Genomic DNA, 133950 nt, shown 5'->3' with positions numbered 1-133950 from the left:
TCAACTCAAGGGCAGGGAGAATGTTAGAGGTCGGTGCTCCAGCCATAAGTGCGACTCAGGTTTAGTACATCTTAAGCTGTTAATCAAGGCCATCAACGCCTGTAGAAAGAGGAAAATAGGTTTAAAAAAAGCTGGGCTTGCTCCCCAAATATTCAGTTCACATTTGGACATTTGTATTAAGATGTAGCATTGTGGACTTTGTAAATTTTTACAGAATATTCAAATTTGGCTTTGACATTATTTGGCTTTTTTTCTCAACTTCGTCCCAAATAAGGATTATTTTAGCAAAGGCCAATGTATTTACACTTTATATACTAGTACATGTATTGACTTACCAAAACTCATCAAAGTTTTTCAAAGGGCACCACAAACCAAATAAAGTTGAGATAATAATAATTATAGTGGTTCAAGTAAGGGCCGAATAATTTGCTAAGCCAAATCTCAAATTACCCCCACCCCCCTCCCCCGCAACGATGCTACTGGCATTCATACTCCCCTGTATCTTAATGTCCCCACACCAATACCCCCACGCACTGTTACTCTCCCACAGCTTAGATTCCATTAGAAATGTCAATCTATCACGTCAGACTGTAAAATTTATATGGCCTATTTTTATTATAATTTCGATGAGAAAAATGTCCATAATATGAAAACATGGAATAAGGGGAGTATCGATGCGGGGGAGTATCAAATTTAAAGTGGGGGAGTAACGGTGATTTTACAGGGGATGTATAGATGAGGGGATCTATCGATATAGGGTCGTATCTATGCGAATAATGCAAAAGTTTACTAGGGGGAATATTTGTGTGGGGGAGGGGGGGGGGGAGCGGTGCGGGGGAGTATCGACAAAACCCCGAAATGGTATGTGACCTTGTTCCCGGAGACGGGGACACGGGCCCTTGTAATCTTATTGGAGAACGGAGACGTAGCGGCCGAAAACCACGAGTTCCGCCAGCGCTCACGCTGGTGGTTTTAATAAACAGCTAGACTGTAAACACTTCTTCAATATTCAAAAAGCGCCCTTTTTGTACATGCGTCAACATCTTATTCCTCTGCATACAGTTCTTTTTTATCGTTAACCCTTTAAGTTATCAAAATGCAAAAAAAAAATAAATAAATAAAATAATAACTACGGTTGCCTAGAAATTATATTAAATAATATTTAATTATTCTTAGCCCCAAGAAAATGACATTGTCCTTGAAGACTCTCCACTCGGTCTACCTGTACCACAAGTAAAACCACGTGACCTTATCGAACGCTTGTCGGTTGATATCTGTTAAGGGTGTGCCTACCCAGCCGCCTACCGCCTTCAGCTTAAAAGTGCATTAACAAGTAACTTAGTAAAAATAATTTCTCTGTTCAAAACTTACTGAATGGTTGATTGGTACTTACTATTCAAATCCTGTGATGACTATTTGCGTGTAGATGCCTGTTTGTAGTTTCTCCTCCTTCCTAATGTAGGTCGTGTATTAGTTCTATTGTCAGGCTCTGTTACCTGAAACTGACCTGAGAATAAAGTAATGACATCAGCGCCGCCAAGTTAAAAAAATCCGATAAAACTTTTCTGCGCAGGCGCACCGCATTATTTTCGTTGTTATTTTCGTTCATGTTTTATTAAGAAAGTAAAGAGGAGGTAAAAATTAAGAGTTGGGAAATTTAAAAAGAAAATGGAAAAATGGATTGGATATTAGTGCGTTATGTGGAAAGAATTACAATTGACCACAGGGAAATCCTTGATGATGTTGCATATACAGGGGCGGATCCAGGATTATTTGAAGGGGGGGGGGGAGTCCGCAGATGTGAAGCCGACCCCCCCCCCCCATATTCCCCCCCCCCCCTCCATTCGGCGTGGAGTTCGGGTATTTTTAGTATTTTAGAGGGCGAACGGTACAATTTGGTACGGTTTAGAGCTATGATTCAACTAGTTAAAATTCTAATTTCAAGAGTGGACCAGAAATCGAAGGGACCCCCCTGATCCCCCTCTAAATCCGCCACTGCATATCCCGCAAGAAAATGCAGTAGTATCGAAGTAGCAAAGAAGCATTAACGCAGTAGTGGTGTGGAGCATATTTGCAGTAGAAATGCAGCATAGCCTACTGCAATTCTACTTCAAAAATTACATAGGGTTGTACAGAGGAGGAGCATTAATGCAGTAGATTAGCAGCATGATAGAAGCATGTTTCAAATATGCTAATCAGCTCCCAAATCGAAGCAGATTTGAAGCATGTTTGCAGTATGATTGCAGTACTCTACTGCGCTGGAGTATCTACTTCGTTTTCGTGCGGGATATTGCTGGTACGGTACGTGGTGCTTCAGCAGAAGACAAGAATCGCCTCGATCGCGTAGTAAAAACTGCCAGCAGCATTGTGGGTAGGGAATTGCCCTCAATTGAATGTTTGTATATGAGACGAGTGCTCAGGAAAGTGAAGTCAATCATGGGTGACCCTGGTCACCCAGCGAATAGTCTTCTTCTACCTATGTCATCAAATCGACTACGGCCATCAAAAGTAACTTCTGCACGCACTGAAATTTCTCATTTTATACTTTTAGCTATGAATATGACAATGAATTATTATTATTAATAATATGTGCTTTGAAATCGCCTACGCTGTTTACATACCCTTTTGCATAAACATTATTTTTCTTTAATTCTGACTGACGATAGATTCCAGTGCTATGCTCATTAAGCATAGTTGATTTTTCAAAAAATTACATACAGTCGTGGCTTGTTAAGCAACGTACTGGTAGATCTAGGTGCTCAAAAGCATCTTTATCTTCATAAATGTAGCAGGCGCTCTGTCCCGCACCAGTGATTGTAAATGTTAATTTTAATACCGTTATCAAACATTGCCCGTCTTTGTCAACAATATAGGTTTATAAATACAACCTTTCTTTTTACTTGTTTAACCGGGCTGGATGTGGCACAGGTACACCAATTGCAAAAGATTAGTACTCTCGCCGCATGCTGGCACTATCGGATGTTTTATCTGTGGTGTGCTATCAACCATATACGAACTATAGTCTGTTTGAATCCCCCATTAATTTGTTCTATAGACTGACCCCGATACCTTGGTTAATCATATGAGTTCCAGGATTTTTATTGCAAATAAAATCTAAAAGAAAAAAAAACAATAATTACAGAGCATTTTACTCGTTAAGCGCTTCTTAGAATCGCCCAAGGACAGCCTTAATTGTAAAATCTCACAAGACAAAAACAATAAATTATAGCTTAATCAAACATTGCTTCTTATTTCTCAATAACTCAACGAACTTAGCGGTGCCTAAAGAAAAGACTATGTTGTTATTTATTTTCGAATAAAACAATTAAACTTTGAGTAAAATAGATCATCATCATCAGCAGCAGTGCTCTTCGTCCCATGTGGGACATAAGGCCACATTCACTTCTTTCCATTTGGCCCTGTCTCTGGCTACGTGCTGGGCCTGTCCCCATGTAAGGTCCCCCTCCCTCAGCTCTGCCATCACTGTTCGGCGCCAGGTGGTCTTGGGCCTTCCTCTCTTCCTTTTTCCGGGTGGTGTCCATCTCAGAGCTTCCTTTGGTACTCGGTTCTCGTCCATCCTAAGTACATGGCCGAGCCATTTAAACCGTCGTCGCTTGATCTGCCCTACAATACTCTGGCTCCCTGTCAGTATGTACAGGTCATGGTTGGAGATCTTATTTGGCCAGAATATGCGGCAGATTCTGCGGAGACACCTGTTATGGAAGGACTCTACTCTGCTCATGTCAGACTTTGTAACTCTCCAACATTCAGACCCAGACTTCACACTGCTGTTGTAAAGATGGACTTTGGTGTGTAAGCTGTACTGCTCTGACTTCCAGATTGTGCGGAATCTAGCGAATGAAAATAGATAGATAGATAAAAATGGAGTTTAATCTGAATACTGTAATCACTGTTGAAGAACGAAGTGAGGTATACAAACGTTTTTCAAAAATCACAAAGACATTTGCACACAAAGTCTGACGTGAAAGATCGACTATTTGTTCTTAGTAACAAAGAAGAGCAATTTCAGTTGTTGTTTCCTTATTTTTCTACAACATGTAACAGAAAGTCAGCCTTACATATAGTTGAAATGGTTAGGGTAAAGCTTGACCTTATAAGTAGGTCAAAGGTTTTCCTGTACAAATGAATGGGAAGCGGACTCTCTGTCATGAGGGATTCTCTGTCACATTACACCGGTATGTATAAACAGAGTCTGTATTGCAGTGGGTGTGCTAACCATGCACTAACCATGCACATCTACTGCACTTCATGTACATAAATGAACAGTTTTTGTTGGTCATACGAACCCTTGAGAGTATGCAGTGTGGGCCAGGCTGTAGAGGGTAGCAGAGAAATATCAGCGGTAGAATCCGGAGGGGATCATTTTGTTGAACGCGGCACATACTGGTGAGATATTTAGGCACAAAATTGTATAGAATTTATTAAATCTTATATATATATATTATATTGCTACATGTATCTCAACTTATTAACAATAAAGAATATTAGATTGTTTAGTCACAGAAAGTAAATGTTGATGACCAGAGAATGGTGATACTAGTATTTTCAACTCTGTAATTTGCGTTCAAAAATTGTAACATTTATGTATACTGAACAAATACTTTTATATGTTTTTTCTTTGTTTTAGTTTCACGGTAGAGTCCTCCAATTATTGAAAAATATTTGAATTTGCTTCTTTTTATTCTGTTGACCCGATGACCTACGCCCATTTTATAACCTTCAAAGATGAACACCTGAATTAAGATGTTTCGCTAGAGGATAATGTTCAAGCATTCACTTTGGTCACAGATGCTTGGGGTTTCTTCTCACCTGGAACCAATTCAGAAATATTATAGGGTTAAATTTATACTCACTAAATTGATCCCGTGGCTTGTGAAGAGAATGTGGCTTCTTGAATCATTCTGAATCTGTGCCTTAATCACTAGGAAACCTACCTCTTGTCACCTAATCTGCAATATCATGCTATCAGCTAATCCCCTGTTGTTGCTGCCCTGATTTCTCCAACACGAACATTCTCATATATGTACATACATGACACCGAGTGCTCAGTTTGTTGATCGCAAACAAAACAGTTACTGAATCAATTGCACCTAACTGCAATATCTCAGAAAATTGAAGTCTTCATTCAGATCTAGTTTCTTTTACAAATACAGTTACAATTACCTTACAATTACATTTGCAAGCACCATATTTTGGAATCATTTCAGTTCCCATTTCTTCCCCTAATATGAAAGTATCAATATCGGAGGACTTTTCAGAAAAATGTGACTCACATTTTGTTTTCAAAGAGTGTACGTCATTGTGCCAATCAAAGAGGTATGTGGAGGAAATTTCACCCTGGCTTTTAGAAGAATCAAAATTCACATTACCCCCACCCCTAAATAAGAGGGGTTTAAGAAAGGATCAATGCAGATACCTACACTATGTTCGCGAGAGGGATCAAACTTCAAGGCCTCACCCTTAGAAGTGTCGGAGAAAGGGTCAAAGTAAACTGCACCATGTCCTTGAGAGGGGTCAATAAAACAACACCTCCCTTAGAAGGGTCTGGATTCCTCTGTTTGTTCCTCAACTTACAAATATACACCCAACCCCCTCCCTTATACTGACGATAGCCCCATCGGACCCGACTTTTTCCTTTGGATGAGAACCAACAGGTTCGTTTGGTCTTTGAAGATTTTTTGGGTCATATTTTGGAAAATGTTTGTAATGACAATATCACTTTATTGAGAAACAGAGCTTGATATGAGCTCTCTTATATGTCAACGGAATTCTTCACTGTTATTATCAAACTGATGGCTTGTTCTAAGAACTTTGCAGTTACATTGTACAGTTACCGTTCTTTTGGCCTGACTCGTTTCTCTTTTCAGCTTATATAGTTTCATAACTTTTGAGGCAAGAGATCCAACTGCTGATGACTGTGGGTCGTAAGTCTGACTGTAATAATAGACTGTATCGGGATATTGTTTAGACTCTTTTTGAACAACAGCTTGTTTTTTAATATCTTTATTTTGAAAAATTCCACTTCACTTCACTAAAACAAAATACACACACTGGACAAAAGAAGTGTCACCCCTACTGAGCCAATACTATGGGGGAGATAAATGACTGTGGAATGATATGCTCCTGGTATCATTTTATTAACATCAAAATTCACAAAAAATCACAAAATTAGAACAAAATATACATTCTACCAAAATATGCAGTTTCAAGTCCAAAATTAGTACTTAGTGGCATAGCCACGTGACCTAATAATAGGTGCCAGTCTACGAAGCAAGGTTTCATATAATTGTCTGATGCGTTCAGGGCTTATGCTGGCCCAAGCATGAAACACTGAATATAACAGAGTTTTTTTGCTGGTTAGACGGGCATTTGTAAAAAGTATTGACATATCATTCAACACATTTTCTATTATGTTTGCATCCGGACTCTGGGCAGGCCACATCACCCTGCGAATGTCCTGTTGGTCAAACCAATCATCAACTGCTCTGGGCCTGTGACAAGGAGCATTGTCATCCTGGTGAACAAATGGATAATTCCTGTCATCAAACATGTTAGTAATAGATGGTAGCAAGCCTGACTCCAAAACATCGATATATTTCTAGTGATTCATGTTTTCATTAACCACTATCAATTCGCCCAAGCCATGGATGCTGATGCAGCCCCACACCATGATGAATATGCTGCTCCGGGTTCGAAAATTCAGTGCATGTGGTTCAAATGCTTTACCAGCAGTTTGCCAGCATAGTACCCGTTTGTCATCAGAGGTCAGACCAAAGCGACACTCATCAGAAAAAATATATAGGACCAATTGTCATGAACTGTCCAGTTCCAGATCCTGTTGACCCTAGTTTACTCTACGTTGCCTTTTTTGTAACGATATAAGAGGTTTCAGTCTTGCTACCCTGCTGTACACTCTCTGAGCATGTAACCGACGCCTAGCAATTTTCACAGACACATTCTTATGTGTGAAATTGTTCCACTGTGTTGTCAACTGACAAGCAGTGTCGAACTTTGACAACCTCGACATCAAAATCAGTCGTCGGTCTTCACGGCCAGTATATTTTCTTGGACGACCCATCAGAGGCAATTTGTCTCTTGATCCAGTGTTTCTATACCGAGACCAGACCCTCTGCACGGTTTTGACTGAACAATTCAATTGTATCGATATTCTGACATTGCTTATATTCCGCCTCTTCAGGTTAATAACTTGCACCTATAGCCGTTAGATAATTGCCTGTATCTTGCCATATTGGAGGAAGACAGGAATAACATTTGCTGTACATGTACAAGACAAACAATACAATTCCATGGTATAGCGGTTTTATACTCATTAGTCACATTATAAGTAGACCAGGCATTATAAGTACCCAAGATCTGCCTACTTTTATTACTCTGAGTTAGGGGGTGACACTTCTTTTGTCCAGTGTGTGTAGTACAAAATGCCTCTCAAAATATAAATAAAACAATAGTCTTTATAAATACATGAAATTAAAACAAAACTTACATTTTTGTGAAGGCATATAGTAAGTCAACTATTGTTAAACCCTGTCTTCTCTGGGTCTGGGTTGAGTGTGGTCTGTGTTTGGTCTGGGTGTTATCTCATTGTGGTGTCGGTGAGTTCTGGAGGTGGTGTCAGTGTGGTCGGGGTGTTGTCTCAGTGTGGTCTGTGTTTGGTCTGGGTGTTATCTCAGTGTGGTGTCAGTGTGCTCTAGGTGTTGTGGGTGTGGTCTGTGTTTGGTCTGGGTGCTGGGTGTGGTTGAATATCACGAGTCACATAAGTGATTATATTTATGTTTAACACCTGACTGACTTATTCCAGAACACCTATTCGTGTTTTACCTAATGTAGGTAGGTTAATTGTCACTGCTCCGTTCGGCATGGATTACGTACTTTAAAGTTAATGGAATCATATTATTGTATTTTGTAATATTAGGTAGAAGTTACGTCGTGACTGAATAAAAGCGTGCACAGCAATGTAATACAAAGTAATATTATTCAACTGGGACACATCAAACAAGCTAGGTACGTCAAATCACTCTAAGAGAATTTCGTACGACGGCAATGGGCGCCCAGACAAGCCAACCGTCATTCTCAAAATAAATAGATAAATAAATAATAATAATAATAATAATAAAATAAATAAATCAATTAAAATGAATAAAACTGTAAGCCGTACAAACGTCTTTGAATATATTGTCCGTCCGGATGATGCCAGCGGCTGTCCAAATCAGGTCTAGACGGTTTGCTGGGAAAAGCCTTGATCGAGGCTGATATTGTAGGCTTACCTATGTTGTCTCAACAAAACGGTAATCTCTTATACAAGTTCTTTTTCTGATTCACGACGTTGTTGGGAGTGTCTGTCTCTGGCATCTGCCCTGCCACGTGATTCGCCACGATGTTCACCTCGCCCCACCTAGAAAACACATATAATAATAATATAATATAATATATTTATTTCAAGTCTAAAATCCATTAAATGTTCAATAGACTGTACAACATAAAATACAAAGAAGTTTATAGATAAAATGGTTAAGATATATTTTATATAAATAAGAGCTAATCTAAATTGTAATAAACAGTAATTAAAAGTAAAAAAATCCAAGGTTTCTTTAAAATTGTAAAATTTAAAATTCATGAATAAAATGTCTTAAAAATATTAGTTTTTAATTCCTTTTTAAAAGATTCTTGTGATTCTATTTGATTAATAAAAATTGGCAACTTATTCCACTCTACTGGTGCAGCTACACAAAATGATATGTCACCATATGATTTTAACCTTGATTTTGGAATTTTCAGTATAAGTTTGTCACATATGAACGCAATGCAAAAGAACCATAAAAATGAAAAGTATGAAGCCAAAATCAAGATGCACAAGTTTCAAATTTCATTATAGTAAATTGAAATAAATACATCATTCGGGGTTTCATGCCCTTGGAAGCAACTTTATGCACATTGAAAGGGATTTTACGTTATAGTATATCCTGTGAAATACAATAAATAGAAGTAAACTTTAATTAAGGTCCCTATAAGGTTACATCCCTATACGGTTTTGCACCGTTAATCTCCTTCACCCTAATTCCCCTGAAATGATACACCTCCACGTCAGTACATCTCCATATAATGTGCAAAATATAATAAAAAGAAGTGAACTTTTTGCACTTTTTACATCCCCATATCCCCAGGCCCCCACACTGTAACTCACCCACTTTATGGATTCCTTTAAGTAAAATGCGACATCTACCACAATTCAATGGAAGTGAAATGTTTCAACTGAGAAAGTTCTTTTGTTTTTTGATCTGTTTGCCTCCAGACGAGGCCTCCAGGCCGAAACAGCTGTAGGGACTTATATAGATTAAAATGGAGAGAACAGATTAACTTTGTTCGTTTTCTTGTCTTTCTATACCAGCTCCCTATGGTCCGTCACCATGGGTAGAGCACTCTTCCAAAGTGAATCAACTATATCCTCCGTGATATATATATATATATATATATATATATATATATATATATATATATATATATATATATCTTCCTGCCATGAATAAATAATATAAGCAGATTTTGTATAAACTTTCTATAGTCTACAACGTTTCTACAGAAAATTACCTGTAGTTGTGCGTGGTGCACCTTATCCAATGCAAATGGTTTGCCATCTATTTCGGCAGTCACAGTGATTGGTTTGTCGTATCCGATTGATCTTAAGCCGTGTTCTAGGTCCTTAGCAAGAGAACCATCACGATATCGGCGCCCGAGCATCAGAAGACTTTCTTTGGTTTTGCATGTAATATTCACAAGCAAAGAACCCGGGTTAATATCATTAACTACTGGGTCTTGATTGTTGTAGTTGCCCACTATCGCATCCCTGATGGCGCGCCTAACGTCCTCCTTCCGAAGAAGATAAAACGCAGAAAGTCCAGCCAATCCAACTGTCGCCCCCAGCACTGCATATGCCAATGGGTTCTCTGCTATGCGAAGTTGAAACATACATGGCAAGGTGGTTATTTTCAAATCAAGGGCAGGGTGAATATTACTGATTGGTAGTCCAGCCATATCTCCGCCACAAGCTTAATAGTACTTATGCTGCTGTGCAAGGTCACCAACACCTGTGGAAAGAAGGCAATAGGTCATAAACGCTATAGACTTTATTCATAGTCAGTTGATATTTAGAGCTTTGTGTACACATATGTGGTGTTGTAGATTTATATAAGTAATTAAGATTGCGCATATAAGACTTCCTATTCAAGTTCAATTGTAACAATCTGTATTTCTCTGTCAGCATTGGAGATACACATGTAAAAGGGTTAGAATTTTTTCAAAAGGTGCAACTTCTATACCGTATAAAAACAGACACCACTGCCAGTGTTGAGCTTGATAAGCTCTACAAAATACCACAAACAGGATGTCTCTGGCTTGAACGATTCCAGAACTAGAGTGAATTTCCAGTTTCGGCATCTAATGGCTGCTTCATATGTGAAAAGTGAACTAATTGATCTTTTTCTAACGAAGATAAACGGAGGCCTAAGGTGTAGTTCCTTACCGTATTATAAAAGCACAAGTCTCTGCAGTTTCTGAAAACCGGCGTAAACAAAATTTTTCAAACTGCAAATATTTTTCCGGGAAAAGTATTTTTAACAAAAAATAAAATGTTTGGCCAAGCAAAGCGAGAAGGCAGTTTTCAGATTCGTTTAAGGGACTTCTTTCTCGAAAGATTGTCAACCGGAGATCGTTCGCGATCTGAGCGAGACGAGAAGGCAATTTTCTTATTCATTCAAGGCAGTTCATTCGCGAAATATAGCAGGAGATCGCTTTCGATTAAGTTTAACCCTTTCTACCCCTTGAGATTAATTTTTTTTTTAAATATACTTCTGTTTAGTTTCACACAGCCCATCTCCCTCGCCGTTAAAGGCACTTTACTTAGAAAAGCTGGAAGCCCTCATATTTCGAAGGATGGCAACAGATGGCAATTTTGGACGGCCTGAACCCCAATCCTGGAAGAAATCATTCGTTCTGGGTGAAATAATATACCATAACTTAATTAAATCGCAGAAATATTTTTAGCTTTTAGTGATGATTTTATTACGGGTGAAAACTAAGGTATGATATTTGGCACATATAATATTATCTGTCCTTCAACTGTTGCGTAAGTCTACATTTAGCTGTATCTGGGTATTTTGAATATCTGTGCGTACAATTTTAAAAGGTCTGGTTACGCCCCTGCATACCCAAATTCACAGATGATCAGGCCTCTTAAAAATTATGTGATGAAAATTACGAATTAGAAGGTGAAGGGTACGGACATTTTCAGAGGCCGACTATATGTCTCCGGGCTAAACTTAAAACAACGTTCAACCTGACCATTAGTGTATTAATTTAATTATTTATAATTATAATTATTATTTTTTTTAACTTCAAGTACATGTAACAGTTCTTTTGCTGAACCTTTTTTTTTCAATTGAGCACCTCAAAAGAAGAAAAAAAAAGAATGCCAGTGTGACCCTTTTTTTTCGATGCATAATTAGGATGTGGTGAAAGCCCTTCTTGTGTTACTGAAGTACTGATTTACGATCGACCTGTTCCTATACGTTTGCCACAGTAGTGAAAAGCAAATTAGAAATGGGTTGAACCGCCGCCATGAGCTATTGATTTTACAAAACAGTTTCCAGAAAATGTTGCACTAACATTACATTGAACACAATACATGAGCCATCTAAACAACAAACTTCAAGAAGAGATCTTTATTTATCAGAAAATCCGACATGCCGCCAATGAAGCAATTGACTGTTAATACGTTGATGGACCCATTCTAAGAGCGGTTCATTCTTTGTTGGGTCAAAAGATATTTATTGTGTGGTGTTACTTACCCTGGACCATCATTGACGAGTCAGCCATTTAATGTTCCTCTAGAAAACTGGGTTTTGACAGGTTGTTGCCACTAAATAATAGACATTGCTGAAATGCTCTGTCCTAACTACATATCTGGTAGAGTATACGATTCTCCCTGGCGCTGTTAACTTATGCCCCTATTTCACACAGACCACGAATCGCCAGGAATTGACAAATTTCAGGATTCGTGAGGATTTGTGAGATTTTGCAAATTTTCTGGCCTAATTCGATACGCTCTACGATTCAGTTAATATACAGGTGCGATAGTGTTACGAGTATTCGTGGGATTCGCACGAAAATTGTCAAAAAGTAACTACGATTTAAAAGAATCTATTACGAATATTGCATGAACGTTAAAAATCAATAAGAAATCAGTTAAGCATACGCTTATTGCATGCACGAATTGGGTACAAATAAAAGTGATTTCTGGACTATTCTTGACCTTTCGTTGTATTTCCGCTTCGGCGAATATTCGTGGGATTCGTGATTGATTCCTATCCGATTCGTGGTAAATCCAGGGATTCAAGAATCCCCGAATGAGTTAAGAATACATACGAATGCCTACGAATCTATTTCGATTCAGTTACGATGTTACGATGCCTAAGAATGAAATACGAATTTGCTACGAATTAACTACGATTTTTTTTAATCGGGAGTTCGTGGCCAAAATTTTGAACAGCTCAAAATTTTTGTCACGAATCCCCGATTGATCAAGAATTGCAAGAACTGACTACGAATATATACGAATCTGTTAAGAACTTCACGAACTGATTACGATTCAACCACGAATACTGAAAGTTGTCAATTCCTGGCGAATCGTGGGATTCGTGGTCTGTGCGAAATAGGGGCATAAAGGGGGCAATCAGTGCAGATAACAGCATGGTCCCGTATGTTGCCTTGTAATTGCCGCTGGGATAACTGACAGCGGAAGCAATTTTAACGTGCATGTGTTTCTGCTCACAGGCATATTTTTGCATGCCTGAGCGTTAAATTGTCTCACATCTGTATCAGTATATACTTTTTTCAATCTTGTCACGTGTTTGTGACATTTTTTCACTAAAAGAAGACATAAAACTGTTTTAAGTGTGCATTCCTAGAAAATTTAAGTTTTGCAAATAATGTACTTACATTTCAAGCCATTATTAAGATAGAGCCTGATATACATATGTGACCTTTACCTTCTAAAAGTGTTGACCTTTAAGTTCCTTGTTTTCAATTTAAACATAATTAAGAGATTTGGACATCATTGCATATTTTAAGTGGCTTGGCATGTGTTTTTGGGAGCACAAAACTTACTAAATTTGACCTTGACATTAATTATTTTACACTAGGTCAGTTATGTTTAACATTTATAAATGTGGTCTCTTGTATGTAGTTCCTAATAATTGCTAGAAAAATTATAAAAATGTTGATTTTTGAAAGAATAAAAAAGTTGTTGTAGTTTAAGCTATTTTGTTCTTTTTTTCGAGATTGACACTTAAATTTAGGTATTGCTTTGAACTGTGATGACTTCCAAACTTTTTTCAAATGAATAGCCAAACCATTTGAGCATTAGAAAAGATACCCTCCCATTTTGTATTTTTGGCACTTTGCCATGGGTGGATTCCGGTGGAAATTTTTTTCTCTTAAATTGGCCAATAATTGGACCGGATTCTAGTGTGAAACCTGTGTTAACATTTTTCAAACGTAAGTAATTCGTTAACTGCACTAAAATAAATAAGTTTGCACTTTCAGATTTTACCATCCCTTAAGCCTACCACAGACCGTGTGATGTAGCCATTTCATCAAAAACTTGCATATGGATTTCTGTTAAGTGCGGCCTACCTTGCCCCCTACCGCCTCCAGCTTAAAGTGCGTTAACAAGTAACTGCCCAAATATCATTCTTGGCCACAAACTACATGAAACTTTCTGTTCACTACTCAACTACTAGACGATTACTACTTACTTTTCCCTGCGATGACACTATCCGTGTAGATGCCTGTTAACAGTTTCTCTTTCTTCTTAATGGAGGTTTTATTACCTGCCGCTAGCCTGAGAATAAAGAATATATTGACGTCCGCACGAAGCTGAAAAGTCGATAGAACCCTAGCAAGTAAACAGTTAGATCTTGATTTAGAATAAAATAACATAAAAAACTAAATATATATATAACTAAACTTAACAATACTGGGCTTAAAGCAGTTCCTTCTTCAACCGAAGAAAAGTTAATTGTTAACTTCAAATATCACGACTATATTCATGCAAATACATGTAACGACAAAAATCAGTTTTTGCTATCTAGGGTAGGGAATGGGATGTTTTATTGACTAAAGCTTTATTGATTAAACCTCTACATTCAAATTTATTCGATTGGAATGGCAACATAGGCAGGCATACGGATAGTCAAAGATAGTGCTGCAAAATCTGAAGTACATGCATTTAACGAAAACATGATGCAAAGTCCGTCTTTGATTTTTTTAAAATCGAAATCTGGGACTACAATTGATGTATTTTAAATTAAGTGACTTTCCAGATGCTATCAGGGCGGATCCAGAGATATCATTTCTGAGTCTTCTAAATTGTTTTTGTTGCTCCATCGTCCATTTTGACCTAAAAAATCGATAACCGTCAATGTAAACTTGAAAATCGTGGCTCCGTATCTCGAAATGTTCGCTATGTTGCGCAGGTGCGCAAGCGTCTCGATTCCATGGCCCCGTATCTCGAAATAGAATCGGTTATGGAATAGAGACACTTGTGCACGTGCGCAACATAGCGAACCTTTCGAGATACGGAGCCCTGATCGTCTTCCGGAAGTCTTAGAAGACGGCCTAAATCCGCCCCTGCTGATATCATAGTACATCGTCAATGTGGTAGGTCTATTGGCCAACTGAGACCCGCCGGCTGCCAATCAGTTGGGCCATGCGAGTTGTTCTTGGCATACAGAATCTCAAAATGACCCAAAACCTGTCTTTTAAATTACGCCTTTATTGATCATGCACTTTAATGCAGTGGAATATAATGACTAGTCGTTCTTGTGTTGCTAGTGAAACTGAAGTGAAAAGGAAGGCATGCATTTATAACAATGAAATAATAAATTACAAAAGATAGGGATACAATAAATGCAGACACAGAAGAAAAAAAGAGAAAGCTAGCGAGTCGTGTACACGTAAACAAAAGCCTTGCAAAGAATTGAATTTTATTGACGCTCTCATACAATTGAAGTTATATATTATGTAGCACTTCGACCTTTTTCTAAATCGATAGTTGTGGAGTGGTAATAATGGATCTTGCCTAGTGTTTCTAAATCATTACTAACACTAATATTCATTAAGAAGAATATCCGTAAAAGATGTAAAACTGGTACCTAAAAAGGATGGCGTCTCACTAGAGTAACCATGGTATCAATGTTACAGTCTCGATCTAGGTTAAAATGGAAGTACCCTGCCGCCCATCTTACAACCGTTTATCTTAGGATTTTCAGTGAACATGCGCTAAAATAAAACTGAAATTCCATGCTAGCTCTTATTAGGCCTTATGCTCCAGATTGTCATGACCTTCAGTGTCCAGAAAGCAATTGAAGAAAAGCCTGCTTATTGTATATCGTTGCTGATGAAAATAAATGAGCAACAAAATTTTATTTCAGAATATAAAAATTGATTAATACATATATACCTTGTTAAGTCATAATTAAATTGCGTCTGCGGACATTGCACATCCTTAGGTTCGCATTAATGTCACCCAGTCGTGTCTGTCTATAAAGTGTAGGATTTACATTTAAAGAAACTTAAAGAGGCACTTAAGGTGAGCTTTGAAACACGTGTGCTAAAAGTTGAATGTTTTAGTAGGGTGCAACAAGCACAATCGCCTCCGTAGCATTAGATTTTACATGATACGTAAGTATTAAAGTAAGCACATTGTTTTTATTAAGATTGTGCTTCATTACAGGAACTTTGTGTGTAATCCAACTTTAAGTTTAAAGGAGAATGGTCATATAAAAATCCATTTCTCGAATTTTGAAGATTCAGCACTCAATCTATACACTAGAGGTATATTTTAATCGATTCCCGCCATTTAAAAATTATAAAAACAATCTGTTAGTAGTAAAAAAGCGTTTTAGTAAACCTCACCTCAATATGCATAAATGAAGCAACACGCGGTGTGACGACAATGAGGATAAAGGTCAATGAGACTTAATTCAGCTGCATGGTGCAAACAGACAGAATAATTTTGGAAAGTTGTGTTGAACGGAGTTGAGCAATTTTCTTTATGCCTCACTGTGTTGCCGTGGGATTCACCAAAATTTCAGCACTCCTTGACTATCTTTCTTTGTCTGTGACGGTCTTCCGTGCATGACTAAATTACTAACTTCGGTGACGATGCTTGCGATCTCAGTCTACTCAGGTGTTTTAGATCATATCAAAAGCTGATAGTCTTTTAGATGCTGTCATCAGTTGGCAAGCTTACTAATTGCTGATGCATTTTTAAATGCATTGTATTTGACCAAGAGCTCGTTAACAATAAAACCTCTTAATTTTGCACCGCTGCAATTCCTAAACCAGGTAATAACAGGTGTGAAACTCGTCTTGGTGGGCCTTTATATTTTTCAATATATCTCATTTATTTCATGGGGTTATTTTATTGGTATTTGTAAATGACGTTAAAAATCAATATTTAAACAATTAAGTTCAAACACGGCCGCGAACATTAATAAAAGGAATTGCTCTCAGGATATCTTGAAGCATGCATATACCCAGGCTATACTTCCGTGGAAGAAAACGTGTTGAGGAAAACAGGAAAAAGAGCGTTATATTAAAGAAAAAATGGGAACTGCTGTAATAAAATGGTTCGTAATCCTAATTCGTTTATGCTTTGAGGATTTGTTTCTGAAGATTATTTCATCTGAAATATTAAATAAGTTAAAAGATTGATCATTTTGTAACTTGAAACGCAAATTCTGCGTCTGTACGCAAAACTTTTTGCAAATTTGTAAGCTTATAACACCGTGCTATAAAGGTCTACCCAAGAAAAAATTTGCTTGTGTAAAATTGAGTACGGAATGAACTGGAGACACTTGGCTTGTCATTAAGTATACACGAAAATATGTCAGATAACTTTATACTGTCTTTGAAAGAGTAAAGATTGAAAGATAATTTCAGACAAACTTTGACGGGGGAAATATCTACACAGAGTAAAGGGCTGTTTCGCCAACATCTTGTTGAAAATTTTACACTGTAATTCTATTTAAATAACCTAAGGAACTAATTGCCAAATAGACTCTCAGCACGTAACAGGGGCGTAACCAGACCTGCAAAAACTGTACGCACAGATTTTAGAAAATTACAAGCACGTACAGCAAAATGTAGACTTACGCAAAACATGAAGGACAGCGTAATCACAGCAAATATACCTCATATAGTAGCTTAATTTCCAAATATAAATATAAATAATAAAATCATCATTTAAGTCAAAAATATTATCGCGATTTAATAATGTTCTAATTTACCCAGAACGGTATATTTATTTTAAAGGCGGCTAATATAGTTTTATGATTTGTTTGTGAAAATTGCCCATGTCACCCTGTTAGTTTGGAGGTCTAAGCTGGATCAAGTCCGTGTTTATATTCCTATGAAGCTGTGCAGGAAAAATTCTTCCTTTCTTTCTCTAACTCCTCGATAAATTTGGTGTTCAGATTTTATCTAGTACCCTCAGGTCTACGGGAGCTGCTCTTTGAAATTAACGCACAGGTAGATTTTTTACCTGAGATAACTGGAGTAAAGCTTAGAGTGCGTTCGATACAAACAAGACAAATTGAATGCCATTTCACCCTCTAATTAAGAGGTAAAGGAAGTTGCAGTAAGATGGATGATTAAGATATGACTTGTAAGGATAACGGGCATTGTTTACCTTAGTTTAATAAAAGTATGCAAGACGGAGTGTCAGCGGTTTTATAACATTAATTGAATTTCACAGATAACATGGAACTCATATCCAATAATCAACAGTACCCTTAACTCATTCAAATGCAGTGTTTTATACAACTTGGGATAACCATAATTAAATGCTTGTTAAAGAATTGACTAGACGGGAAATGGTTTTACACAGCCCCACGAGGATTAAGACCCCTCGGGTAAGAGATTTGAACGAGTATAAACTTTTATCAGAAGCCAGAGAAGTCATCTTACAGGTAGACAATGCAGCTCAGTTTGACAGCTAAGCACGCTCTGTTCTCCGGTGGCACGATTGTCGTCATCGGACCACATGACCACGTAGCTCATTAACTCTCAGGACGTTTTTTAAAGCCAAAAATTTACAAAATGAGCTTTTAATTTGTGTATTTGAATAAAGATACCGTTAGTTGGGCATGTTTTCTGAAGAATATGTTCCGTTCAGGCCATTCTGACGGCATGACGCAAATCCTTTAAGGGGTATAAGAGGACAGTCGTTCATGTAAGGTTAAACAATATAACCTATGTTATTGCCAATTTATGAAGTTACTTTACAGACTTATGACAGGGAATTATATCTACAGCAATTAAAAAACAAGGCAGCAAAGCTGTCAAATGTACAGACAAAAAGCAGACAATAACAATGCACAAAATAGGCTACTGCCAATTCTGATGCCAAAGTCCATTATGCTTAACTGCAAATTCAACATCAAATTTTTATTATGCTCAACAGGTAAAACAGATAAAATACAGATTTTTGCTTTAAATGTGCTTGATTTATCCATTTTCTAATTGAATTTGAATCCATTGTGATTTTTTCATTGTTTTAGATTGATATTTATTATAGATTTTTATTATGATGTACAGAGCATTTTGCCATTAACATGTTCATCCAAAATCAATGGAATTGACACTGCTAATGCCAACATTTTATAATAAATTTTGGTAATGTGTAAATGTTGTTTTACCAGAGCAAGAATTGTTTTTCTGATTTTAAAAATACATAGGCCTTTTTTTCTGGGTCACCCCATTTGCTTCAAGGGTAGTAATTTTAACATCTTTTCCATATACTACATATTATTCAACCTGCCAAGGCTTGTTCTTATTTTGTTGCGATAGTGTTACGAGTATTCATGGGATTCGGCTGGAATCGCACGAAAATTGTCAAGAACTCACTAGGATTTACAAGAATCTATTACGAATACTGCATGAACGTTTCAAATCAATATGGAATCAGTTAAGCATGCCTGAATTGGGTACAAATAAAAGTGATTTCAGGACTATTCTTGACATTTCGTTGTATTTCCGCTTCGGCGAATATTCGTGGGATTCGTGACTGATTCCTATCCGATTCGAGGTAAATCCAGGGATTCACGAATCCCCGAATGAGTTAAGAATACATACGAATGCCTACGAATCGATTATGATTCAGTTACGATGTTACGATGCCTAAGAATGAAATACGAATTTGCTACGAATTAACTACGATTTTTTTTAATCGGGAGTTCGTGGCCAAAATTTTGAACAGCTCAAAATTTTGGCCACGAATTCCCGATTGTTCAAGAATTGCAAGAACTGACTACGAATATATACGAATCTGTTAAGAACTTCACGAACTGATTACGATTCAACCACGAATACTGAAAGTTGTCAATTCCTGGCGAATCGTGGGATTCGTGGTCTGTGCGAAATAGGGGCATTAATGGGACAATCAGTGCAGATAACAGCATGGTCCTGCATGTTGCCTTGTAATTGCCGCTGGGATAACTGACAGCGGAAGCTATTTTAACGTGCATGTGTTTCTGCTTACAGGCATATTTTTGCATGCCTGAGTGTAAAATTGTCTCACATCTGTATCAGTATATACTTTTTTCAATCTTGTCACGTGTTTGAAGACATAAATCTGTTTTAAGTGTGCATTCCTCGCAAATTAAAGTTTTGCAAATGATGTACTTACATTTCAAGCCATTATTAAGATAGAGCCTGGCATATATGACCTTTATCACCTAAAAGTGTTGCCCTTTAAGTTAAAACTTTTCAATTTACACCTCATTAAGAGATTTGGCCATCAAGGCATACAGGTATTTTAAGTAGCTTGGTATGTGTTTTTGGGATCACAAAACTTACTAAATTTGACTTATAAAGATGGTCTCTTGTATGTGGTTCTAAATAGCAGCTAGAAAATTCATTAAAAATGGAATTTTAGAAAGAATAAAGAAAGTTGTTGTACTTTATGCTATTTTCCCTTTTTGAGATTGACTTTTAAATTTAGACATGTCCTTCAACCCTGATGAATTCCAAACTTTTTGCAAATGAATAGCCATGCCTTTGAACATTAGAAATGATAGTTTCCCAGTTTTCATGAGATGCCCACTTATTATCTTCCCTTCTGCACTGGCAGCCATTTTGTAATTTTGGCACTTTGCCATGGGTGGACTTCGGTGGGAAATGTTTTGGGTTATATTGATCCATAATTGGGCCAGATTCTGTTCAAAAACCTTTTTCCAACCTAAGTCATTCGTTAACTACACTAAATAAGAGCTTGCCTTTTCAGATTTTGAATCACCTTCACTTTGTATTTGAATAAACAGTTTCTATGGTTAAAACCATAGTTGAATTTAAAAAATGAAATTCATCTACCGGCCCTGTTTATATACAGTCGCCGCTCAAAGAGATTATTGCAGCTATAACTGGAAATGACTCTGTGAACTAATTCATGTATTTGTATTCGATCACGCCCGGATGCAGGGCGCTGTCAATAAACTTTTGACTGTCTTTTTTATCTTTAACCCTTAATTATCAAAATGCGCAGAAAAATTGACTACGAATGCCTAGAAATCATCAATTATTTATTCTAAGGCCCAAGAAAGTGACGCTGTCCTTTAAGATTTTACTCTCCACTAGGCCTACCAAAGAAGTCTATACAACTTCTTGGCCTACCACAGGTGCAGACTGTGCTACTAGCCATTCTCATTTAAAGCTTGTCAGTGGATTTCTGTTCAGGAAGTGCCTACCTAGCCGCCCACCGCCTTCAGCTTAAAAGTGCGTTAACAAGTAACTTCTCATAAATCAATCTCGTTCACAAACTAAATTTCTGTTCACTACTCAATTACTAGACGATTACTACTTACAATTTCCTGCCATATGCGTTTGATGTTTGTTAAAACAATTTTTATTTCTCCGTAGAGGAGGTGTTGTTTTAGGCCTATTGCCAGGTTCTGTTACCTGACGCTGACCTGAGAATAATAAAAAACTCAGAACATTTGTTTTCAGTCCTGCCTTTATTGATCACGCACTTTAATGTCGTTGAATGTAATAACTCGTAGTGATTGTGTTACTGGTGAAACTATAGTGAAAAGAAAGAAATGGATTTATAATAATGAAATAATAAATAGCGAAAGACTGAAATACAGTAAATAAATACACAAAATAAATAAAAGTAGAGAGAGAGAGCTAGGTAGCGGCGTTCATGTTTACAACAACAATGTAAAATAACACTATAAACACAGACTTAACTATTCTATTCCATGAACTCTCTCCCAATATATAGAAATATATCACCTGTATGTGTAATGAATTTTATTGTCGCATTAATACAATCCGTAATAATGAGGCAAGTTCTTAATCGACTAAGAAGCAGGTGCGAAGTGGAAATATTTAATTCTGTCGGATTTTACAGCTTAAATGACCGTGAAGTAGAGCAATACCTTTTATTCATATCCGTAAAAGATGTATAACTGGAACAACAGTACGCAAAGCTCCCTTTACACTGGTTTGGACGGCGTCCAATCTGCGTTGGCCTCCCTTGTGCGTCCGTTGAAGGACTGAATGTAGTTTTTACTTGTTAATATGTTATAATGTTATATATTTTGGCACCTAATTTGCATACTTTATGCTAATTTATGCATCGATAGAGCATGTCTCTTTGGATGAAAAAAAATTTTTTTGGCCCAAGAAACATTTATGCCAAGTTAGACATTTGTACTATAAAATGCAGCGTTTGACCCCTTAACAAGCCTACTATAACCTGCGAGAGACGTCTGAGCGACCTAAGCGTCCTCTGAGCGGTCTGTCTGTCTGTCTCATGAGGAAGCCACGGCGTCCATTGCGATGTTTGAGCTACAGTTGTGCATCCTTTTTGCGTTCATTGTACACAAAGGCACCTTTATCGTACATCAGTAATGACCATTCTACGATCTTTCTGCCTCCTGCAAGACCGATGGGGGTTGATTTGGCGTCCTGTGACATATTCTGACTTTAAATATGCTTTCATCAATTCTAATCCGGTAAGGCCACACTTTTTAAAATTTATGGATGACATCCTGCGCGCGCACCGATTTTCGCCCGTTCTCCAAAAAAAAAAAAAAAAAAAGCCCCCCCCCCCCCCCAGCCCCCAACAAAGTCGGTTGTGGCAAATGTCGTTATTGAATTTGCCAGGAAATGAGCTTTCTGCGCATGTGTATTTTCGCTACATGGAAATGCATCCACTTTGCCGTCAAATTCATCTCTAGGATTACTTTCAAATAACTCAACAATTAAAGTAATAAAGAGAACGGGCGCCATCGTTTTGGATTGGTATGCCATTGATATTTGGCATGGAGATATCACCTTTTTACAATTGTGCGAAAGGCTGGCGGCCGCCGAAAAATTTCTGTGACATTCTGTACAAAGCTGCACATTTATACCAGGTTTTCTGTAGCGAAAAAAGGGACGACAAGGGCGTCGAGGTATTTGGTGGGCTGAAGGTGGGACAGGCCACCTGACAGTTTGGCTGCTTCGTGTGAGTTGAAGTAGACAAAATGGCATCGTCCGAATTGACCTTTAATAGATTTGGCAGTATTAAGCATATCTTTGCATCATTTTTTAAACATTTCTGTGAAGTGTTCAAAATGCTTTAATATTCTGAGAATACAAATAAAGACACACTGTTTGATTGATATTTGTTTTATTGATTGCTATACCAACTGAATTCATGAAATAACCTTAAATAGATTTGGTAATATGAAGTATATCTATTCATGACTTTTTTACATATCTACGAAGTATTCACATTGCTTTAATATTTTTAGAGCATGGATAAAGACATATTGTTAGATTGATACGTGTTTCTGTGGTAAAATTTGTGTTTCCAGCTGTGTACTGACAGCATTCCTTTACTTAAGCAGTATTTTTTTTGGACTTTTTTTTTTCGCCCTCGCGCACCGATTTTGGGGTACCCAGAGGATGTCATCCATAAAAATAAAAAAGTGTGGCCTAACCTAATTACAAACGTCTCCAGAAAACAAAACAAATAATTCAGAATAAACTTATTTTTCAAACTACAGTAATGCATGGTCTGCATGGATTGGTAATAGGTCAGATTACTATTGTTACAATATTTTCAAAAGAAGAATACGCATTCTGCAAAAAAAAAAAAAAAAAACTGCCCAATTAACTGCATCGTGAAAAAAAGCAAAATACTAATTTTGATCGGTTCAGGATTTTAGAAAAGAAATACTTATTGGAGGACGATATGAGACCTCAAGTTGCTGTAACCCGTAGATTTTCTTCCATGGTAAAAAAAAAAAATACCCGAGCACAACCTCATCTGAAAGTTAAAAAATAATAATTTGCGTGCCAACAACTGGACGATCATTGAGCTTTCATTGTGCAACCAAAGCGATGCATGTACGTCCTCTCTGCTTCCATATGCATTGAGCAACCTCCACAGCCACCACGCTCTTTGTGCGATTTTTTTAACAGATTTATTTCTACAATAAAGATATACATAATAAATACATTCAAAGCAGGCGGCACGTCGCCACAGCAGCTTTGTGCGATTGTTTTGAACATGTTCAAAACTAAGTGGCGATCATGGCGTCCTCAGCGCTGTTTGAACTTGCTGTGTACGACTTGCTGTGTTCGATTTTAAGAATTCAACGGCGACCTGGTCAGTTTCATGGCTGCACAAAGGACGCCGTCCAGTATAAAGGGGGTTTTACACAGAACGATGTCCTCTATGAGCACATCTTTGATCGTAGAAGGGGCGCAAAAAGAACGCTGTCTCAGTATAAACGGGACTCAAACAGTCATGGCAACTGAATTTAAGGGTTGGTCGGTATTTTCTGCCAAATTTACGCACACACACACAGTTGAAAATTTTGAAAAGTTCCCTTTACGCGCAGTACATATTTTTAGAAGAAAAAAAAAACAAGGCAAAAGATATTTTAGCTGTGTACTGGGCCTTTTTTGGGTTGATTTGGCTATGGATGTGATTATCATGCCTGTGCAAAATTTTCAACCAGGAATCCAGGCATCATTGAGACGGAATTTTTAAATAAAATTCTAATTACGCCTCTGTACTTAATTTAATGTTCAGCAAACGAATTCCAAGTGGAAACCAAGCAGTAATGAATTTAATAGAGTTTCACGTTGTTTTTATCTCTGTTATGAATTTTGTTGCAACTCAGACTAAGAGATCGTTCCTTGGTTACCACTGTGAAAAGTAAATGGAAAAATTTATATGTGTAGTATAAGCCAATAAAAACTTATTAAGCTGGTCACAAATTGTCGTAATAGACTTATTAGTGACAACTTTTCCCGCTTGGGGCGCCACTTGACGGGGCAGCAGGCAAGCTAGTCATTATGTTTAGAGATGCGAAGTAAAAAGAACGAACACGATGAAAAAAGGGTCAATAAATAAAAACAATTTGAGAAAATATGGCAACAAGGTAAGTTGATTGATCTTTATTCCGTAATTAAAGGCCTCCGACACAAAATACATGTCCAACTGCACCATAATTTTCTACTAGTAGTAATGTAATTATGTACACTGAATAAATATGAAAGTATATTCATAATAGTCCTCTTCTTGAAAATTTTAAATGATAGTAAACGTTATAATAGTCACGTTCTTAGTCAAAACTGTGAATTAAACTCACTTCAATAGCAACAAATTTTTGCTCGTAATGCAAATGCACTAGTTGAAAATCTTGCTAATGAGAATATGCCATCCGTACTAATTTCAGACATAATCCAAGCAAATAATCGCTCATTTTTACTGTGTTTTGTCCATCTTGTGATGAAATATTTCTCCCTCAAGCCATTATACAGCGGACATAGTAGGAGAAAGCGTATCTCGTTTTCTACGATATAAACTTTCTGGGTCAAACAATATGGGCAAAATCTACGGTCTTTTTCTATATTCATGTGGCGTCCTTTTTCAATCACCAGACTGTTGCTTGAGCAGTGAAAATTTGATAACGTACGTTTGTGTATAAGACAGTGGTAATGACAAATATCTTTCTGGATCTAGAACAGTTTTATACATTATGAATGATGAGCACTTTGACGTTGCTTTTTATCAGCTAACGTCTTTTGTAATGCACAAGTCTGTCACTCGTGTTGTGAATTGGTTCACAGCTCTTAACTCATCCACGATCCAGGCATAGCCGAAACCATACTTGAAAGGGAGGTGTTTTACATGGGTCTCCCACGTCGTCCTTCCTGCGGAGTCCAGCCGAAGCAACATAATATAGCATTGTCTTGGGTATCTCCCCGCAGGCATAGATATTCATCTATGTCCAATACTAGATACACCTGGATATAGTAACGTATAACGGTATACACCCACATTCCCTTAGCGCCATTAAATTTGTAACGTTTTGATTTTTAAACACGCTACTCGTTTGCAGAACTGGGCATGAGTCCGTTCTATTTTTGAGTACTGCTGATAACCCCATATCTCAGTGGGGATAATACAGCATTTGAAAACTAATACCATGCGCAACCAAGACCTGCATAATTCACGTGGTTGTATTACTGATGAAAATCTGATTTTCAGTGGAGCGCTGTTTGGGAGATGTTACATCAGTGACAGAGGATAATTTTTGAATACAAACGCTTTGGACTGCGACAAGAGAGAAGACAAATTCGAAAGTTATGTGAAGTTAAAAGTGGGCCCTAGCTTCCCTTAATAAAGAAGCTGTTGTGAATCAAGAGACACTTACTTCCATTTTAATCCCAATAGCGATCTTTTTCTTTTTCTCTATAGACTGCCCGCTATAAAGATTGTGACTGGAAGCGTTTGTAAAATTCAAAGCCAAAGTGGAATTCCAGGCCATTGGTACCGAATGGTCAGAGTTGTGAATTTTCTTCTTACTTTTTACAGAACCAGGTTGTACGTACCCAAAACAAGGCTTGCAAAGGCCAAAAGGTTTAACTTGGCTTTCTCTAATAACCTTAGTTGTTAAATAAAACAAATTTGATTTTCTGCATTGAGCACACCTGTGGACAAATAGGCATGGCATCCATTTGGTGATGTTCATGTACTGTAGGTATATAGAACAGGGAAATGACAATCAAAGGAAATTTCGAGAGCCATTAGCTGTGATTTGTATTATATAGGTGCAAAGATTGTTTCGAACGTTCTGATTCAGAATTGGAATTGCTTGAAAATTGCAGGTATGGAAGAAAATGGTAGTAATTCTGGTTCTATTTATCCTAGCGTACAACTGATGTTAAGTATTTGTTATACTGCATCTGGAAACGTATTTTATTAAGCACAAAAGTGTTATCTAAAATCTCACATTTAAATTTTGGGGTTGTCTATAAGAATGCTGCTTAAAAATCCATTTATACAGAATGGCAAGTTACCTGTAGCATATGGATTTGGTATAAAGATTGATAATGTTAGTTTAAAAATGGAGAGTGTTGTATGGAGTTTCCGGCCATACAAAAACTCTTTAGTCAAAACTGACTTCCCGATGGCCTAAGAGTTAAATTTGGAAATTCTGCCTCTGCAAAAATTCAAGTTGAAAATTCCAGATGATCTCAAAACCTTGTACCAATTCCGTCTCAGAATAAAATTTAAGTTTGATAATCCCTGCTACTCTAAAGACTTTAATTTCAATGTTACACGTCAATTTTTAATTATACCTGGAAAGTAGACAAATTACCCCTGGACTACATGTGTAACTGAGTAACAATGAGAAATAATTTTCCGTCTCCTGCTTATTTACGCCTGGAGTTTACAGGTCAATTCACTCTACAATGTACATATATCTACATGTATATAGCTGTTATAGTGAATCGCTCGATGCGAAAGCGACCCATTTTCCTAGTGCTTCATGAGGTACTATGATCTTTTTTTCATGCTAAAATTAAACTCCAATTTACATTGAACACGATGCCACGAAATCGAACTGAACCTGGTAAATTTTCAAATGTTTTGAATTTTAAATTAAAATTTTCCCAAACTGGCAGAGATACGCTCACAGTCACTATTGAATTTGAATAGGAAGTCATATACTGGCAATCTCACTGTGACCTTGAAATTGACCTTTGACCTGCTTTTTGCCATTTTGCAAATTTTTCAGCATATATATTCCTAAAACTGGCAGAGAATTTAATAGAAATTCATTTATTGAAAATCCTACTGAGAGGTTGAAATTGACCTGTCATTTTTTTCACTTTTTGACTCTTTTCTTCTGATTCCTAGAAATTTCGAAATATGCAGTCAATTCTGATCACTGCTCGTCTATTTATTTTTTTTATCAATTAATTAATTTATAAATCACCACCAAAACTCTCATCTCTCAATTTCCTTTTAAATTATTATTACTCGCAATTTTGTACTTATCCGTTGCAAATATCAGTTGCAAATAGGCTTTGTTCTATTCCTTATCAACAGGGTCTTATATGCAAGGTATTTGGGGAAATATATAATGTCTCCATACGTTCATAAAGACTTTAAAGATACTTTCATTTTGTCCTATGCATTTTTTGTCTGGAAATTATAGATTTCACATACAACAATTTTGAAAAACAACACACGTACTTGTACGTACTATGATATGCTTATATGTTATAGTTTCTGCTTATCGCATATCATAATTAACCATTGCCTATCGGGTACATCTACTACAAACACATATATTATAATACTTAAAAGTATTGAAACACAACATTTTACAGCTGGTCTTTTACAAATCAAATTCTAAAATTGTCATTGAGGTCAAAATGTCGTAAGAACCAGTCAGTTCTCAAATTGCCCTTTTAGTCGTGTGCCGATGTTCACTTCTTAATTCAGCAGCAGTTTATCCAATTGTCACATTGTCACAGTCTAGATACTTCGATGGGGCCTTCAAAATATTACAGTTAGTTTTGGTGATCACAACACACAATAATTACATGGCACACAAAGTCTATGTGACATAATCTCATAACAATTACACAACCACGACTATAAATACAGATGCCAGAGAAGTGTCCAATTTCTTCTGAATCATTTCACTTGAATTCACCAGTTCCAATAAAATGCATCAAATCGGTGAAGATTTAGAATCATCCACGTCTCAGCAATTCACTTGTAACTCTGCCTGCATTGTACCACAATCCATCTCAATTCGACAAAAATTAATCACATGGATGTTTAATCAGAAACCCTCATAATTTGCCATGTTGGCTGCCTCTGACCATGCAGCGTGACGAGCCCCATCCATTTCTCCAGCCAACTGATTATCATCCCGAAGTCGATGACTCTGTCCACCAATACAAGCCTTACATTCAGGACATGTTGCTTCTTCCATGGCACCACCACAGTCTCCGATTGCATAGATATGACCTGTCAACAAACAAGATACATTTGTGTTCAGCGTTTTTCCTGAAAACACTTATCAACATTCTAGAAATTTACACGAGACCATCAAACACTTAAATACTTTAAATAGTGAAGATTAATGTTGATATATAGGATATATATGTATGTTCATTGTGATTAACTTGTACAGAAAACCCAAAGATGGAAAAAACTTTTATGCCAAGGTGAGAACCAAGCAGACCAAGAGACATGAACAGTTTCACATTTGAATATTACTGTCTATAAGCTGGCTTTATATTCAAATCAAACTTACCATTTGGACACTTAAACCAATGCCCTTGGGTCAGACCCATGGCTTGAACTATTTCCTGGCGTTCTGTGTCTGTGATTCGTAGTCCCGAGGCTGGACAGGCCTGCTTCACATCAGAGTATATTCTCTTCACTTTTGCCTCTCTTTCTGGAGAAAGTGGTTTCTTGTCACACAGTAGGGTTTTCGTTTGATCAAACTGATCAGATAGTTCGGGGGGCAAGGTCCTCCCGCTGTTCTCTATTTGGGTTTTCATGATGAACCAGTTGCCCAGCAGGGCCAGGCGAGTTGTCTCTGCACTGAACTGGGTTGTCTCCTGCTGGCTCATGTGAGAGCGAGGCTGAACGATCCAGGAATAAAGGGATGTGAGCTCCTTCATAATGTCCTTCAGTTCACTGGCATATTTCTCGGTTTCCTTCTGCTGATCTACAAGCTTCGCCTTCATGCCAGAGACCCTTTTAATGAAGTTGATTTGATTCTCAATAAAGGCCAAATGATTGCCTGAAACTGTTCCACCTGTAATCTTGGTTTCAAAATAAGCTAAGATGTTCTGCGCATGAGACAAGCCAATCAGATCTGTCTGTCTGATGTCAGAAATTTCCCTTTGAAGACGGCTGTGAGTTGTAAGGAGTATGTGCATGTCAACAGCCAACTTCCTCTTCACTAATTCTATATTTGCTAACTGAGTGTTAATCTGCTTGCCATAACGCAGGTTTCTCCTAATTGGTGTCTTACACAGAGGGCAGCATTTTAACTGAATGCTCATGTTTGTTGAATTACTGCTTTCCATGGCAAAATACTGATCGAGTCCGCTGACTTCAAAGTAGTGCTTGCAATCTGTGAGTTGCACAAATCGAGCGTCTTCTTCATCCTCAGTCCCAAAGAATATTTTTGTCACTTCCTCGCCATTGCAAACTCGGCACAATTTGGGACATGGCTCACCACAAAGGCCAATACATGGATGTCTGCATCTCAGCATCCTGCTGCAAGGTTCATTACAAGGTGGACGGTCACACGGCTCACTGCACAGCTTCCTGCATTTGTGGTGTTTGCACTCCCATGAACAGGCTTCCATACAAGGCACACAGGGTTCTCCACAGGTCTTTTGGCATTTGCTGTGCACACAGCGGTTCTCACAAGGCCTCTGACAAGGGGGGCAGTTCTTGGTGCACGTGTCCTTGCATGGATGTCCACATACTAAAGTGCGATTACATTTCTGTTGGCATGGCATGTGTAGTCGCCCTTGTCTGCATTTGCCACATGCTCCAGCACATTTGTGCCCACACTCCAGCATTGCCCCACATGGTGTAGGACATGGGAAAGTCTCAGGAGTACGATGGCAATATGTCATCAAAACGTGACCACAAGGCCAGAGACGTCTGCATACCTTGTTACATTTCTTTGTGTGTTCCTCACCACACTTGTTCCTGCACTCGTGCCCACAAGGCAGTTTTACATCACATGGCTGATTACAGGACACTAGATACGGGTCCACTGAGCAAGCAACGGATTGCTTATGGCCACAGGCAGGCATGACTTTATCCACCATCTTCATGCATTTGCCACATTCTTCAAAGCAGAGTTTGGTGCACTGATGCATCCTTTTGCAAATTGTCTTCCTGCATGGCTCCATGCATCTATAATTTGCATGCTCTTTATCATAGCTATGGCAGACCTTTTTGCATACATGTCTGCAAGGAAGACGATATTCACAAGGTAGCAAACACCCACCCTCTGGTGCCTCTTTAAAATCAAGATCTGTCTTGGCAAGAATGCCCCCATTTTCTGGATGGTTCTGACAGTACAACCGCAGCCCTTCTCCAATAGACCCACATTTTCGAAGGTCATAAATTATCTTGCTCCACATGTTATTTTCAGCTAACAGCCTGAAGTTTCCTATTACATAAAAACCCTTTTTGGCACGTGATAGCACCACACAAATGCGGTTTTGAATTGCCAAGAATCCCATGTTCCCTTCTGTGTTGCTGCGGACAAGCGATAGTAAGATGATATCATTCTCTTCTCCTTGAAAATTGTCTACGGAGGACACGCGCACTCCCTGGAATGTTGTCTTGGGCATGATTTTCTTGAACTGCAACAGCTGGCCTGTGTAAGTGGTTAGAATGGTGATCTGCGATGCCCCATATCCCTGAAGGAGGAGATATTTACACAGCGCAACCATAAACTTTGCCTCATGTTTATTGGATCGACTTCTGTTCTCTCCATCCTTAACTTCTGGATAGCTATGGTTAATGAAAAACATATTTTTTGAAACGCCTCTGATGTCTTCAGCATCCTCAACACTTGGGTGGTTTTCCAGCTCTGGGTAGATGTGCCTGAGTAATGTAGCAATCTCAGGACGCATGCGGTGCTGCAGCTTTAGGCAGTCAACTTGCATGCCATTCTTGACCATCCTCTCAAAGAGAGACACATCAAGGTTGTACTTCTTTGCCAGCTCACACACTGTTGGTGTTGGTCTTAGCTGCTTGTGGTCCCCAATAAGGATGAGATGCTGACACGACTTTGTAAGTGAGGTCACAATGTGGGCTTCCAGCACTTCAGCTGCTTCTTCAACAATCACAATCTTGGGCTGGACTTCTTGGAGGATGCTGCGGTACTTGGCAGCGCCAATTGTGGTCATGCCAATCACAGCAGCCTCTTTAAGAATAATCAAATCCTGCTGGTTCTTGATTTCCCTCATGCGTGCTGAGACTTCTTCATACTGTTCCTCATATCCCTCTATCCCTTCCTTAAGATGTGTACAGTATTTAGTAATCCACAAGTGATATAACCGCCATCTATCTTTGTCAGAAAGGGTCCAGACATTGCCCACTTGCCCAGCTTCATCTTCAGACATTGCATTCTTGTTGCGAAATCCATCTATTGGAATTTTCTTGCGTTTTTTGGATGTTCGATTTTGCACTTGCCAACCCATATCTTCTCCGTCTTTGGTACTACCAAATTCAGAGATACTTAAAGTATCAAAATCAAGGGCAAGAGGAAAATCAGAAATGGCCACCCTTCTCCTCAATCTAGAAAAATCAACGTCCTCTTCTGCATCATCAATTATCCTTTGCTCCTGCAACAGGTCTGCTTCTTCCTCCACTTCAATAACTTCCTCCTCTTTTTCATCTTCTTCTTCTTCCTCTTCTTCTTCCTCTTCTTCGAGTTGTTCTACTTCATACTCATTTCCTTTCTTCTTTTTTTCTGGGACTTCTCCTTCTTCAAACCCTCTATAATCCCCTGGGGAATACAGGTTATTTCCAAACCCTAACCAGTCGAGCATGTTGGAATACCTTTGAGAAGTTTGTTCAAATGGCCAACCCAATCCTTGAGGTTGTCTGAACTCTGTAAGGCTTCTGTAGTGGACATGGTCAATAAAAGGGCGTAGTGTGTCCTCATGCAAGATTCCTTGGTCTGTCTGCTCTATACGGGCTACAATATTTTCTATTTGTAACTCTATTTCCTTCATTTCTGATCTTGCATCATTCAAACCTTCGAGAACTCCTCTGGGCACCTTCTTGTTTTGACGCATTTCATCTTTAAGGTTTCTGATGAAAAACTTCTCCAGAGCCTTGCTCTTTGACCTTCCCCCAACCCTGACTATACCATTTTGTATAAAAGTGTGTATGCCCTCCAGAAACTGATCCAATGCATGGTTGGTGTAGCATACAACTAGAACAGGAGTGTCTCCACCCCACACAGCTTTATTGTGAAGGAGCGCCTGAGCAATCTTCAGACCTAGGTACGTCTTGCCTGTACCAGGTGGTCCCTGTATAACAGCTATCTCTTTGGTTAGGACTGTCTTCAGGGCTTGCATTTGGGATTCATCCAGGTGGAACACCTCAGCACTAGGCCAGCTCGAGGTAATAAGTACTAGCACCTGCCGAGCACTCTTACCTGCCACACTCTCCACTGGGAGGTAATCATCATTACCTGTGTCATCTTGAAGTTGAAGGAGGGGTTCCTGTCTTTTGACTAGTGTGTCTTCTGTTAGTGGACTTAAATCAAATGCAGCTTTATTCCGGGCTCTTTCTAGCAGGTATTTTGGTGGAGCCACCTCATTTTCACAGTGAACTATATATCTTTTCAATGGAAATTCATCCTCCTCAATGGTCTGTAATCCAAAGAGAACATGGCGACACGCCTCAAAGTAAGCAGTTGTCTCAGCCATAATGAAGGAGGTGGCGGGTGAAATTCTGTGAACCTCTCCCCTTCTCTGCTCAAAGCGTAATTCTAAGAACCCTTTTGCCAAGTCTTTTGGATTGCGGTTGGCAACTGTGGCAAACAGAAGTGTTTTGAAACGATCCTGGGACAGGCATACAAGAGAACCAAAGATCAGTCTTTTAGTTGACTCCCACCTCACCCCCTTAAGCTTGGACACAGCAAAACGTATTCTGTACACCAATCCATTGATTGTACACACTGGATTAACCACATAGACATCATGGTAGATACGGATGTCTTGAAGACGTTCATCTCTTCGGTTGATAGATCCAAGATTTGAAAACTTTGTAATTCCCTCCCTTAAAGGCCGAACAAAATCTTCGCGCAGGAGACGGAACTGGACATCAAGATAATGATTGACATCTTGGTATCTACCATGTGTTTTATTTGCTCTTAGAAATGGCTCTTCTTTCAAGTTGATGTCATCATGAGTTGGGAAAATGGGAACATTTCTGAAATCATCGGATGGGGGCTGATCATCAGAAGCTACGGCCATGTCACATCCTGCGCCGCCTTCTTGCTCTGTCTTCAAAATGGCTTCACTCAAGCTGTTTACCTCTGCCAGCTGAAGCTCAATATCTTCATCAATAATGTCACTATTCACCTGAAGTCTTATAATGGTGCTACGTAACATTGACAAGGGACCCAGAACAGTGGCTACTGCAGCCTGTGGTAACCTTATAAGTAGCTCTCTAAATATCTTTAACATTTCTTTTATGGGCTCTTTAAATTCTTCTTGCCTGTAGACTGAACTTTCTAAACCCATCTGGCCAATATACATTACAAGGTGCACACTCAGAAATTTGGAGTCTTTGACGATGTTCAGCAGCTGTATCAAAAGCTGGGGCGATGAGCTGCATGTGCAAGCTTTAGTTAACAAGGCAAGGACAAGCTGGATCCAATCAGGTTTCAACGAGTCTGATGACAAGAGTTCCCGAAATCCACTTTTTGAGTGATTTAGTGTGGATAATAGTTCAGGAGGTTCTTTGGACTGAAATTCAACAAGTTTACGGTACCCAAGAAGTGGCATCCTCCTCTCTTCACCCAGTCTTGCATGACTGCCACCTCTATTGGTATTTCTTGGTCTACCAGCGGCATATTTTCCTTGTTGCCTTAAAGCAGAGATTGTTGGGGACAAATGTAAGTCACTAATTAAATGATATTACATATCAATTAGCAGCAAACAATGCAATAAAGTTAGTAATTATGCATACATTAAACAAATATATTCAAAGAAACAGATTCAGTGTCTCGAAAGGTGATTTTTTAAATTCAGAAATGTTCCCCTTAACAACTGGTAGATCTACAGTCTATCAAAGAAAAGTATGTGCTTTTCACCGTTCCTTCACTCTGTTCTGACCAACCACAAATAAACACTAATGGTTTGACACATTTTCATTAGTTCTTTGTTGTTATCAACTGAACATAACATTTAACTTAACAGGCGCACTAATGAGAAAACTCACGTGCAAACTTAATTATAAGTTACAAAATAACTTAGACAGAGTTTTTTTTAATAACTTACTAATACGTGCATTATCACCCCAAATATTCATTTGTCTTGGTTGCTTTGTATAAAAATTAGGTGCTTTTTAATAATGGCCACATTCCCTATTTACAATATAGGCTAGTCACTGGTAATCCAACAGACAAACAGATGTATGTTTAAAGCTACTAGTATATACCCTCATTTTTTGTGGAGGGGGGGGGGGGGGAGGGACATAATAAATGGCCTCAGTTTATGTTGTATACTCACTCTGGATCACGAGGTTGTTGAAAACCTCCACCTCTGCCGCGTGATCTTCCCCTTCCTCTTCCTCTCCCACGCCCACCACCATTGCCTCTTCCTCTCTCCGCCTAACAAAAAAGAAAATCATTCAAGTTGTTAGAAAAAAAATTCAATTGCGATTTCATCGAACCATAAAACTCCAGTACTGCAAATAATTTGCAATATTTTTTTGCAAATCTTTGCAAATAACTTCGGATTCTGATGGCATTTTTAATGTTTGTTAATTGTTTTTCTTTTGGACTAATATTTTTATTTAGATCTTCAGCATAGTGTCCTGATGAAAAGTTTTTTCAGACACTCTTCTAAATTCCAATGTTTTCTGTCACCCTGTCTCTTCAATCAATAGATTTGCTTTTATCTTTGGTGGAAATATTTTTTTTCTTAAAATTCAACCTAAAGTACCTTATGTGATTTTCAAATTCGGATGGCATTTTCTTTCAAGTTTCAGTATTCATTTAGTGTATAATTGTAAAGGCTCGAAAAATGGTGTTTATCAAATAAAATCAAATGTAAGCAGGCTTACATACACCTAAAAATATATAAATCAATATCCAATCAATTAAAAAAATTTTCGGTAAGAAGGAAACTCAAAGGGCTATTTTCAATACTATATATTAAGTGTTCAAATGTAAATGCTTGAAACATGGTAATTGGCAGTAAATTTTAATTTAGATAGGCGAATCATTAATCAATATCCGATTCATTTTAAAAGATAAATACCTAAATAATAAAAAATTAAAAGCTTGTTCGAAATCAACAAATGAACCGCAATCAATCAAATCAAAACCCAAACAACGTTCTCAGTCAGCATTCACTTCGCAGCCAGCCAATTTAGAATACAAGTACGACTTTTTTGCTTTGCCTGTTGAGAGTCTGTATGTCGATAACAAAGATCATTATAACATTTTTGTTTGTGTAAAGCTTCCAGGCCGCGTCGTGAAATCCGAGACTGTTACTTCCCAACGACTGGTAGGGAAAGTAGTCGGGGCCCTGCTCCGTTTGTCCATAAGGGTGTTTCGAATTATGATCTGCCTAGGTTTAATGTTCCTACACCCGGACGGCGGCAACTTCAATTGAGCATAGTGATGCCGATATAGTCGAACATAAATTTGAGTACCGGCCGAGTTCAATAGAAAAACATCGTTTTCCGCGAATAACCACTTATGAAAGCGATGGCAATGAAAATGAATAGTTAAGGCCACCAAAACCAGAAAAAAGTACGTCCTAAAAATAAAAAGGACAGAAGTGAACCCAGCGATTTGCCCAACAAATTGTCTTTTGACAGAAATTATGACTACTGGGTGTCTTTCAAAAATAGGCTTGAAAGAAATCGCCAAGAAAAAAAAGTCGGAAAATGATTTCCCTTCATGGAGTCTAGATTTTTCATGGCAAAAATTGGTATGAAGCTCTAGACCCCTATTCTACAATCGTTTTTTTATTTCAAAGAAATGTCTGCATATATATATATATATATATATATATATATATATATATATATATATATATATATATATATATATATATGATTCTCAATGAAGGCCAACTGTATATTTTTTTTGTTCTTCAACAGTGGTTCCGTTATGCAGATTAAATTCTTTTTTATTTATTTGTTTATTTAACACAAAGTATGTTTTACCAAAAATAGAGCAGGGAAATGTAGAAGCCGGCTTCTGATATCCTAGAAATTTATGGTTACGATGCTTAACACTAAGACCGAAGGCTTAATTAATTTCTCTACCTGAGGCCATTTGAGAAAATATTCCCAGCAAACACGTCACGTTCTGATCACGTGGCTAGCACGTGGCTACCACATACAACGTCATAGCAACATGCTAGCCTCGTGATCCAAACGTGACGTGTTTGCTGGGTATGGCCTCAGTTCTTTTCAGTCCTATACAAAAAGTAGGCCTACATTAAAATAACGTTAGAAAGAAGCCTCTGCGACCCAGCTAACAAAATAAATGGAAGATGTTTTCCAGAAAAGCTTAAATAATGTTTCTGGACTATTCCCTGGCATAAATAAACAGTAAAAACAAGTTTGCAGAAACTTTATATGTTAACTGAAAATTACCTGTAGGGCAAGGCCTACATGTAGGCCTTCTAGTGCTTGGTGCACCTTGTCTAATGCAAATGGTTCGCCATCTCTTTCGGCTGTGACAGTGATTGGTTTGTCGTATCCGATTGATTTAAGGCCGTCTTCTATGTCCGTAGCCAGAGAACCATCCCGATATCGGCGCCCGAGCGTGAGGAGACTCTCTTTGGTATAACATGTAATATCCACAAGCAAAGAACCTGGGTTAATATCATTAACTGCTGGGTCTTGATCGTGGTCATTGCCCACTATCACATTCCTGACAATGCGCCGAACGTCCTGATTATGTCGAAGAAAAAATGCAGCAATTCCAGTAGCAGCAGCCGCTCCCAGCACTGCATAGACCACTTCTTTGTCTGCTATGCGAAGTTGAAACGTACATGGCAAGGTGGTTATTTTCAAGTCTAAGGCAAGGGGAATGTTTGAAGTTGATGGTCCAGCCATATCTCTGACATATATGCTTACTAGTAATAGTACATCTTCTGATGTTGTACTAGGACACCAACACCTGTGGAAAGAGGTTAATAGCTATAGGTCAAAAGCGTTATTTTTGTAGACTTTATACATTTCACATAAGTTTCGGATAATTTGTAAAGTTCAGTTTAGGGTTAAAAGTACATCAATGTAGGTCAACAGTCATATTCAAGGTATAGGTAATTTAGATTGCCAGTATATCACTTCCTATTCAAGTTCAATAGTAACTATGGATGTATCGCTGCCAATTTTACAGATACACATGCATAAGGGTAAAGAAGTTTCAGTTGTACTTTTTTGAAATAGCGCAAATGTGCAATTGACCTTTAACTAACGAAGATGAAAGGAGACCTCACCATATTATAAAAGTCAATGAGGTTTCTGAAAATCGGCACGATCAAATATTTTTTCGCGAAAAAAGTGTTTCTTTTACAAAATTTGGCCCATTTGGCCTTGAAAATGGTCAAAGATTAATCCAAAGGCATATATATATATCACACTTCTATCGTAACTTTTCCTATAATTCCTATTCGGTTTGATACATAGGCCGCATTCACATCGAGTCGAGCAATGGGCCATGATGGCTCTACAAAGCCATCTAGAGCCGCCTAATCTTTTAATAGTCTCTCCGCCTCTCACACGCCTTCCCATGCGTCGCCCTGCGGGGGTAGAGTCATTAAATCTCGGCTCCATTGAGAACACATGGGGAGGCGTGTGAGAGGCGGAAAGACTATTAAAAGATTAGGCGGTTTTCCTTTCATGTACGTCCGCCATATTTAGGTCGTGGTTTTGTAGAGCCATGGTTCAACTTGATGTGAATGCGGCCATACACTGTATATTTAACATTTTATTTTCCAACGGTGCAATACGACAAACCCCACACCTAGGCCAATGCACTAGACTACACTGACAGACCCAAAATAGGCTGGATCGATAGGCCTATTTAATGTTACCTTTTTCCAAGTGATGGGGACGCGGGTGGACGAGACTGGCCGGGCGAAAACCACGAGCACCAGCCAGCATTCACGCTAGTAGTTTTAATAAACCAGACTTTACAACTTCTTGAATAAACAGACTGTAAACACTTGTTCATTTCAAAAAGTGCACTTTCTGCACATGCGTCAACATCATTTTCCTGTGCAGCTGTTTTTTTTTTTTTTTTTTTTTTTTTTTTTTTTTTTTTTTTTTTTTTGCCTCTAACGGTGTCTAGAAATCATCATTTACTTATTCTAAGGCCCAAGAAAGAGACGTTGTCCTTTAATATTTTACTCTCCACTAGGCCTATCATAGGTGCAGACTGTGTGACCTAGCCATTTTCATCGAAAGCTTGTCATATGGATTTCTGTTAAGGGTGTGCCTACATGTACCTAGCCGCTTACCGCCTTCAGCTTAAGAGTAACTTCGTATAAATCATTACCGGCAAAAACTAACTTTCTGTTCACAACTTATTGACAGGTTCATTAATACCTACTATTCGAATCCTGTGAAGACTAGCTCTCTGCGTGAAGATGCCTGTTTGCATTTTCTCCTTCCCAATGGAGGTCATGTTTTAGGTCTATTGTCAGGCTCTGTTACCTGACGGTGACCTGAGAGTAAAGAATATAATGACCCCGAGCTCCATGTTAAAAATCGACAGAACTTTTCTGCGCAGCCGCATATATACCCCATGGTTTTCTTTCGTGTTTGATCCAGATAGTATAAAAGGAAGTAAAATGAGCTTACAAAACTAAACATATTATGTAGAGATCATTATAAAAGAATAACAATAAAGAACAGCACTAACCTTTCCTCTTTTACCACCTTGGTGTACCAGTACCTGTGCCACATCCAGCCCAGTTTAAGCAAGGTAAAGGGAACGATATAAAGCCAGCGTTGACAAAGATGGGAGGTGCTTGATAACGGTATTAGAACAAACGTCTACTTTCACATATGCTACGAGCAGAACAGAGTGTCTCTATATTAATGAAGATAAGACTCTTTTTGAGCCTCTTGAAAATTCAGGTTACCTAGATCTACGTAGCCTTATGCCAAACAAAATTCAGGCCTACCCAACTACCAGACTCGGCACCTAAGGATCCTGAATTAACCGGTATCTCGGACCACGCTACCCGTTTTCAAGGTGTGTGTCAGATCGCATTTCGGAGTATCATACCCCAGAATAAATTTTGTAGCACGACTGCGGGCTCATCCACGCTTGGCTGAACAACCTGAAACTGTACTCTTACTTTAGAGTACTCTATTTTTTTGTCTCTATGGGGGTATATGGGGACTTTACGACATTCGGTTTGAATGTTTTAACCACTTTGATAGGGCTTTTTTTTGCATTGTATTAGATTAATGTGGCAGTCTTAGGTTCATCTAGGTGGCTTTCAAATTTATGCGCCCGGTTTTAAAATCATATAGCGACTTTACGACAATCGTTTACTATCCAATCAAAGTGACAGCCGAGCATGCCAGGGCTCATCCTGTCGGTGTTCTGGCTGATACTCCGAAATGCGATCTGACACATACCTTGAAAACGGGTAGTGTGGTCCGATATACCGGTTAATTCAGGATCCTTAGGTGCCGAGTCTGGTAGTTGGGAAGGCCTGAAATTGATAAGTTGGTTAATGAGCGGCGACGTACTGTATATAAACAGGGTCGGTGGATGAATTTCATATTTTTGAAAATTCAACTATGGTTTATGAGCATAGCAACTAAATTCTAAATTTAAAAAAAGAACTGTTTATGCATAGGGGTATGTCATATCCAAATTGCAGGCGATGTAAAAGATAAAAGCAACATCATCAGTTGTTTCCCTGCGGTCAACGGTAATTTTTTCCACATAACACACCATGCCAGTACCCAACCCATTTTTCCATTTAAAAAAATCCTCTTATTTTGGTTAGGTCACGCTTCCGGTTCATATGGTCTATTTTTACTTATATGGTCTATCATATCGTGAAACAAATCAACTGTCTTGAAACTGAAAGCGTAAAAGTTATGAAATTAGCAATTTGACTACTCTCCTAATACGGATGGGGAGGGGGGAAAGGCTAAAATGGTATGTAAAATTACAATGTGACAGTGAAGATATTTTGTAACAGACAACTAGCGCACCCTGTGGTCAGAAAGTACAATTCCGTCCAATGCCCGTTCTGACACCTTGTGATCCCTGATATAGACCCCATTTCCAGAGATTAGATCGATCTACTTTACATCGACCTAACTCCCTGGGGGTTCACGCTAAATAGCCGTCAGCCGAGCGGACACGAAAGTTAATTACCCCCTGACAGCTTGTAGTAGGCGGGACGGACATTTAAGCCGGATTATCTGACAGTAATCTAGTGAGACTCCCCGCGGGGATAGATCGATCTAAAAGCTCTGGGAATACAGCCATATTTCTGATTTCTGATTGTGTCAGGCTCAGGCTTCTCTAACACATTCTTTTTTTGACATTCTTTTTTTTTTTACTTTTGATGGGTGCATTTATCCACCACAACAGTTTCATGGAATAACTAAACCTACCGCATTTTTCCCACCCCACCATGATACATTCAATATATAAAAGTCAATTGTTTTTAAGTCAGATCTTTCCTTTGTACAACATTATAACCTTAAAAAATAAGCAATACCCAACTCAATATTTTCTTCAGATTTGCCATTTTCCTTTGCGTGAAATTTGTGAAAGTTTCAACCCTGAGTGTTGGTATTTATCACAAATTGACTTCTATTATCAACAGGTTTATGAAAATCATCCTGACTAAGAAACTCAGATTTCTTCACACCATTACAGGGAAGATTCTTTTTTGACGATTCTCTCAAAATCAATTAAAAGTATTTCAGAAATTAAAATAACATATTATTGCTTTGACATCTTAAATGTTAAGCAGAAGTTTTGTTGATGCAAATGAAAATTTTATCTGTTTAGAATCACGCCTTCTTCAACGAAATCAAGCAGTGTATCATGGACAAAGAGATATTTTAATAAGCTTTCCAATTGTTATAGGTAACGTTTGTCATAGGCAGTTTTAAATTGCTTCATTTTGCGCTACGTTTCTGAAATTTAATATCACTTCACTGCCAGCCTTATCACACAGACTTGACGGAATGCTGCACTATTTTTTTACATACAAGCTTATTTGGGCCCGGTCCTAATACTTAGAACCTGTCAGAAAAAGGCCTCGGCTTGAAAAATATGAGGAAATTAAATTTACAACCATTTGCACCACTGGTAGTATGTTTTAGATAAACCCTAATGGTATACATATAAAGTAACTACTCATTTATGTCAATTCCCTCTCTAATCATTTCTTTTCATTATGTAAATGGTAATCCATTTAATACTCACAAAGAACTTGCGAAATACATGTACCAATATGTTACTCAAAATATTTTAATATGTTGCAGCATTTTTTTCACATATAGATATCAAAACATTTTTGAGGCATTATAATTTTTTTCTCAAATTGAGTTGAATTAAGCTGAATAATAATCAGAAATATTTTCCCTCCTTGCCAAAGTCAAATTTTTATTCTCTCTGTTAGATCTGTTAACTGAGAAACCTTGTGCACAATCCTGCAGGTAAGTCCATAGCAGTGACCCCTGCTTCATTACAGATCAATTCCAAGTTGGGTCTGAAGTGAAAGTCCAAAACATTTGTTCTGCCTCCCCCTCAATCCAAGTTCTATTTACAGAAGTCCACTGAAGAAGAGCGATATATCAGTATGAACCATTATTTTTCTTTTTTTTTCTGTAAAATAGGCCCAAAAGTCAAACCCAAGTGGACTACAGCTCATCTATCTTATTTAAAATACTTAAATTTTCAGTCATAGAGTTAAGAGATACCCTCAGCTCAAGTCCATTTATAAAACTGGTTTGAGTTCCTGTTTTGAGTAAAGGCTCACAGAAGTAGATGTATTGTAAGTAAAGCAAAATATCCTCAAAGAAAACTAGCAAATTCTTTGCAAACAGATAACAGGAGAGACCTAATGTAAATTCCATCATACAACTGCACAGTCTATCCTTTTCTTTCTCCGTTTCAATCCTCTTCTCCGCTAGAAAATTCATTGCTGTAACTCTGGTCTCCATGAATGTTCAAAAAGCAATGCAACTCTCGAATACAACAAAACGGTTCATGAACGCTTCATTTTTAATAATCTTGTCCATTTGAGAATGAAAGCTGCAGAGCTAACTGACAAAAACTACTGCATAGCAAACTCGCTGCCCCCCCCCCCCCTTACTTTTCTGTTAGACACAAGCTGTTGAAAAAAAAATCTGACAAAAACAGATCAACATCCTACTGACTGTTCTACTAGTTTCATGTCTATTAGAATAGTCTAAGATAATTGTATAATTAGTACGATTAAAATAAAAAAATGTAGTAACATAGTTTAACAGCTATTCCTTGCTAAATATTAGTGCTCGTCAGGAGCTTTGAGTTCTTTGATTTGTTTTATAAGATAAGCCTTTTCATCGTTGAATTGTTCATCTTCCGAGCGATCGGTATGAAACTTTGTTAGAAAGTCCACTAATTTTTCCTTATTTCTGAGCAGGATATCCAGAATTGGCTTTGGCTTGTTTGGATTGGCCACAAAAACCTGGAATTATATTGGAAAATTAGATCAGATATATATCCGTAACATTTTATGTTGCACTCATATATTATCAATATACCATCTTTAAAAGATATGAACTTTGTAAGCTAAAAATAACGGCTCTTGCAATGAAATTAAGATGGAGGAAAAAAGATTCTGGAATAGGTGACAAAGAAAAAAAAAACTCTTAAAAACTCATTAAAAAGAGACTACATTACCAAACATTCATTTGCCTTTTTTCTACACTTTTTACAAAACTTAATTTTCTCTCAATCTCAATCTTAGACCAAAGAGACCCTGTCCTGACCTTGAAAACATGAAAAGCCTCAAACTGGATGTTCCTGCTCTTTTCCCGCAGCATGTTCATCATGAGCTTGAGGTTGTCTGGGTTGCTGATGTAGCGTGTCATGGTGGTGAAATTATGCCGGTCCAACAGGAGCTCACCAAGCAGCTGAAGGTGGGAAAATGTAATAAATAACAATTAGTACAAATAAATATAAACAAAATAAAATAAATATTTTACGTAAATACTGTAACATATATATCTTATGTAAAATAAAGTGCGTGTGTGAAATAATATTCATCCAAAAGAAGCTCACCAAGCAGCTGAAGCAAAAATGTGAATGAGAGAGAAAGAGAGAGAGAGAGAGAGAGGGGGGGGAGGGACGTGGTGGTTGTATTCACCTTGAGCGCCTGCCTCCTGGTGACATAATTCTCAGAGTTCAGTAAGGCCTGGTACTGGTCAAATACACGGCCATAGTTGGCCTCCAGGAACTCGGCACACAGGATCTTGTGCCTGGTCAACAGCTCCTACAATATTCATATCAAAATAATAAAGTTTTAATATAAATAAGAGAATCATATTTATAACAAGACAATGAATAAAAATTGTAAACATTTATTATCAAAAAAATTTGTCAATATTCCTACTTTTTATAAAACAGCTAAGTATGAGTAAGTTAGATTTCAAATTTAGCAGCTTAATGTAGATAAATCTGAATCTAGATAAAACAGAAAGTTTTAACACTTCCACCACATTTTTGTTTGTCTTGTTGCCTCAAAAAACTAGAGGATCAGAGAGGCGATACCGCCTCTGGATATTGTACCACCAGCTGGAGTAAGCGCATTCGTATGGACCCCCCCCCCCAAAAAAAAAAAAAAAAAATGGACACCACCACCAGTCTTGTGCTTGACAAGCTCTATAAAATGCAATAAACAAGAGTTCTCAAAATATGAAAAAAAAAAAATCAAAAAAACATAACAGTTAAAATGGTCCAATCAAGGAGATGTCCTAATTAACCTGTATTTTCCTAACACTGATCACTCCTGTGATTTTCTAGACAAAAGGCCTATTGGTTTTCCTTGAAATGCATTAATTATCAGTAATGCATATACCGGAATGCTGACAAAAGAGAAAACCTAGGGACAACACTGGGCAGTTCTCTGCTAGTTTTGAAGATATGAAGGGCAAGAAAATATGCAGAGTTCAGTTTGAGGTAAAAAGTAGGTCATAGGTCAATTTCAAGGTCACAGTATATGACTTCCTATAAAAGTTTAATAGTAGCTATGGGCATTTCTTTGCCAATGTTGGAGATATGAAGGCCAGGAAACATGCAAAGTGCAGTTCATCATAAATAATAGGTCAAAGGTCAATTTCAAGGTCACAGTAAGATTGCCAGTACATGACTTCCTATTCAAGTTCAATAGTAACTTTGGACCTATCTCTGCCAGTTTTCGAGATATAAGGGATAGAAAATTTGCAAAGTTCAGTTCATGTTGAAAAGTAGGTCAAAGGTCAATTTCAAGGTCACAATAAGAATGCCAGTATATGACTTCCTATTCAAGTTCAACAGTAACTATGGGTATATCTCTGCCAGTTTTGGAGATATAAGGGCTAGAAAATTTGCAAAGTTCAGTTCATGGTGAAAAGTAGGTCAAAGGTCAATTTAAAGGTCACAGTTAGATTACCAGTATATAACTTCCTATTAAAGTTCAATAGTAACTATGGGTGTATCTCTGCCAGTTTTGGAGATATAAGGGCTAGAAAATTTGCAAAGTTCAGTTCATGGTGAAAAGTAGGTCAAAGGTCAATTTAAAGGTCACAGTTAGATTACTTGTATATAACTTCCTATTCAAGTTCAATAGTAACTATGGGCGTATCTCTGCCAGTTTTGGAATGTTTAACATTTTCCCCACTGAATATTGCGATGTTGTAATTTTTGATATAGCGCAATGCCTAAACCATATGGAAAACAAAAAAATGGACACCACCTCCAGTATTGCACTTGACAAGTTCTACAAAGTTCTACGAACAAAAGGTCTCTGGCATTTACCATTCCAGAATAAAGGCAAGTTTTCAGTTTCGGTATCTAATGGCTGCTTCTCCCGTGGAAATGCACCGATTGACCCCAAACTCCCAAAGATGAAAGGAGTCCCCAATTGTAACCCCTCACTGTAACAGGAGAGCTTAGATCTGTGTAGTTTCCAAAAAATAGCACAAACAAATATTTTTTTGCAGAAAATTCCCATTTTTAGAAAAATTTGGCTTGTTTGACCTTGAAAAAAAGGTCAAAAGTCATATCAAAGGGCATATTTGGAATCTCCACATATGACTTTCGGTTAGACTTCTGTAGTAATTTTTCCCATAATTCCTTTGGTTTGGGAGATATTTAGCCTTGAATTTTCAAAAATTTTGACAAGGGTGCGTTTCAACAAGTGTCACGCCCAGGCCAATGCACCGACAGAGACAAAAAAACCAGGGTGTTCAAGTTGAGATTATATGTGACCTAAATCCAAGAGATGGGGACACAGGTCCTGGCGGTCTAGGAGGAGAAGCGGTAACGGTGACTTGTTTCCGGCGCCCGACTGCGGAGCCGCAGGAGCCGGCGGAGCCGTACGAGACGGGTCGGGACTAAAACCATGAGTACCGCCAGCGTATACGCTGGTGGTACTAATTAATTAATAATATTGTTTAAAAAAAACTTCCTTCCTTGGTGACTTAAATCCAAACCGCTTGTCATTTATTTTATTTATTTTTAATTTACAAAATCAACATTCATGGCCCACCTTAAATGTAGAAAAGGCATCTGAAGCGATGTCAAACGTAGAGACTTCAACGTAGCGGAAAAAGTTGTAGAACTCCTCGGAGTACAGCATGATCTTGGCGAGGGCCTCATAACGACAACATTCTCTCAGCATCATACCACAGTTCAGTGCTATCTCCTGCTGCTCATAGCTGAAACATACATGGAGGACATAAATAACAAGAAGCAGTACTAAATATCATTTAACCCTGGTTTGTTTTTTTATTTGAAGGCATAAATGACGAGAAGCAGTACTAAATAGCATTTAATCACGTCTTGTTCTTTGCAAGGCTTCATCATAATAAAACTCCATCAACATCACACTCCAGCTAATTACGATGTCCAGATACTAATATTTGAATACTAGAAATAAACTGAGGGCATTAATGAAGAGAAGGGGTCCTAAATTTCATTTAACCCTGTATTATTCTAAGTTTGCTAAACTGCAGCCAAAGGACATCTCTTGTTTCTCATATCTGAAATTCATGCAGCAGTAAAGAATTACATATTTAGCAATTTGGAAGGACATGAAAGATGAGAAGTACTTAAACCAGTTGAAGACAAACCCAATTTGCTATTCTAAAATTTTCAAAATGCCATTTCAAAAACTAAAAATCACGACAAACAAAACCCATTTCTGAGAAACATCATGGATAATTCTCATCAAATTTATTTAGTTATTACAAAAGGGGACACAATGGAGGTTCCATTCTAACTGCATCCTCTGTTACTAAGAGATCACAATGGCTTTGACCCTATCTACATTAAAACATAATCAGCCCTGACAAATGACCAAGTTCACCAAATCACATTTAGCCTTTAAAAAATGAAGACTTACTATGGATCACAACACACATGAGGACAGAGAAAAAAAAATCAATAATGGCAATTATGACATTAGAGGAGATGAGAGTAACCTGAGGAAAGAATATGGATAGGCTTCTTAAACAGAGAATATGATTAGATGACCTTATATCGGACATGGGCCTAAAAAAAAAAAAAAAAAAAAACAAACTTCTGAACATTTTTCAGAAACTACACAGACTTAACCTTCAATATACTATCAGAATTGAATTGAAAAACGCGGAATTCCACATTTCCGTGGAAAAAGCCCATGCCTGTTATATCCTGCAGAGTCCTTGGAACCAACTCTTAGATAAATGAAACTCCTCCATTTTTACCAAGATTACTTTTATATGTCATTCTTTTGAATTAAAATAGTCTTTAACTAGTTAACCTATGTTCTAAATTACTTCTGAATCGTAGTATGCCTTATAGTTTCTACAGTTGACCAGCAATGAGTCATATCTCATAAGGTGGTAATGATTTGAATTTTTAATTTTACAAGGGTACGCTATGGCTACATTCCCACAAGCAGCATCTGTCTGTGCAGACCGACCCGACTCTGTGGGAATTCTCGCTGAATGCAATCAGTTCAACAGATTCACACACCAACTCCTGGCATTATGTAAAATACAGAAAAGGCTGTAGATATATATGAGAAGTTGGAAACAAGAGGTGTGCCATTCAGTTAAGCTGACTGCACTCAGCAAGAGTCTCTGTAGAGTTTGATTGATCCATGGAGACCAATGGTGTTTATGGGAATGGGTTCTACGACTCTAAGCAGTCTATGTAAAAGTGGATATTATAACATGTAAACATCACCCAGACTATGGTGCCCTGGGCAATGGATAATCAACAGTCAGCCAAGGGCAGACATCACACCTGAAGAACTCGTTCACATGATTTATCTTAATTATGAACCTTAATTATGTTATCTCCCAGGCATGAGGTGAACAGGAAAATAATTGAGGTTAACAAGAAAATATGGTCAGTATATAATCAAGGTTGAGATGGACATTAAGTTAAAAGGTCAGAAAAGATGGCACATGGGGTCCAGGGGGGCTGCCTAGGTCCATAATATTTTTGGCTCCACAAAAAGTTGGAAACCTGCCCTAAGTTCTAATTCTTATCCCAGTATGTGCGCTGGACAAAAGTTCGGTCTTTACCTACCAACCTGGTATATTTAATTTATGCTGATTTTTAGTTAAAATCTAATACAGGCTGGGTAAACAAAATGCACGTGCATGCACACACATACTCGTATAAATAAGTATGCATTTACATACCCTTGTACCCCTCCCATCCCAACAAACATGACACTTATTATCTACAACTGAAAGCAATCTTCACATTTATTTGGTAAAATCAACACTTATGCGAAATAAAAAGTTCTCAAGGTGTGAACTGAACACCCCCTTAAAGGGTTTCGTGCCAACAAATTATGTTTACTTTCTAGGTGGAAGCAGCAGCTCATTCAATGTTATTGTACATTCAATATCACTTGTCACATTACTTATCAGTTCCCAATGGCTGAATTCACTTTCCACTCATAATATTTTGAAGTGCTCACACCCCTATACTTCAAGGCAGTATAAGACTGGGTTCCCATGCCTAGATAGATCTAACTCCCTGGGGAGTGTCACTAAATTGCTGTCAATTAACCGGTTTAAACGTCTGTCACAGCTAGGGGGTTAAGGTAATTACCCCCTAACAGCTTTACTAGGTGTGACAGACATTTAAGCCGGTTAACTGACAGCAATTTGGTGAGACTCCCCAGGCAGATTGATCGATCCAAATATCTGTGGGAATGGTCCCTAAGTTTATCGGGTCCGTTTTTTTTCTAATTTTCTCAAATTTTAGTTAATGTCAAAAGCAGACCTGTTTCTGATTTATCTTATCTTTCATCAGAGCAGAACACAATCTTGTTCAAAACTACCCACCCTTTCATGAGCGTGAACAGAATCTCTGGCTGGGTACAAATGTGCTCCACAGTTGGCGAGCGAGTGGCGATCTGACGGCGTAGAACATTGTTGAAGATTTGAGCCACATCTTTCTTGCCCTAAAATATATATATATGACAACAGAAACAAGTTATAAAGATTTGGGTGAAAGTTGTAAATTAAAACGGAAAAACCTGACATCGTAGCTTGCAATTTATCTTTACATTTAGACCATATGATCATAACTTCCTTACACTTGCCTTGCACATCAATTTTCATGTTTCACAAAATTTGCTTAATCAGGGAGCAGAGTTTACCACAATATATCTCACCGCCTAGCTTGGATATCTTATTAGTAACTTAACTAGTACATTTGTTCATTATGTAAAGATGTATATTTGTTCATTCACAAACTGGCAACACAATTACCAATAAGAGAAATGGTAACGCACCAACTGTATTGTTGTCATTATATTAATATTGTACAAGGTCATGATAATTTATGTACCAGTACAGAAATGAACTGAACTGAATTGAAATGAATTATAACTTCCAAACGTAAAAGGAGTGTCACTCACCTCAAAATCAATCCTATGTAGACTCTGTATCAGAAGTAGCAGCAGCTTGCTGTTGTAGATTTCCTGCGCCAGTTGCGCCACTTGCTCAGACTGAGGCTCCTGGTCACCTGCTCCATACAGCAGCGTCTTCATTAACACTAGATTCTTTGATACATCGTCTGAAGCCTAGAGAGTAAGGGGGTATTATAATTATCATCATTATCATCATAATTAACAACTACAGCAATAATAATGTTGGCATTTATTTGAAAACAAAAGTTACATAACCTAAGGCAATAATAAATTCAATCTTAACCTTAATAAACTAAAGATGAAGGGCGTATCTTACCGGAGACCAGCTGAGAAAAACTTCACTTCAGAAAAAAACAAACAAAAAAAATGATTACTGGTAAAAACTTCCTCATTCCTCTGTAAGAGGTTTTTCAAATAAATTTTTGCAAACCTGCTTACCTTCTCTCCTTTCTTATCCTCCCTACTAATCTGTGAAATAGCCTCCTTTAAATTCTTCACCATCTCCTGCGGCGTTTTCTGTGATTTCCCGAACAGTGGCATCTTTACTTTGTTTCCCTTCAGTCCTAGCAAAATGATTTCACTGGGTCACTTCGGAGAAAGCAAGAGAAAGGGAGAAAAGATTGCCAGAGACTTTGAGGAAAGCTTTCTTTTGATTCTAAAACTGCTGCATTCTCCCAGAAGAAACTCGACACTGGCTGCTAGACTTCCTGGTTCAGAGATCTGTCTGCTTGCTGAGTTGATTTCTTCTTCTTTTCTTTCTCTCTTTCCCAGCCACAAAACAAACTTCTATCCTCTCTGAGTGAGCTTAAGACTGAGGTTAATCTTTCTGAGCAATATTTTTCTGACTGGGAACTGGATTTGAAATGACAGAGTCTGCTGGTGGTGGAAGATGGTTAAAACTCTGGTTCTTTTTCCCCCTCTTAACTGCCTTGTGAATGACCAGAGACCACACAGGTCAGCAATAGATGACCACCTCTCGTCCGTTGTCTACTTGGTCAACAGTGACGGATTCCTGGACCACTTCCAATGTGGATGCGATTACTTTCTGCAATAGAAAGAAATACAGAAATTGTACAATCATTTTCATTAAATCATGGAGAGAGAGAGAGAGAGAAAGGGAGAGAGAGAGGGAGAGAGAGATAACTGAATAATACTCCTCTACTTCACCTTTGACCAAATTAAGCTCTACACATTAACACCCAGGAGTGTACTAATTAAGAAATTAGCAATAACTTAATTAAGTTACCGTGATGACCAATCCTTATAGGAATAAATGACCATCAAGAAAAAAGGGCCCATTCACAGCTGTTTTAACATTTCCAACTTCAGCAAGAAAATGGTAACACATAAATCTTCTGTGGTCCACAAGGAAAATGGCCAACAATGGATGAGGATGCAAGGGAGGGGGGGGAGGGCGGGTAGGGAGGGGGGGAGATTATAAAGGGCTTCCAATGCACAGCACGGTTTTCAGTCAGCCTACTTTCTAAAATAAATCCCAAACCATTTTTGTTAAAACTGTCTTGAATACAACCTTACCCTTCATCCAGCTAACACAGACACCTATAGTAATCATGCAAGTAATCAAAATACAAGCAATATGGAAGTGCAGTAAGGAGAGGAGCTAAATCCAATCAGAAATGATTTTGTCTTCTCTCAACTTGAAAAACAAAGATTTTCCTTGACCTTGAGGCCAATCTCAAAACAGCTAAAGGCGAGACCAATCCAGAACTGAAACAGCAGAGGACCAACAGGATGGGAATAGCCAAAATGGCCCAGGATAAAATGCACTGGCGAAGAGCCGTCGAGGGCCTCTACCCATCTGTGGGCCAAAGGCCTACTAGTGAGGAAGTACATTGTAAGTAATGTCTCACATGGCCAAGCACGTTATGAGTGAGACCCTGTTTACTCCATAACAAGTGTGGCTACCAGGACCATGTCAAGTTCTCAAGTATAATCCTAGCCCAATTTCTATTTCACTTGACCTATAAATTTAGTTACCCTCAATGTCAAATTCTTGATATCAGACTGCTTACCAGTGCCATGCCAAAAATGTCAAGTACAACCCTGAAGGCAAGAATGCCTGTATATTTCAACCTAGAAAATATACCCACTGATACCAGGGCTCCTTGAAATTATATTACAATATATATATAAATTTATTGTTTTAAAAACCAAATAGCTGAAATTTTAGTTACTGCAAAAAAGGAACAAATTGCCAAAAAGATTTCTTTGCTAATTTTTAATTACTTTTTAAAAATAGTTTTTGGTCTTAAGTAAAGATCAACTCTTTGTCTTTAAATTCTAATATAAATAAGGCCCGTAGTTTGAATTGTAATCATCAGCGTGCAGAGATAAACTGCACTAAATCAAGCCATCACAAGTAGAGAGTGAATGCGCCTTAATCCATACCAAAATCACTCTTAGACTGCACTAAATCAAGCCATCAGAAGTGGACAGTGAATGCGCCTTAATCCATACCATATCATACTATGAGTCAGCTCCCAGACACAAAGATGTCAACCACAGATTGCAGATATGTTATATAACTGCAGATATGTCAATATATACTTCATAAGTCATTAGTCAGCATCCATGGTCATAAGACAATGTATATCACACCACAGCTGTCAGTGTATAGGGTGGCCCTGAAGTCTGGACATAATGGCAATATTTACTCAAAAGAAAAAATAATTATAAAACAATGTGCAATTAAGTTCAAAGAAGAAAACTGACGCTCAAAGCTAACACTGTGAAAGTTTTACTGCAAAAATTTTAGCCATTACCGAAGGGCATTATCACCAAATACTTTACTTTTTAAATTATTAACAAAATATTCACAAATAACATCTATAATAATTAATAATAAAATCAGTGAACTTTCCACCATTTGTAAATGCAAAGTTTGATGTGCTTTACAAAACTTTAGTTTAAAATAAATAAATAAATAAATAAATAAATAAATAAATAAATAAATAAATAAATAAATAAATAAATAAAAGTTAATTGTGATTAGTGAAATTTCCCCCATGTCCATATTTTAGGGATACCCTGTTTATCATGTTTGTTGGTATCCATGTGGTTTTCTACCAACACAATAACTTAATCTGATGTTCTACATGATACCATATGGAATGTTTTTTTTTTTGTTAAGTATTTATGAACATATGTATGAACATGAAAACAACGGACAAAAACGGCCATTGGAATAACAAAAAGAAACATTTTTTGTAATTGTTATCAATTTTAAGGAGCTGCTAAAATTTAATAATTTTTATTGGTACCAAGTATATAAATGCCCCACTTTACTCTTTAACCTAATATTTTATAATAGAAAAATATTCTGATATTTTAGAGTATCTACCAATTACGTCTTAATAACATCACCTGGAACTTAGAAATATGCTCCATAAAAAATGTCTCACGTATGGTTCTGTCCGGGTTCACTAAATATCTATATATCTTCAAATCACCATTTTTGTCAGGAAATTTCTCCTAAAGCTAATATTTCCTCGTCTTCCATGTTAGACTGCCATTAAAGTGTTCAACCAGGAAACTTATACATCAACAAGATAGGTCTTTTCCTGGAAATCCCCAGGTTTTAAACTGGTAACTACACTGTATATATGGTACTCGCCCTTGAATGCCACATTCAGACTAGGTCCAGTTTAAACCAAAATTAAGCTAAAATTGCAAACTATAGAGACCTCTTGTCACAAGAAGCCAAATAAAACCCATTTCCACTGTTGTGGAAAAGAGATTTATTTCATCTGAAGCAGATTTTACAATTTAATCTTATAAATTAATTTAAACCTGAAAATCATTGCAAACTCTTTGATTTGAAATTTAATATAGTTTTCAGTTCACAATAAAAGGGACGAGACTGCCATGAAGTAAAAAAAGTCAGAAACATAGTGTGGTGTCCAGGGGGAAGGCCAATGATATTTTGGCTCCCAAAGAGTAAGAAGCCTGCCAATAGTCAGAAAAATCTCATCCCTGGATAAATCCTTAGTTGCCCACCTAAATAAAGTACTAGTAGGTATTGGAAAATATAACTTCGGGACATTTTTCAAATGAGGATAGGCTACCTCTGAGCCACTTCACACTGACCTGAAAGTCGACCTAGTGTGAACGTACACCGTGAGTGACCTTAAGACAACTCGCTAAAATTTCACCCCTAAGGCACAGGAAGCATGCTAAAAATACCCTATTCCATTCAAAGTTCATTCAAGCATAAAAAATCATTTCTCTCCAAAATGCTTTTAAAGATTATTCACTTTGGCTAGAGAAACTAAAGCTATATGATTAGCTTTGCACAATTTATGATTGATTTGGCTGAGAGAAAACATAACAGACACTACAAAACCTCATCCTCATGTCAAACCTATGATGTTTTGACTGGGTGCAAACTACGGAAACCGCCCCAAGCTATGGATATGTTCTATTTTGAGAGGGAATTACTATTCAGTCTACAGACCCTAGCTAGCAATTTCAAAAGGGGGGTTATTTTTCAAAAAAAGTTGATCTTTTACAATGAAAACTTTGTGTACCTAGATCAATTTTTACCCAAAACGAATCTTTTCCTAACAAATGAAACTTCTGTGTACCTAGACAAAATTTTACCCAGAATGAACCTTTTCCTGACAAAAAAGGGTGTTTCTTTCAAACCCCCCCTTCCCCCCCCCCCCCCCCCCCAATGGGCCTGATCTAGAAAATACGCCAGATATTGCATCTTAGATCTACAGCCTGGTTTTGACCCCACGCCATCTTTGTTTCACCTTGTCACTCAGTGAAAATTATTCCCAAACTAATGGCATGAAAAAAATGCATCCTGTATATCCATTAAAAGGTGATACATCTTTCTGCAATTCGCTGAAAGTAAAGTGACATATCACCATTTTTTTTTCAATATTCGATCCTAGGCCGCATTTCTGGTTCAGTTACATCTACCTCACTTAATATCATTCACAAAAAAAACAATGTGGTTACACTTTCTTTAAAACTACATCCATTAAGTTTCAAACAGTGGCAAAAGTAAAAACATCTAGAAAGTTTGAAACTCTCCCTATGATTAGAAATCTTAACCTCACAAGTATTCCGAGTGCAGTTCTAAGATAAGCCGTCACAACTCGACCACAACCACACCACCTGGTCTCCCATTCACTGGCTCCTATTTCTTCCTCAACTCCCCAGACTGATTTGATTCTATTTCTGTAATTGCCAGACTAACCGTATATAGACTTTCAATTGTCTACTTACAGCCAAGTTTCAATACACTCCACAGACAACAGACACTGCAGTCTATTCTTAACTCTCTCGGAGAAAAGTTCACATATGTTTCAACTAATAGACTATATACATCTTGGGGAGTTTTCCCATATTTTCTCTCTCTAAGGAAACAGGCACTTTGGCTTTGCTTCCTTGCTTGTCACTAACCCCATCACATCGAGGGTAGAAATGGTGGGGGAGGGGGGGGGGGGAGCACAATCAAGAGATGATTTCACATGATAGGGTCACAAGAATGACATTTGTTCCAACTTTCTGTCCAAAATTCTTAGTATGTACCAGTACTTGCACTGACTATGTAGTTGTTCACAAAAAAAAAAAAAAAAAAAAAAAAAAATCTGTCAATTTCAAAGTGTCATTATCATAGTGCAATGAAAAAGCTTGAAAACTTGGACCAACTTTCATTCTTAAGTAGTTTTATGAAAAGCACCCCCAAATATCCACTTCCAAAGTAATATTAATTTAAGTATCCTATCTATGACATTTAGAAAGCATGAGTCTTTCTAAAATTTCAGAAGGAAACACTGACTTTCAATGGAGGACTTCTATCATTTTGAATGTCTGAATTGATGATGATAAGAAGCAAATATATGAAGGAGATAAAAATACTTGGGGACATTTCCAAATACATTAAATATGCCTTTACGCCATTTAAGCTCCATCTAATAGGAACTCGACCCAAGTCTGAGATCAGAGAGAGAGGGCACCCCTCTGAATCAATTAATTGGGAAACACAGCTGAAGGGGCTCAGCTGATTTTTGGTCAGGTTATTTTCTTTAAGAACATTTTGTGAAAAGTAGCTAATAGATATCTAATAGAACTCGTTACATGTATCACTTGGGGTGTTCATCATCAACTATATTACTAGCCAAATAAACTTGAAGATATACACACATATATATAATAAACTGTGCAAAATTTAATTTAAAGGATTTAAAATTTATCCATTATAATGCATTGCTAATACTCATTTAACAATCACAGCAACTTTCACTGATATTATAATACATGTTATTACACAGCTGAAGCTTCCAAGAAAAGGATAATCACACTTCTTTTTGGCTAACAAGTGGTGTAAACTTGCCTATAATTAAATACACTTGAATGCACTCCATGCTCATCTTCATCCTTTAGTAAAGCCCCCTTTACACTGGACAGTGTCCTTTCTGCGTCCCGTAGTGCAGCCCCGTTTGAGAGTAAAAAAACACATAATACTTCACGTGTCGATTTTTGTAAATTCCTTCTGCAACCAAAGAGATGCTTGTGCCTCCTTTTTACGAACACAGTGCTGCCAGTTTCCTTGTTGCTCAAAGGACGCAGAAAGGATGCCGTCCAGTGTAAAGGGGGTTTAAACAGAAATCAAGTCGGTGACTCCTATCCAACTAGTACTGGTACTTGTTAACAGATACTCATTAAATCATCGTAACAATTTTCATTCCTAAGCTTTCCTCAGATAACTAATGTCAAGTGAACTCTTGCTGTACCACATGGACATAGTTTATAAATACAACCATATGATATTCTAGTAAGCACCTGTTAACAGTTTTGGGGCAATGACCTGATGAAGGTTTATTGACATCTGGCTCAAGTTCAACAAGTGTCCCTAAAATTGTGCTTAAGTTTTGGTGCAGTCTCGTGTTCATACATAACTATCTTAAATCTCAACAAAAATAATAAATGTAAGGGTGCTTTCCCAGAGTTTTAGATCGATCTAAAGATTCAGTTTTAGATTTACCTAACTCCCTGGGGGTTCACGCTAAATTGCAGTCAGCCGAGCGGGCACCATAGTTAATTACCCCCTTACAGCTTTTAGTAGGCGGGACAGACGCTTAAGCCGGCCAAGCTGACAGTAATCTAGTGAGACTCCCCACAGGGATAGATCGATCTAAAAATCTATGGAAATGGGGTGTAAGTAAATCAAAATTATGGGAAATAGACCCACTGTGACCCCCCCCCCCAACCACCACTTGGATCTGCCTTTAAAGAATAGAAAAAAGTATCCTGGCTTTGAAGTCATCCTTTGATAATCTTTGTTACAAGCATTTTAAAGATCAGCTTCTGGTCTTAGATCTTATGTGATTTTATAATGATATTACATGAATCTATTTATGTATTTGATTCACTGGGATTGGGAAAAAACTGCAATATTCTCAAAGCATTTTATAAACTATTTGCCCACAATAAATGCAGATTTAAACATACCTACTGACATGCAACAATCCTTCGAGACAAGCACATGCTTTTTGAAAACAAAAAGAGCAGATTTAGGACAATACAAAATCAACACAAACCTAATACCTGGACCTGGATGCCTGGTTAGGTTAAATCACATGATTATAGATATATGGTGATAAACAACGATATTATTATTCACAATTTCCAGACAAGAAAAAAAACTATTTCACAGCAAATTGATGCAGATACCACTTCTTATTTAACAGACAAGCAGTAATGATCAATTAATTCCATTCATGAGTTTTCCAATCAGCTTCTCGTCACCATTAATCAATATTCCAGGGCCCTGTACAGTACCTTACCAGATAACCATCAGCTGAAAATTTTTACTTGAACCTACTGTATGAACTGTGTGTATTAAACATATATCCTATTTTTTCCTCACTGAAATATGAACCCTTTTCTTTATTCAGGTCATCAATCAAATTGTGTTTGGCCAGTGATAAAAATATGTGGACGCATTCTTGACCTGTCTGGTGCCTTAGCGTCTGGTTTCCATTTATCTGGACAACTGCTGACCTAATTACAAATAAATAAATAACGTAATGGGGCAAATCCAGTCCTAAAATCTCTTTCTGTTACATAAAAGTTAACTTTGTTTGTCCAAGCGGTCATTAGGTGGACAACTCAGGTATATGTACCCCGAAAGGGACACACCCACTTTTGCTAACAATTGTCAATACTAGTCATAGGCCTTATCAATGGCTGGCTTGTTTACCTGCCCTACCTTGAATAAAATGTACCTAAACTGTTTGGGATTAAACCCAGACAAGCACTGCACTCATTGTAATAAAACCTTACTAGTTTATATCTGCAACAAAATGTAATACAAGTCTTCAAGCATATTTTCAGGTATATTTGAAACTAATTTTGTGTGATTTTATAGTAAAGATGTGAGTTTTTAGGCAATACAACTAGCCGAAGTACATGGCTGGTCAAAATCCGCCTGGTGCAGATTACCTTCCTTATCAACCCAGTGACTCAGAAGGTCAACCTCAAGGTCTCATGCCGGGGCTAATATTATCAATGGATGCTATCCGAGCTGATCAAAACGATCGGGTATAAACATTCACGTAACGTTACGCACTGGGAGGTAAATTTGTCAGGTGTATGAATTGGACGAACTAAGTAAGGAGTCGACTTGGAAGCGTCCTCAAACCCGTTGCCCGTCTCTCTTCTTGAGAACTGACACATTCAGGCAGAAACCTGACCAGAACGAGATCTTTCTCTTGACAAATGATTATGAATGAGAAGCCATTATTATAAAGCGTGTACTCAGGATCCAAATGCTAGTGATGACCCAGATACTCTCGAAAACCGACGAAAAACTAAAACCTGAACGCCAACCAAGGCCGAAAACTTCAAGTACGACTACTCAGGGATGGAGTATTAATTCATGGTTCAATATAATGACATGTCAAGTATGAAAATCGGTGGAAAATCGAAATACTTTACCAGTATGTAGAAAAGAATCCCCTTCCTTGACTTGGCTGTGGTGACGTCACGGCGACTTTGCGCAAAGCCGGAAATAGATGGCGCTGTGAGGACGTGACAAGATGTGCCGCAAACTTTGAACCAACATAAGCCACAGGTCCACGGGACCAAAGTTTGGCCCATTGTCACATGAAATTTGTCACGTTGTTCTCATCCAGAGACACCTCACATGCAAAGAAACAGTCTCCATGGCTGAAACACAGACGCAGGTGGTCGTTATAGGCGCCGGCATTTCGGGAATCGTCGCAGCGAAATGTCTGCAAGATGCTGGTTTTGAAGTGATTGTGTTGGAAAAGACGGACGAAGTCGGAGGCCTGTGGACTTTCAGAGAACAAGGATATGGAGTGATGAGATTCACGCATATGTGAGTATGGTGGTATGTGGGCAGATTCAGATCCTCAAAAAGACCAAAGCTTTCGTTTCTACCCCAACTTTATTTTACTTTTGTTTTGTCAGCTGCCTTGGAAGGAAGCTCTCTTGTTCCCTCTCCCCCCCCCCCCTCCGTCCCGCAAATACTTAAATTTGTTTGGTCTTATTCTTTTGTCTTTAATTTAGAAATGCAACAAATAGTCAAAGAAATTAATTGCCTTGGAAAAATATGGAAAGGAATTAAGGTAAACCAGTAAAACCATTGTGCTGTATTCATGATTATATACTGTATATGACAACCTTTAAATTAATTTTAAATGAAAATCTTAATATTTTGAATGTGTTATGGGCTGCCAGCTAAAGGGGACTTAGAATTGTTTATTTGTGTAATATTTTTCACCATGACTGTCTTGGCGCCGCACTCTTGGCGTCTCAGCTGAAGGCCGGGAGTGTAAACACTCGATGAGATAAGGTGTTCGGATATGACCTTGTTTAGGCGTTCTCGACCAACACGGCTTCAATGCATTTACACTGTGTCAGCTTCAGTTATTAGCTGTTAAAATAACTTCAACTTGAATAATCTGTTAAAATCAATTTATTTTTTTTAATTAGCATACAATACCATCTTCTGAATGAATAAACAAGTAAATTAATTAATTATAATTAATAAAGCAAGCAGAACCAAAAAAGTAAAAAAAAAACAACAACAAAAAACAAATAAATGAACAGATAAATGGATAAATGAATACAAAAATTAGTTACAGAGAGAGAGAGAGAGAGTTAACCAAAACAGGGTTATTTGGAATGATATTGATCAACCATTTTGATAGATTGGTTCTACTGAATCTAATGTTAGAATTCAAGGAACATGAAATATTGCAGCAAATATACATGACACAGGTTAAACATTTACATTGGTCTTTGAACTGATTGATATGATTGTAGTAGAACAATACTGTAATAGGTGTTTGATTACTGTTATCAAATGTTGATAAATCCAAACAGCATAAATTGCTCTAGTTTTGAGACATTTACTTAGGCCCTTGTGAAAAGTCAACTATACAATTTACTAACATCTGAAGTCTGCTTTTCAATTTTAGACATACACCCCATTTCCATAGATTAGATCCACCTACTTTAGATCGACCTAACTCCCTGGGGGTTCACGCTAAATAGCTGTCAGCCGGGTGGACACGAAAGTTAATTACCCCTGACAGCTTGTAGTAGGCGGGGACGGACACTTAAGGTGGATTATCTGACAGTAATCTAGTGAGACTGCCCGCGGTGATAGATCGATCTAAAGTTATGGGAATAGACTCGTATATTATACTAAAGATCTAAATCTGTAGTTTGTACAATTCAGCTTCAGTGCTCTATTTATAAGTTCACAAATTTGTTGTCATCTGAAAAAAGTCCATGAAGTCACCTTATTTTATATATTTATACTAAATAATAATGAATCAATTTATCTTGAATATTATAGTTTTAAACTATTGTTTTTCAGAAATGTATCAAAACAGAACTATGCCTTCTCGGACTTCCCGTTCCCAGATGATGTTGTTGACTTCCCTCACAACAAAGAAATGGCGCAGTATGTTGCTGACTACACTATGCACTTTGGGGTTAACAAGCTGATACGTTTCCAGACCCAGGTAGATTGTTTAGAGAAAAAAGGTAAGTTTTCGTATACTGTTGCCATTTCAGTTTCATGCATTTGTCTGTATGTTCTCTCAGCTATTGCGTTATTTTTGACTTAGCCAAAATCTTTAAAGATTTTAAACCTCATCAATATTCAGTCAGTGAAAAATGATCTTATGTGATTTCTAGACATACTTTCAGTATTTAAAGTAGCAATATTTCAGATTACCAGTTACTTGACTCAGAAACTAGTAGAGAAAATGTGGTGGAAATATCTTCATGAATGATTCACACCACTTAGTTTAAAATAACAGTTAAACAAGTAAATTTACCATTTTATCTAAGTCAGAGCTTTGTTTTATTTTTCATTGGACTATTTATTTTATTTATTTTTCCCTCAGGAGAAGACTGGTATATTCACACATCCAAGGTGGAAGAAGATGGCAAGGGTGGCTACACTGCAGGAGAAAAACACACCTACATTTGTAAATATGTTGCCATAGCAACTGGTCATCATGCAAAACCCAGTTGGCCAGACCCTAAATTCCCTGGTCAGGAGAGCTTTAAAGGTTACTTTAAAGTTATTTATTTTAATCATTTTCTCACTTATATACTCATTCATTCATTTGTTTGTAATCTGTGCATAAATTGATAATATTTAAAACCACTTTATATAATATCTAAGGCAGGAAACCATAAGATAATTATAAAATAACACGTCTTAAAGTTAACTTTATTGTTTCATATTTCATCTTTTAAAACTTTCACACCCATGGGTGTCAATTAGAAATTTATCAGTTTTGTTTAATGACATTTTTCTTTCTTTTTCACACCTGCCCAGTAGTATATTTAAGAAGTAACTAAAAGAAAATAATTAAAAATGAGTAATTATTATCTTCTAGGTGAAATTATTCACAGTGTTAGCTACAATGATGCCATCACAAATAACATAGTGGGAAAACGTGTGCTGGTTGTTGGCATTGGAAACAGTGCAATAGATGTCGCCATTGATGCAGTGACAGAAGGAAGGTGTGTAGAATGATGTGAAAATTCAGTTTGCTGTGATCACCTTTACTTTAATGCAATGAAATAAAATCTACTAGATAAAAATAAATGTATTTCTTAACTTACAGTATCTGTAAATGAAAGAGCTCAATAACAATGATGACACAGTCACACAATATCACAACATACATTGAACATCCAGAAAAATATTTTTTTATTTGTTAACAATGGTAGTACCTTGAACTGAGAAAGACTTTCTTTGAGCTACAGTGTTTATGGGTCCTCATATTGCCAAAAGCCCAATTCTGGATTTGCAATGTCTCTGGCAAATCTGACACTGGTAGTCTATATTGGAACTAACTGACATTGGTACTACATATTCTGTGCAGGCGCTCTCTTAGTGCCCTCATTTTTTCATTTCATTTTTGAAAGACCTTTGTGTGTTCCATACAGTAGACCACCACCAATCAGGGTATCTAGCTGTTAGTACAATAGTGGAAAGTCCATCAGGGGAAATGTGAAATAATAAATTCCTATATTATATGACACATGTATCTTTTTACCTCTAACCAGATGTCCCAGAGTGTGGCTGAGTACCAGGTCTGGAGCCTGGGTGGTTCCTAACTACCTGTTTGGGCACCCCGTGGACCACTACGCCTGCCGAGCCTTCCTCTGGTTGCCTTGGAAACTGGGCACGTTCATCTTAGAAACTGTGATAAAGCTGTTGCATGGGAACCCCAGCATGTGAGTGAATATAAGGATAATTTTATTATTATTTTGAAGGTATGCAATGTGCAAAGGTATACTCTTTATAGATCAGTTGCAAAAATTACTATCTATAAACAGATTTTAGTTTCTTTTTAAGAACTTTGAAATATAAATAAAAATATAATTTAAAACCATTATGAGTAAAATCCATCAGTCTCCATCTCCATTATGAGAGTAGTTAAATGAAAATATTATAGGACTTCATAAATAGGTTGACAGATAGCCTTTTACTTTTAACATGTATTGAAGAGTACAGATGAACAGGAAATAAAAAGTATCAGTTATGTCACAAAATGGTATGTGTTTTAGAGTGTTTCCTTCATCTTTTACAGGTATGGTTTGAATCCCAAGATGCATGCCTTACAGACCCAACCTAGCGTGAGTCCTGTCCTCTACCACCACCTACAGAGAGGACAGATCAAAATTGTGCCAAATATTCAGGTACAATCATGAGATTTCTTGAGTCAGAGTTTATGATAGAATTAAAATTGCATCCATACAGGCCTGAACCTAGCAATTTCAAAGGGGGTTCTTTTTCTGAAAAAGTGGACCTTTTAGCCCATCTTGAGAAATGGCATGTTACCTAGATTATTATAACCTTTTCTGTCAAAAGCGTGTTTTATGTCCAGAAATGAATCGAAGAAAATTTGTGGATATGTTTTATCTTATCTGGAGGAGTAATTACCTTAAAGTTTATGATTTTAGTCAGGGCATTTTCCAGTATCTGTGAATAGGTTAAGGGTAGATTAGCTAATCAGGGTCTCCACAAAATTTAGATCGAACTTTTCTTTGTAACTGATAGCCACAGTAAGGCAGAGCATTCAGGGATCTAATCATTCTGATCCAATCACATACCTGTTATTGTATTTAAAAAAAGTCAGGGAATTTCAATTAAAAGAATGGATTTTTTCAAATCTTTTTCAGAAAATTGAAGGCAAGACTGTCCACTTTACTGATGGTCAGTCCGCTGAGTTTGACCAAATCGTCCTCTGCACTGGGTACAGGATCGACCTCCCGTATCTAGCAGACAGTGTCCGCTCCAAGGTGCTAGATGAGGGTACAAACCACATCAAGGTACTTCCAGGGCTTAAATGACATTTAATACCTCTGTTGAATGGGTATTTAACATTTATTCACTGATGCTGCTGATTTGAGTGCTTGTCTTGTTTACTGGCATAAAGATAGGCATGGCATATTTGAAAGGAATATTTCAGTATATGGTGCTTGATAAAAGGATAAATTATTATATAAATTTGATGGGCTTTAAGGGCAAATATGAAATTTGATAACTCTTGCTCACTCAAATTAATGAATAATGTTGATTTTCAAATTTTTTAAGTTAGAAAATACTGCAGGCATTAAAATATTTAACACTATGACAGATCTTAACTTGACAGTGTATTGCCATCCAACTTTTCAGCTGTACAAGAATGTGTTTTCCCCAGAAGTGGGCCACACGCTTGCCTTCATAGGCTTTGTCCAGCCAGCGTCAGGGGGAGTCTTGACCATGTCGGAGATACAGTCCAGATGGTTTGCAGAGCTGTGCAAGGGTAAAGTCAAACTGCCCAGCAAACAAGCAATGGAAAAGAGTATTGAGAAGGAAAAGGTAATAAATGGATGAACAGAGAGATTTTTGATAGGATCATCAAGGAAAATGATAAACAAAATTTTTGTTGTACTAGTTTATGAGGTGACCCGAAAGGAAGATTTCACTATTTTAGATGATAAGAAATGATAAAGAAAAATGTAGAATAATAAATATAATTCATAATTTCTAGAAAGGGTTTTATCTTTAATAAAGAGTACTGTTACACTAGGATTCCCCCAAATTTCTGAAAAATTTCAAAGAATTAATGTTATGAATTTCAGCGTCAGCATGCAGATCGTTACTTTGCCTCAGCCAGACATACAATACAGAAGGACCCCATATTGTATAACGACGACATTGCTGCAAAGTTTGGAGCCAAACCTCAACTTTGGAGACACCCTACATTAGCTTGGAGGTAGGAAAGTATACAGTGACAAATTCTCTTGACACAAACATTAAAAATCTTGTGCGACATTGCAGTAGTCATGTCTTTCTCAGACTGGTGTTGATATGATTGAATGAAAGGTGATGTTTTGGCTCAGAACATGTTATGTATGGGCAGAGATTCAATACCCCTTCAAGATCTTTATAATTGAATGACAGAGCATTGTTTTTTTTGGCAGATTTATTGAATTAATGTGTTCGTTTTTTTGGCAGATTTATTGAATTAATGTGTTCGAACATTGAGGGTTATTATCATTATGTTCTTTTTCACAATTTTGAGACCATATTGTAAAAGATTTGGGCTTTGTAAATCAAAATTCTTTTAAAAGAAGGTAATCCATTTAGCCCTGCTGTGCATGGTGTTAATGGATAAATCCATTCTCAACTTGTTAAAAACTTTTTGTGGTCTTGTCTTGCAGGCTTCTGCTGAGCAGTTGTGGCGCCTCCCAGTGGCGTCTTCAGGGACCAAACAAATGGGACAAGGCAGCCGAGGAAATCAGGAAAGTGCCTGTCACAGGACTCATTCAGAACATGGCAGTTTTGTTGCTGGCCCTTTTTGCTTCACTTCTACTGTTACTGTTCATTTTTGTGTTTTAAACAGACATCTCGGGGTGAACATTTTGCATGTGCATCTTGTAAATCATAATTTATTTCACATTTCAATTTTGTTTTTGGTTGACTACATTTAGTCTCATTGCTTCACATCATGTTAAAGACAATATGTTTAAATGATTGAAATAGGGGTTAAAAAAATTATTTTTTTATTGTTTTTCACTTAATGGGCAAGTATTGTTGCAGAGTGGAGCAAAAACTTTCAGGTGATGAAAAGATTCATTTATGTAAATTTTAAGATCATGGTTTAAAAAGAGTGTCATCAACTGAAAATCAGTTGAAAATTGATACAGTGTCAAGTTGTATTTATTATTATAATTTATATCAATAAATTATGTTATGTTATATTGTTTATGATATATACAATAATTTTTGTTGTCTCTAGTCAATTTATGTGTCTCTAGTCAGTTTATGTGACACTTCTTGTTTGCCTTTACAGATGGTTGGGTTATTTTAATGATTATCATTTATACATGTTACAAGTCTCAGTACTGTATTAAAAGATTAGCAAAGAAGCAACTTGGTATAAATGAGATTTTAATTCACTAGACCTTAGTTTGAAAGATCCATCTTATCTTGGTTTTTATTTTCAATTCTGTACAACATTTTACCTGTCATTTTGCCTCTTTAGCAAAGAAAAAAAAGGGGTCTATTTTTTTAATTGTAACTTTTAGAATTTTAAATCTATCCATACAGCGTGAAAGTTTGATTTCCTTGTAATGCCAAGGTGTTAACTCGGGTAAAACACTTATTACACTGTTTGCGTTTTTATGTCCAAATGCAGAAAACAAAAAGTTTTAATTAACATTATATTTAATGGCATTTCTTATTATCATTATATATTTATATGAGAGAGCAGTATTCAAAAACCTGTCATAATGACGAACTTTTGAATAGAAAAAGACATGACTTACAGGATGTGGACCATTTTATCAAAATGTAATAGTTCTTTCAGAGACAATAACATGCACATGGTCTACATATTAAATTGCAAACAGGACTTTTAAGTATTGAAGTATCGTATTAACGTAAATTATGAATAGAAAAAGACATGACTTACAGGATGTGGACCATTTTATCAAAATGTAATAGTTCTTTCAGAGACAATAACATGCACATGGTCTACATATTAAATTGCAAACAGGACTTTTAAGTATTGAAGTATCGTATTAACGTAAATTATGAAATTATTAATATACACCAACACTTATATTAGAGATAATGATGTTTACAAATTTGTTGAATGATTTTAAGATAAAGATAATAAATTTTACTTTTATTCCCAAAGTGTATTATTTTCATGTGTTTTCTTTGTATTTTAAATGAACTGTTATGGTGAAATACTAGTGTTCTACCTAGCATAACACATTTTCCAGAAAAACACGTCACCAAATATCCGAGTTAAACAAATTTCAAAAGTAAGTTCACATCCTTACATTTATTTCCATAATGTTAAAGGATATCAAAGTTACAGAAACTAAATTCCTTTGCAATGGGTATTTTCTATATTAAGTAACATAGTTTCTTTAAGTAACATGGTTGTAAGTGAACATAATTTACTATAACAGCCTTTACAAACAACTTCACAAACAAAAACCAAACTAGCAAATGTAAAACACAACAAAAACTAACTCGTTAACGAGTAAAATCATCATGATTTAAAGAATTCATACTGTCATGGATATATCCACAACAAATCATGTGAACTGTTCAAATTTTCTGAACAATTTTTTAATTGGCAAATCATGAAGATACATGTAGATTCATTTCAAATTGAAACATTTTCCACAGATGAAGACATTTACTGCATTTGTTAAAACAAACTGCTCTGTACAAATTAACTCTTACTACAGATCTAGAACAAGGTTTTGTACACTAACATCTCAATTTGGGAATTCATTTATCTTATTAATTGGCACAAACATCATTTATATAAAAATATTTAGTGAAAAATAAGTAATTAAAGAAAAAAGAGGAAGCACAACACTTGATCAAAAACCAAAGTTATATTCTGTGAAATAAAAAAAGAGAAGAACCTATCAAATGGAGAATTGATTTAGCTCACACTTTGATTAAATGTGCAACATAACTAATTTAATAATAAAACATTAAAGGGAGGAGAGAGTTATATATTTTTATATATATTTTTTTCTGTTGGCAACAGAAACAGCTGGAATGGCATTCAAGTCTTTTGTTCCCTTCTTTAGTCATCTTTAATTTTTCTTTTTCATTCAAGTTTTGATGCTTTGCAAGAAAAATATGGCATTCAAATCTTTTGCAACATCTGCCCCATTATCCAAAATAAGACATAATTTTGGTGCTATATTCCTCATAGAGCAAACTGATTGCAATTCACTAAATGGCATAGTTTGGTTTTGATTAGGAAAGTTGGAAAAAAAAAACTACAAGTGATGGCTTAACCCTTGCTTTTGATTTCAGCATCCAAAAAGAAATGTTTAAATTGTAAATGAAAATTTAAAATTGCATCACAAGTTCAGCTAGTTCTTTACCAAGTCCCTGTAAAATACCAATACCTCTCTTTTATTAATACATAACAATGATAATTATTATAAAAAAACACTTATATTCAACTTCATAACAGTGTTAATATGCTTTAATTGGTGACACAATCAAAAACCAAAAGAAGAGTGCAAAATTATGAGGTAAAGTTGTCCATTGCAACTCACTGGCAGAACATTGAGCAAAACTACTAATAATCTATATCTAAAAAAATGGTATCTGCTGACTTATGCCCAGGGAATTACTTCTGATCATCTTTCATTAAATATCTTTTACACTGTAGCATGGCAACACACCAGTGGATTATTTCAACTGGAAAAGTTTGAAGTGTTTGACCTTTTGTACGTATGATAAATATGACCACATGAAATTAACTGATTATCTGTCTAAAACTGTTTCACAAATGATTAACAACAAGACTTGGTGCTGATGACATATTTCAACAGGTCAGAAGTGTCAGCCTTCCACTGGTAATCAATTGTGACTGTTATAGTGAATGGTAGTTCAAAGAAGCAACCTCCTATGGATATCATGAACTGGAATGGTGACTTTGTGAACAAAACAGAATATATACATACACTACATGTGTAATGTTAAGCTTAACCAGAGAGCCTGTAGAACAAGGTATGTCCAAGAAAAATCAGCCCGTCTTCAATGTAAATGCACCTTAAAGCAAGGTACGTCCAAGAAGGATCAGCCCATCTTCAATGTAAATGCACCTTAAAGCTAAGGAAGGAGTTCCATAATATTCCCTATGTCAGTTCTCTTTGTGTATAGACATTGGTTATGTGACATACGGCATAGTGCCATTCCAGTCAATATGAGCACCAAACCACCTGAAATAAAGAGAAATACTTGATATTTATACAGACTTAATTCTAAATTATTTATACTGTGTACGAGAAAGAAAATGAACTGCTGAAAATGAAAAGAAAAAAATATAAAACAAGTATAACATTAATTAACTTTAAAAAGTTAAAAAAAAAAAAATTAAAAAAGAAAAAAAATTGCATACTTTAAACATAAAATAGTGATCTATTACAATATCAGACTTAATCTTTTTTTAATTTTTTTTTTCATTTTTAAATTATTTATATTTTCTGTAATACAGTGTATAAAACAGGTCCTACTTGGTCATGATACACCTCTCCAGAGGTGGTATCTTCTTCTCTTCCTCACTCTTCTGAAGAGCAGTTCTGGCGTGACTGCTTCTTCCCAGTCTCGTCTCTGAAATAATATATTACACTTTTGTAAACTACAGAAAAAAATTGTTAAGTTCTGCATTTTGTTTAATTTTGTCTTATTATGTTTTTTTTTTTTTTTTTTTTTCCGGAATGCTGAAGTAATTATCTCATAAAAACTATAAACAACAACAAAATTTCTCTTTTCAAACAATAACATGAGAATAAAAAAAAACCAGAAAAGAAAAAGTTTTTAAAAAAGAGTGAAATAAGTAACTGTAAAACATGTATTTTTAGAACCTACCAACACTTAGCCTGGTTGGTCGTGTCTGTGAGGCTTGACCAGTGTAATAATAGAGGTCAAACTTGTGTTCTACTCTCCAATCACTGACCAGGTGCTGGTTAACACTAAATAACAGTCCATACAGTCCATTTACTAGTGTTATCCATATAGGATGGCGTGGAGTCTTATACATACTGCCAACCTAAAAGACAAACAGCAAGATTTCCTAGACATAAGGTACATATTCATGGGTGAAATTTGTAAAAGACTGAAAATCCTGAAATCATACTTTGCAATTTCTAGGCGCGTTTAGACCATAGGAGAAGAAAAAAAAACTAAAATCCTGAAGTCGGGCATTATTCTAAAACCCCAGATTTCATATTTATTGACAACTTGTAGAAAAACACCACAAGATTTCTAATAAGTAAAATGTGGTTCATTATGTTATAAACCATGTTAAAATGTAGAAGAACAGAGTTCCATATTTCCCATTAACTAGAGAAGACAACTGTCATTCATATTGTATATCTGGGAGATTTATATCTCCTCCCACACTTAAAATACCCAAGATAAGGCAGGAATGTAGAAAGCGACTGAAAGGGTCAAACGAACTGCCCTGTTTGCCAAAAAAGGATCTGCTCTGTGTAAATTTTTATCTAGGCACACACAAAAGTTCCATGGTAAAGGTCCATCTTTGAAAATGGTGGCTATGGTCCTGTCACTCAAACTTCCATCTTTTTAAATTTATACTCCTTACCATGGCTCTGATATGTTGCTCTTTCTCCTCTCTGTGCCAGTACATAAACCCTATCTCACTTCGCTCTTGGATTCCTCTCTCTGGAATTGCCTGCAAAACAAACACAAATACATTGTAAACTCTGGTGACACTCTAGTTTCTGTGCCAGTACATAAACCCTATCTCACTTTGCTCTTGGATTCCTCTCTCTGGAATTGCCTGCACAACAAACACAAATACCCTTAGAACAAGCCTCTTTAATCCTGCTAATAAAATATGAAAGTTTCTATTATCCACTACAAACTAGAGGATCAGAGAGGCGATACCGCCTCCGAATATTGTACCACCAGCTGGAGCAAGCGCATTCGTATAGACCCCCACATACACAAAATAAGGGGTGCAGCCACCAGTCTTGTGCTTGACAAGCTGTAAAAATGCAATCAACAAGAATTTTCAAAATATGCAAAAAATATATATAACTAAAAATGGTGCAATCAAAGTTAAGTTCATTGTAAGGTAGGTCAAAGGTCAATTTCAAGGTCACAGTAAATTGCCAGTATATGACTTCCTATCCAACTTCAATAGTAACTATGGACCTATCTCTGCCAGTTTTGGAGATAAAAGGGAAGCAAAATTTGCAAAGTTCAGTTCATGGTGAAAAGTAGGTCAAAGGTCAATTTCAAGGTCACAGTAAGATTGCCAGTATATGACTTCCTATTCAACTTCAATAGTAACTATGGACCTATCTCTGCCAGTTTTGGAGATAAAAGGGAAGCAAAATTTGCAAAGTTCAGTTCATGGTGAAAAGTAGGTCAAAGGTCAATTTCAAGGTCACATTTAGATTGCCAGTATATGACTTCCTATTCAACTTCAATAGTAACTATGGACCTATCTCTGCCAGTTTTGGAGATAAAAGGGAAGCAAAATTTGCAAAGTTCAGTTCATGGTGAAAAGAAGGTCAAAAGTCAATTTCAAGGTCACAGTAAAATTGCCAGTATATGACTTCCTATGCAAGTTCAATAGTAACTATGGACCTATCTCTGCCAGTTTTGGAGATAAAAGGGAAGCAAATTTTGCAATGTTCAGTTCAAGGTGAAAAGTAGGTCAAAGGTCAATTTCAAGGTCACAGTAAAATTGCCAGTATATGACTTCCTATTCAACTTCAATAGTAACTATGGACCTATCTCTGCCAGTTTTGGAGATAAAAGGGAAGCAAAATTTGCAAAGTTCAGTTCATGGTGATAAGTAGGTCAAAGGTCAATTTCAAGGTCACAGTAAGATTGCCAGTATATGACTTCCTATTCAACTTCAATAGTAACTATGGACCTATCTCTGCCAGTTTTGGAGATAAAAGGGAAGCAAAATTTGCAAAGTTCAGTTCATGGTGAAAAGTAGGTCAAAGGTCAATGTCAAGGTCACAGTAAGATTGCCAGTATATGACTTCCTATTCAACTTCAATAGTAACTATGGACCTATCTCTGCCAGTTTTGGAGATATAAGGGACTAAATGTTATAATTTTGGAGTTACCATAATGTGCCATAAATTTCCTACAGAAAAAATTAATTAAAATAAAGAAAAGGTCATTTTGGTCAAAGTTCTTGAAATGGGAGGTTCTCTGAAGTTGCAGAAGTTTAAATTTGATAAAATAATGTCATTTTTGACCACAAGTTGTCTGCTTTGCCAAGCATTATGTTTTATTTTTCCGGAGTTCAAAATTTATTATCCATTACCGTACTGCACATTTTTACGGAAGCCGACTGGTGCCATATGTTGAAAAAAAAAATTATCTCGAAATTTCGAGATAGCATTTTTTTTGTTCAAATTTCAAAATACTATCTCGAAATTTCGAGATAATTTTTTTTGCTCAAATATCAAAATGCTATCTCGAAATTTCGAGATAATTTTTTTTTTGTTCAAATTTCAAAATGCTATCTCGAAATTTCGAGATAAAAATTTTTTTTGTTCAAATTTCAAAATAGTATCTCGAAATTTCGAGATAATTTTTTTTTCTACATATGGCACCAGTCGGCTTCCGTACATTTTCCTTTCACCACCAATATGTACTTTCTGATAAAGCGTAACTCGAAAACCGTATGGAATACAAAAAAACCGAGACCACCTCCAGTGTTGGGCTTTACATGCTCTACAAAATGCAAAAAAGAATGGGTCTCTAGCATTAACGGTTCCCGAATTAGAGACAGTTTTCAGTTTCGGTATCTTATGGCCGCTACTCCTGTGAAAATGCACCGATTGACCCCAAATTCACGGAGATGAAAGATGACCTGAAGGGTAACACTTTCCAATAATATTATTGGTTAAGTCTGTGTGGCGTCTGAATAACAGGGCAAAAAAATTTTTTTTCGTAAAAAATTTCATTTTTTTGAAAATTTTGACCCATTTGACCTTGAAGTAAAGGTCAAAGGTCAAATCCGAGGGTATATTTGAAATCTACACATATGACTTTTGGAAAGCCGTCTATAGAAAATTTTCCCGTAACTCCTTCTGTAGGGTAGATAATTAGCATTTAATTTTGCCATTTTTAGACAAGGGTGCATTGCAATGAGTGCCACACCCAGACCCCAATACCGACAAAGCCCAAATTTTACGTGGAACGAGTTGAGATTATAGGTGACCTAAATCCATGAGATGGGTACGGGGGCCCTTACCGTCTAGGAGGAGAAGCGGTAACGGTAACATGGCGGCGGAGCCGGCGGAACGGACCGGACGGGACCGAAACCATGTGTACCGCCAGCGCTAACGCTGGTGGTAAATTTTTTTGTTCAAATTTCAAAATAGTATCTCGAAATTTCGAGATAATTTTTTTTTCTACATATGGCACCAGTGGGCTTCCGTACATTTTCCTTTCACCACCAATATGTACTTTTTGATACAGCGTAACTCGAAAACCGTATGGAATACAAAAAAACCGAGACCACCTCCAGTGTTGGGCTTTACATGCTCTACAAAATGCAAAAAAGAATGGGTCTCTAGCATTAACGGTTCCCGAATTAGAGACAGTTTTCAGTTTCGGTATCTTATGGCCGCTACTCCTGTGAAAATGCACCGATTGACCCCAAATTCACGGAGATGAAAGATGACCTGAAGGGTAACACTTTCCAATAATATTATTGGTTAAGTCTGTGTGGTGTCTGAATAAAAGGGCAAAAAATTTTTTTTTCGTAAAAAATTTCATTTTTTTGAAAATTTTGGCCCATTTGACCTTGAAGTAAAGGTCAAAGGTCAAATCCGAGGGTATATTTGAAATCTACACATATGACTTTTGGAAAGCCGTCTGTAGAAAATTTTCCCGTAACTCCTTCCGTAGGGTAGATAATTAGCATTTAATTTTGCCATTTTTGGACAAGGGTGCATTGCAATGAGTGCCACACCCAGACCCCAATACCGACAAAGCCCAAATTTTACGTGGAACGAGTTGAGATTATAGGTGACCTAAATCCATGAGATGGGTATGGGGGGCCTTACCGTCTAGGAGGAGAAGCGGTAACGGTAGCCGTCCGGCGGAGCCGGCGGAACGATCCGGACGAGACCGAAACCATGTGTACCGCCAGCGCTAACGCTGGTGGTACAATAAACTATTAATTTATATTCCTGAATTTGCTGTTTACCACTGTCACATTACATGAATAATACACATATACTATTTCTTAGGGAACCAATAGTGAAGAAAAAAATAACTAATTTGCTGTTGCACATAGGAATAGAACATATAATTCTAATAATAGTACTGTTATTATACATATAATATTAAAAAAGTACTGAAGTAATTATTATTGAAACATCATACAGAATTTTACTTTGTACATAACAAATACTATACGCAACAAATCTGAAATTTGTCTGAAGTAACTGTATTAACCGTTTTACTGTAACATTCAATCTTACCAATACTTTCCCATCATCATCATATATTTGGTCTCCATTGTGTTGGAAGGGGACAGCGCGGCCAGTCAGGACTAAGTTGACCAGGGGTATACTGGTGTCCTCCTGGTCTGTGATCAGCTGTTTATACTTCACCTCTCCCATGTCATTTAGGACCCTGAGAGAAAAGTGTTAAATTTAAGGAAAATACTTTACTGTACCTTAGGTTTCAGAAATTCCTGGAAACTGAACTATCAATTTTTAGCATACCTTTACCATTTCCACTAGCTTACTGTAACAATGATGAGTTTCTTTTAAAAGTCAGGGTGCATTACTATGACTAAATTTGAAATTATAATAGTTCTTCTATTAAAAAACAAACACTTATCAAAGTTTTAGCTTTAAGGTTTAGTGTGTAAAGGTTTAAGGGAATATAATCAAAAATAGGTAGGTTTACATATATGTCTACCTTTATGAAATTAGTAACATTTCCTCAACAAGAGTCTTTTGCAGAAGTCTGTGTGAGTGTGTGCGCGTGCACGTGTGTTCATGCATGCATGTTTTAACTAGTGATCATGCCTGCTGCATCTTACTTTTCTACACTGTATAATAGGTACCACAGCAATCCACCGTTGAGTGTACGCATGCATGCATGTTCAAGTATGTTCATCCTACTTATTGCTCTACACCCCAATAGGCAGGAAAGGAATGTGTTTATAGTGCAGGTGCATGGATGCATGTACATGTTCCTAGTACTTACTGGTCTATACTGCGTGATAGCACGAGGCTGTACAGGAAGAGGAGTGCACCATGACTGCTCTCATACTCAAACTGAAATGGGGAGAACACAACTGTGTGGGGAAGAAGTAGGGTAGAATATAAACAGATGTGGGAGTAAGGCTATGTGAAGGGGGTAAGGTTGTAAGGTGGTTGGGTGGGGGATAAAAGTGAAGTAGTGATAAAACCTTATAAACAAACTTTTATTTTTCTATTAAACAATATATTAAGGAGAGTCAAGTTTACACTATCATCACATTCAGAAATACATACTAATAGCTAATAATGTTGTTCAGGTGTATTTATGAGAGAAGAAAAGGCTCATCATCACACTTTATGCCAGCTTTGTTTTCAGCCTTGTTATCCTTATAATTTATTTCTAAAATGATAATACACTAAAAGGTGATAATTGATTATTTCACTAACATATAAATGATATATTTAAGTGCTCCTATATTTTAAACTGTATTGATTAAAACTTTAATATCTGTACTTGCAAGGATTTATACTTACATAACTTATATATGTCTTGATACATGTGCGTAATTCTTGGAACTTTGTAAAGTAAAATAAGTGGAGCTGAAAGCAAATAAATGTAAAGTGAGTTATCACATTTCCAAAATCACTCTTTGTGTGTGTGTGTGCAGGCAAATGTGCATCTGATCACTTGTTTGTAAAATTAACAAGCATGTGTGAGTGTTTGAGTGTGAGTTTGTACTTGTGCCCATATGTGTATGGGATTGTACGTGTCTGTATGAGTGTGTGTGTGTGTGTGTGTGTGTGTGTGTGTGTGTGTGTGTGCATGCAGTACTTACGTATTCTGACAGGCAGTCTTGTCTGTATCCAATAGGAAGATCAAAGCAGCGAGTTTCCTGTATCAGCGCGACGCAGCACCTGGTCTTCCCACCCGCCTGCCACAGGATCTCCGTTAACGCATCTATTAACGCATCTCTGCGCTTCCAACTTGTGGGTTGTAACAGACTGGAAAACAGAAATTCTATGTTAAATATCTAGAAAAGCATAAATAAACAAGCACACCTCATTCGCTAAACTGCTACAGTTAATATGATACAAAGGGTAGTATATAGGAGTTCTAGAGGAAGATTATTCAGTCAAAGAAATGTTTACTTGTTACTCTTTATTATCATTTAGTTATTATATTATATTGAATTATTATCATTAATTGTCTCCTTCAGTTGTCAGTTTAATGCAAAAATGAAGGTGGAAAAAAACACTGAAATACCAATCTATTTATATGTGAGAAAATATCAGAAGTTTAGACCCTTCAGTTTTCATGGACACACACAATACATACACACACACACACACATTGTGCTCACCTCAAGTCAAAAGGTGCGTCAAGGTCTCTAGAATGTCTAAAGAGTAGATGCTTCAAAATGAATGCCTGTACACAGAGTATAAATCCTTTGGAGCCATTCTAAAATAAATAAATAAATAAAAGAAAAATTATACCTCTAATCTGGGCAAACTGTATAAAAACAACTGCAAGACATTATAAAATGAACAATCAAATATTTCCACACATCTAACATATCATCTAACATATCATAACATAAAATCATTTAATTCATCTTTTACTAGCATATCTGCTTATAGACTTTTATACTTAAGCACGTATATCATTTCAAGTCTTTTTTTATAAAACTCCAGTTTTAATTCAGCTCTGTTTTGTTACCTTCTGTGTGTAGATTCCATAGGCAAATGGTCCATTCTCATTCTGAAACATAAAGCCAAGCTTCATCCAGTCTTGTGTCAGTTTGTGGACTGTAGTACCTGTGACAAGTTTTCGCAGTGCCTAGTAAAGTAATAAAACTATTATAATATGATGACGACAATGACAATGATGATGACAAATATTTAACAGACGAGCATAATTAATTTAGCAGAGAAGAAAAGGAATGGAATCTGGATCTTTATGAAAACTTAGTACAATATTATCCCTATTAGGTTTAATTTCTTCAACTTTTATAATTATATAAGCGATTTTCAATTAACAGTTGATTTAATCATTTGATTTCATTACAATATTCATATTGGACTATATATATTCATATAAAGGAATTTATAATTAATTACAGAATGATATGTCCATTAAACCGAGGTCAATATTTATTTTATTAAGTTAACCTTTTCATACTCATAAGAGTTCTCAGACACAACTCACTTCTGACATAATTTGTGGCAAAACAAAATGAATTGATTTTATTTCTCTGTGTTACCTCACCCCTGTAAAGTTAACTCAGTGCTAAGTTAAGTTATTCTACTGAGATCATCCCATGATGAACTTGATCAATACTTGACGTCACATCAGCGTTATCAGGTATTGATCTTAACACACTATTGATTTAATGATCTCATGTCTGGACGGAGAAGATCAAGTCAGTTTATTTCATACCAACTTAATATATAACTGACTTTTGAAAGTTGAATACAGTATGTATTGCATTCAGTGTTAGAAATTAAGGCTGGACCGTCTGCCTGGGGCCGACATCTTTCAGAATGGGCTGAGAAGTTTTCCCTCCCGGCAGACAATCAGTCCAGCTACTTTTCAAAATGGCTGGACTTTTGGTCCAGCAACTTATTTTCCTAAGAGGCAAACACTGATTGCATTGTCCAACTTAATAACACATAACTGATCTTTGAAAGTTGAATATGTATTGCATTGTCCAAATTAAGTTTTATTTCACAAAGTAATAATAATCTTTATTGAGCACTAAAATGCATACATATTACATTTTACAGGCTCTCTACACTAGTCATAACAACTTAGCAACAATTATACAAAGCTATACAATACTTATTGAATGATTACTGGGAAGCAGCACAGAATAAAACGACTATTGCTATTGGTGGGTGTGTCGTTTTTTCAAACTTTCAGTTATATATAGATATAATGTTCTCAAACACAATGATGATGAGCCTTATTGTAAAGGCATGGATGTATACTTTCAATTACTTTTCAAAATGGCTGGACTTTTGGTCCAGCAACTTATTTTCCTAAGAGGCAAACACTGATTGCATTGTCCAACTTAATAACACATAACTGACCTTTGAAAGTTGAATATGTATTGCATTGTCCAAATTAAGTTTTATTTCACAAAGTAATAATGATGAGCCTTATTGTAAAGGCATGGATGTATACACAAATGCAAACATGTGTAAGTGCACATATATTACATTCACATGTGCACTTCTATGTTCATACATGCAATTATACGTGCTGAAACACACATGCATGCAAGTGCACATGAGATCGCATTCATGTGCATATATGCACACATGTGTAATTCTGTATGTATGTCTGTGTACATGTTCATACTGACCAGGGCTACTTCCATAGAGATAGGGGTGCCTCCTTCCAGAGTCTTGAGCCGGCTGGCAGGACCAAATGATCCAAAGGCTGAAATATAGAAACAAAAACTTTTGTAAATCTCTACTGAGATAATTATAACTCTTTTATGAACTATCCTCACCCTAAACTGCTGGAAATATACAGTAAGTTCCCACTAACAGCATACTCTGCCACTGTAGCAGAGTTACCAATATTATATGGTAATGACTCAACCTTTTCAATGGGCAAAAAAGATCAAACTTTCAAATATATGATAAGGTTTATTTGGGTTCTGTTGTTTCTGACACAGGCATCGCTCCCGGATAAATGCATGATTTTATAATCACAAAAAAAAAAAAAAAAAAAAATTCTATACATATGTATTTTTGTGTTGCTTTTACTGCATACAATAGAACTATGAAGTAACCTGTTTGTAAAAATTGTTGCTACCAGTCAACAGGAATGTTTTAATTTTAAGAAATTATGACTTACAAATACAGTATCTGTAAAATTCACAATTTCCCCCCATTGAAAAGATCCAAGTGATTACTAGTACCATATCATATCAGTAACTCAGGTCAAATGACATAGGAAACAATAACACTTGATTCTAAGGTGGAACTTAAACTTACAGATTAATACTCCGATAGGAAATGTTAAGAAAATTACAAATTGAAAGTCTGTGAAAAATAGACCGAATACTCAGCATTATAAAATGAAGTAAGAAAAGGAGTTAAGAAGCATGCAGGCTATATTCATACTGCTAAAGTAACACATTTTTAACCCAACTGCTTTTTATGTTTCACTATTGACATTATTTACATTTCAAGCTGCAAATACACAGCTTTATGGACTGCCCTGGATTTTATCCAAGTGCCCATACTTAAGGGATCAAATGAAAAACTTGGTATCTTAAAGTTCAGAAATATAACAGAAATAACAGCAAATAACAAACAGTAACAAAAACATTGCCTCCTTGTTGCAGGTAATAAAGTTTCAAATAAACTGCTTTATGTTCCATTACTAGTACACAAATGTATTACTTCACCACTTTACTGATAAAATCAGAAGAAAGCTTTGGCTCAAAAAAATTCTTGGCTACAGATTGTACTATATATTTTTGCTATTAAATAAATGTTGATGGCCGTTCAGGTGAGGAAAATTGATAGAACAGTTCTCACTCCAAAATGTGATGTTGTCAAGTCATCTGGTTTGAGTTGGCAAATTCAACCAGATGTATTCACTGTATTTGATGCGACGACTTTATTTTTTATAACATGTCAATGTTTACTTCTGCATTATCTAAAGCTATAAGGAAATATCCTTTCATATTGATCCCCCTTAAGGACCGAATGATAATAAATCCCTGTTTACAAAAGCTGACTTCTTGTTCCATATCACAGACACACCTGATAATGTACAGTACATTTGGCTACGCAAACTGTCTCCACAGAAAACACATTCAGCCTCAATGCTCTTTTCCATTACAAGCACTTAGCCCGAGTTTTTTAAAGTCCATTTTTTAAGCCCACTTGTCAAACAATACCTGCTGACTTAATTGTATGATAGTGTATGCATGTCATAAAAACATAACCACTGTGGGAGGCACGTAGCCACTGATAGTCAATACTATTTCTCCAATGTCAGTCACTTAGAGAAGCACTGGTTATCAACACTGCCCACAAGCTTTAAACACCTCACTTATTCCATGATTTTTTTTTTCAAGATAGATTATTTTAAGGTACGTACTCTAAGGAAGTGTTTCTAGACAGGCGCCCAACCTGCTTTTCAGGACATTCAAATCATAATTATTATAGCTTCATCTGAACTCTACTCAATTTCAGAACTGACAATGAAAGGGATGGGCATGGCCTTTTTTTTTTTTTTTTTTCTTGTGAATGGGGGGGGGGGCATTTAAGGCATCCCACATTTCCTGATCACATTACCTTTGTTAGATTTCGATTATATTTATACACTACCATGTATGGCTGGTCACAGAGCTGCTTCCTCTTACTTTTTTTTCCAACCCAAATCAATGTCTTTAGGAAGTGAATGTGATGGGATAAAATGCAAATCTATCAATTATAAATTAGAATCAGCATGACAGGATGCCCATGGTTCACGGTTCAAAACACATCTTCAGAGTTCTAGCGCACTCCAGACAACCCTAGTACAATGACATTACAGTAACTTATTGTCCCAGGATGAAATGACGTAACAGTCCCTGAATCTATCTCAAATGTAATGAGACCGTGATTGATGATTATTGATTGATTCCATTAACATCACAGTATGTAGGATACACGTAAACTCAGATACTCAGAGGGCGGGGAATGACTTTGTGATTGATTATATGACATCTAATATTAATTGTTTTGGTACGTTTGTAGGAGACATGAACACCCTGAGTTTTGGAGGGTGAAAATGGTTCTATAATAATGACACACATTACACATGCTTGTACATGCACAAACAAACCCAAATGCATGAACGCGCGCACATGCATACGCACTGTAGGCATAAACAGAAGACATAATGAAACCCCATAAATCAGAGCAATTAGAGAAATTTTACTTTTAGTACTAAATTTATCTTACATCATCAGTCAAATGCAATTACTTATACAATATCTACCACTTTACTCATCTGCTACATTTTTTAAAATTTCATTTCAACAACAGCAAGTCAACTTTACTAGCTGACAATGCATTGAGCTTTTAAAATTAAATATTAAAATATTAAATTTTCTGGGAAATGTATGAATTCTCTCTTACTCTCTTTTCCCCCTCTCTCCCCTCATCCATGCATGTTTTACAAGCATGCATTAAATGTGTGCACCTACATGTGCGTCACGTACTCACCAGATTGCCTCTGCAAAGAAGGCGAAGCCAGCATTTTGGTGCTCTCTGTGTTGTTTGTTTATCTGTTGTTTTTTTTTTTTCCTTCTGTAAGTCACAATCACTGGTTAATTTATCTATTCACTACAGCTTCCTCAAAAGTCACAAGTACTTGTACTTGTACAGATATTCTGACTTATATTCTGTCAAAAATCCATACAAAATGTTACCAAATTTTCGCCACATTACACTTCAGTGTTTTTTTGCACAATGGCAATCTCCCAAAGTAATCTGTACTAAGTCTAGTAGTTGGTCCTATTCATCAGCAACCACTGTGACATGTTTCTTTGGCAACCATCGTCTTCTCATCAACTTTATTCCATTTCAGCCTCATTTTTCTGCAGTTTCAACAATATACCTGCACAGTGCTTCCAAAAGAAGTCAATTCCTCTTTGTTACTGAGATACTACAATATATTGTTCTTTGTGCTATGGGTCTTCTCATCCATAACATTTCAGCTTCATTTTTCCATCAGTTTTCAACAATATATCTGTCACATGTCTCAGAAACCAAATCTTGCAGAAAGTGCTACCACTAAGTATTGCTGTATAGTCACCCCCTACGTGTGGGTCTGTGTATTCACACAGTCACTGTGTATCAACAGAGTGATGTTCTCGCAGGAATGCCATGTGACCCAGATCATATGTGTCCTCACTGGTACCCCGCGGATCACGGTCTACTGCCAAAACTCAAGTCGACTTAAATCTTAAATTTGTGTGTTCAAAGAAAACGGAGTTCTTTTCTCCAAGGAAATGTCAGGTGACGCAACAAACCAATCCTGATGTCAACTAAGAGTTTCAGAGCTACATGTAGCTACTAAGGACTGGAAATCTCTCCTCTATGTGTAAATTCCAACAGCTATTGTAAATAGGAACCACAGGTTGCTTTTCTCCAAAGAAATGTTACGTGACCCTACAAACAAGCCTATAGTTTTATCCAACCTGTCAGAACCAGCTTATGTTCATCTACTGGAAAGCTCACGTCTGTGTATTCCAACAGTAACGTACCACTGTGTGCTGTTCTCCACGACAAACCATGTGACCCAACTCATGTTTCCTTAGCTGTCACCCTGAGTATGCTGTGCCACTAGAATACTCATCTAAAACAAGCCTTGCTATATTTTGATACAACTAAACAGTAGTGCAGAAGTATATACTTGGTATAGGTGCCAGGAGGCAAGCCATTCAGAGAACTCATACATCAAGTCACGTTAGTTTTCCCCAAGCTCTCCAGATGAAAACTTATTCTTTAAGGTCTCCAAGACGCACCCCATATTTCTAGTTATTCTACATAACTTCTCCAGAGTAGATCACCTTGGGGTGCAGAATATCAGTCTGAGAGTACTAGTCTATTTACACTATTACTCATTCAAGTAACTGGTACAACTTGAAAATTCTGGCTCAGATACCCAAATCCTGATCCCTGTTATGAATACCAGATCTATGAAGACCTGTCACGTTCATGCATGGAGTATTTATTGATTTCAGTTCTTTTGGATTCCGGACCCAGAAATGAAGCTGTGTGCACAAAATATTCTACACTATTCAAATACACAATATGCATAAAAGATTACGGGGTACGTGTTTTGCTCCGGGACTGGAAATCTCAATTGCCATTAATTCTATTTCTTAGTATTTCTGGTTTAGGAAAAATTAATTTGATTTATTTTACTCTGACTATAACAGTTTTTTTCTTTTTGAATTAAAACTCATTGTCTGTGTCATTTTCAGATACTTAATTTTTTTGGAATTCCTGATCAAGCAAATTTGTACTATGAAAAAGTAACATTTTCTTTAAAACACAAATTTATGTCTTTAATATTTCCAAATGTAATATTTAAGAAAACTCATATTCAGCTTATCTCCCCTCTTCTTCACAGGTGATACACAGAAATGAAACTAATTAATTCTGGATAGCTCCATGCACCTTAAGTTCTTAATCCTTTCAAGTATGCGGCAAAATATCAAGACTATTTACAATATTATTCACTCCTATCCTGCACCTGGGGTTATCCAATCATAAAAGCTGTGTCCAGCACCATTTCAACCAAAACTGTTTTTCTGACTAAATTCTACTATGAGATCAGTTTGCAATTGGTATAGGACTTGCGGTGAAATCCTGAGTTAAGGCATTATATATACTAGTCAGTGAAATTCCCGGTACTGACCAAGGTGAGTTAAAACTGCATTCAAATTATCTACTTCCGAAAGAAAAGTCCAAAACCGTTTTTGTTAAAACAACACTGAACGCACCCCATGTTTATACAGACAAACATACAGTGATAAGCAGACACTTAAGATCTGTCAGCAAAATTTTAATTTTTAGTTATCAGTATTTGAACAAGTACTAGCAGTCAGTTACCCGTAAAGTTTGGTCTTGAAACCAAAAGCTTTGCGGGACAACAAAGGGATTAGACTGGCTTTTTGTGATAAGTAACTCTTAACCACCTGGTTCTAAATCAATTACAAAAGTGATGGATGGGACAACAGTGGGACAGGAAAGGGCCCATTGCAACCTAGTGTGACCCTAATCCCAATCAGAAAACCTGCAGAGATGGTTTAACATAATATAGGATGACCCATCCTGGTTGGAAACACGACTTAGTGAGTTTCCAAAGAGTTTGATGCAAATTTTGACTGATTTTTTGGATTATCATATTTATTCAGGAGGGAATTTAAGAAGTGATTACATTTTCCAAAAGTAGGCAGTTCTCCTGGACCTATAATTTTAAAATAATCATTATTTGTTTTTTCTTGGCAGAGGACTTTGCTCTTCAAATACTAGTACAGTACTCTCTTGTGAATAAAGCAAGTGTCATCAACAAAAACAACCCTCTCGTCAATCAAATTATCGGAATCTGATTCTGCACTCAGTCCCTAAGTGAAGCTACGTAAAAAGCCTGTACATTGACGCCAGTTAATTGAAGCCCGTCTCTGTGGAGTTCCTGAGTACAAGACCAGTGGAGATGAAGCATTTCTTTGAAGTTAGAAAAGCCACTGGACAGAACTGAACAATTCCATTAACACTTCATATATCTTGATGCTAAATGGTGGTTTTAAAGAATGGCGTAGTTCAAGGTAAACTGTAAATCAATTGGATTAAAGATTATTTCTTTAACAGCTGTCTCTCTTTTTTTTAACTTGCAAACCCTCATGTACTTGAGCACTCCAAATGCAATAATATCTGTTTTCTCCTCCCATAATTAAATATATGTCCAAAGCCCAACCTGAAAATCTTTCTGAAAAGCATGCTTTTCACAGAAATCTCTGACCCAACCCTGGTAGTGGATGAAAGTGGTGGCAAATATTTCCCCATCATTCAACAGATTTCTAATCCACTGGCAATATTTTAATAGGAATACAAGTTGAGGACGTAGTTCCCCAGGTTGGAGATGGGTTTTACAGACTTTTTTATGTGTGAATATTGGGGTTTATTACAACATCATTGATCTACAACCAGGTACATGTACATTAAATTCTCTCTGATACAAGAAGCACTTTTCAGTGAAATTTGACACAATGTTGCCCAAGGTTTCATTGTCCTCCTTTGTTTAACTTTGCGTTTTAGCAGATGTGGGTTGTTAAAGCTTTCAAAATATTATTTTGTTATATTTTGAATGTTATGTTTTAGTTACAGGACAGCTGTCCTCAGAGTTTGTTTTTGTAAAGTCCATTTACATTTCTATGTATACATAGCAATAAATGTGTTTTTTTCATGTTGTTGCAAGATGATAAAAAGCCTTTTGATAACATTTGTTGACTTGACCAAAAGCAATTTTTAAACTGTGCTTGAGGAAAGAAAACTTTGACCTGAAAACTTAATAATAATAAAATAAAACAATTTTGAAAAATTCCATGTCTCTCCAAATATTTTCTTGGAAAACCGTGAAAAATTCCTGAGTAGTTCTTCTTAAAGTATGCTCTTAGTAAATTAAAATCCAATAAAAAGCCGATCATCTTTAATTATTATAAATCTTCTTTTCTTCTGGTAGGAGTGCCGGCCAGTCATCTAAGGATAAAAGGTCTGGGGAACTCAATTTTTGAACTCTGGTTAACTTAACACTAATTTTCAGAGAAGAAATGTCCATTAAAATACCCAATACAAACTCTGTGCCACTTTGCTCAAAGCACAGCCAATAATGCATTTAAAAATGTCAAACAACTTTTTCATTTTGTTACAAATGTCTGAACAGCCAGGGTAAAATCAAATTAGTCAAAATGGAGCAAGAGAGTGGGGGGGGGGGGGGGGGGGGGGGGGGGGGGGGGGGGGGGAAAGCAATCACAGACAATAAACATGATATGTAGTGTGTAGAAATCACCTACTAGTACTGTACATGACAACTGAGAAGTTTTCCCTTTTCAAATTTTTTTACGATTACACTCGGGAAAAAAAATTAAATTGAGTTTTACAATTTAATTGCTTACACTACTGGCAAACATTAAAACTCTTGGTAAATACATTTAAATTTTATCTAGTAAACAGCACAATGCAAATATTGAAAACATCCTCAGTCTTATGTAAATATTATGATAAAAGCTGGATAAATAATTCCTCTTTACCAAAAAGACATTCTTAAGAAAAAAAAGACAGAAAAGAAAAAGGGAAGAAAAGATGAAGAAAAAAATCTCAGTTTTCCCACCTCTCATACCACAGTAGTCTAGCAGCAATGTCATTAACTCTGACACAACAGCTGTCAGCTAACACTGTTTTCCCATTTCGTATTTCCATCAAAAAGTCATCTACCTCCATCTGGGTACCGTAACACAGTCTGGAAAACCGTAACACCATACAACACACCAGAATTGACAGGAAATGCTACAGGGAAACCTCTTTTAATCTATTGCTCAAAACTTTGATAAACTTGAGGCTTTTGTACAGGAATGTTATTGTACGTGACCTTTTTTATTTTTCTTGGTGATTTAACATGTCATGTTCCCAAGAGATAATTAGTGTTAAACTTTCATACTAGTAAACTTCTTATCAGTGTAATACTCTTCTAATCTTTTCTAAACTTCTTATCAACTTAACACTGTATACATGAAAACAGCTTTGCTATCATAGGTAAGTCCATGGGAATCACTGAGTTAAAAAATATTGTCAACTTTAATACGAAAATTTATCAGTAATTAAGTAATTGGGAAATCTTTATAACAACAATGTTTTTTCTGGTCAACACCAACTTATTTAAAGATTAATTTACTAGTATTCATTTCTCACTCATTTATCTATTTATTTATCAATTCGTCTCTGAAAATTCCAACAGTGTACTCTTAACACTTACCAATCTAACAAATCTGACAGATTTAATGTAAAGAATTATCATTACATGCTCTGTAGGGCCCTGTGGCTCAAGTTCCCTTTTAATGAACTTTTGTCAAACTTCACTGGTTTCTATGCATTAAGTTCTCAGTTAATGGAATTCTGTGAAATACTCTGCTGGTCAGAGACAGGTCCAATCAATTCATATCACAGGTGAGATCAGGGGAATGGCCTTACGGTAATTTTCCTCAAAATTTGATTGCTTCTTTTCTTCAAAGAATTTTTTCTTAAAATCATATCATAGGTGAGATCAGGGGAGTGGCCTTATGGTAATTATCCTCAAATTTTGAACACTTTTTTTTTATTCCAAGAAAAATTTTTTTTCAAAAACCATATCATAAGTGAGATCAGAAGAACGGTCTTACGGTAATTATCCTCCATTTTTGAATACCTGATTACTAGTAATTCCATGAATTTTTTTTTTAATTTATCATTTAGCCATTTTAAATTTTAAAAAAATTGTTTGTCAAGAATTTACAATGCTTTTCAACACTTCTGGATTGTCTTCTTCTAAAGCTACTGCAGTAAACCACCAAAGCATTGTTTTTGAAAACTAAATTTAATAATAATAATAATAATATTAATAAATATACATGAATGAGATAGGTCAGGAGGCACAAAATGCAGAATCCGGTTCAATGGCAAGAAAAAATTCAATAGAGCACTACAAGTATTGATCCCGACTGTGTAACAAAAATTTACAGCTATTCCCCACCTCTGTTTTACTAAATGATTCCATCATTCCCTCCTGCTTCCTGATCAATACCTCACTCCTAGCAATTCTATGCCATATTTGAATAAGATTAATAACCCTTAAAGAATGAAATCTCTGCTTTATAGTGATAAAACATGAATATACACCTTTCCAATCAATAAGCAACGTAAATTAAACCTTGTTTAACATAAAGGATAAGTAATCATTGAATTTTTTTTTCATGTTCCAGTGCACTCACACGCACACCAACACACACACACATCCACACATACTGTACATCAACACACACACACACACACACACACACACACACACAGGAAGAGCAAAAGAGAGAGAGAGGAATGCTTATCTCTAATTAGACATGAGCCTGGGTTCTAAATTATCTCTGACCAATCAGCTATGGTGCTGCCTCAGGCCCATCAGAACTGAATCAAAATTCCAATTATCCTGTAAAAACCCATGCTGATCTCATTAAAAAAAAAACAATTCTGCAAACAGAACATGTAAAATACAAATACCTGGTCCAGAATGCCCGAATCCCAACTAGTAAATTGCATCGGATGTGCAACAAAAGCTCAATCAAACACAATGAGTGTTCTTCTCTAAAAAAACAATCAACATATGGAGCCCAGGCCTTTGTACCAAAATTTCCAAACAAAACTGGCTAAAACATACACTATAAAGCTCACCTGGAATCAGTAAGACAGAGCTAAAAAAATGGAGTAGTTATGGAGATCTTGGATAGTGACAAACAAACTTCAGTCAAACCTTGCAACCTTGTATTAGTCGCTGGGAAAGTGCTGTCACTTGCCAATTTAGCCAAATACTTGAACTGACTTAAATTGCCTAAACAACAAAGGGTTGATTTGGCTTGATTTGCCAAATTTAAACCATTTGGAGAAGAAAGTGATGAAAAAGTAGTGATTTGATTAAAAAAAAGGAAGGAAGAAAATGCTTCTGCCACCCCAGAGAAATAAAGATGTATGATAAATGTCATATAATAAAACACTCACTGTCTGCTGGGAGAGTCAGTTTCAGCTCCTCAAATCTGGTCGTTGTCTCCAGCCTGTTGTAGGCTGACTTGGCGCGGGTAATATCCACCACATAGTTACGTGCATTGGGATCACGACTGGCATATTTCTATAAATTAAAAATACAATTATTTAATTAGACAATTAGACAAATGGTTTATATTTATGGTGCACTGAAAGCTTTAATGAGTACATGTTGTAAAATGCAGCAAATGATTGTAAAATTCCTGGCCAATAAATGTCACAGACTTGGTTTACATTCCAATAAGTAATTTAACTTGATACAGTAAGTTTATTGGTACACAAATTAAGTATACACTTAATTTGGCTTTCATTAATTTATCCAAGATTCATAACACACATACATAATAAATAATGAATAACATACAGTAAAATAAAATAGATAAATAAAGCAATTATTATATAAAACAATTTTTATAAATCATTGTAAAGCATGCTGAATGACAAAAGATATGGATGACACTAATAAATTTTATTTTGCGACCGCTTTTGTTAACAATGACAAAGTACACATTTAATGAATTATTTACCCTGTCATCTGTAAAATTAGTTTCCGTCTCCACAAACTTCAGCAGTGAGTTAAGGTGTGTCACATCAATTCCTGCTGTTCCACTTGCCACCGCAGTATCACTTTTACTTTCAGTAGCCATAATTCCTCGTTTCATATATTCATTTTACAAGGCTATAGATATCAGCTATGAGAGAATACATGTGTTCTTGGGCAGAAATAGCTGTGTCATTATTTGGACAAGGTAACACTTAATATCACAGATTCTGTATTTGGCACTGGAGCTGAAAAGAGGCAAGAAGAAAAAAATTACAGATTTATGGAGTTGGCTTGCCTTTTGTCTTCTGAAGAGAACAATTCAGCAAAGAAATAGAATAATTTATCAAAAAGAATCGTGAAATCCCATAATCTCTACTTATTATGTCATGCCACTTGTCAAAATGTTTACAAGGTCAGGGTCGAATCTAGGGAACGAAAGTTGATTTTATATCCGTTTCTTTTCTACTGTGAATATCAAACCTACCTAAGTGCACTATTGTTTCTTCTCACATTAGGAATGTTCTAAATAAATAAATCACCAATGCTAAAAACAGCAATAGTGTACATATATTCCACAAAAGGTAAAAATCTACACCTCTCCTCATCACTGCTGCGCATGCGTACCTATCCCACAATGCACCCTTAACTATGGAGGTGGGGGTGCGATATTTTTGTGGATGAACTCATAAATTCCTTAAATATTCGCATTGAAAATGGATTTACAGCGAGGATATCCCTATATTATGTCGTACGTGAGGCGAGTTCTCATCAGCCAAGAGGCTGCATTAGTTGCAGGCTTGTCATTTCTTCTTTACGCGATGTTTTTATACGGGCCGTTCATCATGTACACAGTTATCCGAACGTTGAAATTCACCTGGTTTCGACACTTCAGTAGTGTTGATATTCCAGAGCCCATTGACATAATATCAGCATCTGACGAAGACAAGACCACCTGGAAAGTCGTTAAAGACAATGTTGCCGTAGTGGCAATCCAAGGTCGGCGAGGTCAGATGGAAGATCGGTTCAATTTTGTCTCAGATGTGGAGAGGACGGGGACGTCTGTGTACGGTGTGTTCGATGGACATGGAGGAGAGGTGAGGTCCGTAAGGGGTTTAGGAATTGAGTTCAATCAATAATTCAGGTGAAATATGATAAGCCATACTTAATAATCAAAAATAAATATAAGCAACCAAAGTTGGCCTTGGCAGATGCTGTACTAGTATCTGAGTTGTTACTATGAAATGTATTGCAATACCAGTTGTTTAGGGTGCATTGCCATAGTCCATTTTTTGTTTGTTTAAATGTTTTTACAGTACTGAGTATATAATAAGTTTTTAAATTTTAACATTTTTTAATTGGTGTTCACTGGTGTGAGCTTCAATGGGGGCCGTAGCGATAGTCCGAAGGTTCAATAGTCCGAAGGTTCATTGGTCCGAATGTTAGCTATAGAACCTTCGGACCAATGAACCCCTGATTAAAAAAATCGATGAAAATGTTACCACTTTTCGGACCAATGAATCTTCGGACTATCGAGACGCCCCCCCTTCAATAACAATTAAGAAAAAAAGTGCTAAAAGATAACTTATCAGACTAGCTGTTACCTTTTACTGGACACATCATCTAACCTGCTTTCAGAGAATTTTCACCCATTGTCTGTTTTGAACTCAAGAATGCACTGCAGACTGCATGTCATGTTTTTGTTATATCTTAAACCATCCATTTCATGTTCCATTTATCCTTTTCAGTTTGCTGCTGAATTTACTGAAAAGTTATTATTCAAGTCTGTAATGGTCCGAATTCTGCAGGCTGCACTGGACGGCAAGGACGAAGACTACTCAAAAGTTTTAGAGGAAGAAATTTTAAGTGTTGACAGTGAACTGTTGAAAATTGGTCAACAAAGTAAAGAATTGTCAGGTTTGTTGAAAGTCATTAATGTGATATTGCTTACACATAACAGTACTAGTAATTATTAAACTGTCTAGGGATTATTTTGGTGGAGTTTTGCTCTGAGTTATTATATGACACTCTGTGACCGAGGTATTAGCACTGTGCCAAAATGGGAATAAATAATAGCTAGGCCAAAAAATTTGTGTTAAGTGTCCAGTACATGTATGACTAAGGCTTCGTTCACATGCAATGTCTATTTTCTAAATTCTATTTTCTATTTGCGGCATGTCTTATGATCACGGTCTGTGCACTGAATATCCCGCCGCGTAATTACTGGCAGCGCGAGCCAGTTACTTATAGTAACTTATAGCGTAATTACTGGCAGCGCGAGCCAGTTACTTATAGTAACTTATAGTAACTGGCTCGCGCTGCCAGTAATTACGCGGCGGGATATTCAGTGCACAGACCGTGATCATAAGATAGCGCGAATAGAAAATAGAATTTAGAAAATAGACATTGCATGTGAACGAAGCCCAATAACTGGCCTCTGTCGTGGGTCAGAATAATCTCATTAGATCCTGGTTGCTCAAAAGGTCCAGTTTCATTAACAGTAGATAGTGGATAGAATGGTCAACCTATGGACAGTTATTCCAAGGATAGCTGACATTCTTGTCAACTGGATAGCTGAGACAAATAATAACTATCGAGTGTTTGGGAAACATAACTTTACCTACAGGATAACTGTCCAGAGGACAATAATTTTATCCATTGAATGGATAGTGTTATCCGTAGGATATAAAGCCATCTAGTGTTCACAAAACTGGGCCCAGTAGGTTAAAACATATGTGGCAAAGATTGATATTTATTGTGTTATAATCTTCAGGGACCACAGCTATCATCTCTATATTGAATAAAAACAAGCTGACCGTTGCAAATGTTGGCGACTCTCGGGGAGTCCTTTGTGATAAAGATGGGAAGACAGTGGCGCTCTCTTTTGATCATAAACCAAATCAGGTATGGACACATTAACTACTGTTAAGTCAGAGTGAAATCATTTGATATTATCATTATCTTTGGAGTAGTGATGATAGAAAAATTAATGAGTGTAAATACGGTCAGCATCCAGAGGAAAAAAATAGTCTTTTTATCAGGATGCTTAAATTATAAATGGCAAAGATATGTCTGTGTCTGATAAGTGTTTTGTAATATTTATTAGTGAAAACAAGTATGTTGACTTTGTAAGGCATTAACATAGTTAAATGATTTAAAATACAAGTATTTATTCAGTTCAGTGGCTCCTTATTTTTATATTTTATACAATTATTTTAAAGTAGTTCTCACAAAGAAAAAATAAATATCACTTTTTAAATTGATTTCGCATGCAGAAAATCTAAATTCAGTGTTGTTTGTGTTGGTTGACAAAATAATTTTGCAGTTAATATCATAGATTTTTATCCCAAAAAGAAATTTGGAAATTTTAATTATTTACATGTTTTTGTCTCTCTTTCAGGTAAAAGAACGCCAAAGGATTGAAGAAGCAGGTGGCTTTATCTCTTTCACAGGTGTATGGCGAGTCGCTGGCATTCTGGCAGTCTCCAGAGCTTTGGGCGATTATCCTCTCAAACTTAACAACCTGGTGATCGCAAAGCCAGACGTACTGACATTTGACCTGAAAGAACTTCGACCCAAATTCATCATCCTCGCAACAGATGGATTATGGGACATGTTCAGCAATGAGGATGCAGTGAAATTCATCGAGCAGCGACTTCACGAGGCAGATTTTGGTGCTAGTGACTTGGTGTGGGCAGCGTATGAAAAAGGGGCCTTTGATAATATTACTGTGATGATTGTGACTTTTGGTGAGAACCAGTTCGGAAATGGTTAAAGAGCCAGAAAATGTCTGTCTTAAATGATGTTTTCATCCTGGATGTCAAAAGTTTGGATTATTTCCTTCTCAACTTGTTATTATACTTAGTGCAGGGATTAGATTTTTCCAACTATCAGCAGATTATCGACTTTTTGGGAGCCAAAAATATCATTTTTGAGACCAATGCTGATCTGCAATAAAAACTGGTTGTGGGGGAGGGGTGTATGTCTGAATGCCACGCCATATTTTCAGACTTTTTCACTAAATGTCAGCCTCATCCCTGCCCTTGTGTCCACTGTGTTTATCACCCTGTTGTTCAGAAGATGGACTGTGTAGGCTTCACCATCTCTTTGAGTTTCAGGGTATTGGACTACCCTATGATCACCCCTAAGTATCACAATGATGAGACTTTTCCGACTTTTTCAGGGTCATTTGGGTCATTCTTGTGAATCGTGTACCCTGGACCCCAGCCAATTTTCCTACTTTCTCAGTGTGGATGGGTCTCATCCCTGTATCAGGCTACTTCATGCCATACCAGAAAACAGTTTATACCACATTTAATGCCAATCAGAAGTTGTACACTCAGGGTGCCAATTGATCCAGTTTTGGAGATATGTGATTACTGTATATGTCTTCCTTTCACCTTGAGTGTCAGTAACCACTGAAGTGTGAATCTGACAAGGCTACATTAGGTGACAATCAAAATAACCAAGAGGCCCATTTGTAATTTTGATGATATTTTCATAGTGAAAAAATTTACATCGGGGGAGAATCATCTTTGGACAAAACTTTCGAGACCAATTAAATTTTCAAGTTTTAACAGATTTAGATCTTAAGATCAGCAGGAGAAGAGAGCTGAGATGAAGCCACATGAACTGATTACATCCTTTAAGCATTATAAAAGAAGGAAAAAAATAATTTGATTGGTCCTTATACATGTATCAGGTCCCTGACTGATGGAAGATTTGTTCCCTTCTTTAATTTATCTCTTGGTTATCATAATCCCAACTCAGACAGTGGCTGTTGTCATTGACTGTGGTGTCATCAGTTCCTCGTGGTTGACAGATGGAGTGGGCGTGTCCCCTTGTCAGTAGGAAGGCTCAGCATATGTATCCAAACACTGTGATCCATAGAAAACTGATCCTTTGTTATAAGTATAGAAAAGCTGTGAAACTCAGGGTGGAGGGGTGGGGGTGGGGGGACAGGCGTGTTCACCTGACCATGTGATTAGTCAGTAACATGTGTTAGGAGACGGCTGAATGATTTTGACATCCATGTGACTGTGACACTCCAGGTGAAAATGTCAGTTTACCCAGTATTTTCATATAATTTATTACAAATGGGTGGGTGGGGTGGAGGTTATGTCTTTTTTTTTTTCAAATAAATGTTTCCTTTTTTATTAATTAGTTTTACTTCACAATCTTTGCTTGCAAACAAATACTGAAGCAAAATTGAATGCAGTATTTTCTCTGTCTCTTTTTTGTTTTTTACAAAATGAACATACTTGATGTTTAAGTACAAAAGAAAAGTTTTCTTTGAAATGACTTAAATTGGTGGGAATTATTCAATAGATAGTACTTAGAATGTATATACATAATATCATTGGAGTTCATAGCTGTGCCAGCTTAAGGAGTTACAACGAAAAATGTTAGACATTTTTATATTTCTCTAGTAAGATTGGACTGATATATATATATAAAGACAAAAGTCCACATGAAGTTTCCAGGGGGCATTTATGCTGCATTTCAGAACTTTGTACTTGATAATATAGGTCAGAGGGTTATAAATCTATTTTAGTCACTGGAAATTTGTACATTTAATTGATTTTTTAATCACCCAAACCCCATGATTCCTCATACATCTGGACTGTATAGCTTTAGAATTGTAGTATACGCCAAGGCTGTAAAAGTTACTGTATTTTTAAATGTTCTTTGATAAGTATTTATATTATTTTAGAAAGAAATAATGAGGAGACTATGATTGTCCTGAACAAGGTTTAAATATTTGCATTCTATGATCATAACTATATCTGTGCTATGATATTGACCAAATTTGATCGCATAGTGAATACATCCAAGCTTATTGTACTTAGACATTTTCAAAAAGTTTGAGGCAATGTCACAATTTAGGCTTACTTGTTGATTCTTAATTCATCAGGAAATATTTAGGTCACCGTTTTTGAGCTGACATGATACACTAAGGTATTTCAGCCATTATACACAAATTTTTGTCTGTATTTTGGATAAATAGACAATATAGAATAAAGCATTTATTAAAAACTTCATATAAGCAATTACTCTCACAGTATGAAATGTTTTTGTAGAATTTTTAACCATCTGCAGCTTCTGTAATATCATAAGTTTCGAAGAAAGTGACAGCTATTGAGACGCCACAACTCCCCCCCCTCCCCTACCCGCCAGCCTTCTCATTAAAATAATCCAAGGTATCATGTCCCTGCCTTAGCCCAGTCGTATTTAGTGTATAGATGGCACTGTCTGCAAGCCAAGATGAGACCACAGTTCTTTTTCCTCATGTCTCTAACTGTTGTGAAAAGTACTGCAGTCTCTGTAGAGTTATTTTCTTTCCTAAAACATCAATCATTTCAGCGACAGGTGGACCAGTCTGGAAGAATAAAAAAATACTTAAATGTGGCTTGAAAAATCAACTTACAATTATCCAAACAAGAGTCTTCACAAAATTTCTCATTCTCTGTGAAAACATGTCTCTAATAAAATTAAAAATGGCTGGGGAAAAATAGTGATTTGTCATATACCTCACTTAATTCATATGGCAGTGTGATGGGAAAAATGAACACTGCACAAAAAGTTCTAACCTTTAATTTCCATTTGATCAGCCTCTTCACTGGTCAAACATAATTTGAAAGTTGATCCAATTTAATTAAATCAAGTTAATTTGAAAACAAGCACCAAATTTTCTTCCCTCTGATCAGCTACTGTAACAGTAATGATCACCCAACACACACAATTCAGCATGTAAAAACTTCTTTTTTCAAAAGAAAAAAAAGAAAACTTTTTACCTTTCCACTTATGCTTTGTCTCAGCAGCTTCATGCAGTGAGCTATCTTGTAATTATTTCTTTTAGCAAACTCTTTAAGTCTTGCCGAAAACTTCTCCTGTGTGAACTCACTTTCTGGCATACTCTCCACCTCCTTGCACAAATCCCAAAACATATTTGGTTCGTTCTGAAGAATGGACTGAATCTCTTTCACTGACACTTTGGTTGGTCTTGTCCACAGAAACTCCCAGTCGTCTTTGACAAAGTCTTCGACTCTACAAATTCTTTCCTAGGAGAATTAATAATAATTAACAAAATATGTCGTGACTCAAAAAATGAATTTCCTAGATGTAATAAAAAATAGGAAATATGATAAAAATCATATTTTATATTTTATTGCATCTAAGATAAAATCTACATTACTCAAGACTTGTTCAAAGGTGGAAAGAAAGAGGTCCATAATTTCCATATGAGCTGTTGACTGAAGAAAAATTACTTCTCTCTTATAACATAACACGGCTGATGAAATCTTTCTCTTAGACTAACTTACATTTGGCTTAAGAATTAATTCTATTGAAAAGCTGAAGATGCCAGTATTGTAGTCTATGCTATACTAAAGGCTTGTCACAGCCAGTAGAGGGTACTAATTATAAACTCCAATAATTTTAATACATAACTGATAACACTGTTTCTCTCACTGATGCCTAAAGTGCCCTCAATAAAAGAAAATAACTGGATGAAATGACTACAGATTATCATGATTCTGGTCATTTTAGGCCCCTGAAAGTGATGGTCTCATTCAAAAGAGGTTGCATTATTTTTCATGTTGTGATTTCTAGCTTACCTGCAGGAAATTATCAAATATTTTTCCAATAAATTCATCAGTTAAGACATCTTCATCAATTTCAATCATTTCTCTGAAATGGCAATATCAGATTTCAATATCAAATTTTATACAATCCTTACAAATTCAAAAAAGACATAATATGTATTTAAAATGTCTGACAAAGATTACTCACAACATTTCATTCTTTTGGATATTATGGGTTTCACCAAGCACTAGAATCATATGACAGGGCAGAAATATAAGAAAATAAAGAACTTACATTTAAGTTTGTACAAAAATCTGTGTAATGAGCTTTGGTATTTTTTTTTTAATATGAAATCATAATCAAGTTTATTGTCTGGAAAAATCTGTCACTGTAGCCATCTATTTTTCTTTTAATTTTGGAAAAAGTGAAGTTTTTTAGCCTCTTATTCAACCCAAACTCCCAAACTGAGAAATGGCATTCACTCAGTGCATATATTTTACAACCAAAAGAGTGCTTCTTTCTAACCCCCCCCCCTCACCCCCAAGCATACTAACCTGGTTCATTCATAAACTTACCCCTTACTAGAATATTTCGTTTTTACTACATTTCTTAGTGTGTTAATGAGTTCCATTCTCTCAGCTGGATCCTGTAGTTTTCTGATGACGTGAAGTTTGTTCATTTCATCTACTCTCTCAAGTTTCAACTTCCCTGGACTCTGGACGATAGATGAGATTGTAAACTGAAAATAAAAGAAAATAAAAGATATCAAAACCAAACACAAAATCTTTTAACTTTTATAAAAAATGAATTCCCCAACCTATTAGTATTTAAGTATTAAAAATGTGTCATCAAGTATGCATATGCCATTTGCTCTAAATTTAAAACATAAATCTAGAAAATATTAATAGAAAATAAAATAAAAATAATAGTAAGACAAAAAATTCCACCTAGGATTCAAAAGCACAGTGAAAAGAGTAATCTCCTTGGCATTTTCCTCATCATATTCAGGCCCTGAGGGCCATGGAGAAGATACATTTTAAATTTACCATGTTTAATCTCTGAATCAATATTGTAACAGTTGAAAAATATATATCAGATAAAAATTTAAGTTTCTCCCGACTTGGATCTCAGTAAAAATGTATTATAACACTTACTAAAGGCACTAGTTCTTCCAAAGTTCTTCCACTGGGTTGATTCTCTGTGAACCCTCCCCCCACCAATGTGATCAGGTTCAGAACAGCGGCTGGGATGTAATTATTTTTCTAAAAAAATAATAATAATTCAAATATTAGCTAGCTTAGCTAGAATATGTTACGAGTAATTTAACTAGTACTTCTGTTCATTATATAACTTAGATATATATATTTTCATCCACAAACTGACAACACAATTACCAACTACAGAAATGGTAACGCACCAATTGCATTGTCATTAGTATATTATGTTGTACAAGGTCATGATAATCTATGTACCAGTACAAAAATAAATTGAAATTGAACTTAAATTTAATTTTACTTGTTCACAAGACACTATATTCTTTAAAAATATCACTGGTCAGGAATCATCCATAACTTTTGATTGTGCTGAAGTTCAGTTGCAAGATTTGAGCCCCCTTTCACTTGTTATAAAGTTCTGCCTTTCATTTAATCTTTATATTGTTTCAAAGTCACAAAAAGAGTGTAGCTTTACCATGTAATGCTCCACCCTCACATCATCTTGTCTCTTGGAAAACTTCTTACCACTACTGAAAATCAAGGTCATAATATATAATAAATATCTTTCATGAAAAAGAAAAATACCTTAAAATCTTGAAATTAAAACTTAGAATATTTTTTTAAAATCTGAAAGCAAAACTCCAATACTCTGAGCAAAATCAGCAAAATTGAAAATTTCCCATTTCCTCACAAATGTACACAAAATCAGTGTCTACTGTGCATAGAGTTCACTAGAAATGTTTAAACTTAAGACACACGACTGTCATCATGATTATCATCCAAAATTATAACTTTTGATTTCTACCTAAATAATAATAATAATAATAATAATAATAAAAGTAATAATAATAAATCCAAAAAATGGCACTGACAAAATAAGCAAAAATTAATAATTTTTCCATTTATTGTGTTTATGGTTAAGAGTACATAGCAACATCACCAGATGAAGGTGACAGTTGAACAAACATGTTCAGAAACTCCATTTCTGCACATAAAAATGTACGTTAAACTTTAAGATATTGCCCTTTCTACCTTTAAGATCTCAACCAATTCAGACTTAGCTCTGTGCCTATATAGTTATGTTTCAGGCCTGTAGCCAGCAATTTCAAAATTGGGGTTCTTTTTCTGAAAAAATAGACCTTTTACAATGAAACCCACATGTACCTAGATCAAATTTTATCCAGAATGGACTTTTTCCCTTTTTTTCTTTCGAATCCCTTGAACCCCAGAATGGATTTTTCCCTTTTTTCTTTCAAACCCCTCGAGTACCCCCTGGCTACGTGTCTGTGTTTGTACCTGTTGACAATTAAGGGAAGATGCGCATATCTTGGCGGCTCCCAACCAAATGCTCTGTACAACAGCAGGTGCTTGGGGGTGGATCCTTGCCACTCCTGGACAAATATAACAGCAAAGCAGTGTCACAGTAGTACTTCTTTGATGTCAGCGAATAGAAGTCTGTAATCTTAACATATACTGGGCCCACATTCAATGTCCAAAAAAACAAAAAAAAAATTGTAATCATAAATAGAAAAATAAATAATTAAATAAATTAAAACACAAATAAATTATTTGGCAGTGTTAAGATTTTGTAAATATTTTTTTTTTTAATTACTGAACACTCATTAGATTGTAATAACAATTAAAGGTAAAAAAATCCAACATTTTGCTATGTTATGTGAAAATGAGAGAGCATATTAAATAAAATAGGCCCCAGACACATTACTTACCACTCCTCGTAGAACGTGTGTTATTTTCATCAGGTGATCATCTACAACATTTGCAAAGTGATAAGTCGGTTGATTACTGCTCTTCATGAGCACCTGAAGAGTAAAAAAAAAATGTTTTAAATAGATGTAAATTCATCCATCCAAAGAAGACTCATAAATAACAAGGCTGAATTTTGTAAATTCTTGATAATTTTTTTTTTAATTTAAAAAGTACATGTACCAAACTGTGACCCCATTCCCAGAGATTAGATCAATCCAACAAGATCGACCTAACTCCCAGGGGGTTCACGCTAAATAGCTGTCAGCCAAGCGGGCACGAAAGTTAATTACCCCCTTACAGCTTGTAGTAGGCGGGACAGACATTTAAGCCGGATAAGCTGACAGTAATCTAGTGAGACTCCCCACGGGGATAGATCGATCTAAAATCTATGGGAATGCGCCCAAGGACTCTATTCACAGAGTTGCAGACAAACTGAACTGTGGCTCATATTTGGCTGACCCACTTGAAGGCTTGCCACGTAATCCATTAAAGGATCCATGAAAAGCTTTCAAGTGGGTTGGGTATATTATATCTACAGATCAGTAAGTCCAAGGATTAACACAGTTGTGAACAGAACCCAAAGCTTGGTTAGCTGATACAGTAATATGTGTGTGTGTGTGTGCGTGTGTGAGAGAGAGAGAGAGAGAGACTCACTGGATCCCCCTCATGGTTAGCTATGTCAGAAGAAAGGGGTCCAAACACCATGTCATCCCAGGGTTTTTTGACATCCTCCAACTGAAATATTGACCAATAGCTAGCCTCACAATACAAATCAATGAACTTTTCTCCTTAATGAGTTGATTTCAATGAAGTAATTAAAGATCAAAACAAAATATGATCATTTAGAATAAAATAGTTGCAAAAATCAATTTGCTGGATGCGCTTAAAAATAATATTCTCTTTTGATTAATATAAAAATGGCCTCACTTCACATTTGTACATTGTCAAGATTGAACCATTCATTCAGCCTTGAATACATTTTTATAAGATTTGGATTTAAATACTATCCCAAAGGCTGCCATCATCTTTTACAATTAATAAAATAATAGAACAAATAAATAAATACTTAATTAATTATATAAATAAATAAATAAATAAATAAATAAATAAATAAATAAATAAATAAATAAATAAATATATAAATAAATAAATAAATAAATAAATACAACAAAATTAATTAATCAATTACAACAGAATAAATAAAATAAATTAATTAATCTTACTGTTCATATTTGTGTACCAGTTACTATAAATGGTCTAGGTTTTTTACACACTAAATACAGACCCATCTCACACCATAATTTAATACCTTCAACCTGACCGTGTAGGGCAGACCATTGGCCATGTTTTTCTCAACCTCTTCTGGGGTGAGTGAGCGACACTTGTTGTCATATTTAAACACCTCCCTCATCTTAGCCGCTTCTTTTTTCAACAGATGAATCCGCTTTTCAGAGCAGAAACACTTATAAGCTGCACCTGTCTGAAATAATAATAATAATAATAATAATAATAATGATATGTTTAGCATAATGATAGCACGAAACAGGCTTATGTAAAATGCAAATAAAATAAGGAGGATGAAGCTTGAAAAGTTTATACATAAAACAAGATCTAAAAAGCACACATCCGCAAGTATCTAATATATAGTGGTCTCAGGAAAAAATATATTTTAAATAACATACTTTATGTATTGGAAAAACATTGTCTTTATCTTTGGCATAAGGTATAACAATTCTAAATGAAATCCAACTTAAAAAGAAAAACTTAAGTCAACCTTTGACCTCAGACTTCACATACTTTCAGTACGTAATTGCATTCAGATTGGGTTTGGAGACGGAATTTTATGTCTGAGGTTCTCAATTTGCTCTTTTCATAACCAAAGTCACATACCTTCAATAATTCCTGTATCTTTTCTTGATAGATTGGAAGACGTTGCGTCTAAAAAGTAAATCATAAAAAAAATTAAAGCTATATATCTATATCATGATCCAAAATAAACAGACACAAAAGTTCTTATGATCATTTTATTTAGCTTAAAACGATTGAAAAGTTGTAAGGTAATCACCCTATCTTTTCAATGAAGGAAAATGATCAACAGTTTTAAATCTCCATTGTACAAATATTCAACGAAAAGAAACTTTTAGATGATGGATCATTTGAGCTTTTAATTCTACTCAGTTTTTTAAATCCTTTAAATATAGCTCACATTATTATTATTATTATTATTATTATTATTATTATTATTTTCAACAGTAAACATGAAAATTAAGTGCTACCTGGACGTAGGGCCCATATTCTCCTCCAACATGTGGACCTACAGAAATAACAGAATGATTTATAGTTTGTATAGTAGCCATTGTATTTATCTTCTGTGCCTCATATATCAATAAAAAAATCACATATCAAATTAGAAAATTAGATTGTAAAATGTATTAAAATATTCAGAAGACTCAAAGTATAATACAATAAAACATGAGTCATATGTGAGAAAGCAGACAATGAAGAGAGAAAGGCTACTGAATATATTCAGTGATAATTAACAGGAGTAGCTTTATTTTTAAGAAATCAATGACGCTTCCAACATTTATTTTAAAAAGCATCATATTATTTATGTAACTGCTTACTGCAATATGTTCAATTCATATTCTTACAAAAAATTCTTCTTTAAAAAAAATTACTTACCTTCATCAGGAGTTAATCCTGCCCAGTCCAAAACTTCAATGATGTTCTCATAGGCCCCAGGAACTAGCCGCGTCTGAACAGAAACATTTAAAGCGCCTTAAATCATGGTACATTTTATCAAATAATCATGATAAAAAATCCACACTAGTATTCTAAATCTTATACTTACTTCAATAATTGGCAGGAATTCTACTTCAAGAGCAATACAAGACATACCTAAGATAACTGTAGTAAAATGTAACAATTTTCTGAGAAGAAACCTAAAAGAAACATGTCAACATAAAAAACAAACTGAGTTTCTTTTGCAAATATCAGTTACTGCTGCCTTTTGTCTTAAAACAAATTCATTTTTAACTCAAACTGACTAGTAATAAGCTAATTTCATCATAATCTTTGAGAGTGCTTGAAAATATACATAAGTTTTAGAAAATGTCAGCAAGATCTCATTTCTGTGACAATATCATTTCCAAGCAAATAAATAAAATGATTAAAAAAGATAAATAATTGTTTATAAATAAAAATAATCTAATGAATTAATTATAGACAACTAAAAATTAATTAATTAATTAATTAAAACATTAATCAATCGATTAATTAATTAATTAATTAATTAATTAATTATAAATAAATAATTAAATAAATAAAGCAAGTATACCTGGTCAGTGTCCTCAATCCTCAGTATAAACTTTCCCCCCTGGGATCTGGCAAACAAGTAGTTATACAGTGCGGTCCTCAGTCCTCCCAGGTGCATCATCCCAGTAGGGCTGGGGGCGAACCTCACGCGTACCTCTCCTGATAGCCTGGCCTGCGAGGTGCTGAACTGCCTGGTGTGGGATGATGTCACTGATGATATCCTTGGAGATATGACTCCAAACCTGACCAGGAGGTAAGGAGGGTGTGTGCAGCCATACTTGACTTGAGGTATGATTAAATGACGTGCTAGTCTGAGCTTCATACTGTGCTGTTGCTCTGAAATAAGTTATTTTTGGAAGGGAATGAACAGTAATTTTTTGAAGGCATGAAACAAGTCCTCACTGAAAAAGTAGGAGTTACACAATTCACCGGATTTACACGATTCACAAGAATGACCCAAATGACCCTGAAAAAGTCAGAAATCCGAGAAACGCTGGAAAAGTCTCATCAGTGTTCTTGATGAGGAAGAGAGGAGGAGGCTTGAGCTAGAGAGAGTGTGGTTTACAGTAAAGAAAGGTTTACCTAATTTTCAAATACATTTCACTGTTACTGAGCTTAGGTTTGAATATATATACCAGTATAAGCACTATGAAATGGTACATGTGCATGTATGTCCCAATCATCTTTCACAAGAATATATATTCTAGTACAATAAATAAATATTTCTGCTGAGACTGATACAGATGAGTGCAGAGTTACCTCGGTTTTTTAGTTAGGGCTTACAATAAAACTTAAGTACATCACAAGTAAGGGGCACTGCAGAGTACTACATGTATAGTAGTACAGTAACAAGTCAAATAGTAAGTAGTAGCAGAAGACAGATTGTCACTTACCTTAATCTTTTTCACAAGCATTAAGGTTCTCCAAAGTAGCAGCTTGACTATAAAAAACTGCTCAGTTTTAAAATAAAATTCCAACAAATAAAGCACTTTTCAATAGACATTCAGCTCTTCAAAAGTCGAGAAATCTTTTTTTAGTTTCTCGCCAAATTTTTAGCAAGAAATTTAAGATACCATTTACGACTGTCGCTCTCAAGCTAGGCTTAGAAAGGGCTTAGAAGGAATATAAAACGATACATATGATGTCAAAACAAATTGTTTTGGATTAAGTGGGCTTTTTTCCTTAAGAAATGTCCTCAAAATACGGAAAATATCCAACCTGTGGAATTTTTCCCATTTATTATAAGTCCGGTGAACTGGTGAACTTGTCTTGCATGACGCGTCAGCGCCATCTACTTCCCTTTAAAAACGTGAGCTTCGCTTGTCGCCTGAAAGTTTCGTAAGCAATAACTACAAATTAATCATAGAGATATAAAACTACCAGCTTTTGGTAAGATCGAAATCTGGATTTTAGAGAGGATAGGCAGCCCACCGAAACCAGGGTCCACGGCCCTAGTGTCATGGTAAATATTCTGCTTCGACCAAAACGCTATTCGTCCGGCGCACAAGTAGGATTTGGCACGAAGTCAAATATCTATTTTTAATAGACTGTTCTTAAATTTCACCTTGAACTTTTGCGTAGAAGGTCAACAAAAGTTTTGCTGATGTCGTTATGTCTGGCAGACAGAAAATTTGGCATGATCTAGTTAAATCGGGTAGTGTGAACCCCAAGTCGGCGGTAAGGTTGAAGTGTAGTTGTTGAAGATTGAGACTCGTGCCTTTAAAAGGTTTACGAATGTTTCTAGAATTTAGAAATTGCGTCATTAGAAAAGCGCACGTCAAAAGTGTCGTACAACTGTGTTTTTTAATATTTATGCCTTGACTTTCAAAAATATCCCTCAAAGGGACACCAGTGTCTATTCTCAACTCGGTTTATTGCATTTTTTTTCAGTGGTTTTTCCCCCTTGTAAGATCTGATTTATAGCTCCTGCTTGAAGTTTTTGATTCCTTTTGAAAGCATCTCTGTTATCATGTGTTTTCTCCTAATTTCAGAGTGGTTTGATAATAGCAGGGTTGGGTATAGCAGCCCTAGGCATCGCAGGTTGGTGACAAGTTCTGTGAAGTTCTCATTGGCCATATTCAGAACAGTGGACTAACTAGTCCAAGGGTCAAATAATGGTACACACTAAAATATCTGCCATCTAATCCACTAATAGACACTGTACATGTTTTTCGTTGGGAAGTATTCAAGTGGGTTGGCCATATTCGGCCCACGGATAAGTAAGGCCACTGCTCTGAATGCGGCCATAGTTTTATTTATAATTATTTATTTGTTTATTTAAGCTATATTAAGGGATCAAATAAAGGTTGGGGCTTGGAATATGAAGAACAAAACTGCATAGTGCTTATATCAGGTTCCAAACTGAACAACTAATAAATTAAGGTCAAAATGTTCTTTCACTGTCCCAGTAATATTAAATAAGAAATATTGCTTACCAATAATTGTCCCCCCTCCCTCTCTCCCTCACTCTCTCTCTCTCTCTCTTTTACACACACATACACACAGGCATTAAAGGGATAATAACTCTTCGTATGAGATCTATATTTCACAATAAAAACATTGTGAATAACTCAAAGAAATATAATATATTCTGTTTTACCACAAAAACGGAAGTTATAGCTATTATTCTGATATCTGAGCTTGTCTTTAGACCACGTGACCTCCATTGATGGCTATACTCTGTTAAAATCTCTTAAGAGATTTTAACAAAAAACCAAACTTTTTAGAAAAAAAAACCAGGGACTAACTTTGAATGTAAAAATGGATTCATTAACCATTGGTAAGTATGGAAAATTTGTTGTTTAATCCAGGAAAATTCATTTTTTGGCCGAAACAAAGTTATTATCCTTTAATAAATGATTGAAAGGATAAAACATAAGTATAAAACCTTTTGAATAATCTAGTCACATATTATTTATTCCAGGTCGCTATGCAGCAAAACATGGCAAAGTTGCAGGGGAAATGCTGAAAAAACAAATTGACGCCCTTCCTACTGCTGTAAGTATTGAAGTTACAGTTTGATCGTCCCTACCAACAAAAATGAAGGAAATAGATAAATAAAAAATTATGTGAAAATGACTTTTAAATAGATAAATAAACATTATTTGTGCCCCAAAATAATGAAAAGATTTTCATACTATACTCACTCTCTAATTTTGCTGTATCAATCATTTGTTTCTTAATCAGTTAAAGTATAAACATGTATAGATGTTTTTAACTGTTTTCATCACATTTCAGGCAGGAAGCAAATACTACAGGGGCGGCTTTGATGCCAAAATGACAAAGAGAGAAGCTTCTCTCATCCTAGGAGTCAGGTAGATTCACTTCACCACTTCAGTAACATGTTGATCAGTCTCAAGATATATTTATATATTTTTATGTTGTCTGATATTTAAGTCAGAAGTCAACACCTAGACTTATGTGTGTAGAGTGTTTTTCCAAAGGCCATTCTACAGTATCACCTAAAAATTCACGTTTTATATAATTTTTTTTCCAGCCCACAAGCCAGTAAAGCCAAAATTAAGGATGCTCACAAAAAGATAATGATAGCAAATCACCCAGACAGAGGTTGGTATTAATATTATATATATATATATATATATATATATATATATATATATATATATATATATAAGATAAATGTCTAACAGTCGTCTTCATTGGGAATCATCCCCACGCAGCTTAGAGTACATTAAGCTGTGTGGAAGTGTTATATTACTCCTGACGAAGGTGGCCGATGGCTGTTGAAAAATTGAAAAGTGCACATTGCCTGCCAATCCTCTACTTTCTCTTTCAAGTGCAAGGATAACTGAAATAAATTGGCCTTACTCTGCTCTAAAAAAAGGGGGTTTGTAAGTAAGGAGAGGATTAAAGGGGTGGAATTTGCCCCCAAAACACCACCAATTGTATCAGTTATTTTCTTCCTTCTCTCCCCCAAACTGTCAGCCATCTTCCTTTTTATCTGGAAATGAGGGTGTTCAGTACTCAGTTGTAAGTCAAAAGAAGTTATTCAAAATAATGTTCCTGTGAAATAAAGTCACCAGAGTTTAGTTTTGTGATTCGGGACATTTGTGCATAAGAAGTTGTCTTCTATTAGTGTGGATTTTACGGTTTATAATCTTTAAGCATTTGTTGGCTTGTTATCTTTCAATCCTGTCAGATGTTTCTTTTCATACTTCTGCTCAAGTAATAATCAGCACAGATTTCACCAGAATTCTTTGCCTTTTATTTTGCAGGTGGCTCCCCCTATCTGGCAGCAAAAATAAACGAAGCCAAAGACTTGTTAGATGCCCACAAATAGGGAAAGATCTTCATACACCACATCATCATCAGTCTCATCATCATATCAGGAGTGTTCAGTTTTCATTTCATGTGATTTCAGTGCAAAAAGCTTACAGAACTGGGACAAAGAGTATTTTATTTCATAAAAACTACAATGTTTCCTGGTTCAGAATTGGCAAAAGTAATGCATTTGTGGATTTGAATGAAAGACATGGGGTGTACTCTGCACACAAACAGCTCCCGTTTATTTATTTATTTATTTATTTTAAGACCACACTTACCTATATATAAAGTAAATGTCATGATGCTGTAGCAGCCAAATGTGAATCAGAAAGGATTTGAACCAGGAGGAAGTTCACAGTATCCAAGATGTGGCTGTGTAAGAACTAATTTTTGATCTACTCAGAGGGTGTATACTGCACAGGTTCAGAAAATTCAGAAACTTTGTAAGGAAAAGAATTGAAGGTTGGTTTTTCTGTGCAACCTTGTATTTTTATTTATTCATTTTTGTGGTCTGATGTGTCTCTGGCTTTCAATATTGTGACCTCTGTTCATCTTAGAATTAGATATTTTACTTCTTGATAAAAATTGAAAGCAGGTTTTCAAGGCAGTTATTTGGTACGAATTGTATCTCAATGCTGTTCAAATCTGAGCTTGAATATTTTTCCTTGCAGAATAGAGGATTTATTTGTCAAGTAAAAAGAAAAAAAAAAAGAACAGACTGCATTTTTCATTAAGACTTATAACATCGTCTTATTTTAACATATTTGTTTGAAATTATTCAAAAGAAGTTTTATCTACCTTTATATTGAAAGGTGAATGTAGGATATACTGCAGTCAGATGTTAATTGTTAAGAATTTGAGAATATATGCTTAATTGTCAATGAAGTGTTCAATTTTATTTTTCAAGTTCCTGCATGAATGTGCTTTTGTGCTTGCGTCCTGCATTTTCAAATGCATACCCAGCGTGATTTATATTTAATATATGTTACTTTCTATCAGCATTACCAATTTTTTTTTTTTTTTTTTTTTTTTTTATGAAGGCGTGTTCACTGAAATAGTTCAAGGCTTCATTCACATACAATGTCTATTTTCTAAATTCTATTTTCTATTCGCGGTATGTCTTATGATCACGGTCTGTGCCCTTAATATCCCGCGGCGTAATTACTGGCAGCGCGCGCCAGTTACAATAAGTTACTATAAGTAACTGGCTCGCGCTGCCAGTAATTACGCGGCGGGATATTCAGGGCACAGACCGTGATCATAAGATAGTGCGAATAGAAAATAGAATTTAGAAAATAGACATTGTATGTGAATGAAGCCTTAAACTATTTCAGTGAACACGCCTTCATAAAAAATAAAAAAAAAAATGCATAATTTTTAGAAAATAGACATTCCATGTGAACGAAGCCTAAGTTAATACTTTTCGCGCAAACTTCCATGGATTTTAATATAATTTAAAATATCAGTAGAACTTATGAAAGACTCACAATAAGAGTACCTTTAGTTTAAAATCGGTGCCCCCATCCCCTACAAGACTACGAAATGAAAAGACGGGGAAAAAAAGATTTCATAGAGGAATCGCCAAGAGGTTCGAGTCGTCCCAATCGTTAACGTTATTTAGTCTGATTGTGTTAGATGCGCTAGAGTGTCACCTGCTTGTTTATTTCGATTGCGACGCTGACCTTGACCTAGAAACAGGCGGAACAGGTGTTTGTTCGTGGGAGAAGTCGGCCGCCTATTTATTTCAGCTTCAAAGTGTATTAATCATCTCGGATGGTTCCATAACTCGCGTTGGAGGTCGACGGGAAAACAGGGTTTTCAGAGCGCAAGATGGAAACGGAGAAAGAGATCGCCGAACAGGGAAGAACGCTCTGCAGGGACTACATCCACAACCGGCTTAAGCGAGATGGAGTCGCTTCGAAAAAGTTGGGCCAAGCTCCCGAAAAGTTCTCCGACACCTCCATTGAAATCCAGAGAATCGGACAAGAGTTGGAGAAAATGTATCCGAACTTGTACAGTGAGATTTCGCGCCAGCTAAACACTACATTTAGCAATGAGGCGACTGTGAAGTCCTTGTATACGGACGTCGCCGAACAGCTGATAAAAAACGGCTTAACTTGGGGGAAGGTGGTATCTCTGTTTGCCTTGGCGGGCGTTTTCGCTGAAGACTGTGTCAAACAAGGCCACGCCGAGTTCGTTGCGCCTCTTATCGAAAACTTTGTGTTTTTTATAGAAAGGAATGTTGTTTACTGGCTTGTTGAGAAAGGGGGTTGGGTAAGTTTTTTTTTCAATTTATGATTTAATTAATCAGGTAAAAGATTGTATTTATGATTGCATAAATTATGATTTGTTGATTGCATTTAATACAATTTCTTTGTGGTTGTTAGTATAAGGATATTGACAACTTAATTGTCACATGCATGCAGTCACGTACATGTATACATGTACTCGTAACTGCATGCATGCATGCACACACGATCGATGCACACAGCATAGACTCATACACAAAGACATACCCAAACAGACACACACACACACACACACACACACACACATATATAACTTGTAAGCACGTTTTTCATGTACATATAGACATACACACTGTCATGTGTACAGACACAGCTAGGTAATAAACCACTGTGATGGACAGATATGTGGTGACATAGGCAATAAATTTCACTCTTTCTAAAGATGTATAGTAAGTGAGTACTTGTGCAGGCCCCTAGTCAGCAATTTTAAAAGGGAGGGGAGGTATCTTTTTCTGAAGAGATGGACCTTTCACCTGAAAACCTTCATGTACCGAGATAAAATTTTACCCAGATGGAAACTTTTTCTGGCAAAAAGGGAGGATCTTAACTCCCCCCCCCCCCTCTATATGGGCCTAGCTGTTATGTTAAATTATTCCCACCAAACCTTATTTCAAAATTGCACCATAGTGTTTTAAATAATTTAAATCCTCAGGTGTACAGTAATTTTTCCATAAAGATAAAGCAGCTGTGAAGCAATTTTTTTAGTTGAATTTATTGTAAGAATTATTGTTTTAATATATTTGAGATAGTAGAAAGTCACTGGGAGTAAGCTCCAGACAGCCACATATTACATATTTTAGTAGGTGGGTGTTGCAGTACCATTACAGGACATATGTACATTCAATGGCTTTATGCATATTAATATTGCTTCCTACGCAATAAGTGTAATAGAAGTGATCTTTTCTTTTGAGCTGTATGACTAATGCCAGCCAATTTAAATTCCATCACACAAACAGTATATAACCAGTTTAAATGTTAATGTATCGTCATTTTATGTGCTTGTAACAAGCAGATTTGTTTTTCTTATGGATTGGCTTTTTGAAATTTGAACTTGCATGATATTTAAAACCATGCAGGCCTATAATAATATCCTAACTCTGATTCTATCTCAAATTATGGCATTGCTTTCTTAACCAAAAAATGATTATGTTTTGTCTGTCTTCCTGAAGACCTGTACTCTAACCTGATGTGTGAATCATCTCTACAGGGTGGGTTGTTTACTTATAAAATGACTTTTTCCACCCTTTTGTCAAATGTGTAATGTGTGTATAGATTAAATTAAGTAATAAGCTGTGATGGCTGAGTTCATCAGTTTGGTATTTTAATGGTACTTGTGCCTGTAGGAATGTTGATAGCAGAATGATATCCTTTTTATTTATTTATTTTTTTATTATTATTTTTTTTGTTTTTGTTTTTGTTTATTTAAATGGGAATAGATTTTTATATTGAAGCATTCATTTTATACTGCAGAAAATATGAGGCAAGCACTAGCACTGTTTAACAACTTATTTCAAAATGCAGCTGTATATATCTACTAGCTTTATTTTTAAGTTTTTGCAGTCTTGCCAGATTGATATTAACCCATGTCCTGCAGACACCCACAAATATCCTGTTATGAGTGAAAATGTTTACTGAAAAAACAGCTGAGAACTTTGCCATAACAAGTACTTACTAATAAAGCTATGTGTATGCTATTTCAGTATTCTCTGTCTAGTTTGCCTGCTGTATTAGTATCTGTGCCTTATTACCCATTTCCACATACAAGTGCTTACAGTTGTAATCTGTTTTTTACTTGAAGACTGAAAAATATTGAGTCTTTACTAACAAGTTGTGGATCAAAAGTTGTCCACTAGAATAAGTAGTGAGTCATTTCTGACTTTTTGTTAAAATAATTTACAACATTCATTTAAATTTGACTGCTACTGTGTAAATCTACAAAGTTGAAAGTGTGTGTGTGTGTGTGTATTTTTTCGTCAAACATGCCTTTACTTTCAAAACTGCGTAAATGTGGTCAAAATCTTCAAGAAGTCCATAAATCTTGCACTTTGCTAAAGATTGAAACTTGATAGTAGCCACAAAACCACCTTGTGGTGGACTTATTTTATTTGAAAGATAAGAAAAAAATGTAAAACCAGAGCACTTCCTTTTTACTTCAACAAGCTTGTTTGGCTGCAGTAAGCCTGGCTATCCAGATGTTACTATCAGTAGCTCATGTTTGTCACTACTGATTATGATGAAGGTACAAACAACTGTTACAGTAGCATTTTTTTCCAGTGGGCAGTTTCCATCTCCAATGTGATTACTAAGAGACATTCAGAAGAAATGTCCAAATTATTATCTGATTAAGGAATTTATATACAACCCACTTAAACTGCATCTAAGGTCTTGACACTAGTTTATATAAAATTAATTTAAATACCATCTTGGTTACAAACCACAATATACAAAAATAAAGTTATTTAGCTAAGCTGCCTGTAGTATTATGTAAAGTCTTGTTTGACCACAAGAATACATGGTTACAGTAATAGTTTTCAGTTTTCATCTGCTTCACATTTCTAACTGCATTTCCTCAGCAATTATAAACTTTTGGTAGATATCTTTTGGTACTATATCACCTCTCTGGGGTGGCACTAGCAATTTTTTTCCTTTAGCCAAATTTCTACTTTTTCGCTACATTTTTGTTCAAATGGTTTAAATTTGACTAAAATGAGTCAAATCAACCCTAATATTTTCAGCCAGTTTCAGTCAGTTTTAGCATTTGGCTAAATTGGCAAGTGTTAGCGCTACCCCAGCCTCTGTCAGTTTTCCAATATGATGTTTTTGCAGTATTTATCAATATTTTGTTACCCACAAGACATATCATATTATTTCATCCTCACCTCTCACAAGACAAAAATATTAATATAAATCATTCTGACCTTCATTTTAGCTACATTCAGTAACTTTATATGAACACTTAGTCACAGGTTATATGTAGGAGAAGCAGTGAATATGTTGTTTGACAGTAGGAGGCCCAGCTAAAAATACTGTTTTATAGTCCCCGCACTGTTGGAGAGTCAGACATTTACCAGTTACGCAGGTGTTGGAATGGTTCCTCCTGGAGTGAAACTGAGACATTATTTTTTGTTGGTTGTTTATTTATATTTATTCATTTCAGCAATACTGTGAAATAGCAGTTCCACAGTTCCTAATCAGTTGCATTCAATACTAAAATGTTCTCACAATTCAAGAAAATGCATTAGAAATATTTTAGAACTTCTAGCCACAATACAGTGTCAGTGGTTATTACTAACATGAGTTTATTATATTATATTATATTATATTATATTATATTATATTATATTATATTATATTTGCATAGAGGAACTACTTTCAGTTGTGATAAGTGTCCGATCACTTGAACCCATCTGATAGAACTGTATCATAATTTGTTATTTTGAAATACATATTCAAAAGAGTTCATTTGTTTTTCCTTACTATTTCAGACCAGTCTGATAAAAAGCTACCAGCCCAAGAAGGATCGTAACTTATTCTGGTTCATCGGAGGCTTCGGGGCACTGATTGGTTTCACTGTCACGGCACTGGTATCTCTGGGATTGTAAAGAACAGTGAATGCTAACACAGTTACAGCCCCCTTCCTTTTCCCCCCAACTTCATTTTCCATAAACATTTTCTGGATCAAGACCTTGCCCTATTTCAAAACAAGAGAAGGTAATGGAGCTGGCTTGCAGAGGACTTAAAAATGCACTTGGCACTGCAATATGTTTCTGATGGCCCTTTTTTATTGGAAGGGGGGGGGACAGTACCCTCTCTCCCCCCTCCCCACCTATCACCTTTTTGATCACCTTGATAAGCCAGACATACTCATTTGACATAATGCAATAGCCAGTGAAATACTGATTACTTTACCAACCGCTGCTCATTTCTGATGCTATGGACACATGCAATAAGCTCAGCTTGCCCTGACCAACATAGCTGCTCACCAGAAGATTAACAATTTTTTTGGATTCTCTAGGACTGACTTAATGCCTGCCAGAGTGAACTATACACATATTGACTCTTGCTCACGGTTTTCTCTAGATTTTGAATTTTTGGGTCCCCTTAATGGTATATTATTCTTGCATGAAAATGGTGGTCATTTCTAGATCATTGTGTTTTGAGGCGACAGTCATTTGGATGGGGGTGTGTGTCCAGGAACCTCAAAAATTACGGCTTACGGAAAAAAACAAAGCAGAACTTGATGACTGGCATAACTGTGTAAGTTATATGTTGAAGGATATATATCTGTGGGACTGCCAGTGAAAATAATATGCAATAAATCTAGCGGTAGGAACTCTGACAGCTGAATTTAATGGCAGACCTGACTTCCATTGGTTATTACTAAAAAAAAAGCTTGTGTTTTTTCCACATGCTCAAAATGGTGATATGTAAGTTGCACCCCCTGCCAAGATTTAGATGTATGTTGCAGTGCTTCGATTCAGTTTCATATACATTAGAATCTGTATGACTCGCCATATTATATCTAAAATCATGGTTTATCTCGAACAAAAATCTTGTACAATGGATATTTTCCTTGTTATCATTACCTAACAGGATTTTTTTAATATCTAGAACAAATATTCTAGTCCAAAGTGTCCGAGTTACTAGTATGTGGAAGCTACTGCTACAGAATTGTTTGTTTGTTTGTTTGTTTATTTATTCATTTTATTGTGACATAATTGTTTTTTTTTTTTTTTAATTTTTATTTAATATTACAGAATTATTATTATTTATTCATTTATTATTATCATTATTATTATTATCATTATTATTATTATTATAAAAGGCCATGGTGGAACAAGGCTGTATTTCTGGGGCCTTCTCAGTGGAAAAATTCTCAAATGTTCTTGTGAAAGTATTTTTGCTTGTAGTTTTGAAACCTTTATTTTCTTTAAACTTTTCTTCATGAGAAATTCCTATATTCAGTATATTTTTGCCATATGGCCAAGTCAGTTTTACTTTATATGATCCTTCAGCTAGCTTGCCTCTGTAAGTTTATTTCATGCGTATCAATTGTTGTTTTTTTTATGTTGTTGTTGAACCAATACTTGCATTTATGTTATATCACTCCTGCAATAACAACAGCCAGTATTCCCCATACTATATTGCTCATTATACAAATCTGAATATTTGTGGAGCTATACATATATTCTACATGATAAAGACAGCACAAGTTTTTCCTCACATCTTTATACACAGTTATATGTAGATATATCAGAAGAGTTTGTGAAGAAGTGATTAAGAGATTTACAATGAGTTAGTGATATTGCAAAGCAATAGGGGGCGGTTAGCGCATTTACAGGGTAGGACCAATAATATTACAGTTAAATTAATTTATCTGCCACTCATTTTAAATGCTGATAATGTTATTATAAATAACAATAAATTATATATTGTTGCAAATGAAATTGAGGCCATGTCACATTATTTTCCTTCAGTAACACTTCATATTATGTGAAGGGCTGGGGGGGGGGGGGGGTACAACGGTTATAGATTTTTTTTTAATCCTTGGGAATAAGGGTGGTGGTAAGAATAAAAGATGCGAAAAATGTTACTGTTGGGAAAATATTGTGGATTGCCCGGATAAAGGAATAGCGAATTCCGGTGAATGAAATTGTGCTGAAATTCATGGTTGTGAATCGAATAAATGATGTATTTATTTCTGTTAAAGAATGGAGCGTCTGTACCGAGTTTGCTTTTGTACTCATGGGTACGGCAAAACTTAAACGCCTGACAGTCTGTTGCCCCTCCCTTCGCTTAAATGACAGTTTTATTGGTGCCAAAATATTTGCCAAAAATGATTGAAAAACGAATTTTTTGTTCTTAAATTTTCCTACTTTACAATTTTAAGCCCGTTGTTTCAAAATCATTAAATTTCTTTCCTTTTGAACGTAGTGCCATTACTACCCACTCCCAAATATTGAAAACCATAACTGTATGTCCGATAGATTGGTAAAAGGCTTTAAAAAGCTGAAGTGTACGTGAGGGGTTCATATTAACCGCAGACATGAGCAGGGATGACTAGTCCTCCATAAATGATCCAAGAACAGAGCCTTCGGAGCCCACACATACACGCAACTCTCTCTCTCTCTCTCTCGAGCACGTAAGAACAGTTCCTTTGATCGGAAATGTTGACCTTGGCACTATTCTTTTTCTGATGTCCCTTTTTAAAGAAAAAGACCCCACTTCGAAACTGCGGGCTATAAGCCTGTAAAGCCGATCCCCCCCCCCCCCCATATGCAATTCATTGATTGCGGGAGTGTTAATACGTGTATAAAAATACAAAAAATGGGGAAGAGGGCAATGGGGGAGCACTTTACCAAATCATAACTGATAATCTGTACCAGTAGTAGTTTTAGAGTGCTAACGGCGACTCTGCATATTCAAAGCCAAGGCTATGCGTCCAGTGGTAGTTTTGCGACGGATATTTGCGTGCTCACAAACGATAGTTCTGGGCTCCGTATCTCGAAAGGTTCGCTATGTTGCGCACGAGCGTTAGTGTCTCGATTCCATAACCGATTCTATTTCGAGATACGGGGCCATGGAATCGAGACACTTGCGCACGTGCGCAATATAGCGAACCTTTCGAGATACGGAGCCCTGGGCTCCGTATCTCGAAAGGTTCGCTATGTTGCGCACGAGCGTTAGTGTCTCGATTCCATAACCGATTCTATTGCGAGATACGGGGCCATGAAATCGAGACGCACTTGCACGTGCACAAGTGTCTCGATTCCATGGCCCCGTATTTCGAAATAGAATCGGTTATGGAATCGAGACACTAACGCTCGTGCGCAACATAGCGAACCTTTCGAGATACAGAGCCCTGGTCTGAACACTATATCTATGTCCCCATTTAGTTTCTCACAGCGTACTAGTTGGGTCGGTCCAACTCTGTGGGTGATTCTCGGTAAGTGCGATCAGTGGGAACAGCTCTTCGAGCAGCTAGGGAATAATTAGCTATCGTGTGCTGATTATGCTGATTCCACTGATTGCATTAAAGCGAGAATCCCAAACAGAGTTGGATCGATCTGGGAAGACCGATGGTGTTTATTGGAATGGGGTCTAACAAATCAACCACGTTCTTGGTAGTTGGAATATGGAAAGACACAGCTTTCTCTGTCCTTCCTTAACATCTGTCTCCAAACTTTTGACGAAAAAATATACTTCAAGAAAAATTAGTCAGCAGGTATTTTAAGGTCGAAGCAGGTTAGAAGCGGTGGTGTTGTAGTGGAATCTACACACGTTGAGTATTGTTTTTCCGTCGTGCTGTGTATAGCTGTGGTTACGAAGGCGGCCTACACGATGAGGCTGCAGACATATGTATAACGTAGCGATGACTGGTCTACTGTATATAGATGATCGAAGAATGGTGTCTTCTTACAGGCCTACATATTTACATGTTTCTGTCACCTCTCTCTCTCTCTCTCTCTCTCTCTCAGTCAGGTACGACTAGTGTTTTAAAGTTAAATGACCACCGTTTCAGATTTCATTTATCGCCAATTAACAGGATAAAAGTGAATTCAGTTTGATAAAGCTATTAAATAATGTTGTATTAGCCAACGCCAAATGAGGTTTTGGTATTTTAAAACCAAAAAAGTAATTTTCCTTGGAAGCTGGACTTCGTAAATTTAACAAGTATGACGTAATAAAATAGTATCTTTTTGATATTCAGATCCAGAAGATGTGAATTAAATAAACTGCCTAATAAGGATAGGCTTATTATAACTTGGTTGACGAAATAGAATGGATTTTTTTTAAAAATAACATCAAAGGTATTGGGAATGTAGTGCGTAAGTGCGTGAACTTTACAAAGAACACGGATATCAATAGTGTAGGGTCTTCACTACCCTCTACCAGGGCGACTGATAGATTTTTACGGATATTCACAGATATGTCTCTAGCTAGATAGATTGTCATTTTAACTCTAAGTCACGTTAAAATGACAATCTATCTAGCTAGAGACATATCTGTGAATATCCGTAAAAATCTATCAGTCGCCCTGGTAGAGGGTAGGTCTTCACTGTGAACTCATATTTGTGTAAAAAAAAAAAAAAAAAAAAAAAAAGAGAGGGACGAAAGTTAACAGTTTGAAACTCCAGTTCTTCGTCGTCTCTATAACACTAGACTTATATGAGTCTAAGTAACATAACACCGTGTATACACCGTACACACTTATTGCACCATCTCTTTTGCTCTCTCTACCCATTGGGTGTTTTCGTTACCCGTGAAAGTCATTTTTATTTCCCCGAGATGCGTAAAACGTCCACATTATTTAGCGTGACCCGTGTATAACGACCGACAACCCGTGACTCGCGAATGCAGTTTCTTATTCTTCGGTACTCGTGAAACGAAGTCATTATACTTGTTGATTTTGAACGATATCTGAATAAAGTTTTATTTACTGTGATTTCTGAATTGATGATTTTATTTCCAGCGATCTACGCTCCAGTGGGGCCCTCTTGTTTCTCTTGGCTTGAGAACCTAAGATCCACATTTTTTTTTATTTTTCAAAGCTCCATCTTGCGCAGCTGTCGGGCAGTCTGAAGTGCCATGCCAATTATTCCAATATTGGAGGAGGAGTCTGATACTCAAAACACCCCTCTCTCCCTCTCAATAGCATGAATGAATGAATCAAAACATTGATATGCGTGATGAAAACGATGATTGATAACTTCTATCGTCAAAACAATAAACAAACTACTACACTTTCAAGACCGCGTGCAACAGGTAACTGTAGGCGTAGAGATCTGTCATTGCTTCCATGACAAAACGCACACAACTCAATTATCACTCGTGTCAAATAGTAAAATGAAGAGGATACATGTATCTGTGTTTTAGCTCTCCTTCTTTCTGAAGTGTGAGTCATTTTGGTGGGTTGGCCTCTGATATTAGGGGTTTTGTAACAGACTACTCGGACACCCTGTGGTTAGAGAGAAGTGGTGGGTGTTGAGAAGGACTAGTAAATACAGGTATAAATATAGCAATAAACCCATACACGCCATGCAGCTTAAGACCAGATGACTATAGGTTAAATCACCGGTTAAAGGCACGCAATGTGCATTTTTACGCAATTATATAATAATAATAAAATGTATCTTTGTTGAGAAATATGCGATCTTTAGAGGCCTAGACCAATTTCATTCTAAAAAACCCCAGCAGCTTGTGCTAGACTGCTAAAAAAAAAACGCACAATGCCAAAAAATGAAATTATTGATCGTAATTCTGTGAACGGTCAAAGATGTCGTATGATGTGACGAATCCGAGGGAACTGTTCATATTTCCAAACAGTATCTTCTTCTTGTTCAATTAATTAATTAATTAAATTTTGTTTGTTTATTTATTCATTAACTTATTTATCAAACATATGATTCAGACCGTATCATACTTACCAAGGCCAAAGATTGATTTTTCACTAGGTATTCACAGATTGTCTCTGGCTAATTCATGGCATATTTCTCTGGCTAATTCATGGCACATTTCTCTGGCTAATTCATGGCACATTTCTCTGGCTAATTCATGGCATATTTCTCTACTGTGAGAAAAGTGCACATAATTATCTGCGGTTCTGGTGGAGGATATATCATATGAATCCCAACGCCCACCTGCTGGAACGCGTACACTCTCTCTCTCTCTCTCTCTCTCACACACACACACACACACACACGGTTTATATCCACGACCGACCTTACCAAAAACCCAATCGAAGTCTTGCCGTTTGAAAGAGACAAGAGACAAGTCGTTTACTCCGGCAAGTTACTTTTTTTAGCAAACTCAAAAATTAAAATTGTCACCACATTGGTTTTTACTCCAAGTGGTGCCAATAGCCCATTTACATGAATGTTAGCTACATTTATTATTGGCCACTCGGTCATAACGCATTCCTATACAAATATTGCAAAAGCTGACTTCACATAGTCGTGTATCCTAGTGTAGCAGACATAAGAGCTGAGACTGAAACGGCAATGGTCTTAAACACAGCGATGCAGGCTCAAATGTGTTAGCTGTGCTTGTCTTGATTGCGACAGGATGCGCGGGTGAAAAATACGGTTTTTTAAGTGCATTGAAAGATGTTTTATTCATTGATTGTGCGGAATGGAATTTACCCATTTAACAAATGAAAGCGGGCTTCATAGACGTTTAATGATAATCACGTGTAAGGCAGGCATGTAAATGTGACAGTTTTTATACCCTCTGCTAACATGCTAATTCGACAGTAACCTATCTGAATAAAAAACATTAAATATTATTATTATGCCTTCTACTAAGTGCACATATATTCAGTAGATATTCCCGTACAAATAATTAACACTTTACTGTACTGTGAAAATATAAGTATAGAATGGAAGCCATCACGCCTTGAACAGCTGGGCCTAGCATGGTGGACACTTTCAGCTGTCCCAGGGTGATTTTCCAACTTACGATGCGTCATGAACGCCGTGAAGGCAAATGTGACGGACCTGAAAGAGAAGCAATTTAAAATGTAACGATTTGCTGCTGCTCTATTGAAGAATTTGAATGAGGAGCTCGATGACAACACCAAATTCAACCCCTGTGGGCACTTTTACTCCGAGCACATATTAAGTGTAAAGTATTATAGAGACAAAATGATAGAATTATCAATCTACTTCCGTCTTGGGCGTTTACCCCCCCCCCCCCCCCATATGTTTCTTTTTACTGAGACCAATTACTAGATGTCCCTTAGTGTTTTAATTTGTAAATGTTTAAGAGAGTAAACGTTCAGCACTGTCCGTAAAAAGTATTTTGTCTGTCTTCGATTCTAATAAGTAATGATTGTGAATATGGGGAAGCTTTAAGCTGAGACAAAATACAATAATGCAAAAACATTTTCCTTAAAATGAAAAGTTCATGATGTTTTTCCTTACATTGACGTTTGGTGGAGCCCCAAGTACATAAGTCACAGCGGAAGCCACGTCGTCCGGTTGAAGAGACTGAAATATATAAAAAATACAGTTACTAATAACGTCATAAGATAGAGACTCGTCAATTTCACACGTGACAGTAAAATTAAAGAATTCAATGCTCAAAGCCAGGATTATAGATCGTATTTTTCTGATTGGTTTGGGATAGGGCAAACATATAACTAAAATTACAAGAAAGATTCACGTTTCTGTAATTTTAAAGGTGTTATTCCGGCTTAAAAAGGAAAATTAAGGCAGCTCAAAGAGCTAAGGAATTGGAAATCCCACACAGAAGCTCACAATATCAATTGAAAATTATGCGAATCACGGTAGAATACAATAACATAAGAACACCAAAGTCTTTTTCAATTATATTTGAACTCATAAAAGACGTTAGTCTACTTCAAAAATTTAAAGAATAAAAAAAGGTAATGCTGAAATAGAAAATGCATTATGCTAATGATGACCAATGGGTGGAAATGTGATTCGGACATTATACAATTAAAAATCTTTTATTTTCTTGTCACTAGTGAAATTGAGGAGTCTCTTTCTCCATTGCAAGAGTCGCCGTGGGAGTGACGTAAAATCAATCTAGAACCCCAGAACCAAGAGAAAAGGTTTTATGGACCGTAATTACGTGGACATTGGATGTGATATACCTTGGTGATAAATTGAAAATTTAATTCAAATTAAAATAATTTAAATTCTGCTGCATAAAATCCTAGCGCCCAATGCCTACCTTTGACTTCATGCCCTTCTAATAATGTGAATGTGATATTAACTTGTCGTATTCAAGGTTGATATACGTTAGAAAACGAGCCTTCAACCCCTTTGAAAGACACAAACCAGAGATTGTGATCATACATTATACATTGATAAATAAAAATAAAAAGCGCGTAAGTGTATTATACATGTAATAAAGCTTACTTTTCCCGGTTCAAACACATTTTCGGTATTTTTCACATTAACAAGCGGGGTATTCACCCATCCAGGATTAATAATCTGAAAAACAGAACATTTATTTAAACACCAGGGCCCAGTTTTATCAACACTGGATAGCGCTATCCACTGGATAACACTATCCATTAAATAAAATTGTTATCCTCTGGGCAATTATCCTGTGGGTAAAGTAATGTTTACCAAACACTAGATACTTATTTTTGTCTCTAATATTGCTTTCCAGTGGTTAAAAGAGGCTGCTATCCTCAAGAAAACTGTCCAGAGGATTAAAATTTTATCCTATCCAGTGTTGATGAAACTGGGCCCAGAAAGTAAGTAAAAGATATCCGTTCAAATATCATTTGAAACGATTTCCTTTGGTTTTTCTTGAATTACACTATTTGAAACTGTATGGCGACATTTAGTTAGCTTTTGCGGCAAATTTTTGACTTGAAATGAATCTTTAAAAAAAAAAAAAAAAAAATATATATATATATATATATATATATATATATATATATATATATATATATATATATATATATACACAAGATGCAGGTAATACACATGCAAAACCATCTTTATTAGTTAATTACCTTAAAACATTTTTAATGCACACATACTGGCTTTTGCAATCTAAGTTTTCTTTGCTTATTACTGTAACCCTAATATACCAGCAAACAATGATAAATTATTGACTTAATTGTACTTTCAGCTGAGCATACAAAATTCAAATATTAGGCTCTCTCTCTCTCTCTCTCTCTCTCTCTCTCTTTCACACACACACACACACACACACACACACAGTATCAACATCATACATTTGTTCTCTCTCTATCTCTCTTTCTCACAAATACCGTCGTCCTAATTTTCGTCTTCTCCTTCCTCAGCTCGTGTCTCAGACTCTCGGTGAAGGCCCCCAGGGCAAACTTTGCGGTGCTGTATGTATGACACGGGTAGTCAGTATGAATCACCATACCACATGCACTGTAATTGAATAAGATAACTATATATACATATATTTCACAGGTGGGTTTAGGGTTTTGCTTTACCGGTGTGACGTGACAGACCCCCCCCCCCCCCCCCCCCCCCCCATAATAGAGTCCGGTTCCTATTGATTTGCACGTGTAAGCCGCGCCCAAGATTTTGGCCCACTTACGTCAGGCTACATTTCCTCTTGATTATTATTATTATTATTATTAAGAAACGCTTCCTATGCGTTTAAGTGTTGTTTCCAATATTAAATTAATTCATAGGGCTTAGCAATTAATGATACGTAACATTTTGCCTAATATGACCATGGCAAAAAAAAAAAAAATTAGGACCAACGTCAACATAGATGTACACATTGTTTGTCTATACCATTCTAGTAAGTGACCATGACCCAACCATAATTCTATTTTCTACTCATCTGCTGTGCAGATGTATCTTAATTCACCTGCCAATGTTGATGATGTGTCCGTCATCCATGTTCCTTTCCTGTAAAGACCTGATGGTCAGCTGGGAAACGGTCATGGCGGCGAAAAAATTCACCTGGAACAATTACTGGCGTCTTAAACAAAGGCTGTCCCTTACGGACCATTCCCAAACTACTGAATGTGGAATCGATCTATCTCCGAGGGGATTCTCGCTAAATTGCAATCAACTTAAGCGGCTTAGATGCCTGTCACGCCTACTGAAGCTGCTAGGGGGTACTTAATTATCGTTTAGCAGCTTCAGTAGGCGTGCCAGATATCTAAGCCGCTTAAGCTGAAAGCAATTTAGCGAGAAACCCCTAATAGATAGATCGATCCTGTTAGATCGATTTAGGTATGGGAACCCAGTCTTATACTTTGGAGAATGATCATTTTAAAAGCAACTGGATGACCTTAAATCTGGTGCTAACTACCTATTATGTAATCTGAAAGATATTCTCCAACCTCAAATCACAAAGATACGCTCCCAACTCAAATATCAAAGTTCCTGTCCATCTAAGATAAACTCTACAATCAGTGTGAGCTACATAAAGATCTTCGTCAGAAAGACCAGCTTCAGCTATACCCTGTCTGATGAAATAACAGTGATAGTTAAAGAACAATTTACAATCGTCGATAAATTAAATTTCATTAATCGCAAATAACCAGGATTAAATTAGAAAAAAAATATTAAAAGCTTTGGATTACTTGTGTAAAGTAATTGTTGAAGTTTGTGGGGAGTCAAAAGATTTGAAAAGTTCTGTTACACAAAATGCCAAAATTGTCTCCGTAGTGCAAGTGTTAACAACATTAAAATATTTAAGCTTAATCCTGGCACTAACAGTGATGACATAATTTTAAAAAAATGATGGTTGAACAGTTCACTTACGTCATACAACGCCTTGGTATCAGTCACAGACCCTGATTTGCAGTCTTGGAAAAAGGAGATCCCAGCGTTGTTAACGCATACGTCCGCACCGCCCAACTGTTCCTTGATTTCTTGAAACATGGACTCTATCTCTTCTGTTTTGGAAAGGTCGCATTTCATTGGTATTAAACGGCCCTTTTCGCTTGCAAGATTTTCCTTTGCAATCTGGAATGTGTTTATTTTAAAATGTGTTTATCACATTTTAAAATGTGTTTATCTTATATCTTCATTAACATAAGGTTTATTTATTGGCCGATAATGTTTTGTGGTGTTGACGCCGTTTTTCTGCCCATCAAATGTCTGTATGCCTGCGTACAAATCAACCAAACCTATGACAAGTTCTTAAATGTGTTTAACCAACAATGTAATGGCATTATAATTAATCAAAAATACCAATGAAAATTCAACCATACTTGCATATCTTCCACGTGTCTGGCACATCCAACCACCACCATACCATTCTTAACCAGAGCACGTGCAATGGCTGCTCCTATCCCTTTCGATGCTCCTGTTACCAGGGCAACGCGTCCTGCCCAGCGATCCATATCTAAAATGATTGCATGCTCAGAGTCAAGCCAAGACCAATCGCAAAATATATGCATTGTAAGCGGTGATGATTGCATAAAAAAGGTTCCCAGTGTACTTAAGTGTGAGTACAACTTATAATTTTATTAGAAGATTTGTGTCCAGAATACATTATTTTGACAAATGGCATATCTTTTGGCTCAGTAAAATATGAAACAGAATCTCAAAGTGCATTCGGGACAGCGGACTAACAGATCCGCGGATCAAATATGGCGACCCTCTAAAAAGCTTGCCGCTTTATTCCCGATTAGACACTGAATAGATTTCCCGCGAGGATTACGCAACAAGCATTCAAGAAGGTCGGCCATATTTGATCCGGGTATCTATTAGTCTGTTGTTCTGAATGTTCTTCCAGTTTCTATCATGCCTGTCACAGACCATACTAGTGAACTCGTTACTCTGAGGCCAACGTTTAATTTTTTTTTTTCAAAATACGACTGACTGGCAGATCTTTGAGTTATCAATGATAGCTGAAATATTGACTGCGCAATTTGTCTCCTCTTGTTATAAAACAGGAGGACCATTTCGTTTAATTGGACTGTTAAAGACTTTGGGGCCATTCAACATGAATTTTATCGACCTAGCTACTGCGCACGGGGACTCCGATCGCAACAGACTAGTATATGCGTATGCCTAAACTTAATTTAGCCTCTTTACACTGGACTGCGTCCTTTGTACGTCCTGCAGTACGGCCCCGATTGAGAGTAAATAAAAATTTTACGTGCCGACAACTGGCCGAACATAAAGCATTCATTTTACAGCCAAAGCGATGCTTGTACCTCTTTTCACGAGCACAGCGATGCCATTTCATGGTCGCACAAATGGGGGCGTCTCGATAGTCCGAACGTTCATTGGTCCGAAAAATGGTAACATTTTCATCGTTTTTTTTTAAATAAAAGGTTCATTGGTCCGAAGGTTAATAGTGAATATTCGGACCAATAAACTTTCGGACTATGGAACCTTCGGACTATTGCTAAGGGCACAAAGAACGCAGAAAGGACCCCATCCAGCGTACAGGGAGTTTAACAGACTAACACGTCTCCTCCAGGCGTCGAGTAGTATAGAGAAAAACTGGTGATAATACGAGCACGTTGAATGGTAATCCACCAATTGTATTACATGTGTATTATACAAGGTCATGATAATATATGTTCCACTACAGAATTGAATTGAATTAAATTGAATTCATCAATACAATTGTACAGACGTCATGTTACTTTATTAATACTGACCCCTCTGTTGCTGCTTAAATTCTTGAAGACCTCTTTTAAGAGTTAAAACGTTTGTCCGACGGGTGACTGCGTACACTGCGGCGCTGTTGTTTAACAATGCGGAATATTTTCAGGAGGGCATCAGTTACCCTGGTGCATTGAAATACCTTTAAGGGAATTCCGAGGTCACTGACCTGCCCCAACAAGTCACATAGCCCAAACCTCACATCCCCAAAATCTAATAAGCAACCCGGCTGTTTTCTAGGGAAATAAACTGAATGTCTCATCGACGGCTAGTCGACTTTTTGAAGAAAAGCCTTGACTAAAAGTTAAGGCCAGCTTTTCGGACAGAGGTCTGCTGAAGTGCTTTGGCCTGCATTGACCTTCCAGGTTACTCGTGCGTAAGGGTCATTGCCTCGTCTTCAATTTAACTAGCTATGACCGCATTCTGACAGATCGACCGCGTCGATTCACGTAGATCAACCCAACTCTAAGGAGACTCTAGCTAAGTGCAATCAGCTTAACCGATGTGTCTATGGGAATGGGGCCTTAGATTGTTTTAGTGATGAAGATTGTTTTTGGACGGTCTGCTCCATCCCTACATGTACATACCGGGGTACTATACACACAATATAGAGGGGTTATTTTAATAATCTCTGACTCCTGACTAGTGAATATAAGACAAACAAGCTTCATATGTCACCTTAACTCAGTTAAATCTAATCTATTCTCATTTTTACCAACTAAATGCCTTGTTGATTTGCTTAAACGTATTTTAATTAAGTGCGCCCCTAACAGGCCGAGTAGTACACGCACAAAATAAAGAAATATCATTGCCACAAAGAACCACCAAATACACATGTACCATTTCTTATAGTTAGAGTTAATTAATTGATCCCGTCTCTGTAACAAGGGATATCCCGTGATGTTCTCCACACACAATGAGCCTATAATTACCATGCACCTGAATCATTTATTATTCCAAATTTTAAATCATTTCTGTTATACATGGAGGCTACCTTTAGATTTTATAGGAGGCTTCTTGGACTGTTGAACTAGAACGTCTTGCTGCAGATCTTTCGTCGTTTTATGGTTATGTTTTGCCTACAGGTCACTGGGTCTCATAACTGTCACATAACGCGTCTCGGTCATCAGAGGAAAGATGTGACAGCTGCTGGTCAATGGGCGGAGTTAATGTTACGTATTATTATGGAAAAGATTACAAATGTGTTTGGTGTTCCTGTTTGATTGTGCTGGGTGTGACCTGGCGCGCAGTTTCAATACCAGTATACAAAAGAAACTCGCTGGGAATCCATTTCTGTACCAACAAGCTGTCTCTGTCGTTTATATAAAACATAGCCAGTGTTTTTCCGTGTACTACATATAACATATGTAGGCCTACTGCAGACCTTATTCACATTTCTCTTGCATGTGAACATTCAATGTAACTAACACGATACATGATACAGAAAATACATAGTGATGGTTAAGATATACATACTTAATGGCATAAACGTTTGCACATTTGCATTCTGGTTGGTTTGATTCAATTTGTCCTGGTGTCGTTTGCGAAAATTTATTCAGAATGTTTTGTTATTGTATTAAAAGGCGAATTATCGTGGGTAACTGAGAATGACGTACACAATTTGATCACATGCTCGTGTAAAGTGACTAAATTTCACAACGCCAAGAAAGTGGCTGACGTAAATACAGACTTGACGTTGAAAACGGAACATTTCAATTTTAAAGTTATACCTGGAAAAAAAAAATTCATATAAGATTTATTTGAATGGATAAGTGTTTAGTCAGATGTGTGGCTACCAATTAACTGACTTGTAAACGTGACTGTTGCACTGCTGCATTGTGTAATATGCAGTGATTTAATTGGGTAGTGCTCCCATGGGCTGGTCAAGGCTTTGCTTTGGCGAAGCATGGTTCTGTCAAAAAAAGTTTCCATATGTCGGTAACTAGGGCATAGAACAATTTGAAAATTTGAATGCAAGCGGCTGGTTTTGTAATGTGTAAAATGAGTAAAGCAGTGTTTTAAAAAATTGTTAATCTGTGCCAGAATGGGGCGAAAAAGACAGACATTGCCAGACAGATTATCGTGTCGCACGGAGCGGTCCGCACAGTTTTATAGAGTAATGCCCAGACTGATGTACCTACACAGAAACCACACCCAATGTATCGGCATCTTACCACCAGTGAACACCCTTAGTGAACAAACTGGTCTTAGCAGGTACGAACACCAGGCGACTTCTGAGGAAGCCATTGCATGGCCAGAAATGCGCAGCATTCACGCGATACGCGAGGGCGCTACAGTAGGGCTTCACGTGACTCAAGTAGCCAATCACACCACAACAATGGCATCGCACACAGACTCTGTGATAAGTGCTCAGCCCATTGTCAAGTAGTGTTAGTTCATGGTAACAAGCGTCTGACATGTGGAGAGAAGTTGATTGTAATATACATGTATATTGTTCTTATTGTTACATAATTAAATCTAACTCTGTATTCAAGTAGTAACTATACTGTACCAAGTCAGGAACTGATGATGTGCAGAGGTCATATATTCCAGAATAAGCCATTACCACTAATTTATAACTTTAATTTTGTTTAATATGTTATTCATGAAAGAGTTAATAAAAGATTATTTTAATTTGTTAAATCGTGATCTTATTCTTTTTATATTCAAATAATTGAATAATGTGGGTAAAATTGGTCTTCCTCTTCTTATTTGCATTTTTCCCTTACTACAACATTATTTTGGAACAGTTGCAGCATTAAAATTTTAAATAAATAGCAATCTGAAAGAAGAATTTTGCATTATGTAACAATTATTAAATGATGATAGGAATTTTGGATTAAGAGATTAGTTAAATACTGAGTAGTGATATTTTCAGGCAATTTATGTAGAATCTGATAATATAATTGAAAATACTGATTGAATTCTTGGCCTTGCACTGGGCAGTTTCACATTTGTGCCAAGTGCTTTTTTGGACTCCATTGTACAGTGGTAAAAGTTCTTAAATTGCTATGAAAATTTTTAATCAGACTCTGTATGGTGCTGTTATCTGCTGGTGCTATCGGCAACGAATTAGTTTGCCTTTGTTTCTGAGTGAATCAACGTCTAAAATCACTATTTGTGAAAATATGTGCGTTTTGCTGAGGGTAGGCTAGGCAATGCACAGCACACTTCTTAGTACGTGTGTACAACAGAATTTTTTTAAAAACCCTAGCGATATTTGGTCAGGAGTTGCTTGAAGCATAGCACAGCGTTGCTGTCTATCGGCATCAGGCCGTAAGTTTGTCAATTATCGCGAATTACCCACGAAATCGCGAACCCATTCATTTTCCTATGGCAATCTAACAACTCATTAAAATGCACGCATGCGCAGTGGGCTAGGTGTGACGTCATGCAGCGCATTTCTGGGGATGGTAAAAAGCAAAACATCGTAGTCTGTTTCTCTAATGAATAAGGGAACGTGACCGTTTCTGGGTAAAACACTAAAACCGCATAGCTTTCTTTATTGAGGTCAGATTTCACCTGTACCGCTCAACTAGTCAAAATAGAGTTTACAGATATCAAAGAGATAATTAAAAGTTATGAAAGCTCGGATTTTATCCTTATGTTCATTTATCAGTCAGTAAAATAGGAAAAACTGAAGAAAAATGATTTGAAAAATTAACATACCATATTGAATGTCAAGTCTGTTATATACATGTACTTGCGAGGCTGGTCTAAATGACCCTTTTTATTTTATTTTATTTTATTTTATTTTATTTTTAATCCATTTATCTATTTTTGGAACCTGAATACAACTTTGTTGTTTCTCCTAGCCTAGTGATAGAATAAGGGATGTGTACATAGTATCAGACTAAAGCCAAGTGTTTTTTAAGTTGGAATTTTTTAACGTACTTCAATCTTGCACCAGATAAGAGCTAGTTTTGCATTTGTTTGTTGAAAAGTTGTTCTTAGCATTCTCTTTCTTGTTTTTGTGTTGTTAGAGGCGATTAGATCAATGTAATGTGGATTATCATATATCAACTAATCATGGGCTATTTTCTATTCTTGGGCAGACTTAGTATCGTTATTAGTCTACATAGAGGAAATGTAGAAACTTGAAACTTTCGTCTGAGACGCGCCCCTGTACTGGTGTGACGCATAAATTTTACATAATTCCAATGCTCTCACATAGCTTTTAATCTTCTAGATCTTCCTCTGTTACAATTAACGCCAGCAATATAAATTATATAAGCAGTAAGACGCTTTTTGAGACGAAGAAATTTTGTGAAATGACACCATGACGGGATTATTTAGCGCATAATAATTTCCCTTATTAAAAGCCAAATGACTATTTTGGTAAGATTGTAAGACGTAAATACTGAATTCGTTGTATGGACGTCCATATAAGCATGGTGATTTCAAATTTCGTTCACTTGCTTCTTGTACATGAACGAGCACCTGGGGTAAGCTGAGACACAAAGGTAAGCAGGACATGTTTAAAGTATGAATGAGACTGAGTCGACGGTAGATTTTCCAAATATCAGGTCAAATAATACTGGGGTAGAGGGGGGATTGGATGATAATGTAGATTACAAAGAGCTTGTACATTTCGTTGGTGGGGTCTTCGCTCTCTTCGTTGCTGTGGTTGGATTCATTTTAAACACGACGTCTTTTGTTGTGTTTCGAAATTTTAAGAACCAAAATTCATCGACTTTTCTGCTCAGTTGCTTGGCAGTTGCTGATAATTTGTATCTTCTTTCGCAAACATTCTGTATCAGCATCCCGTCCATATTCTCCTACAATGAGCTAATACCCGGGACCCTTCCCTTTATTGCGAAACATACACGAGTGCTTTGGACACTCAACAACTGTCTCGTTCTTATACCAATTTGGATGTGCGTTCTTGTTACCGTCGACCGCTACCGTCTGATTTCCTCGTCAGTTTCACAGCTCCTGAATACCTCGAGATCGTCACTGAAGTCATGGGTGGGGTGGGTAGTAGTCGTGGTCACTGGCTCTTTCATAAGCGTTATACCGAAATATTTCTTCGTTGTTTCTATGGGATTTCAGTCTTGTTCGTTGAACAAGACCTATCCATTTTGCTTCAAACTACCCGTTGTCCGTTTTCCTGAGCAAAAGATCACTTGGCTTGCTTTTCACGCTCTTTTTTATTTTCTTTTTCCTTTTTCATTTATGATGATATGCAATGTTCGCATAATACGCAGACTGCGTGAACTATCGAAACGCCGTGAAGCGCTTTCCGCGCAAAAATTGTCCATTCACAAAGAAATGACAAAAATTGTTATTCTGATCGCCGTCTTTTCTCTGGTTTTCCATCTGGTGTATTGTTGTTCTTTTGCAATTGGATTCTATCCGGAAGTTCTGCCACAGAATATTAAAAGGAATATACCGCTATCTTTCCTTTTCCAACCTCTTAGCAGTGCTAAACTCTTCTGTGAATTTTTTCATTTATGGATTGTTCGGTAAAAAGTTTCGATTCACTCTTAAATCAATGTGTTGCTGTGGGTGCATGCATACCCCCAATTGAAACAAAGACTAAGAATATTGAAGCTGAAGTGTCCAAAAGCGCTTTCTGATGAATGCCTAAATCAAGAGAAAGGCAGATTCGAATTAACCCACCGATATTGAAATTACGACTTTGAATAACCCTACTAACTTTTAAAAATTTATACAAGACATCTAAGTAAAAGAAAGCGAGTCATTTGAAGCAATTTAAAAATGAACAAAATGTAGGCCCTAATTTTAATATTTCAATAACTGTTTACGATTTTACTATAAAAAATAAAACATTGAGCAAGGAAATGTTTAATCTGAAGTCGTGACAATAGGTAATTGTCTGGGAGAACGAAATTCAAAGAATGAAGTTGTGCAACTGCTTTGAATACAATGTTGAAATGGGCACTTGACTTCAAAGAAAACATAAAAAGGACGTCGACGCATAGTTCGTTTTCATGGGTCTTAAGTAGAATTATATTTTTCTCGCTGTCAGTATTATGAAATCGCACAACGCTACTCGCAGGAAAAATGTGGCAATGAACGACTATTTTATTATTGAAAAATTATGTTTATTAACCGTAAAGAAAGCAGATCTTCATTTAAATCTGATTAAGCATTATGATTATGATGATCATGTGCCTCCTGATGAGAGATATTGTTCACAATAAATATTGTGTATACAGGGGCGGAGCCAGGATAATTTGAGGGGGGGGGGGTCGCGGATGCGCAGAAGGGCCCAAAAATTGGCATTTTAGAGGACGAACGGTGCCATTTGGTACGGTTTAGAACTACGATTCAGCTAGTCAAGATTCTAGTTTCAAGAGGGGACCATTTGTGTGATTTTTTTTTCAAAAATCTAGAGGGGGGGGGGGTCAGAACCCCCCTCACACCCCTCTTAATCCGCCACTGTCACATATGTACTGCCTCTGTGAGGATGATTTTGTGTCCTGTAATTTTGTGTAATTTTTTAATTTAGGCCCGTTAACAGAAAAAAAATTATGTGTATTGAAATGCAGTTGTACAAGCTTAATCCAGCATCTCTTTCCGGTGTTTTATTTTTGCACCCATGATTAAAATTATAACACAATTCTCCCAAAATTGTTCTTCTAGCCATATACCTATTGTTACAACTTCAGATTAAACGTTTTCTTGCTCAATGTTTTATTTTTTTATAGTAAAATCGTAAATAGTTATTGAAATATTAAAATTCGGGCCTACATTTTATGCATTTTTAATTTGATTCAAATGACTCGCTTTCTTTTACTGCGATGTCCTGTATAAAATTGTATATTAGTATATGGCATTCGCTGATGTACTCTCTACCAGGGCCACAGATTGATTTTCACTACATATTCACAAATATGACTCAGGTCTACCCAACTACCAGACTCGGCACCGAATGATCTCGAATTCATCGGTAGACCGGACCACACTACCCGTTTTCAAGGTGTGCGTCAGTTCGCATTTCACAGTATCATACCACGGAACAAATTCTGAGATGAGATGCACTACGGTCCAACCCCGCTAAGAATCATCACTATCACACTGCGCACTAGACAAGAGCGGCGGTGCGACTGATATTTCGAAGCGGGTAATGTGGTCCGATCTACCGGTGTATAAAGGACCATTCGGTGCCAAGTCTGGTAGGTAATTGCGTAGGCCTTTGTCTCTGGTTATATATTTTATTCTCCGTACTCGCCTCAGCCCAAAATGTCCACACAATAATAACTGCGGCCCTGGTAGAGGATAACACTGATGTGTGAATATTGTCGTGTAGGTCTATATCCCTGTGGAACACGTGTATTGTGCATTATTTGTTTGTGTTAAAAAAAAAAACAGTTGATTTTTAGTTATTAATGGAAACTTTCATTTTCCTTTCCAAAACTTATAAATTGTTTCAGGACGTTTGGCCATGTAAGTATGAGGAACAAAAGGGCACCACAGTCTGAGCAGTGGTATACTACATGTACTGATAATTCTCAAGTTTACAGAAAAGATTTGTGAGACTAATCAATCAGCTTGAGTTCAAAAACCAGCCTGATAAGATTATTATTCACGAAGTTATGTTTTTTTTCTTACATGTTGTTATTTAAAATGTGTGACTAAATTTTTAGACCTTAATAGTGCCTGGGGACCCTATACTAACGTTACTTCAGAATCTCCACCTTTACCTGCGTTACATACATGCAATTAAAATTCAGCGGTGATTATACGTCCTTGCACCAAATGCCTTGTGCACAGCTGTTCATATATGTTCGGGTATTTACAATGTAGTTTACCGATTTGGGGACACTCCAAATAAGGGATGCGTACAGAGCCTAAAGCTAAAGTGTTTAAGTTTCGCAGGGATTTTTAAACATAGTTCATTCTTGCTGAAGATGACAGTTTCCTTTTTTGTTTTATGTTGTTAGAGGCCGGAAGATCAGCAATATGTGGATTGTTCAACATCAACTAAACAAGGCGATTTTCTTTCTTAGAAAGATACAGATAAAGTCGTCTTTATTTAAATATTTTCGGTTGTGTGGTCAGTTCTTGGTCACCTGCTAACAGGCACGGGCCTGAATCCAGTAGAAAACCTCCCTTACATGACTGCAACTGTTGGTTATTACATTTTGTAATGACCAGATTCATGCTCATAACGAATAACTAGTGAACAATTACATCTAGGTTTGAGAGCCGAAACAGCGGATAATGTGAAGGCAAAGCAATGGTTGTACCAAACCAATAAATCCCATTTCTACTGGTTTCTTCTACTTCTACCAAATAATTACCTGGAAAAATAAAATTGCTGTATATAAATCATAATGGATATTTGATATCATGCTTGATACAGGATAAGAGAAATAAAACATCAAGTATTAAGGGAAAGCTTGGTGGCAAAGACTAGCTGTTTGATGACGAAAAACAATACAGGTGGATGATTAAGTCCGCAGGTGTGGAAGCATTAAAAATCGAAGTAATCAAGAAAATATCACCAGCTTTCTCCTCACGACGCGAGTTTCATGCCAATAGCAGCAAAAACTGCTGAGAATACCAACGAATTATGATGCGTTTCACAAATAACCTTAGTCTTTTAACTGCACCCCTTGGTCAAAGTGTGGCCGTCTTGTTAGTGCATTCACTGACAGTGCTCCCAATAGCCTAATCCGTCAAAATATGCAAACTTTATTGTGGATCAATTGTAAAACTTGAAACTATTGTCTGAGACGCGCCCCCGGTCTGCTCTGTATATGTAATCTACAATATTAAGGCCCTTGCAGGGATTTTAATCTTCCAGATCTTCTGTTATAATTATTGTCAGCAATGTTTATTATATGAGCAGTAAGGCGATTTTTGAGACGAAGAAATTCAGTGAAATGACAGCATGACGGGATTAGGCAGCGCAAAATAATTTCCCTTATGACGATTTTGGCAAGATTGCTAGAAAACACCTAAGACGTAAATAATGAATTCGTTGTATGGACGTCCATATAAACATGATGATTTCAAATTTCGTTCACTTGCTTCTTGTACATGAACGAGCACCTGGGGTGAGCTGAGACACAGAGGTAAGCACAATTGGTTTAAAATATGAATGAGACTGAGTCGACGGTAGATTTTCCAAATATCAGTTCAAATAATACTGGGGTAGAGGGGGGATTGGATGACAAAGTGCTTGTTTATTTCGTTGGTGGAGTTTTCGCTTTCTTCATAGCTGTGGTTGGATTCATTTTGAACACGACGTCTTTTGTTGTGTTTCGAAATTTTAAGATCCAAAATTCATCGAATTTTCTGCTCAGTTGCTTGGCAGTTGCTGATAATTTGTATCTCCTTTCGCAAACATTCAGTATCAGCATCCCGTCCATATTCTCCTACAT

The 133950-nt window shown here is 36.5% G+C and overlaps 9 protein-coding genes across 12 annotated transcripts; 4 read left to right on the top strand and 5 right to left on the bottom strand.

The window, feature by feature from the left end:
- Positions 1-26988: 26988 nt before the first annotated feature.
- Positions 26989-38902, bottom strand: LOC106152691 (NFX1-type zinc finger-containing protein 1-like). Its single transcript, XM_086997775.1, has 5 exons — positions 38769-38902; positions 36803-37331; positions 34699-34799; positions 28722-34054; positions 26989-28432 (listed from the first exon to the last, which is right to left on the bottom strand). The coding sequence occupies exons 2-5, from the start codon at positions 37265-37267 to the stop codon at positions 28245-28247; spliced, it is 6087 nt and encodes a 2028-aa protein (XP_086853901.1). The 5' UTR covers positions 37268-37331; positions 38769-38902; the 3' UTR covers positions 26989-28244.
- Positions 38903-41790: 2888 nt separating this feature from the next.
- LOC106152704 (protein Mo25-like) lies at positions 41791-58458 on the bottom strand. Of its 2 annotated transcripts, none has more exons than XM_086996633.1 (8): positions 58303-58458; positions 49768-50374; positions 49318-49482; positions 48740-48858; positions 45940-46108; positions 43558-43683; positions 43181-43324; positions 41791-42876 (listed from the first exon to the last, which is right to left on the bottom strand). In XM_086996633.1, exons 2-8 carry the CDS (start codon positions 49867-49869, stop codon positions 42694-42696), a joined length of 1008 nt encoding a protein of 335 aa, XP_086852759.1. In that variant the 5' UTR covers positions 49870-50374; positions 58303-58458; the 3' UTR covers positions 41791-42693. The 2 variants fall into 2 exon arrangements, with proteins under 2 accessions (XP_086852759.1, XP_086852760.1); XM_086996634.1 differs by lacking the exon at positions 58303-58458 and adding an exon at positions 58038-58132.
- Positions 58459-58529: 71 nt separating this feature from the next.
- Positions 58530-66055, top strand: LOC106167096 (flavin-containing monooxygenase 5). The gene is made up of 10 exons (XM_013545802.3): positions 58530-58705; positions 60215-60384; positions 60750-60917; positions 61251-61377; positions 61927-62097; positions 62454-62562; positions 63046-63195; positions 63542-63727; positions 63991-64124; positions 64573-66055. Exons 1-10 carry the CDS (start codon positions 58530-58532, stop codon positions 64748-64750), a joined length of 1569 nt encoding a protein of 522 aa, XP_013401256.2. The 3' UTR covers positions 64751-66055.
- Positions 66056-66184: 129 nt separating this feature from the next.
- LOC106176417 (inactive ubiquitin carboxyl-terminal hydrolase MINDY-4B-like) lies at positions 66185-88662 on the bottom strand. 2 transcript variants are annotated; one of them, XM_086996630.1, is made up of 14 exons: positions 88509-88662; positions 88008-88269; positions 87439-87565; positions 77487-77563; positions 75839-75958; positions 75483-75580; positions 74958-75123; positions 74656-74721; positions 74126-74196; positions 73390-73543; positions 69507-69596; positions 68771-68951; positions 68416-68512; positions 66185-68121 (listed from the first exon to the last, which is right to left on the bottom strand). In XM_086996630.1, the coding sequence occupies exons 2-14, from the start codon at positions 88140-88142 to the stop codon at positions 68070-68072; spliced, it is 1434 nt and encodes a 477-aa protein (XP_086852756.1). In that variant the 5' UTR covers positions 88143-88269; positions 88509-88662; the 3' UTR covers positions 66185-68069. The 2 variants fall into 2 exon arrangements, with proteins under 2 accessions (XP_086852756.1, XP_086852757.1); XM_086996631.1 differs by lacking the exons at positions 87439-87565; positions 88008-88269; positions 88509-88662 and adding an exon at positions 80356-80453.
- A 75-nt stretch (positions 88663-88737) lies between these two features.
- On the top strand, positions 88738-94067 carry LOC106176416 (protein phosphatase 1L-like). The gene is made up of 4 exons (XM_086996632.1): positions 88738-89118; positions 89770-89938; positions 90795-90925; positions 91422-94067. The coding sequence occupies exons 1-4, from the start codon at positions 88738-88740 to the stop codon at positions 91794-91796; spliced, it is 1056 nt and encodes a 351-aa protein (XP_086852758.1). The 3' UTR covers positions 91797-94067.
- On the bottom strand, positions 93166-103003 carry LOC106167105 (nondiscriminating glutamyl-tRNA synthetase EARS2, mitochondrial). The gene is made up of 15 exons (XM_086996629.1): positions 102795-103003; positions 101924-102237; positions 101269-101341; positions 100863-100900; positions 100477-100524; positions 99896-100066; positions 99241-99321; positions 98547-98639; positions 98116-98210; positions 97295-97349; positions 96760-96867; positions 96181-96344; positions 95638-95710; positions 94816-95082; positions 93166-94400 (listed from the first exon to the last, which is right to left on the bottom strand). Exons 2-15 carry the CDS (start codon positions 102221-102223, stop codon positions 94308-94310), a joined length of 1659 nt encoding a protein of 552 aa, XP_086852755.1. The 5' UTR covers positions 102224-102237; positions 102795-103003; the 3' UTR covers positions 93166-94307.
- A 175-nt stretch (positions 103004-103178) lies between these two features.
- LOC106176425 (mitochondrial import inner membrane translocase subunit TIM14-like) lies at positions 103179-107066 on the top strand. 2 transcript variants are annotated; one of them, XM_086996636.1, is made up of 6 exons: positions 103179-103363; positions 103893-103941; positions 104825-104898; positions 105139-105215; positions 105398-105468; positions 106137-107066. In XM_086996636.1, the coding sequence occupies exons 1-6, from the start codon at positions 103361-103363 to the stop codon at positions 106199-106201; spliced, it is 339 nt and encodes a 112-aa protein (XP_086852762.1). In that variant the 5' UTR covers positions 103179-103360; the 3' UTR covers positions 106202-107066. The 2 variants fall into 2 exon arrangements, with proteins under 2 accessions (XP_086852762.1, XP_086852761.1); XM_086996635.1 differs by lacking the exon at positions 103179-103363 and adding an exon at positions 103408-103578.
- A 782-nt stretch (positions 107067-107848) lies between these two features.
- On the top strand, positions 107849-114206 carry LOC106167087 (bcl-2-related ovarian killer protein homolog B). The gene is made up of 2 exons (XM_013545792.2): positions 107849-108459; positions 111980-114206. Exons 1-2 carry the CDS (start codon positions 108016-108018, stop codon positions 112094-112096), a joined length of 561 nt encoding a protein of 186 aa, XP_013401246.1. The 5' UTR covers positions 107849-108015; the 3' UTR covers positions 112097-114206.
- Positions 114207-118384: 4178 nt separating this feature from the next.
- On the bottom strand, positions 118385-124698 carry LOC106162367 (dehydrogenase/reductase SDR family member 11). The gene is made up of 8 exons (XM_086998233.1): positions 124591-124698; positions 123187-123320; positions 122735-122938; positions 121830-121924; positions 121249-121378; positions 120380-120454; positions 119417-119482; positions 118385-118990 (listed from the first exon to the last, which is right to left on the bottom strand). Exons 2-8 carry the CDS (start codon positions 123316-123318, stop codon positions 118949-118951), a joined length of 744 nt encoding a protein of 247 aa, XP_086854359.1. The 5' UTR covers positions 123319-123320; positions 124591-124698; the 3' UTR covers positions 118385-118948.
- Between the last annotated feature and the right edge of the window lie 9252 nt (positions 124699-133950).

The sequence above is a fragment of the Lingula anatina genome, chromosome 10, assembly GCF_051362555.1.
Source record: "Lingula anatina isolate TDL-2025a chromosome 10, LinAna3.0, whole genome shotgun sequence".
Lineage (NCBI taxonomy): Eukaryota > Metazoa > Brachiopoda > Lingulata > Lingulida > Lingulidae > Lingula > Lingula anatina.
The sequence above is the reverse complement of the archived record's forward strand: the minus strand, read 5'-3'. Positions and strand labels throughout refer to the sequence as shown.

Bases quoted from the DNA above. Each gene is read 5' to 3' on its own strand.
- LOC106152691 (XM_086997775.1), bottom strand. From the start codon at position 37,267: ATGGCTGGACCATCAACTTCAAACATTCCCCTTGCCTTAGACTTGAAA. The intron at 34,800-36,802 runs GTAATTTTCAGT...CTTTTTTGTTAG, and splicing joins ATGTAGGCCTTGCCCTACAG to GCGGAGAGAGGAAGAGGCAA. The intron at 34,055-34,698 runs GTGAGTATACAA...CTCTGCTTTAAG, and splicing joins CAACAACCTCGTGATCCAGA to GCAACAAGGAAAATATGCCG.
- LOC106152704 (XM_086996633.1), bottom strand. From the start codon at position 49,869: ATGCCACTGTTCGGGAAATCACAGAAAACGCCGCAGGAGATGGTGAAG. The intron at 43,325-43,557 runs GTGAATACAACC...TCCCACCTTCAG, and splicing joins CCAGGAGGCAGGCGCTCAAG to CTGCTTGGTGAGCTCCTGTT. The intron at 42,877-43,180 runs GTCAGGACAGGG...ATATAATTCCAG, and splicing joins AGGCTTTTCATGTTTTCAAG to GTTTTTGTGGCCAATCCAAA.
- LOC106167096 (XM_013545802.3), top strand. From the start codon at position 58,530: ATGGCTGAAACACAGACGCAGGTGGTCGTTATAGGCGCCGGCATTTCG. The intron at 60,918-61,250 runs GTTACTTTAAAG...ATTATCTTCTAG, and splicing joins TGGTCAGGAGAGCTTTAAAG to GTGAAATTATTCACAGTGTT. The intron at 62,563-63,045 runs GTACAATCATGA...AATCTTTTTCAG, and splicing joins AAATTGTGCCAAATATTCAG to AAAATTGAAGGCAAGACTGT.
- LOC106176417 (XM_086996630.1), bottom strand. From the start codon at position 88,142: ATGAAACGAGGAATTATGGCTACTGAAAGTAAAAGTGATACTGCGGTG. The intron at 77,564-87,438 runs GTGAGTGTTTTA...TCTATATTTCAG, and splicing joins ACTGACTCTCCCAGCAGACA to CCTTTGGATCATTTGGTCCT. The intron at 75,959-77,486 runs GTCAGTATGAAC...TTACTTTACTAG, and splicing joins TCTCTATGGAAGTAGCCCTG to GCACTGCGAAAACTTGTCAC.
- LOC106176416 (XM_086996632.1), top strand. From the start codon at position 88,738: ATGGATTTACAGCGAGGATATCCCTATATTATGTCGTACGTGAGGCGA. The intron at 89,119-89,769 runs GTGAGGTCCGTA...TATCCTTTTCAG, and splicing joins TCGATGGACATGGAGGAGAG to TTTGCTGCTGAATTTACTGA. The intron at 90,926-91,421 runs GTATGGACACAT...TCTCTCTTTCAG, and splicing joins TTGATCATAAACCAAATCAG to GTAAAAGAACGCCAAAGGAT.
- LOC106167105 (XM_086996629.1), bottom strand. From the start codon at position 102,223: ATGAAGCTCAGACTAGCACGTCATTTAATCATACCTCAAGTCAAGTAT. The intron at 100,525-100,862 runs GTAGCACTTAAT...TTTACTTTTTAG, and splicing joins AATATGGGCCCTACGTCCAG to ACGCAACGTCTTCCAATCTA. The intron at 99,322-99,895 runs GTATTAAATTAT...TCAATATTTCAG, and splicing joins CCTACACGGTCAGGTTGAAG to TTGGAGGATGTCAAAAAACC.
- LOC106176425 (XM_086996635.1), top strand. From the start codon at position 103,513: ATGTCTGGCAGACAGAAAATTTGGCATGATCTAGTTAAATCGGGTAGT. The intron at 105,216-105,397 runs GTAGATTCACTT...TTTTTTTTCCAG, and splicing joins TCTCTCATCCTAGGAGTCAG to CCCACAAGCCAGTAAAGCCA. The intron at 105,469-106,136 runs GTTGGTATTAAT...TTTATTTTGCAG, and splicing joins AGCAAATCACCCAGACAGAG to GTGGCTCCCCCTATCTGGCA.
- LOC106167087 (XM_013545792.2), top strand. From the start codon at position 108,016: ATGGAAACGGAGAAAGAGATCGCCGAACAGGGAAGAACGCTCTGCAGG. The intron at 108,460-111,979 runs GTAAGTTTTTTT...TTACTATTTCAG, and splicing joins TTGTTGAGAAAGGGGGTTGG to ACCAGTCTGATAAAAAGCTA.
- LOC106162367 (XM_086998233.1), bottom strand. From the start codon at position 123,318: ATGGATCGCTGGGCAGGACGCGTTGCCCTGGTAACAGGAGCATCGAAA. The intron at 121,925-122,734 runs GTAAGTGAACTG...TAATTGTTCCAG, and splicing joins ATACCAAGGCGTTGTATGAC to GTGAATTTTTTCGCCGCCAT. The intron at 119,483-120,379 runs GTAAGCTTTATT...TATATATTTCAG, and splicing joins ATGTGTTTGAACCGGGAAAA to TCTCTTCAACCGGACGACGT.